This window comes from Thermobia domestica, chromosome 8, assembly GCF_964235325.1.
Source record: "Thermobia domestica chromosome 8, izTheDome1.hap1.1, whole genome shotgun sequence".
In the NCBI taxonomy this organism is placed as follows: domain Eukaryota; kingdom Metazoa; phylum Arthropoda; class Insecta; order Zygentoma; family Lepismatidae; genus Thermobia; species Thermobia domestica.
The window spans coordinates 186289159-186433337 of NC_137461.1; the positions used below are offsets into that span (position 1 = coordinate 186289159).

At 36.4% G+C, this 144179-nt stretch overlaps 1 protein-coding gene across 6 annotated transcripts; it reads right to left on the reverse strand.

Moving 5' to 3' along the window:
- Positions 1-1508: 1508 nt before the first annotated feature.
- Positions 1509-63614, reverse strand: LOC145693370 (uncharacterized). Of its 6 annotated transcripts, none has more exons than XM_081769307.1 (4): positions 63205-63611; positions 43993-44174; positions 26829-27024; positions 1509-5110 (listed from the first exon to the last, which is right to left on the reverse strand). In XM_081769307.1, exons 3-4 carry the CDS (start codon positions 26987-26989, stop codon positions 3988-3990), a joined length of 1284 nt encoding a protein of 427 aa, XP_081625433.1. In that variant the 5' UTR covers positions 26990-27024; positions 43993-44174; positions 63205-63611; the 3' UTR covers positions 1509-3987. The 6 variants fall into 6 exon arrangements, with proteins under 6 accessions (XP_081625433.1, XP_081625434.1, XP_081625437.1 ...); XM_081769308.1 differs by lacking the exon at positions 43993-44174 and adding an exon at positions 55940-56067; XM_081769311.1 differs by lacking the exon at positions 26829-27024 and having other exon boundaries at positions 63205-63612.
- Between the last annotated feature and the right edge of the window lie 80565 nt (positions 63615-144179).

The following is a 144179-nucleotide window of genomic DNA, read 5'->3' on the forward strand; positions in this document are numbered from 1 at the left end:
TCAAATTCTATGAGTGTCGTCTCACTGTTTTGGACGTAGTGTGGTTGGATGTCACTCATTCGACTGTTGCTTCAATCCTGATTCATATGATATAGCCCACGTCTTGTAATTTCCAAAAATTCGAGAATTAAATGCGTTAATTTCTAAGTGCCAATGTCCATGGTGAATGAGTGCACATTTCCACTGTAATTTCTGAACATCAGCCAGGATATGCGGTACCTGCGATTTCTTACACATGTCAGGGTATTAAGTTTGTAATTCATTTGTTACTTCACTACATGTCCATCGGTGATCATTCTCCAACAACATGTGCTGTGTGTCCCGATGGTGTGAATCTGTTGCTATGTGAGGATGCCCACTACCATTCTTTTCGCGGTTGATTCACGATCACTGTCAAATGTCTTGGTCCACCTGGCAATGGCCTTGGTACACGGTAAACCTAAACCCCACTGTCTCAGGTAAGCCCTTGTGCATTTGATGTGTATTCCTTTCACGTGCAACCTAAAATTTGATTAATATTCTCTGTTTGTGACGCATGAACGTTGCGCAGGGCAGCAGTACACACATGCTTCATTTTCACGTATTCAATCACCAGGCGATCCGTACGAACATCATAAACAAGATCGAGTCGTATCTTGTCCCAACGACAAACGTATTCAACAGTGCTGACAAACAAACAAACAAAAAAAAAAAAACACACACACACACAAAGCACAAATTTGTATATATATATATATATATGGAAAAAAATGTTTACACTTCTTGGGTCACTAAAGGATATCTTGCAGTATTAGGTGGGAAATGCTAAATTCTACACGCATACGGTCGGAAAGGTCGAAGGATACTGAGAACAAAAAGAGTAACAAACTAAGAGCTAGGAGTAAACAAAATATTACCGAGGACGACACAAAGATGCATGGGAAGATTATTACAAAAGAAAATATACAAAGGCAGAAGAATTAGGAAGTCTACGACAATACGAGGAAATGTAATGTGCAATGAAATCGATAGAAAGGATCTTTCCTGGTAAAATAGTGAAATCGTCCCTTGATCCAAATTGGGTCGCTATTAGCCAAAAAGGTTACCCTTAACCTAAAACTACCTCAGAAAAAATTTTGACCCCTATCCCCTCCCCATACCGTATTTCGAAACAGAAGCACCAAATATATCTACGCAACAGTGCTTCCACTTTAACTGACTTTTAAACAACAAAGTTACACACAGCTCGCAGTGGAGAGCGCCACTGTGTGCGGCCACTGAAGCAAGCACTGATAGATACGAGAAACCGACGCGAGGTATGTGTAACTTTGCAAGAGTCGGTTGAAGTGGAAGCACTGTAACGGAGATATATTTAGTGTTTCTATTCCGAAATGGATACAATCGAAGCAGCGAAAGAACGACAGAAGCAGAAGGGACGCAAGGGAAAGGAAAATTGTGAACTCCGGCAAAGAATTGTTAGAAGAGGCCCTCACCTTGAGGGCCCTAAAATGGTGGGAAAACTGTGCGAAAAACACGTTTGTTTTTAGTTTTATTTATTTGAGGATTACAAACCATTAGTGTCGTATCACATTACCAAAAATTAGCCAATAGTCAATTAAGGGCTGTACTAGGAAGAATACCACTTTATATTTAGAGCAAGAAAGGCCACAATACATATTATCTGCATATAAAGAGTAATCGGTGGAGGTTTATATGAGGTTTGATATTTAAAAAGGTCCAGACAAAGCGGGCAGCGTGAAAATCAATGAATGTACTCCACAGAAACCTGTGGCACTGACTAGCGGCAACATTCACAATCAAAACTCCATATCCCGCGATCCCGTACTCTTCCTGCAAGTGGAGTTGGGGCTATGAAGTGAACATGTACATTACTTGTTGGGCAAATTGTGTGTGCAATGAAGAATGAAGGATTTGGGTGAACAAAGCCGCTGTGTGGGATTTTGTTGCAGACTTGGGAGAAGTCGACAGAAATGTGGAAACTGCTACAGCAAGGTTTTGGGACAGGTGAATGAATCAGTCGCAGTGTTTTCCGCAGTACAGTCGATTTAAAACTAGAAGTACGTCGAATGATGAGAACCTCCGAAGCCGATGGTCTTGCACATCAACAAACAATGCTGATGTGGATGCTATTTACGATTTGGTTCAAAATCGGTGTTTCACTATCAGAGATATTATGAAAGCCTTGGATCGTGTCAAGTAATTTTGACAGAAAAAACTGACCATCGCATTGCCGCATTGGATCTCACGTAGTTCGTCCTGCGTGTGTTACCCGAGAATGAGAAAGAGAACAGAGTGAAAATTAGTGAGAACATCCTTCAGCATGCCAATGATGAAAAAAACCTCTTGTAAACTGTCGTAACAGAAAGAGAGATTTGGGTTTAGATTAAGACATCGATATCGAGGCTATTATGATAGTGCACTGCAGTGGGTGGATAAAGGTTCACCTAGCCAAATGAAGTGTCGATGAGCCGTTAAGTTTGAAGCTGCTCTTGGTGGTTTTCTTTGACTGTCAAGGCATAATCCACGGACAACGCGGCAAATCAATCGTTACTCTCTCTCTGTACTTTTGTGGTGAAAAATCGAATATTGTGTCCCAGCCATCCTAATCCCCTGATCTGCTTCTCCCTCTTCCCCAAGTTAAAGTACACCTTAAAAGGACGCCGCTCCGACGCATTTGACGAGATTAAACGAAATTTGACGAAAGAATTATGTGCCATACCTAATAGAAAGTTCCACGACTGGAAGAAACGTTTGTACTGGCATGTTGCTATTCAGAGAGAGTGATTTGGATTTGGCGAACTTGAACAGGTTTCATCTGTGATAATACATTTTCTCTGACACCACTCCTGCCTTTCTTGATCAAACCTCGTATGTTGAGAAAATATAAGGAAAAATGAATTGAAATTTTTGAATTTTACGTCCCACGGTAATGAATGAAATGGTGGAATGAAGAAAGTGGGAGGAAACGGGAGAACCCCGAGGAAACCCATGCACACGGTGTTTGTCCACAATAAAGTTCACTTGGCGGGAGCCGGGTTTGAACCCACAACTCCATGCACCAGAGGTGAACGCTCTACCACTGAGCACCGCGGCCCCTAGATAATACAAGGAATATAGATAGATAGATATGAGCAAGAAATTAGAACTAAGCACGGGAAGATAAAGAAGAAATGGCGGAGAAGCGTGCATACAATGTTTCAGGTAAAAGGTAGAATGACCAGGCTCTGTGAATGATTATTGTTGCTGAATCTGGGCGAAACTTTTTATATGACCTCAGACCTTGGGGAACAGCTCTGAAGAATATGGGGTGAAAATAGAGTATAAACATAAAAATGGTTAGAAAAATGTTATCTATATCAAATTCAGAAACAGGAGGGGAGAAAGTAGAACAGGTGATGTTTTCGGTACCTTGCTAGTACTTTTGGTGAAGTATGAATGTAAAATAAAAGCATGCATAAGAATGGAGAAGTATATTCTGTAGAAGATTTAAGAAAAAAACCTCTATTTTCAAATGTTTCATGTGGAAAATTGTAGTCTATAAGAAGCATGGACATTATGAGAAAGCACTGAAAAACGACTCGAAGCTTCAGAAATGTGTTGTAGAAAAGAACGAAGAAAATTAGCTGGATCGACAGAATATTAATGAAGTGCTGGAAGTGGTGGGGGGAGGATGATATTGGATACAATTAGGAAGGGAAGAGAAACTGGTTGAGACACTGTTTGAGAAGGAACCGTATCCTGAGAGATGATGATAGTACACGAGTAGAAAGAAAAAGAGATACGGAGAAAAAGGCTATAATTGATGGATTGAAAGACTGAGAGATCAGCTGGAAACTGCTTTCCAGCAAATGACCTATCAATAATGTCAAAATACTCATGATGATAATTACATATTGATAGAAACTAACATGCATATTTTTCTTTAATACTGTCTCACAAAAGTAAAATTATTTGATACTATTCTCATCACTTTCTCCTTCAAAGTTCTCACTGAAAAGATTGCTGGATAGACTTTGATTTCAAAGTTTCGTTCAAACTACTTTCTCCAAAAACCTGATTATTACACTGTGGTAGCTCATCTCTTGAGTCAAGTGAAGATACAGTTTGAAAGTTACCACTTTCAAGAAAACATTGATCATTTGTACTCAAATTACATGACGGTTGCTGTTTCGTGTGTGTCCTCAAATGTCTTTGTACGCTACTTCGTTCAAAGAATCTTACGCCACATTGTTCACAGCTAAAAGGTGCCTCTCCTCTATGTACTTTCATATGTGCTTTGAGCCTATGTTTGAGAGAGAAAACTTTAGCACAATACTGACACACATACGGATGTTCGTTATTATGTGTAAGAATGTGCTTCCGCAAACCTTGTTTTTCCATGAAATTTTTGCCACACACTCTGCAATGATGTGGCTTTTCCCCAGTATGAATCTTATAATGTCTTTGTAGACTCCCTCGTTCTGAAAATGCTCGACCACAATGTTCACAGCTAAATGGCCGTTCACCTGTATGAGTTCTAATATGCTTTTTCAAATGGTCTCTTTCATAGAAGGCTTTCTCGCACTGAGTGCAACGGAAACGGCGATCACCACGATGCATTTTTAAATGTCTCTCGAGGCTGTCTTGACGAGAAAATATCTTCCCACATTGATTACATACACACTCTTTGAGCTGTCTATACTTTTCTATGTACATTGGAAAACGAGTTTTTTCTGTAAATTCACTTCTTGAAGTATTAGTATTGACATTTTCCCCTACTTTTGATGTTCCTACATTTGTCTTTACATTACAAACTCCATGTACCATGCAGTTTTTGGAATAACACACATCTTTCATTGATCCGTTTTCGCCTACCAAGCTACCCCCATTTTGCGTACCTTGAAGATATCCTTTTAACACTGTAAATGAACTTGATATGTTTGAATGTGCAGCGATGAAATTTTTCACAGAGTCGCTCATTCCAGGAATTTCAAGTCCGTTGTTTGGAATTAACCCAACTGATGTAAGAAACGGTTCCATGTTTGAATTCAATACACTTGCCTCACTTGAAAGTCTATTTTCAAATAACTTATTTTGAAAACCATGATCACACTTGCTCACGTATTTATACCTGGAAAGAAAATAAAAAAGTACTTAGAACTAAAAGAAATGTTTATATATATATATATATATATATATATATGTTTTACAATACAAATATAGTGAAACATGTTTAAGTTCGATCCCTTCGGTTCCGGATAAAAATGTCTAACTTACATTGACCAGCCAGAACATTATGGCCACCTATCTTATATCTGGTGTTTCCACCTTTGGTTTGCAGGACAGCAACAATTCGATTTCACATGGTACATACAAGACCTTGGTAGATGACTTGAGGTCGTGCAGAGATGACCTCATCTGCACACACAAGTCACTTAACTCCTGTAAATTCCGAGAAGGTCGATAAGCTAAGATCTGACGTTTCATATCCCAAACGTGTTCAATTGGGTTAAGATCGGATCAGTTTGGAAGAAAATGCAGCACTTCAAATTCACCACTGTGCTCTACGATTCACTGTAGCACAACGTTGGCCTTGTGACAAAGAGCACTGTCAGCTGAAAGAACCCATTCCCAACTGGACCTGCCGATAGCTAGAAGCTATCATGGTACCTTACAGACGCACTACCTGGCCCATGAATGACCACATGGAGGTTTCCCTTATCACAACAGACACACTACTGGCCTGTCTCCTTCCTACTGTGAACGTCTCGAGCAGCTGTTCCCCTGGAAGACGACGGATTCTGATCCAGCTATCGATGTGATGAAGGCAGAGTCGGGATTCATTGGACAATGCAACATTGTGCCATTGCTCTGTGGTCCAATAACGATGGGCACGTGCCTATTCCAGTCGTTGTCGATAATGTCATGCTATTAACATTGGCACACGTGTAGGACGTCAGCTGTGGAGGCCCATGTTTAACAATCTGCAGTGAACTATGTACTCAGACACACTAGTGCTTTGTTTACTTTTAAAGTCTGCTGTTAATTGTTCTACAATCTGCGTAATATACTGCTGTACCAACCTCAACTATCTACGATGTCTGACATCTTTAATGAGGAGTGGCAACCCCTGTTTTGTGGTTTGATGCTGGTTGCATTGTCCTTGCCTCATCTTTTGAAGACACTAACCACGGCAACTCGCGCACATTCGACAAGTAGCGCTGTTTTTTAAATGTTCGTTCCTAGTCTTTGGACCATCAATTTCTTGGGCCATATCAAACTCTATGTGGCCGCTCTTCCCCATTCTACCGACAAGAATCACACTGACTGATCGAGTAAAGTCCCTCTCTTCTTCTGGAGAGTGGTCCTGCTGTACCCCGAACCTCTTACGTCAGCTCAACGATTTCGATCAAAAAATAGCGGGTGGTCATAAAGTTTTGACTAGTCAGTGTACACAAACTTTTAACTTACAGAAATCAAAATATAAGTGTTTTCACAAAAAACGACCATCTTCACAAAATTCCCAAGTTACTTTAACGGTCAATATTACACATTTTATTGTATTCTACATAGTAATGAAGACAATAAACAGTTTGAAGTGTTTTAACAGATTTGTGATAATGAAGTAGAACAATATATCGTTTACCGTTTCATGATATGATTAAACTTACAGCGCCCACCTATATATTCCAGAGAAAATATTTTCGAAAGTCATTGCAGTTGTCGTCCTCTGTCGCTTCAAACACGAAACAAGATGAATATACTGAACTCATATTTATGAGTCTTTAATTAATTTGAAATCAAATGTAAATTATAATACGTTGATCAACATAACTAAATAATTAGAACGTAACTTGTATTCTATTCATTATAAAAACACATTTAACAGAATATATAACTCATGCAGATTTTACTTCTTTATAACCCTATAACCAACTGTCCCACTATCACGCCTTACGCTTATACATAATGTGAATCAATAAGCAAGTTCAAACTTGATGAATCTTTAATATTTGAATGAAACCACTAACAATACAGCTTCATTTTCTCTGTAGGCTACCTTAATCCTAATTTAACTTGGTGTCCTTCGTATTTATACAATTCGATTTGAATACATTCCCTTCAATAAGTGATGAAGATTTTCTAATAATTTTGACCTCCTTAATAATACAGTTAAACATTTCTAAATATTAGGAAAGACCTGAAACTAATTTTGATCTCTTGTACGTTTCTTGATCCTGGTGTCAGTGTTCCTGTTGTACGAGTTTTCACACTGACATATAGTTTCTTTAAAAAAATTTCTTTACATATTGAAAGCAGTGTAACCGAATCGTATTAAATAAATTTAAAAAAAAATACCTAAGAAAAATGTGCCAGTCGAGGGTGGCGACAAAAATTACGAAAAAGAATTCCCCGACTCTTTCCGGTTTTCTTGAATATTTTCTGAAATTTTCCCTGATGCGTAATTAGCCATATGGACTTCCCCACATGTTGATGGAAAAAGAAGACTAAGAAAACGTAATGATGATATATAAGTAATATGTTTTTCCCATTCAAGTAGAATAAGAAATAATATAGAAACAATGTATTTTATTGCCAAATTACCAAATATGTACCTAACAATTAAACATCTTCCATGAACCTGTAATTTTAGTCACATGAATGTTCATCGCATAAGTCTTCTCGTGGTCTTCTGTTTCCTCCTACTTTCATCATTCCATCATTTTGTTCACTATCATCTCCCATTGCTTCCAAGGCATAACCGTGGGTCATAAAACTGAAAGATTACATTTTATTTTTTCATAATGGGGAACTACGTGAATTAAGAACTAGTGAACTCAGGTCCAGAAAGTCAAAAATAATAGCACCTGAGAGCTAACGCGCTGACCACGCGTCATCCAGCTGAACGTACTATATCTGGCTTGCCATAGTCCTTCATGGATTGTAGGGGCAGTGAATCGAGTACTTCTTTTTATCTCTTAACTAATTTCATCAGTATTTAAACCGTATGACATGACCATAAAGAAAACAAAAAAGAATGAGACTTATCTGTCTTGCCTACAATTTAGCTCACCTCTTGTGTACTGAAATAAAATACTTAACATTATGTCGGAAAAGCACATGGAAGTCTGTCCGGCTATGTTGCGAACATTTTAGCCTGTGACGCATGGTTAGTGTATCAACTTATTTATATGCTTGTCTGCGCTCCTTAGACATAGCAGTTTATTAACCCATATTTTTCTTATGTTTCTGTCTCCACCACTGCCATATACGTATTAATGTTTTTTTCTTAATACTATTTAACACTCGTTAAGTTCTATTATTATATGGGAAAATTAAGTTTGCATCCCACTACTTACTTTAGTGTTTTATTCCATGTTAAACAGTTTACGTTTTCAGCGCACAGCGACACAAAGTATGTACACGACTGCTTGCATTAAATTTGATTAGATTCAGTGTATCCTTTTGATTTTCTTGATAAACTGCATATGAAAGAAATCTCAAGTAAAACCTGTACCTCTGGCAACATTGCCATGTGGCTAACGTCACTTGTAAACAAGGAAATTAGTATGCAGCTTTGCCGCACGCACGGATAAGTCAAAAAAAGTAATATGTTCTTTATTCATGTGTAGTTTATATATATATATATTATACTTACAATTTAAGTACAATTTTTTATTTTGTAATATCACTGAAGCTAACATTTCCTTATTTGTTCCAGGAACTCACCAGTAAGGATGAAGAGAACACTTACCGACTACGTGTGTAGATCACTGTAGCCAGATCAAAATTTTAATAAATCTTATTCTTAGTACTTTTGTTAATTATGCTAAAACCTCTACAATTTAAACCTGTGAAAAATATGTTGTGTAAAAAACATCATTCAAATTTAATTTGTATGTGGTTGAAGATTATAATATGCCACCTATGATCAAGGTTCCTCCTATATAAACTGAGCTTCGAATATTTGATTCGACTAAAAGAGACTTCCAAACCGTTCCTTTCTGTGTTGTTCAAACAGGAATGTAGAACTTCCACTCTCTCAATTTTGTGCCCTGATTCTTGTAGGTGTCTTGATATGCCTGAAGAGGGAATTTGCTCGCCTCTTGAGTTTCTAATGTCTTCTTTAAACTTGTAAAGTTTTTCAAACCCTTTTTTATTAGAAGCAAAAATCCGAAACTTAATTTAGAAAGGAGGAACTTTGGTCATAAATAGGATAAAATATTTTTCAACCAAAAGAAAAATATATATTAAATTTAAATGTTGTTTTATTGTCACAGTGTACACATTTTTCATAGTTTCATATTCTAGAAATTTTCGGATGTCGAAATTCTAATGTCCATCATAATTCTCATTTGATTGCAGTGATCTGCACACGAAGATTGTGTCTTCTGTTCGAACAAATAACAAGGAAATATTACTTTCAGTGATATTACAAGAGACGGAATTGTACACTTCTCCAAAAATATCTTTGCGTGTGTGAATTTCTGTAAGTCATTTAAAATTGTGAGTTTGGCAACAGAGTGCTGGAAGTTTAAAAGGGGAAGTAATAAGAAAGAGTAGTAAAACCTTCCTAACACACTTTGTTTACTGTTTGAAATATTCCGATTATTTTTCATTACTTAATGTAAAGTTAGTTTCAGAACAAAATAGTACCTTGGAAAATACAGAAAACGCCGTTGTGTTAAAGAAAATACCCAAGCTTTTGATAGAAAGAAAATCGTGAAAAAACAAATACGATTTTAAGTTTTATTTCAATCAATACAACGGAACGATAGTTTTAGAGCATGTTTCGATAGTCGTGCGTATTTAGTTCGTTCTTTCTATTGAAACTCAAAACTTTGATCCTGGTACGAATCTCACTGCGTGCTTTTGTTTATTTTTTAATAAAATTTTCTGCTCTTCTTAGTTTACAGTTTCTGATTTTAGGATTAATTTCCTTCTAGTTTCTTCAGAAGAAGTCATACTTTAAAAAGTCGCCAACTGATTACCGTTTGTATCCAAGGAATTCATAAACACCAGGAAAATGAATAATCTGAGAATTTTTTTCTTTTTTTAAAGGTTAATAGATGCTACTAAATTGTTACAAAAGTTTTAAAGCATTTATTCTTACAAGTATGTGTACTGATGGGGGAATGTTAGGGATTTCACCCTGACAAAAATGTGTGCTCACTTGACGAATAAACTTTTCATCCCTGGCACGGTTAACCTTTCACCTTCTAGAATTGTTTTGAATCTTCAGAAGAGAAACAGGGAACAACTTTTATTTTGTAGGCGAAAGTATTACAATTAGGAACAATCTTGTTAAGGAGATTGGTTTATCAAAACTTCGTTACATATTTACCCAGTCCGTGTCTCCGTCCGTCTACAAGATGAAAACATCGTAAGAATTACTTGATGCATTACCACCAAATTTGTTTCGTAAGTACTGAGTCGAAAGTTAGGAATCGAGTTCGATTACTTAGGCAATAATCAAACCGCTAATAAAAATTAACAATTACCGGTTTTTACGTTGATCACTCTAGAGCAAAAGCGATAACATGTGCATATGAAGAAGCGGTTTTCTGCTATCGATTAAATATCCCAAGAGTATATTTCATCTATATTCTTTGCTCTGTACTAAAACTGGAAGCAGTTAAAGTATACTACAACTTCCAGTTTCAGTATTGATCTACACAGACCAAAAATGATAAGAGATAGCAGGGTGTCTAGCAAATTTCCCGACTTTTTCCAGACTTTTCCCGACCATTTCCAAATATTTCCCGACTCATTCTAAAAAAATGTTTTCGTAAAATTAGGAAAGGTTGAATGTAATGAAAAAGTGTACAAGTTCTTACCTTAACATAGAATGTTTCCTTCATATATCCAATGAAACAATCTAATCATGCATTTTTTTTTTTTTTTTTATCTCCTCCTCTATGTTAGCAACCTGTTCTGACAACTGATTTACGATTTTCTGTTTCTTTGCTTCAAGTTTCTTCCGTCTCTGTTCTGCTCTTCTTTTTTCTGCAGCCCTGCGATCTTTTTCTGACATCACTTTTCTGCGGTGTTCTTCGGCTTCCTTGAATCTCGCGTATGCGTTTCTCATTGATAGAATTATCTGCTTTGGGATAGGAAAGGCTTATATGCCACCAGCCTCACTGACAGCATCATACACTACACGCTGCGCCACTAAAGAATCCTCTGACAAATTTCTAACTACTATTTCGCTGTTTACCGAAAAAAAAAAAAACCTTTCTAATGCTGCATTACCGTGGGAAAGAATTAGGCATATCTTTACTATTTTGCACAGATATACATTATTTGGTGGTAACACACTCATCCAGAAGTCATCAAGTGTGTGTTCATTTCTTTTGTACGACTCCATTTTCTCCCGCGCATGTGTCTGATCTACTAGAGCACTGTATTGTCTGTCTGCCTTTTCTGCACCAGACGCTGAGACAATATTATTCTGCACTAAAATTTCGAACGTTGCTCTCATTTGTTTAACAGCTTCTTCCTGTGAATGACCAACGGTTAAGGGATTAAGAAACATCAGCGCTTTTGTAAGGGAATATTTTAGCGGGGACCTCTCCTGCAGCTTGGACACTAAATGTTGATAACATTCACGTACTTGCTTTCGGAAACACAACATTTCCTTTTCACTAACTTCTGTACATCTCCTCAATGCTGACCTAGTTGCATACCAAGGTCAATTTCCTTGATACGAATTAAATTAATATATAAGTTTTCACTTTTCTCCATAACATCAATAGAATTGATACTCTTCCTGTCCATTATTTCTTTTTTAACAAAGCGAGACATCAATACTTTCAATAATTGAGTAAGGCTACCATGCAAAAATGGAGTCAGAGGAGTGTCTGACTGATATTCAGTCAGGAAAGGCTCACAGTCCTCAGAGAGAGATTGAAAAAACGCTAATTTTGCATAGAGCAACTTGTCGTTCAAATTTCTAGCTACTATTCTGAAACTGTTACAGTTGGGGTCTTTGTCTGTTTCCTTAACCGTTTCAACATACTTTTTCACATGCGGTAATATTTCTTGGCTTCGCTTGGCTACCTTTACATTTTCTACCCAACGAATATAGCAAAATGGAAGTGGAAACAGTGACGAACCTGTTATTTCAGAATGCTGAGCACGCCTTGTTGGTACCATTTCGTACAAGTTATACAAGGCTCTAAGAAAAGAAATCAAATCCCATCCAGTTTTTTGTATGCCAGTCTTGAAACCAACGTGAAGACCACACGAACCAAGTTCAAGGAGCTGTGGCTGTACGAAGGGAGGCGCAACGTTCCTCTTTCATTAGCCGTAAAAGCGCCCAATTTACATTTAGCCCATCCATTGAAACTTGCAAAAGCTTAAATGTATCAAGCGATTACAATACATTCTGCAAACCTTGTAGTAGGTCTGCAGCTGTACTATGATCCATAAAAACAGAATTCAAATACCGTGTTCTGACTCTGTTCGTGTTATCGTCCCAGAAGCGTACACTTACACCCATTTGAGTTCTTTGCGCAACACTATTTAAACTTTCATCAAATCCAATGACATAATGTTCGCACTCTTGTAATACAGATTTAAGTTCACGTTGAAAGTATGGACACAATCCGTACACGATGCTATATGACACTTTATCCTTGTGCAATTTCATCTCGCTAGCAATTGCACTGTCTGGAAACATCCTAGTGAGAAGAAGAACTCTACTTTCAGCACTGCGTAAAGAGTTGTGATTCATCACCTCGTTTATACACCACACAAAATCTCCGCCTGTGTGACTATCTTTTAGTTTATATTTGTCCAGGGTCGAAGTAGACCTACGAGTGGGAGAGCATGTTTCGCTGGATGAGAATGGAACAGGACCAGTGCTGGTGCCAGATTGATCTACATTTAATGAAGACGCAGGAACATCTGAAATTTTTTTTAGGTTTTGTTGGGAAATGATGTGTCATTGCGAAAGTCTTCTGTCGAGTCGCTGCAAGGTTTTGATGCTTCTTGCTCTTTGAATGACTGGTAAGAGCTGTACGTCCCATGGTGCCAAACGAAAATGTGGTATGACACCACACACATTCTGCAGTTAACTTCGTCTTCCCTTCTTTTACCCAGGGAAATTACACTTTCTACCTTTCTTGAAAATTCGTTGACGGCATGATGTACGTCAGACTCTGAAAACACCAAAGATAAATCATGGCAAAACTACACGAGTATGTTCGGTGCTGAGCTAGTTCGTGGCCTAATCGACGATTACGTAAATAAACGCTAACCTAACCTAACCTAACGAAAGTTAAAATTACTTCAAACTGTTTACCAAACATTTCAACCAAATCTTGCTAGTTTTTTTGTCCAAATTTCCACGTGGTTGGCCTACGTTAGATTATTTAAAGTTAATTAAGTCAGGTTTAAAATATACTAGAATTCTTAACGTTACACTTACTGTTCTGCACAAAGTAAAATCTTGCACAACTTTGTGTATTAGTTCAAGTTACTACATTCTGATAACTTGTTTTTAAATTTTAAAAATGAGGTACACAATAAAGTAAACATTTATTTTGAGAACATTTCAAACATATTACTGTGTTTAGGTTAGGAAAACTTGGCTTAGGTTTTTTTTTTTTTTTTTTTTTTGTGTGTGTGTGTGTGTGTATGTGTGTGTGTGTGTGTTGAAATAGTTGGTAAAATAAACTTTTTTATGACGACAGGAATGTTGAATACTCGAAACTGGCATGCCTGTAATTCATGGCAAAGTAAGAAATGGCATGTGGTTTGCCGAGACACTAAAACCTTTAAAGTGTTGAATTATTTACGAAATCATTGCCCAGGTAAACTTACCTGTACGTGAAAAACAATCCAACATTTAATTTGTACTAAATATTATATACGCATAGTACGATGCAACGCCCAATTAACCACCCGTTACTCTTGAAACCTTTCTGCTGTCAGCAAACACTGTTGCCAACCACTCACTCACCACTCTTCTTCCCCCAACACCAAAGCAGGAGACAAACCGCGCGCCTCACATAAATCGCAGAAAATCCACGGTATACGAGATGCAACGCGTACCACGTGACCGCTTCTACGTAGAAAATAGAAAAACGGTTGAGATGTATCGCGATGTATTTACGAACACTTTAAAAAATACGATGTAAACGTACTACATCGCGATGCATTTAGGAACGTGAGGTTTATCGGAGTCGCTCCGACAAGCGTCAGCATCATTTCCAACATGTGGAATTGAATTCCATTTTTCCAACTTTTTTTCGCAAATTCCAGACAAATCCCCGACCATTTTTTAAATTTAAGACAAATTCCCGACTTTCCCGATTTTCCCGACTGCTAGACACCCTGAGATAGCGACAAGCGTTTTATTTAAAAATCGAGCTAGCGTCCTAAGAATAGGAAATATCTTGTCTTAACCTTATTAAAACTGGAAGTTTCAGATATAAACCACTTTCGGGTTTCATGTTGTTCGCTATAGAATTAAAACCCGCAATAGATAGCACAAAGCGGTTTCCTGTGGCAGAAAATTGTTCACTTCCGCTTTTAATAGTCATCGCTATAGAGTAGAAGCGTTCATAGATAGCAAGAAGCTATTTTCTGCAATCAGTGAAGCGTCCCAAGAATATGTTCCGTCTTCAGTCTAATCTCTCTAATACAACCGAAGTGGTAGAAATCTACTACCAGTTTTGGTTTCAATATTAATTGAGAAAATATCAAGACTCATAAACCACTTCATTACGTTGTTACAGGTGTAACTATACATAGGTGTATGTTTGCTCGTCAAACTCAGTACAACCATACGTTATAAAGTAGTAGTTACAGGTGTACACCACGCGAAGCGGTAGTTTGTAATCGCATAAATGTAATATGTGATGACTGGGCATATATGGGTGAATTCATCCTCCCTGGGGAAAATATTCAAGTCCCACACTGATTCTCCTTCGTTTATAGGTACTTGAACGTTATGCCGAACAGTTGAATTTCCAGTTAGTTTCTTAATCTTTCCCCGTTCTATTTCACGCTTCAGTCCCACAGTCACTGCTGCTGCCCTGATTCAGTATAAATCAGTCTGACCAAGAACTATGTAGAAATATCTAATGCACTTATTAAAAAAAAAAAAAAAAAAAAAAAAAAAAAATACACTTTATTTCTAGGTTGCCACCAAACGAAATCGTATGCGATCCTTGATGGATTTCTTTTGACTCTCTGGTGTCAAATATTAAATAAATTGCATCTGTGAATAGTGTTTTACAGGTTCTGAAAGACTGTAACTTGACTAGGCAGAGCCGTCCAGTGGGTGGACCACGGGGAGCATTTACCCCAGACTCCGCGCTATATTGGTACGACGCCGGCACTTTTTGGAGTTTTACCATTAATACCGCGAAACGTATTCATCAAGTTAGCATAGGTTACGTTAAAGACAATTGCGATGCATTTCAAATTTAAACTTAAACATTGCGAAAATTTGTTAGAAACTTCATGTGCACTCGATAATTATTTCTACACTATTGAGCTCTGAATCTGGTTGTTTTTTATTCAATAAACTGTATATAAAAGGGGTTCCACAACTGACTTCAACGATAACTAACTGTATTACGTTAAGAATGGAGCGATCACTCCAATCATTGCCGGACCGAATGCTACAAGGCTGATTACCATCGGCGCTCAAAGGGGCCGCTCCCTGGCTAACGAAAATGTATGCGCGATATAACAAACCACGTATATTAAGTACCAGACGTAATATAAGCAACCATTGGAGATGGTCCCCCCCTAGAAAATTATCTTCGGGCGCCCATACTGGTTATTGATCTTAATATCATGTAACAGTAGCCTATCGCATTTTCCTCACCATTTATATCACTGCTACGTCTGGAGAAGGAAGTTTTCAAAACAAATAATAATAACTATAAATACATAACAACATACAAAAAGCAACAACACTTGAACGTACTCAAGTGAAATAGCAAAGAAATCAACAATATAAGAATTAGTGTACAATTTATTAAAAAGAAGACTACGACGACTATGACGAGAAAGGTTAGGTTCCTTTATTTTAAGGTTGGGCTCTCTTGGGCCAAATAAACAATTCAGAGTGATTATAAAAGCAGTACTAGAGGTAATGGAAACACATATATAAGTCAGTTATACGTTCAAAATTACATATTTTCAAATCCTAGTAGTACTATTAACTGGCAACTTCAATTATTGTTCAGTTCATTGTTTTAATGAACAAGTGAATTGTGTTGCGTATTGGGAAACAACGGTAGATTTGGAAACTATAGGCTTTAATGTTAAAAACGGTAGTGTTTGCAATAGAGAGATAAGGTCGAAGATTGAACCTGTTCTTCACACACTGAATCCATACGGAAGAATCTTCTCGATTTACTACAGTTTATGATCCAAGCGGATCAAAAGTGAAATCTGAATTTATATAGCTTTATAAATTTTCCAGTTTTTCTATAAAGACGGAAATAGAACCTATTCCTACGATACTGAGTCCCTATATCAATTGTGTTATAATTCGAAATTGATCTGATACCATGTAAAAGGTAGCACATACTGTTACCCAGTACTATATTATAATGTTATTAAGTGGATGTTATTATTATCACTGTCCATTTGAGTTAAATATTTAGCAAAAAAGAAAGAAAGAAAGAAAGAAAGAAAAAAAGAAGACAAATATATTCATGATGGATACAGAATTCTCACTTACATCACTGGCCCTAAAATATAGGTTTGTTCCAAGTCCCGTAAATTGACAGAATGGCCCTGTGAATAGATATGTCTAAGGAACAGTGGACGAAAAACCGAGGTGTTACTGACTACCTGTACTAGAAGAATATGACCTCAAAAATCCATGTTGGTATAGTATGTTAATCGTTGAGGAACTGCCTAACTTCTAATGCTAATGTGATGAATTGAGTTGTAGATTTCCAAAAGTATCAGACGTTCTTTGACGATGAACATCGCACCTTCAACAATACTGGCCCAAAAATCACTGATGCCATTAATAACATAGTATTGCAGAATCAAACCTTTGGTGTGTTACAGAAATTATAGGCATTTCGAATAGGAGAACACAACCTCTGATGAAGTGTTCAAGATACAAATTGAGCAAAGCATGAGGAAAATATTGACAAGACAGGTTGCAAAATCTGAATGCCGAACACAATCTGCAGCGAGTTCAATGTTCTTTCCAGATATATTTCTTCCTCTCTCCCCCTTACAGCTGAAGCATCGCCTACATCAAATAGTGTCAAAGTGTGGCGCAACTCATTTTGATTTCTGCCCGGAAAAACTTTTCCATGGGAAAATATGAACAAGTGCTCGCTTGTGATCACATAATTTATATTTATAAACATGATACAAGCAGGTTTTAGTAAAATTAGTAATTAAAAATATTACTTACATTCACCACTTTGAGCCTGAAACAAAACAGGTTTGAAGGCAGTAGAAAACATATCTAATCTCCGCTCCCAAAATAGTCATATGTGATTGTTCGGGTTAAGGTGATGGCCAGGGCTTTATAGAACTCCGAGGACATTCTTATGATAGACTTTCTAGCAAAGGGTAATACGTGACTGGAATATACTATTAAGGCGTTTAAGTGAGAGAAAAAAAAATGTGAGATCGGAGCGAAAACCAGCCTAAAATTGTTCTGATGCACCAAGACAATATAAAGTTCATAGGTGTAACAACGAATAGTGAATAAATAAAATGTCTCCCCAATTTTAATACCCTCAAATCTTTTTTCTGTTCCCTACTGAATAATAATAATAATAATAATAATAATAATAATAATTTGATTTTAAGTTTAGCATCCCTTTCAGCAGTGAGGCTATATGAGACGTAGACCTACAGCTTAACGTAGGCTTCGAACCACATGAGCTCTCACCGTGAATCGAACCCGGATCTCCCCCATCCAAGACGCGTGCAACAATAATAATAATAATAATACCTACGAGTATTCACGTAAAAAACAACACTTGAATAGAGTGACTAATTTTTATCCCAAATAAAATAACAAAGAAATTTATAAATATAAATTGGTGTACGATTTATTAACCCCTTCCACTACGATATATTTTATGAATTCTGGTAATTGAAGTTATAAAAGTGTATTATAGATGGTTTATCATTATCTAACTTTCAAAACATCAATATAGGAACCCTACGTGATGCTACAATAGTTTAAATTTTATGGCGAGTGTAGCTCGTCATTGTGCGGTTTGGTACCGGGAGGCCATAACGAGCTAGACTCATCATTTCAGTGCAAGGGGTTAAAAAGAAAACGACAACAACTACGGCAAAAGTTCATTTCTTTTCAGGTTAAGTCCTCTTTGGTCAAATAGACACTCTAGGACAAGTATAGAAATAGTAATAGTGGTGATAGTAACAATTAGTCGATTTCTTAGAAATCCGTTACAGTTTAATATTTTCTAGTCCTATCAGTGTTATTAACTGACAACTTAAATTATTATTCAGTTCAACTTTTTCCCCTTTAATGAACAAATGATCTCCGTTCCGTATTGTGATTTGTGAAACAACGGTAGATTTTCAAATTATAGGTTTTGATATTAAACCGAAAGTGATAGATCTATAACTTCTGGTTGCAATAGAGGGATAAGGCCGAAAGTGCAACTGAGGAATAAGGCTGAACGTCAGATGCTGAATCCATATGACAGCACTTTCTCTATTACTGCAATTTTTGACCCAAGATGATCAGAATTGAATATAATTTCTACAGCTTCCACTTTTTTCATTAATGTAAAGGTGGAAATATAATTTATTCCTATCATACTGAATCCAAATAGAGAGACGAGCTTTTAGCTATCTACTATCGTGTTTCTTCATGGCGATCAGTGTAGAAAGAAAAAATGTTCTGCCCGTTAAGTTTGAGTAAAGGAATAAAGAGAGGATATTATATTTTGACAATAATCAACTACGTTCTAGTATTGATGGACACATTGTTATGACTGGTAGTAATTTCCCTGAACACAAGAACTCCATTTCTTTTTTTTTTTTTCAGATTTAAGAAAATCTTACGGAACGCTGTAAAAAATGACTTTCACTAAGGAGTTTTTTTAACATTGAAAATATACAAAACATAAAATTCCCTTGTAAAACATGAAACATATAACAAAACTTACGACAAGAATAGCAGACAAGTTTAGAAAAAAGAATAAAATCAGCTAGTGGGGTTCGAACCAGGTTCAAAAGTATTGCATCTTCACAAAAAAGAGTATTTCACACAAGAGTGAAAAAAGATCATGATTTTTTTTTAAATCATTTTTGTTGACTTTTTAAAATTTAAATCACATCTTTTATATTGCGAAATCCTTCACGTAAACTGAAGTAAAGCAACTAGGAACTGGAATTGAATGTTAATTACAAGGGGGGTGGGGGGTGCGTAACTAGGCTGAGGCAACCGGGGCTTGCCGCCTCTGACCTAAATAAACGGGGAATGCAAATACAATATTAAATCAGAAAACTATTAAACCGTGGTAGGGGCATTTGTAGGAATGGGGATGGATATTTTATTCCAATTGTTATTATTCTCCGCCACACATCCCTGCCTGAAACGTGATGTCTGTGTTTTTCAATGACGACTGTCCAGCGACAATAATGGAATAGTTATATTTAGAGATGCAAGGGTTCGGAAAAAAACCGGCTGTTTTGAAAAAAAAAAAGTTTTATTTTTCTGCTTCGCTTTTTTGCTTGGGAAACTTTGGGCATTTTTCAAAATTCTGCTTTAAATTGATAAAGTAGACTTGTTTCGCTTCTCTATAACACGAAAATTCATTTAATTAGTGGCTGATGCTGATAATAATATAAAACCGAAAACAAAGCATGCATTTCGAAAAGATATTTCAAACAATTTTAATTTTTAACATATTTGCATTATGAATTCCAAAGGATTAACCAATGTATATAATAAGAATTTTTTAACCTCTTATATACAAAAGTAAGCAGGGTTGGCAAGAACCATGGTTGTTTTTGAAAAAGCCAAAAACCCTTTTTTGGGGGAGGGGTTACCAGTTTTTTGTTTGTTTGTTTGTTTGAACCGGGTTTTTGGGTTTAAGTATTTTGCTGTATGTATTTATAGTACATGTTGACAGAAAGAAGTTTGTTTCGCCTTGGTGTTATTATGCAAGAACTGGGTTATGCTGGAAGGGATCACATAAGCTTAAAAAATCCGGTCAGTAAATTTCTAAAATTGGGCAACTTCCGCCTTAGCCATCGGGAAAATCCCGTCATTCCTTTAAATGTAAAACAATAACGGAAAAATCCTGTTATTGCTCTGCATGTAAAATTTAAGGTCAATGTATCATAATCAGTACGCTAAAACTAAGGTATTAAATTACATATTTAGTATGTAGATATCATTGAAAGTCCAATCCAAGCTAATGTTGAAAGCTACGTAGGCAGTCGATAAATTTTGCCAATTTCTATCAATATATTTAAGCAACCCTGGCTTCTCTATAAAACAACAGGCATTCAGGCAAGCAGAAATATAAAATTTGGTTTCGTTTCGTATGTTTAGGCTTAACATCCTTACGTAATCCCGACCTTACCAAGGAGAAGACTTTGATTAAAGTGACATTCGAACCGGAGACACCTTGATTAAAAGGTTGAAAGGAGATAAAACTAATGCAGATGGTTTGATATTTGGAAACGTCACCATGAAGTTCACACGATTCATATTTTTCGTTCTTTTTATTTATTTTTTTTATTTATTTATTTGGTTTGAACCATTTTTTTAAAACCAGCTGGTGTAAACCAGCCAATCCTGAAAGTAAATACTTCTTTTTTTAAATAAAAAGTACACAAATAACTAGCAAAATTGTATGTAGTATTTTTACTGCAAAATATTCCATACCTTCTTTTTGAAACAAAATAAAATTAAAATAAAACATAAGAGAAATACTTACATTTATATGATACGCTTAAAGGTCGCATATCTAGAGCTTTGTTTTGGATGGTTCCGTATATTCTTGAAATTCTACAGTCAAGTTTTATATAACCACCATCATAGTTTACCCAGTCCTCAAGGTTTCTGAATTTTTAACAAGAGGAATTCAACATATGAAGGATATGAGGCAAGAACATGGTAACCCACAATTTTACTATTTTAAGAAATTAGAGGTTTTCTGGTGCGCAATTCATTTTCAAAGTCGGAAAGATGATTTTTCACGTAAGACTATACATGAAGGATTAAACGAAGCGATATGCGTTGCTCCCTATCTGGTGCTGCATAACTCAGCATTGTCGGTTACCGTGTTCTTACCTCACACCCTTCATACCTTTACGGAACCCCTCCCCACCCCCACCCCCCAAAAAAAACTACGGAATATATTTAAGTTAAGCCAAAAACAACTGCACAACAAACATGACTGAGTGAACGAAATATTTATTAGTTATGCCTTTACTCAAACTTTAAGCTTCCCTCAGATAAAAATTAGGACTTTTTAGAAAAACTAAATATTAAAAAGAAAAACTCTTCCCAAAATACTTTTCTAAATCCGCCACTGATTCTCAGTGTAAAATGATCTTCAAGGTTGTATTTGGAAAATTATTGATACTTCAAGCTCCTCCCAAATAAAAATTAAGGATTTTTTTAAAAACGAAACAATCAGAGAAACCCCTCCCAAAGTACTTTTCTAAATCCGCTACTGATTATTTGCATAAAACGGTATTCAAAGTTGTACCCGGAAAATTATTCCTAAATCATTGCACAGCTACAGTATAACAGAAATGTGGAAGTACGGTTTGACGAATATATTGAAAAACGTACGCTTTGACGGATATATAGAAAAACAAGTTTAACTTTTGCGCTAGAAGCTAGATTACTAAGCTCTTAGATATGAAACACGGATGACAAACTGAAATGATCCAGAGAAGAAAAAAATGTTGATAACTCAAAAGTTAAAATAAGGTTAAATAATCTCTAAAATTGCCCTCAAATGCTACATTCTTTATGTTTGCTTTAATTCGTAAAACGTGCTCCATCCATCTTGGTGGTGAATTCCAGAGCGAAATATGGCATTTAAGTCATGGAAATCTTATCTAACTATAGAGTATACCATAAGAAAGCTATTTAGATAGAAAAATCATGAAAATGAAAAAAGCCAAAATTTCCAAAATTCTCGTTTTTTTCCCAAAAAAAAAACCATCAATTCAAAAAAGCCGGCTTTCTTGCATCTCTAGTTATGTTGCCCAATAATTGATCAGAAAGGCATTACTTGGCTTGTGGCTGCATAACTCCTCTCTGGAGGTCTAGATGCAGAGGTAATTATAAATAAATAAAAAAGGAATTATATGACCTCCATTTTAAAGGTTCTGGGGAGGGGAATCGCGAACCTTGTTGCGTCCCTGGTTAATTATACCATTTAAGTGCAAATTTGCACATTGTCGAAAGCAGAGAAACTTGCTAGAATAACTAAAACAGTAGGAACTAAACACAAAGCAAGTGAGGACCAAACTGTCATTTTCTTCCGGTGAATGAAGAGTTTTCGGGATAGTTACAAATCTGTGTCAAGAAGAGAAGAAATTGGGACTTTCCCTATATTCGCTCAAAACGGAATTTCCCCTCTGCACAAAACTCGCGGTTTCACGCCCTGTACTATACAGTTGTGTGTCATTTTGTTTGCAACTCGTCTCACGCATGCATCGTTTTTCGTTGATCTTACGAAAACTTTTTGTGTAGAATTGCTAATGGCAGGCCGTAAATAGATTTCATTCATTCGTATTCCAAGTGGAAAAGGATATCGAGCTAAATGTAAATCGTGTGGTACATAATTACAAGGTATAGTTGCAAGACTCAAACACGTAAGTCCTGTAACGGATAGGAAAGAGGACCTGAAATTTCGAAGTGGAAAAAAAAAGTTGATGTAACACCAGAAAGTTTTAATTTCTATTAAGTTTTGCAAAATTCATATTTAGTTATTATAAATTTCGACTACAAATTAAAACAGTAAGTTTAGGTATAGTAAAGTAGGGTTGTTGTATGCTTGAAAGTAACGGAATGTAACTTCACTTAACAAGTAAAAGTAAGTCAGACCTGATTAATACGATTACGTACGTAGTATGAAAGTGACAACTTTGAGGCGTATGATAAATCGATAATATTACCTAGTAAGCAAAAATGAGCACAAATGTTAGACAATAGCAAATGTTAGAAGGCTTCTTGTACACGTAAAACGTACCAGTATCATTTATGGGCATAATTTTATCAAATATTCGCGGTGGCTCAGTGGTAGAGTTCACCTCTGGTGCATGGGTTTCTTGGTTCGATCCCAGCTCGCGCCAAGTGAACTTTGTGGTGGACAAACACCGTGTGCGTTGGTTTTCTAGGGATTCTCCCGTTTCCGCCCGCTTTCTTCATTCCACCATTTCATTCATTTCTCATCACCACCGTCTCCTGTAGCCTAGCCGGCATAACCATGGGACGTAAAACTTACAGATAGATTTTCAATACTTCATGTAGTACTAGTATGAATATTCTTAAAGGAGCAGTTCGAGTTAAAAACAAGTTTGGTGCAATAGAAAGAGTAACAAAAAAATAAGAGACCCGTATTTTTTTATATCTTGATAGGCCGTCTCGTTCAGCTTCTACAGACATTTATTTTTGATGAATCGTAAATGCTGACGTCATTGGTGGGATACGCGAGAAACTCAATGTGAGTCAACAACCACTCCCTTGTACGCAGCTGATAAACCTTTAATAGTGCATTGGATTTAATAGATTGTGTTTTGGATTTGTTAGTTGCTCTGTGTTGAATTCTTGAGGGAAGTTTTTGTAAGTTGTTTTTCCTATAGCATTAGTATAAAAAAAAATAGAGTCGAGAGAGAGCAGTAATTACGTTTGTTGTGCGAAACAGTGTTTCATCCAGACATGTTTTTATGCTGGCACTGTCTCCCGGAGCTCTGAGAGATTCCCCCGGAGGAGACCAAAATAATACGTCTATAATGTAATAAATATAATAGTACTATGTAAAAATAATGTGCCTCTCCGAATACTGTGTCCCTTTCCCCCCCCCCCCGGATTTTTTTTCTGAAAAGAACACTAGTATGAAGTAGAAAACACGTGTTAGTACAGCGCGTGCTGTGTCTAAGTGAAATAGAAATGCCTAACACCTGCTGTGTTTTCGGTTGTAATTCTTGTGCAATTGAAGCTGAGAACGTAAAGTATCTTTTCTTACGTTTCTAAGTCGTGAGAAATCACCAGATCGATATAAATTATGGCTCAAGAAAGTCAATGGGAAAAAATGTACCAAATAAAATCACTCGTGTTCCAAACATCTTGAAGAGCCTGCCTTCGAGAAGTCAAGTTTACTAAAAGAAAAGTTAATGCCAGTGGCGGATCTAGACTGGGGCCGGGGTCTAGGCCCCCCAGCTTTTGAGTGACAAAATTGATTTAAGCTATTATTTCGATATTTTTGAAAGATTTTAGGAAACATGATATACATATCATAATCTGGGTTCTGACTCCCCCCCCCCCCTGAGTTTTTACCGTCTAGATCCACTTCTGGCTAATGACAGGGGAATTATTTACACGCAAACTGACAAAGAATGCTGTTCCAAGTATATTATTGAAAGGTTTAAAATCCGAGCCATTGAACAAGCACCAATCTATGTCCAGTTACCAACGTACAAATATCGTACAAGACGCAATTGACGGTTGTAGTCAAGACAAGGCATTAGAGGGTAATAGAGACGATGTCACTCATGATTCTGAAGATACTGCTTTAGAAATAAGCTATGCAATGTGAATTAGGGAGTGAAATATACCGGCTTGTAGAAGGAATCAGTGATGATGACTGTTCATCAAGACATTGATCCATCGTTTAATTTCTCTGTATCATGTGACGATGATGAAACGGGTAATGAGAATTGTTCCGCGGACAGCTATGAGAATAAAAGAAATTTAACCGGTGAAGTGTTTTTCGTATTCTGGCAAACTTTACAGATGTTATTTCATTTTTGCCTCGTATGTTGTGCTCCTGTACATACCTTGAAGCACAAAATTATAGGGTCAGCGTTAAAAATTGCAACAAAACGTGAAAATGAACATACTTATGTTTGGGAATCGGAAGAATAATTAAAGAAAAGGTACTTGGGTGTTGCAGGTTTCGATTTTTTTTTTTTTTTTTTTTTTAACGCTGAACTTATGCTTTATAGGATACGTTTTATAATATTATAAAAATGTTTGTACAGCCCACCATCAGATATCATTTTCTACATGAAGATGATATTTGTAAGTCTTTGCAACCAGTTCTGGAAAAGGAAACCGCACTTAGAACGTGCCACCGCACCTCTCACAAACGAAATGCTTGGCACTGTGTAGTATGTATTGTAAGCCTGCTCTCGCTCTTTGCCCACCTATGACGTCATCACAAAATCTTTCTTCCTCTGTTGCTCGCTAACGACTGAACTTATCGCGATCAAACAAACACCATTCCTTTTAGAATTGTCAACTCTACAAATGGAAATAAATTGTAAAAAATGCATTTCTAAGTCGAACTGCTCCTTTAACATTAGGCAGTACGTATAATTATGTAAAGCAAATATAACAAGATAATAGTAGCAATGAATTCAAAAGTAAGTGGCAAAGTACCGAAGCCTAAAAGAAATTTGTGACTCTGTACCTAACATGTACTGGTTGAAAAAAATAGAAATATATGAAATTTTATAGTGCATTTTTTTGTACAGACGTTTTGAATTAATTACAGAATATATTGCAATTGCAATTAAGGATTTCGGCCAGATATTTTCGAAGCCTAAAACATAAGCTGGCCTTCTGAACTCCAACTAGTTACGATTCAACTACTGTAAAATATAGTCTTCCTGTTCACATATTTTACCTTTGGTTTTTATGATATCTTAATTTAGTACCTTCCATCATCGAAATAACAGAACAGAAACGGGACTTCACGTATTTTACTTGAAATTAATTCACTGCAGAATTTAATTCAAATCAACGATTTTTATTTTTAAAAAAATCAAGTGATTTAAATCATTCCACCCTGCTTAACACGTATGGCTCTCGTATCAGCTGCAGAACGCTACTCCAGTTGTATTGATAGGTAACGAACTCCTTAATAACTTTTTTTTTTTTTTTTTTTTTTTTTTTTTTACTTTTTTTCCCCACGATCACGGTCGAGAAGCGTATGTGTTTTCTTAACAAAGATTTCTACATTTGCTGATACTGTTTTGTTCTAAAGGTATCATTATATGAAGTAACAAGAGAGGAATTGAGAATATCAAACAGCAAACTGTGACCTGTGTTCGTAAATCTTGCTTTTTTTTCTTCATTAATTCTCCTACTATTACTCCCAATACGTTGTTGCCAAACTCACAATTTTATGGGACTTAGAAAAGTTCACGCACGCATATATGTTTTGGAGAAGTGTGCATGAACTGTAAATATAATAAATTAAAATAACTGCACGTGAATGAAGAACATACATGAGGAAATTATTGTGAAATAGTGACTACGTTACTTGCAACATGATGAAAGTGAGAACACGAAAATAATTAATAACAACTGCCTTGTTCTCTTTCATTTTTCAGTGTATGGATATAATATTAGATATGTAAAGGTTAAAAGTGAAATAAATTTTTCTTGGAATACTTGAAGCTCATTTTCTTTTACAGGACGGTATAAATCAACACAGGATAGGGAAATAGTGAATTATCAGCTAGCAGAGATCAAGTGTTTATGACTATGGTAACTGTGAGAGTCGAAATATTTAAAAATGTATACGAAATGAACAAAAGAAATACAGTGGTGCAAAAGTAAGGTCATTGTTCTATACTAACATACACCCTATTGTATCTATTAGAAATTATACCTAGCATTTGTTTTAGAGTCTGCGCTATAGACGAAATAGTCCGAGGAAAATGAAGATGTAGAACCACGATATTGTAGCTCAGGCTCCGTTTCTTCCAACTCACATTTCACTGCTACACAATCAAATACTGTTGTAGTGCATCCTTCTAGTTTTCCATTCATATTGAACACATCATGGAAGGTGCTTTGCTTAAGATCTGTAATATACAGTGAATATATTACAAAATATGAAAAATCGAAAACTACATTAATACACTAAGTGCTAAAACGTTAAGAAAAGTACACGGTTAAAAAATCATATCTTTAACCATGAAGTATGTCATACTGTTGAATATTCATCATATAACATGTCTCATGAAAGTATTTTGATAGATTTTCTCAAATAACTATGACATAAACCATGTCAGCATTCCTTACAACACAATCCTGTTACCCTATTGGAAAAATACTTTTGTGGACCTGGTAAACCTTTCTCATCCTTTAGCAGTTTCAAAATTCTCAGCCAACAATCGGGGATCCAGACATTTTGTGTATATATATATAGTGCGAGTCCTAAGGGGACAAAATTGCAGGGGTGATAGTACATCCAAAGAGAAACAAACAAGTCGTACTGAACGTGGGGGAAATTCCGTTCCGTTGAGGAGTGACAGCGTGAGAACATGAAATTCAGAGGCCAATAGTTCAAAAACAATACACCGTAGAGAGTGTGGTTAAAAACGTCATTTAATAAATCATACCTACGCTATTACAAAATGCATGTTTGAAAACGCGTGCGCATGGGATTCCCAAAGGAATGGAGGGATTCCAGGACACGCTGCGAAGGAAAGAAGTGTCCGACGTTGGTTAAACGAGAAGGAGTATAGAGAACACGGTATTCGTTAGCGGGGATGATATCAGGTAGCGGCCTACGCCTTGGATAGGTACCATTACTACATTCGCCGTGTGGCGCAGTGGACACATTCAGGGAAAAACTGCGACGGAAACAACGAAAAGTGCAAGCACTGGTGACAGCTGGTTTCACGTTTTATTCTGTCGCACCAGGCGAATGCCAGGATGGTACCTCACAATACGCTTCTGTCCTCACATTCTTGTCCGTCCTCCTGGCCATACGTCAAGCATCCAATACATGGACGTTAATTCTAACTAAAAACAGAAGTTGTTCGAGTTCTGTCTGCCACAGCGAAGGGCTGAATGCACGGAAAGCACGGAGTAGCTGAGGGTTGACACACAACCTAGCACTTCAATCACTACACAATCAGTGTTACGTGATAGTGCTGTACTAGAGTGATTCGTTAGTGAACGCGTGTTGTGTGGTACAGTTAAAATGGTCCGTTACTCATATCAAGAACAGGCTGAAATGATATTTGCTTATGGCCAAGCAGAAGATAAGCCTTCAAGAACATGTGCTACACGATACTGCGAATAACCACTGTAAGCTGTAGGGATGTGGCGCTCCAGTATAAGATCAGTCAAAGGACTGTTGTGAATATTCTTCACGATAACACTACTACCCCTATCACCTGCAACGTGTGCAGGCATTATCGCGTGAGGATTTCCCTCCCACAGAAAGGTTTTGTCGGCGGTTTTTGCACACGGCCATGATGCGACGAATTATCGGCTGCATTGACTTCAAACATCTCTTGTGAAGTTTTCACAAGTAAGGACATACGGTTTAGCATGCAACACGGTAGTGTAACAACAAAAGTTTACATACTATTTGTGTACTGGACGAATGCTCTAATGATAGATTGCCGATAATTATTTGGCTAATTGTTAGTATGAAATGCTTTGTTTCTTTTTCACTCTACTGCGATTTTCTCTGGATGTTTCCACTGATACATAACATAAATGTGGTAGTGGTATCTATCCATGGCATTTTTGTTGAAGATTTTGTTTGTGTCACTTCCTGTGTGCTATGCATTGTACGCTTCCTTTTCTAAACACTGTACTGTTGTATTTTCGTGTATTTGGCTAGGCTAATGCCAGCACATTGTGTATTTCTCTTTAGTCATTATTATAATTATTATTAATAGTATTTTTAATCTTATTATTATTGTCGTCCTCCCTCCCCCTTATGATCATTACTACGTACTTTTCGTTGTTTCCGTCGCAGGTTTTTTTCCGAATGTGTCTACTGTGCCACAAGGTAAATATGGTAATGATACCTATCCAAGTCCTAGGCCGCTACCTGATACCAGCCTTTTCCCGGACGTTGTACTGGCTGAGCGACGTTATCCTACCAGATAATCTTCAGCCAGCAAGATCACGGGATGTACTGTACATGCCACACAATACTTACATTCCGGTTCGGCCATTCTGACAATTGTCACTGTTTTCCCCACTTTCACCAGGACTAGGCCGAAATGATGATCAGTACGACGTCTCATTCGGTTCTTCACTTAATGTACATATGTAACCCCACATAGTCTAGTCTCCAAACGTCCGCCGTCTTGCAACTTCTTGAGATATGGCTGTACCGCTAACGAATACCGTGTTCTCTATGCACCCCGTTTCGTTTAACCAACATGGCCACTTCTTTCCTTCGCACAATGTCCGAGAATTCCTCCGTTCCTTTGGGGAATTCCTTGTGCACCGTTTTCAAACATGCGTTTTTCAATAGCGTAGGTATGGCTTCCTAAGTGACGTTTTTAATCGCACTCTCTACTTTGTATTATTTTTGAACTATTGGCCTCTGAAGTTAATGTTCCTACACTTTCGACACGCTGTCACTCCTAAACGGGCCGGAATTTCCCCCACGTTCACTACGACTTTCTTTGCTTCTTTTGACCTCTCCAAGTTTGTTCCGTTAGTTAGAATTCACCCTATATATATAGTAGTCCAGAAATATGAAAAGACACAGATAGATGGCGTGATTTTAAGAGAATTGCAAAATTAACACTGTAGGTTAGTAGAACAGGTGGGAGGGAAAACTTGTAGAATATAAGACGTCGGTGGTTGCCACATTGAAATCTATAAATTTTTTTTTTTTTTTTTTTTTTTTTTTAAATGCAAACCATACGTTGTGATACCTTGTTTTCACCTGAAATTTTCTCAGGAATTCAATGTTATGTTTGGTTTGCTTTATCACTTACCAAAACTAAGTTATGGCTGTTTTTTGTTTTGTTTGTATCGTTTCACGTGACTACGATAACAAGACTGTGATACAAGCAGAACGCATTGAGAACATTTTGATGTCAGAAGAGCGAATGATCGTTGCTGATAGTTTTAACAACCGTCACCCAGACAGGTACCCATTAGCCATACAACAATAAGTTGATCAAGAAATTGAGGAAACAGGGTCCGTGGCCAACAAACTAAAACAGGCCATGCAGGGGCGACTTCCGAAAAAACGTCAATACCAATATTGACAGCATTCAGCAAGAGTCCGAATTGAAGCACTAGTCGTTTGTCCAAGGAAAGTGGTGTAGTCGCACATCCATCATGCATGTTTTGCCCCTGCATAGGTGGCCCTACAAACTACAACTGCATCAGCATCTATTAGAGGATGACCCCGATCGGCGTTTGGAATTTACGGAATGGGCAAGATAGAAAATATACCAAAATCCCCGTTCCGCCTACGACGTTTTGATAGCTCTTACATCACCTTGACAAGATTTCAACTTATCCTGTACGTAGCCATTTTTGAAATACGCTTTGTACTATGTTTAGAATATATAAATAGTAATATAGCCTGGGTTGCCACCACGCGTTCTGACATGGAAAAAAGTCTTCTCAGAAGATTCCGATAAGTGCACAGATACTAACTGTAATCACATCGCGCGGGACAAGGAACACTGCGACTTAACTGATTTCTCTGGGTGACGCCAACGTTAATTTATTACGTTCGTATATATATAAAGGAACCAAATGTAACTATAATAGCTTTACTGATTAATATTTCAGATAATTTTACAAAGGCTTCTTAGGAAAATGTACAAGGTTATATAGCTTGTGCTCAGTTCTATGAAGTTTATGTTCGGCATATGACGTCCTTAGAATTTTCAGTAATCATTTCCAGATAAATTCTAACGCAACTTACATATCTGATCCATGTACGATTAACTAGAAAATTGTTCTTTACATGTACAGTTGTTATTCATTCAGACACATATCGGCAAGAAAATCTTATTTGTCTCCATATAGTTTGATAATATCGGTTAACATAGCGTTTCAGAGTACAATGATACTAATAATGATACTTATAGGGAGCTTAAGGGAAGCTACAGGACAACTTAGTTACTCTCCAGATTACCAGGGGAGTTATGTAAAAAAAAGCTTTGTTGTCACGTAGGAGATTAATTTGTTTAATGTGAATATTTTGAATATTTACTTAATTGCCTAAGTTATAAATTACGCATCAGGATGATGCGGGTCACTTAAATAAAAGTTAAGAAATTGAATTTTGTATTTTATTATAAAAAGATGGCGATGATGAAATAATGAAATGAATTTAATGAAAGATCCGGGGTTCTAAATAAAAGGAGATAATTAGAATTTCTAATGCCGATCAACACATGCCCAAATCTTCGGAAAACCCATGTCGCCAAATTTTCAACGCCAAGATGTTTGTTCAGCTGATTCAGGTGTACCATGGTTGACGTCAAGTAGATGCTCCTAGATATAACAGTCAGATATCTCACAAGCAGTACAGAATTAATAAGTCTGCTCAAACGTATGAGCCACTCATGTTCATATTCACTAATATTTGAATTAGAAACAGCAATGTATGATTATGTTGTCGACAGCGGTGATGACCTCCAGCCATCAGTCTTACAAGATTCATCTGTGTTCTCCCCCCTTTGATAGGATAATTTCCGAGGATATGTGTATCACTTTCAATTAAAAGAGTAAATGAAGGGTAAGGGAAAAAAGAAGGAATGTCACAAAACTGCATTTTTCGAGAAAACGGCGTTTTAATATTGAAAACGGCGTAAATAAGAATAGGGTTAGTTAAATCTTTTGCTCCGTTTTACATGGTCATTTCTACATCTACGCATGCATAGCTTACACAGTCAAATAGTACCAAAAGTCACCAACAGATAGGACAAAGCACCCAAAAAAGCACATACATGGACATTCCTTGTTTTTCCCACTTACCCTTCAAGTATAAACTGCATGAGATGAGATAAATCTGAGCTCTTGGAATGTAGCATTCCCGCCGTGGGCGGCCACGAAGGAACTCACACCTGTTGGTGGTGATTAAGAATAGCTCGCAGTAACAGTAAATCAGTTTCAATAACCAAAACACTTACTGATATACTCGCACAGAGTGCGCCTTCAATGAATTTATCTTTAGATATATTTCTTCCATGAACATTTTCAGCTCGACGATCAGGTACAAGCTGTGGTACCTCATTTCGGCTGCTATGATATCCACTTCTTGAATCTGTAACAATAGTAATTCATCTTCCTATCGAATAGGTGTTTCTTTAACCCATTTATGTCAAGAACTTATTTTTTCACGAATTTTTAAAGAACTATCATAAATCTTTTCATTTAACACTAATAAACACAAAATTTATTATTTTTTCCGATTTTCAAAATTTGAGAGACGGGAAATCGCATGGGTCGTTAACAATCCGCTGGGCAGTAGCTGCATAAAATAATTTAAATTTCCAAATAAATTAGTACATGTGAATATAAGGTTATTTTGTTAATATATATAAGCTTGACATAATTCATTAGCATTTTTATTTTCGATACTAATATATGGATGTAACAATGTAAAATTTATATTATCTACTATGCCAAAAGAACAATATTCTTTAACATAGTAATATAAATGCTATAAAACACAATAATATAAATGCTTTCATTTTAACCCATTACTCTTTTCGCTTCTTCCATTATTCGTGATAACTGTCGAAGCATCCATCATGCAATGGAACTTCACATCTTTTGCATGCTTTCACTATCTTCTTGCTACAAATTTTGCAATGAGAGCGCTTTTGACCAGTAATGATCAGGTGTTCCATATGGTGAAGTCGAATTCCGTTTCCATCTTGATCAAGAGCTCTTGATGGACCTGTAGATTTTGGCGCTGTTCCATATTTCTACACAAAAGCCTTACTGCACGAACTCCTGAAACCCAGAGCATCCAAATTTTGTCCGTGATTTCAGCGAAGTATCCACGCGTTATTCATTGTTAACATCGAATAGCCAGAACAGAATAGGCACATACAATTTTTTTCCATCTAATTGCTAAATGAAAGTTTCATATACTCTGTTCCATTAAGCCTACACCCCATGTTATCATTATACTTGTACAAGGCATGGGGTTGTTGTACTGTATTTCTTTATTTATTTTACTTTGTGTAAAAGTTCCACGCTAGTATGATTTGACATAATACTTATTACATCATTATCTTTCCAAGTAAACACAATAAGCCTGGCAGATTTGTCAACTATGGATTCAAATTCACCTCTTCTAAACTTCTTCATTTCTTTTTCTGTGGGAATTCAACAGTGTCCTGTACGATTGATCCTAACAGCCTCAGTTACATTTATGTCACTATGTGTGAGCCCATCCAATAATTTACCACTGGTAAAAAAATTATCGAAAAAGAAATCGAACCTTACTCCAGGAAATTCATATTTAGGATATTCACAAACTTTAAGTGTATCTTTTTTAACAGTAATTAAACATTATTTGAATGGGGGTAATGGATAGACTCAGACAAGTAAGCAGGAATTTATCCTTGGAAGGTTCTAAAATTTTGGAAGATTCTATATCAAGATGTTAAATTATGTATAAAGCATACAAAATTCTCCCTCAAATTAGAGGAAATGTACAAAAAAGTCGCCAATTTTGACAAAGACCAGACCCCAGAATCCTCCCTCCCTGCGTACGCCCCTACTGAACCTGATTTATATCACAATTTATGGAGAGAACACTAAAAGGTACGAAATACGAAATCCAATATTCTCAGTTCGGAATCAATGCACGTCATGCCTAGCGGATCGTTAGCGACCCATTGCAAAAGTAATCCCAATTTTGACAAACTTATAAGGATATAATAATTCCCGTTATATCAGTATTAACGTGTCATGTTTCGTGATTATAAACGAGCCATTGAATGTAACATGTCATCTGTGACAAAAATAAAACTTATCTCGAAACGTTTTTATATACACTGTAAAAAGACATTTTGCAGACTCCAGCCTCCTGTAAATCAGCAAGATACCCAACTTGTTATAAAAAAAAAAAAAAAAAAAAAACTTATTGTTTAGTCTATTTTTAGCAACACTCCGGTGTCATTTCAGTGTTGCAAACCCTAAAACATGAAATATCGTAAGTAGTTCTTGGGTCGATAACGATTCACCTGGGCATAAATGGGTTAACGGCACGTTCAGCTGTTTTAGTGACACATGTTGAGTTTGCCATGAAACACCCTTTCCCTTTTTTTCGTGATCCTCATTGTAGTTCTTTTTCAGGCAAAATATGCACTGTTCCTCGTTAAACAGGATGTCTGCTACATACTGTCGTATAGCAGTACACTCCAAATATGGTGAATTATCCACTAAGAGTGTACAATTTTCCGCCACACATGATTCAGCATACTGACTTAGCAACCGTGGTAATTTTGAGAAACTTTGGTAGTCTTAGCGATAGACCGTGTTTGTTTGTGTCGTATTCTGTAGCAATTTCGATGCAAATTGTGTTAAGCGGTGCAGTTTTACAGTATCACTCTCTTGCCGCAGTTCTTTGACCTGAAAAATTTTATGGAAGCTTTTTTCGATTAAATTTGTCGTTCTCACGTCAGTTTCGTCATATACGTAGTGTATTACACAGAATTTTCGATGTTTCATAACATCAATCCCTTTTCTTGGTGCAATTGTTGTCTGTCTGACTGGTTTCTTTTTATTTGCCATTCTTCTCCAGAATAACTGAGAACACGTGGATTTCAGGGCGAATGTGCTACTATTATCAACTTACAGAAGACAAGAACGCAAAGAATATAACGAATTGTTTGATATTACGGCAATTAAAATACTACATATTACATACTATATTAAGTGCGATTATCTGTGTGCACATGGAATAAGAACACATGCCTTACGCAATATCTCTGAGAGTTGTTTGATAACTTCACATATCAACATACATGTTTGGAAGTTGTAATCATTGTAGAATACCAGAAGAACAAGTATTTTCAAAAGAACATAATGTAACCGCACAACAGTAAAATTATTGCTTTCAAATATTTTCTATTATACCAAGGACCAACAAACCATAAAACCTTCCTGGGGAATTTCTTGATACTGAGAATCTGTCATAATATAACGAATGAGAAAATCAACTCGAATAATTTGTATCACTTGTTTTCTATAGAAAAATAGAACGGAACATAGACAAAAAGTCATACTCGTGCTTCCATGAAAATCAATTATTATGAAACATGTCAAGACTATAAAATACGTATTTCTTCTGCTGCTATTTGATGGATGAAGATGAAAGTTTCAGTGTAAGTTGAATATAAAATAGGACAGATAAATACATTTTATTATTCACGTAGTTTGCATTGTTACCACATAATAACTGTACATTGACAAAAAGTCATACTCGTACTTCCATGAAAATCAATTATTATGAACCCTAGACTATAAAATACATACCGGTATTTCCTTTACTGCTACTTGAAGAATCAAGACGAAATTTTCAGTTTAAGTTGAACAAAAAACAGGACACATAAATGCATTTTATTACTCGCCTAGTTTGCAGTGTTGCCACGTAATAACTAAAAGAATCGCGAGAAGGGACCGTTTTAAGGGAAATTTTCTTAAATATCCCTCAGTTAGTACTCCTTTTTACGCATAAATGTCTCGTTCATTGCGTAAACCGAAAGCCTACATTCTTACAAATCTATCGAGGTATAACTTGTTCCAGTGTTACGCTGACGGTCGGAACATTGATACAAAGTCATACTCGTACTTTTATGAAAATTTATTATTATAAACTCCGTAAAAACTATATATATATATATATATATATATATATATATATATATATATATATATATATATATATAAAGAAACATATTTCTTTTAGTGCTATTTGATGGATCAAGATGAAATTTTCAGTTTAAGTTGAACATAAAATAGGACACATAAATACATTTTATTATTCACCTAGGCCACGTAATAAGTAAAAGAAGCTCGAGAAGGGACGCTTTAAAGGGAAATTTTCTTAAATATTTCTCAATTAGTTTTCCTTTGTACACAGAAATGTCTCGTTCATTACGTAAACTGATAGCCTATACTCTTACAAATCGATCAAGGTATAACTTGTTCCAGTGTTGCACTAACGGTCTGATCTAGGTCATTTAAAGAGATCAAATCGATGTATGTAAATACACACGGGTGCTAAAGGGTTAAGGGGCCCAGAACCCAGGTGTTAAATTTATATGTTGACCAATAACTATTTTTTGATTTTAAGGACCCTAAGGAACATTTCTAATACAGTGGCAAAAGTTCCCAAGGGAAGGGGGAGTTATAACCCCCTTGGCCCTTGGTCTATCATGCTCTCCTGCTTATTAAAGTTCAATTCTTATAACAAAAGACCCGCTGCAACTCACCTGGGAAAGAAAATTATACAGTCAAGAATTTACCATCAATAACCATTTCAACATCAAACAGTTTGATGCTACTGACCATGTTAACCACGTTTTCAAGCCAGGACAGAAAATTCGTGTCAAATGTAGATAGGAACAGCTTACAAGTAGTTAGTACGCCAAAATGTGCAAGAATCAGCGTTTACTGAAGATACTGTTGTTGTTGATCATTGCTACACAGCAAATATTTCATATAGGAGGGATGATCGAAAAAAAGTTACACAGCTTATTATTGCTTATGTGTGAGACATAGCTCGAAGATCAACACACTTGATAACAGAGGGCACCCAACGCTAGTTCTCAATGGAATCACAGTTTTTGTTCAACCGCTTATCACCACGGCAGTTGAAATTTTCTATACCATTTACAGAGAGATCCGCGTGAAGCTCTCATAGCCACCGTGAGGCAGCGGTTTTGTCATAATCACATGTCAGATAATGGTGGCTAGTCATTTTTTGCTTTAGAACAGGGAAAAGGCGAAAGTCATTAGGACTAGGTTAGGGCTGCACAAGGGGTGCGTTAGTCGTAACGACAGTGGTTGAAGTAGTGAATCTACCGTTGTATCCAGGGTTTTTGTTAACAATATTGGTCCGTCTTTCTTTGAAGGCACGACACTACTTGACTACATATTGCTTTAAATTTAGCCCTCCCCATACAGCTCTATAATCTGCCTATGAACGTCAGCAGGTGTAGTGGTTTTGGCCCACAGGAACTGCATCACTGACCTCACTTCTACTATTGACCAATTTTCCAGACGAGTCATCACTCTTATTGTCGGCTTCTCGGGTGTACATTATCAAAATCCAGTCTTCAAACCTGCACCACGATAGACAAATTTTTAGGCACACTAATCTACAAAAAATTTCGTTAAGTTAAGTAAGTTTTATGCTATGTAACTTTTCTTTTCGATCATCCCTCGTATTCACTTGGACAGTTACCTCTGAGGCTTCAACGAATTGCCAAAAGAGATTCAATGGGTTACATTTAGAACATGGCCATAAAAAATTGTCTAAATGCAATAAAATTTGCAAATGTTAATCTTCTTAGCATTTTGAGAACAGAAATATACCGTTGCCCTAAAGTCTGGTAACACTTTTCTTAATTTATTACACAAAAACTACAAGTGATATAGCTGTCGTGAATATGTCATATGAAAGAGTATCTCATTTTTTTTTTTTTTTTTTTTCAGGCAATGCTCGTAGTTTCCACATTCACCGCGGTTGGCGTTGGCGTGTTGTAAACATGCCGACTTCTGGTGCAGAGCGTGCCTTCTGTGTGTTGGAATTCGATAAAAACAAGAGTGCTACAGATGTGCAACGGAAGTTTAGTACACGGTACCCTCACGCGCAAAAAAAAAAAAAAAAAAAAAGCGCGTATACTGTAACCCATGATTTTTCGCAATTATTCCATTTTCCTTACGTTTATGGGTAAAATTCAGTTATTAGTCAGTGGAGATAATAGAAAGCAATCTATCTAAGAAGATATTTCCAAAAAAGATAATAAAATAAAAATATAAGCAAAAAACAAAATTATGCTCGGTTTTGTGTATGCTGGCAATACTGCTTTCGAGGGAACTTTGCAGTAGCAGAGCACGACTACAGAGAGAATTTCACGATTAGTAGTATCGTAGTATTCAGAAGTTGAATCAAGGAACTAGAAAGTGGAGTAAAATATTGCTGGTTTATTGGTTTGGTTTATTAAATTGTCTGCCAAATATAAATTAGCTTCTTTAACCAAGATGTAAGGAAATATAGAAACAAAGAGGAAAACTGTTTTCTTAAGTTTGGAAGTAACATGCTCTATAGCCATGAGCATTTATTAGTTAAAAAAAAGAAGTAACAAAACGTAGTCTCTGTGGTCAAGTGGGTAGAGTGGCGGACTGGTAATTCTTATACTGTTTTGACACCAGATCGAATCCAATCCCATCAATTTTTTTTTACAAAACATTATAGAAAGTGTATAGTTTTTATATTAATAAGAACCGCAACACAATAATATAATAAAATAACTTTTTGTTTCCTCTGATAACATACAGGGTATTTATTCAGAATTAGTGTAGTAATAGCGATTGTTTTCAGTTTATGGTATGGTATGCCTATTCCTCCGCTCTCCGTTTTTGCACAGCAGAACTTCAACTCACTTCGAGTGTGTGTGCGAGTCAGGAACAGAAAAAAAAACGCGCGACCTGCAGCTTTACAGTCACAGCGAATGTTCTAGTGGTTGTGTGTGTGTGTGTTTCTTTTTAAAGTATTGACACTCTCTGTCTTTCCTTTTTTTCATATCCACAAGTGCAAGAAATACATTCATAAGTCTGTGTAAGGAATAATAATGCTTTCTTTAAACAAAACTAAATTATACAGCTGTTTTGTGAGGAACACGAATGCTTCCAAAATATGCCATGGATATTAACTATAATCATATCGTTCTTCCGAATTATACAGTAGCGTGAAAAACTTATAATAAAATGATGTAACAGGCATAAGTTTTTTCCTAGCGTGACAACACATTAAACATTAACAAATTAAATTTTTGGGATTACAAATTATCACTTTACGTGTCGGTGCAGGCCTAATCGTTTTCACATTCGAACGACGAAAGAAGAAAGTGTGGTAATAGTTATAAAAATCGAATACGAGATTTCAATGAATTCAAGTTACATGGTCCCTATATATCGAAAAAATGATTTTTCGATGTCTGCCCATCTATTCGTCTGTCGGTTCGTCACGCTTTTACATACACTCAAATAGAGGCCATACTGTTCAACGTATCTCGACCGAATTCTAGACATAATGTTTTAATAACATACTATCGTTTCGCATTTTATATCCTTCGACACCTAAAAGTAAGGGTAGTTTACTGAAGGATGAAAATTTAAAATAATTCAATTTTCTAAATAAAAAAAAAATACATATAGTGTAATTTACTGTATGGTATGCGTTCTTTTTGCACAATTTTCTCAGCCACATTTCATAAATAAACGTATCATTAATAACCTAACAATATGACAACTCGTTCGTCATGTAAACATTCAGAAGGAGTAGTTTACTTTTAGGGTGAGCTTTCCTCCGATGATTTTACCATTAACGCCTCAGGCAATTTTGTTCATATTTCGTAAATGTTTCATTAATAAACTAACATACAGCATAAATCGTTTATCCCGATAACATACAGAAGGAGACGTTTTCTCAAGGATTGATTTTTTTTAAACAATTTTCTCAGTAATAACTGAGACAAATTTGTTGTAATTTCAGTAAAAATATTTTCTGTAGTAATCTTACAATATGGTATAATTCGCTTGTTCCGAAAAGAAGAATCCAAAAACAGGTAGTTTACTTTGACACTGAAATTTTTCCCGACGATTTGCTTAAAAATTACTCGATATACTTGGTACAGATTATAAATAATTTACAATATGGCATAAATCTTTTATCCTCAAAATTACAGATAGAATAGTTTACCTTTGGGGGTAAGTTTTTCTCGATGATTTTCCCAAAAACAACTCAGGAGATGTTTGTTGTTCATATTTCATAATTAAATGTTACATAAATAACCTAGCTATTTGGTATAATTTTCTCATCCTGAAAATCTAGAAGTGGTATATTTCTTTTGACAGTACGTTTTAACCTGCGATTTTCTCAAGAACGACTTAGGCGATTGTGTTCGTATTTCATAAATAAATCTTTTATGAAAACACTAACAATATAGCATAGCACGTTTGTCCTGAAAAGATCCACAAGGGATAATTTATGCTTCGGGTGACTTTTTTCATGATTTTCTCAGAAATTACTCAGACGCTTTCGCTTATAGTTCACATACAATTACATCCTTAATAATTCTAATATACGGCTTAAGTTATTTCTAACGGAAATATGACCAGTGGGTACTTTACTTCTGTGCCTAAAGTTTCTCCTAGCGAAGTTTTCCAAAACACATTATTTTATTCGCAACTTCCCAAATAAATGTTTCAATAATAGCTGCAGTCTAACATGAGTCAGTGTAAGAAATTCGAGCGAGAAAGTACAGTGCGTTTGCTCCCTACCCTTTCTTAAATATATTTGTTAATGTTACACCCAATCACAATTTTCCGAACAAAATCGAAACTTCTTTTTAAATGTGCCTTGATGTGGTCAAATGGTTCAAGTGCATTGGTTCTGGATTTGATTTCCAGTGAGAGCTAGTGTATTTTCGTCCAAGAGATGTGACACGCCGGTACAAAGAAAAAAGTGTTTAAATAAGCCTAACCAAGCTAATCAATAATACAAAGAAATAATACAATGTTACGAAATTATCGTAGAAACGTTGTTAATATTATGTAGGTGCGACTGAAATGTCCAAACGATGATTGTCAATTCCAAAGGTAAAAAAAGTGAAAAACACAATGCCAGGTTAATCAGTGCCTCTAGCTAAATCTATCATACGAAGAAGTGATTGAGATACCAAAAAATGTTGTAATCGCTGGGAGACATGTTAGGAGAATACAGAGGGGGAGAAAGAGTTTAATACTGCAAATCATGGATAGCCTACACCTTCGTTTGAGAGCGAGTATTGAAGTCCGTAATCCTACATAGGTTAACATTGAAATGAACATTACAACACAATACCTGTTTAATATTGATAGGGGCATGCTGACAGGTTTGCAGTATATTTGACGGGGTTTGATATTGTAAAGATCCTTGCGAACTACTGAACCTTTCCCACTGTACACGTAAGTTATATCCGTGCTTAATTAAAACTATATTTGTTAAAATTTAAAACTGTTGACCGTTATCACCTGTGCATCACGGACATCAATCCGCCAGTATTTCTTTGTTTCCGTCCGGCGGGAGCTCATGTGGTTTGGATTCAACGTTAATCAGTAGGTCCACGTCTTACATAGCCTCGCTGCTCAAAGGGACGATAAACTCAAAATCACATCACACATCTTTTGTTTTTGCCTTTGTTTTAGCCCAAAAGTGTCTTTGTTCATGAGCTCCTTCGTGGCTAAGCGGTTAGCGTATCCGCCTTGGGCGTGAGAGACTCAGCGTGACTTCACATGGTTCGGAGTCCACGTTAATCAGTACATCGACGTCTCATATAGCTTCGTTGCTGAACGAGATGTTAAACTCAAACTCAATGTCTTTGTTTATAAATTTCTTTGTGCGTGGTTTTGCATATACGTGGCGTGGACATTAAATTTTGATTTATACGCCATATGTATCTAATTACATACACACCTATAGAACGAACACAACAAATTTGGAATATCTATATTGTTTGTGTATGGAAAATCATCGCGTGGCGCTGCATGGGAGAGCCGTGTGTATGGAATTCCATACACATGACAATCAACGTGTTAAGAAATGTATAATAATAATAATAATAATAATAATAATAATAATAATAATAATAATAATACTCAGAAAACGATACGATCACTTACATAATTCATAAACATAAGTTAACATTTATTAAAGCATATAAATGCAATGGAATTAACTTCTTTTTCTCCCTGAACGCAACAGCCCTTATTGTGCCAAGGCGTAGAAGAGAACTTGTGGCACTCACGACGTTGGGGCGGTGTGTGGTCAGAACATTGGATCCTTTTGTTGTTAGTCTTAACTTTCTAGACGGATGCAGTTATTCCCGGTAGAATATACAAGCAAATAGACTTTTCTATTACTATTAAAGTGGATAATTATGCTCATTCCCTCAATGTGATACTTGTAGTTGCTTAACTGTATACAGACAGCTGATCCATGGAAGAATCGTTGATAATAATAATAATAATAATAATAATAATAATAATAATAATAATAAGTAACAAACTTGACAAATATTCTTGCAAATATTAACTTTGCTGGACACACCTGTATGTCGCGTTATATCGATTGTAGCACACTGGAATATAGGGTATGGCATTTTAATTTTTCCCAACTATTTCAACTGCTTCAATTAAACGGATCAATAATAATAAGAGAGGGAATTTAATCTTCTTACCCTTCGATTTAGAAATAAGGTCCGCGAGAATTTCATTTAAAAAAATAATATACTCTGAATTTTAATTAGTAGTTTGTTTTATTCGAAATTACATACTTTCTGCAACTGCTTTCTGATTGAAATTATTTGAAATTAAATCTTTAAGTTTTACGTCCTACGTTTATGCCGGCTACGCTAAAGGAAACAGTGATGATGAGAAATGAATGAAATGGTCGAATGAAGGAAGTGGGAGAAAACGGGAGTACCACGAGAAAACCGGCACACACGGTGTTTGTCCAGCACAAGGTTTACTTGGCGCAAGCAGGTATGGACTCTATGCACCAGAGGTGAACGCTCTACCACTGAAACACCGCGGCCTATGAAATTATCTAAAGGAGAAAGGGACTACTTTATGAAAACTTGATGACGAACACATTTGTTAAAAAATACCAGCTTTTCGTGAAATATTGCTTATAGACAGGGGCGGATTACGGCTTTTGGGGACCTGGAGCCGACTATTTTAAGGGGACCCTATGTTACGAATAGTTCCAGCGCATAAATTTCCTTTCCTGCCTTCCACTGCCTCTTAGGTTTATCGAACCACCGAGAGAACTACGCTGTAATATTTTAATGTGCTCCAAGTTTACAATTATATTTATTATTAACAGTTAAACACTGCTGATGGAAAGACTTAAATCTAGCGACACCGCTAGCGTAACGAGCCGAAAGAAATTTAGCATAGGTCTGAAGCTTATAATATAATAAGTTGATTGCTATATTTTAGTATTAAACAGAGGGATTTTAAGGGGCCCCCTGAGCTTGGGGTCCAGGAGCCTGGGCTCCATTGGCTCCGCCCTTAATCCGCTAATGGTTATAGACTCAAGGGGCCGAGCCGGGTCCGGGGTAAAAATTCCGGCCCGTGCAGACCTCTAGCCCCTGTGTATATGCTATCTTTGGAAATACAGTAGAGTTTCGCTTATCCGATATAAAACAGGCAGGCAGAATGCCGGAATTTATGGATGTGTTAAGAAAAGACCTATTAAAAGTCAAACTATGATATGATTTTACATATTACGCATCTAATAATCATGTTTTTTAAGAAATAAATATAATGCATTGAATCAGGGACGTATAGAGCGTGAGGTCCTGGAAGCTGTCCCCTTCCAAAACTCAGGCACTTTTTAATAAACCTTTTTTCCTTTAGAGGTTCTTTTACACCAGATTACTTTGAGGCAGTGTCCAAACTGTGGGCAATACATTGTTGTTATAATTCTAAGAACATACAGTAACGCCATTGATACCAAGTGGAATTAAAAAAAAACTTTTAAATGGGATTACAATTTCGATTCCGTTCTGTTTATAACGTTAATGTATTAGAACGATACTCTCATTGCCATTTGCTATTTTTGTTATGTGATATACGTAGCAGACAGTTTTCCTTACGTGTGTCTCAAAAATATTTTTATTTCGTTTGTGCTACAATGCAGTTTGTTTAAAGCAAACCGGTTCATAAATGAAAAGTAAGAAAAAGTTTAAGAGAAATACAGAACTGCTGCATTATTATTATTATTATTGATATTTTTGAAACATTAGAATTACCTGTTTACGAGGATTCGTGTTGGGCCCCCTCTGAAAAGAAAACCTGGATACGTGCCTGCACTGAATGATGGACGTATGAGTGATGATGTAGACGGGAGTGCTAGGCGATAGAGTCCAGAGCATCAAAAACAGACTAAGACCACAACTTGCAGTGCTTCTTGCCGATTGATCCTACTTTTTACCTGCAATGATATGTCGGATAATACGGTATGTGGAATAAACGAAGATCAGATAAGCGAGACCATGGCGTATTGGTATTTCATGCACCTAAACCCGTAAAATATTTGTGCAGAAACATCTTTCACTCACTAGCTAAATTTGTGGATATGATCGCACATCTTGCCTTATAAAGTATACTCTATATATATATATATATATATATATATACTTAGCATGCTGAAAACCTAAAGAAGACCAACTTCAATAATTTTATATAGCCTTCTTAATAATGAGAAACTTGTTCATTTCATTACGATAAATCAACGTTTGGTACTAAGATATCTGTTCTGTCTATATATATATATCACACTTTATTGGAGACAAAATTGTTCTTTTTCAAAGAAAAGAGGATGAGAGAAGAAGCTATACAAGAGCATAAAATGAAAACAATCGCTATTACTAATAGTACACAAATTCTGAATAAATATCTCATCAGAGGAAACAAAAAGTTATTTCCTTATTATATTGTTTCGGTTCTTATTAACATAAAAACTATGCACTTGCTATAATGTTTTGTGAAAAAAAAAATGGATGGAATGGGATTCGATTTGGTGTCAAAACAGTATAAGAACTACCAGTCCGCCACTCTATCCACTTGATCACAGAAACTACGTTTTGTTGCCTGTTTTTTTTTTTTTTTTTTTTTTTTTTTTTTAACAAATAAATGCTCATGGCTATAGAGCATGTCACTTCCAAACTTAAGAAAACAGTTTTCCTCTTTGTTTCTATATTTCCGTACAACAGTTTGGTTACAGAAGCTAATTTATATTTGGCAGACAACTTAAACCTTAGATTTAAGCCAACATATGCAATATTTTACTCCACCTTTAGTTCCTTGATTCAGCTCTCCCCCTGCAAATCGTGTTATTCCCTCTGCAATCGTGCTCTGCTACTGCAAAATCCCTCTAAAACAGTATTGCCAGTATACACAAAACCGAGCATAATTGTTTTTTTGCTTGTTTTATTATTATTTTATTATCTTTTTGGAAATATCTTCTTAGATGGATTGCTTTCTATTATTATCTCCACTTACTAATAACTGAATTTTACCCATAAACGTAAGGAAAATGGAATAATTGCGAAAAATCGTAGGTTACAGTATACGCGCATTCTTTTTTTTTTTTTTTTTCGCATAAGGGTACACGAAAGAAGCACCAAGCAGGAAATCTATTTATCCCTGGTATGATAAATTTGTGACAACTGGTTACCTATGTTCTAACCAAGGAAGTGGCTGTCCTACAGTGCGTGAGGAGACCGTTGACCGTGTGAGTCATTTGTAAGAAGTCCAAAGAAGTCTGTTCGTAGAGCAGGAGCTCCACATTCCACGGACGACAGTGTGGAGAACGTTACGTACGAAACTGTGTATGAAGCCCTATAAATGGCACCTCTTGCGTCAATTAAAACAAAACGATAAACGACAGAGCTATGTGTTTTGTAGCCGAGTGCAACAATTTATAAAAGAGGATGAAAACTTCGTGGATCGCATAATCTTTAGTGATGAGGTAACTTTCCACACAAATGGCGGAATGAACAGACATAACTGTCGAATATGGGGTACCCAGAATCTTCGCAAATTCGTCGAATAAGAGCGTGATTCACCCAAAGTACACGTTTTCTGCGGTGTGTCAACGCGAAATCTTTACGGACCATTCTTCTTCGCAGAAAACATTGTAACTGGCAGTACGTACCTCGATATGTTACAGCAGCCTTTCCCAACTTTTTCCAACTTGCGGCACACTGGTGTAACTTGAAAAATGAAATGAAATCTTTGAGTTTTATGTCCCACGGTTATGCCGGTTAGGCTAAAGGAGACGGTGATTATGAGAAATGAATGAAATGGTGGAATGAAGAAAGTAGGAGGAAACGGAAGAACCCCGAAATGAAATGAAATGAAATCGTTGAGTTTTACGTCCCACGGTTATGCCGATTAGGCTAAAGGAGACGGTAATGATGAGTGATGAATGAAATGGTGGAATGAATAAAGTGGGAGGAAACGGGAGAACCCCGAGAAAACCCACGCACACGGTACGGAAGAACCCCGAGAAAACTCACGCACACGGTATTTGTCCACCACAAAGTTCACTTGGCGGGGGCTGGGATCGAAACCGGGACCCCAAGCACCAGAGATGAACGCCCTACCACTGAGCCACCGCCGCCCTCCGGTGTAACTTGAATTCTCGCGGCAGACTTATAGATGATATTATTATTATTATTATTATTATTATTATTATTTGTAAATATAAAATGCCATGGGATTTTTTTTGTAATTACTGGTCTCCTTCTCACAGAGAAGAAAGCTCGATCACTGTTTTCCCCTTGGTAAATCATTATGTATATTTTTCATTCTAATTTAAAAATAAAAAACAATTGCAATGAAATATAGAACTCAAGTTTTTAAAAATTCACTTTCTTTTTCGAAAACTGTATCCAACCTTTCACCAAGAAGGAAGATCACTAAATAACGAACGAACAAACAAATCCCTCGTACTTTTAAGATACAAATGTAGGTAATTTGTATGCATGTTTGTTTTGTCGAAAGGACTGAATGATATTTTAAAATTTCAGGTTACGAAATAGTCTGCAACAATAAAGAAGCAATAATGGTCCTAACAATGATAACAAATACTTTCTTTACAACATAAAAATGTACAGAAATGTAACACATTATGAAACTTACAATTTATTAACATGGCTAATATATGTTACAACTTTTAAAATAATATATGAAGGTTAGAATTGTTCAATAATATTAGTAATGTAACAACTTTTCAATAATATCTCTTGAAAGTTACAATTGTTTAATAATAATATATGAAAGTTACAAATTTACCAAAATAAGTAAAACAAGTTGGTTCACGAAGCAAAATTAATGTGCAACTATCCGTCAATTGTGGACGAATAGTTGATAAACACAGCCTCATATCGTGTCCCGGAGTTAACAGTTGTGGTCTGTTCTTACACTTGATTGTGTTCATTGCAGAAAATCCTGCTTCACTTAAGCAGAATGTTGAGAAGAGTGAGAACTTTTCACAGCCTTTGTAGTATTCTCCCCCGAGAGAAATCCAGATGATGCCATGTCTTGCTGTGAGTGTTGGAGGTTTAACTCACATCAACCAATTCACTTTCTTCCTAAACATTTAATTCTGCTGACTCTACGACAGAATGCGTAAAGGGGTTCCTCACGGTAATGTATGTACAATAATATATTACAATTATTTTTTTCCATAGTAATGTGAAATTCAAATTCACATTTATTCTTATGTCTTCCAATTTGGTTGACACAGAATTAATAATTTTATTTCGATTTCCTCGCGGCACACCGGTTGGGAAACGCAGTGTTACAGCATTGGTTGTTCCCACAAATGCAAGGAGATGCTGTTCCAGCAGGACGTGACCCCATCCCATATCATCACGACGTTCATGAATTTCTGAACAATGAGTTACCTCAACGCTGGATAGGGTGAACAGGGAAAAATGATTAGTGTTTCGACACATGGCTTCCCAGATTCCCGGATTTAACTCCCTGTGACTTCTTCTTATGGGGATACATAAAAGATAGTGTATATGTGCCACCCTTACCAGAAAATATAGAACAACTCAAGCGCAGGATTGAAGAAGTTGCTACCACTGTCTCTCAGGATATGCTCCAATGAGTATGGAAGAATTTGATTATCGTCTAGACATGGTTCCCATAGCAAGGTATTGTGAACTCATACATAAAAAATAATAATAATAATTGAGATACTCTTTCATATGAAGTATACACGACAGCTATATCACTTGTAGTTTTTGTGTAATAAATTAAGAAAAATGTTACCGGGATTTTGGGACATGGTGTAATTTGTAAACTTTTTGTATCACTAATTGGAGGAAGCAAAGATGGCATATTCCAAATAAAATCCTATAGTACAGTTATTGGGTGTAATGTAGAAGGAGTTGAGCGATTGGAACGAAACTTACAGGATTTATAGTTCTTCATCTTACGACAAAAACGCGAAAAAAATAACATTCTCTATTTTCACACACAAAGGGGGAAGAAGGTTATCACCCTTAAAATTTGTCCGAATGGGATAAAACTTACAAATTTTAATCTATGTAACGTCCCGAAAATAGAAATTATCTATAATTCTCTTCTATCCCTATTTGAATGGGGCAGATTGGGAATATTCCTCAGAAAATCCTACGTTCAGCTCTTGAGTCTAACCTAGGATTTGAGCGATTGGAACGAAACTTATAAAATTCATAGCTCTTCACTGTACAATAAAAACGAAGAAAGAAAAAAATCTATTTTCACATACAAAGAGGGACGGGTAGCAAGACCCATGAAGCTTTTCCAAATGGAATAAAGCTTGCAAATGTTAATCTCCATAGGTTAATGAAATTAAACTTGCTAGCTTTATCCCATTTGGACAATTTTTAGGGTCATTTACCCAGTCTCCCCTTTGTATGTGCGAAGAGAATGTGTTTTTTTTTGGGGGGGGGGGGGCATTTGTATAGTGCGGTAAAGAGCTATGAATCCTGCAGGTTTCGTTCCGATCGCTCACCTCCTTCTAGGCTAGACCAAAGAGCCGAACCACAGGACCCTATAGGGAATATACCCCCTTTGTTCCCTTCAAATAGTGATATAAAAATTAAAAATTATATCTGTTTTCAGGACGCTTGATACATTAAAATTTCCAAGTTTTATAGCAATTGGACATTTTGAGTCATACCCACATTCCCTTAGTACCGGTAGGTGCAAACAGAAAATGTTATTTCTTTCGCGTTTTTAACACAGGATGAAGAACTATGAATCCTGCAAATTTCGTTCCAATCGCTCAACAACTTCTAGGCTAGACCCAAGAGCCGAACCATTGGACTTACAGGGAATATACTACATCTGCTCCCTCCAAATAGGGATAGAAAAAATAAAAGTGTTCCTCTTCTTAGAACTTGAGATAGAATAATTTTGCAAGTTTTATCCCATTTAGACAATTTTTTAGGGTCATGCTCTCAGTCTCTCCCTTTGTATCTGCAAACAGAAAATGTAATTTTTTCGCATTTTTATCGTAGAGTAAAGATCTATAAATCATGCAAGTTTTATTCCAATCGCTCAACTCTTCCTACGCTAGACCAAACAGCAGAACCTGTCTTTTCATGCAAAATATCGAAATTTACTTATAAATCTTCCAAAATGTTTGGACCAAAAGTGAACAACCACTATTATTTCATCATGGAATTCACTCATACTATCTTAGAAATTAATTGTTCTTAGGTAGGAGTTGCATTCATGGGTATAGATTTACTGTACGAAGATTTTCCCTTACGGTATAAATACGCATTCGGACGTATGCCATACAAACCACTGCGCAAAACGCACAAACCAACTTTTGCTAGGTGGTCACTAAAAGTGAGAATTAGCGATGAGTAGTTCCAGAACGATTCTTTCCAAAAGAACGAATCCTTTAGTGGAATGAAAGGATCGACTTCGGCGGGATCGAAAGACGGATTCACTCAGTGGAGTTGGAATGAGACAGTACATTCGGTTAATGGAACCAGAGGGCGGAACCAAACAACAGAAGAGTAGACCCAGTTGATGGATTGATATAAATGGAATCGGACAAAAACAATACTGCAAAACAGCTGGATTAAAAGAACCTACTGCACATGTCTAGAAACAACCAAGTCGGCTTTATGTGATTGTTTTGCACTTCTCAGAATATTCTGATCGCCATACAGCTCTACCAATGGAGTGAGTGGGAAGGGTGGCTGCTAATTTTATCAGAATGTTTGTTGACTTTTTTCTCCTCCACAGGTGTTCAGGATTGCTAGAGCTATTGATTTTTTTCATTGCAATTCAGAAAATAAGCCTTTGGTGTAGCCTACTCGGTTTTCTTTAGTACAGTAAAACCTGTAAACTTGGCCACCTGCTTATCTTGGCCTGGTTCGTCTTGAACCTGCATTTTTACATAAGACATAGGTTGCTTATTACTCTGTAAGTTGGCCACCTGTCTATCCTGGAAGTTGGCCGCATTGAAGCAATGTTTACCCTATGACGATAATGATAAATTTACCTGCGTATCTTGGCCACGCAAAATACCGTTTTGTCATTTTTTTAGCTCTTTCCTATTCCCGAGGCAGATATTCTGTATTTATGTCTGAGGACAAAGAAGCATAGATTCCCACGATTTGTTCTTGGAGGTCAATGGCCAGAACGCTTCCCTAATAAAGGGGTGGTGAAGGAAGATGTGAATAAGAAAAATCACGTACAGGAATTCAGGAAATGACTGTACGTATTTGTTTACCCCGTTTCTTTTGGTAAAACCTTTAGCTATAACGGCTCCTTTCATCAGTGGGGAGCTTTAGTAATTCAAGGTGAAAGCTAACCATCTTAATTTTCTCAAAACATCGTTTGCTCCAAGGGAAACACTTGTAGCTCATTAACAAGCGGTAGAGGATACTATGCAAGAACTATAAAATTAGAATGTGCATATGTGCCAAAAAGAATGAAATGAAATCTTTAAATTTTACGTCCCACGCATATGCCGGTTAGGCTAAAGGAGACGGTGATGATGAGAAATTAATGAAATGGTGGAATGAAGAAAGTGGGAGGAAACGGGAGAATACCGAGAAAACCCACGCACACGGAGTTTGTCCACCACAAAGTTTACTTGGTGCGAATGTGCCAAAAATAATAAAAGAAATATGTCTAGAACAGAGGTTTCAAACTTTTTGCAGTTTCAGCTCTTTTCAACCACCAAAATCTGAAGGCGCCTCCCTGTCAAAAACGAAATGTGTGACAAAATAAATACATGTACCCCTGAAAGAAAGACTATCACTATGATAAACTATGTTTCATTAATGGAAATATTTCACTAACACATGTGATCTAACTTGTACACACTGACTACACCTTTTAATGTTATTAGCCGGTGTTAATAATTATTAATTGTGGTAAGTCAGATATTTATTTGAAAACTGAAAAATGCGAGTAGAGAAGAAATTTAAATAATAAAAACCGGCACATTTAAATATTCAGCAGTCAATGGGATAGTCCACTATGTATTATTAAAAAAGAAGAGTGCAGACTTTAGTATGCGTGTTGCATTATAAATATGTTCTTTTGTAGGATTTTTTTTAAACTCCTCGCGCCTCCCCTGACAAACCTTCGGCGCGTCGCACAGTTTGAAAACCTCTGGTCTAGAATAAACCACCATAAGATACGTGTTTTTCTATTATCGTATATTGTTATGATTATCTCAGTGGTGTATTTAAGGGGGCTTCCGGGCTTAAGCCCCCGAAATATTATTTACTATTTTAAAGTAAATCAAAAATCTTAGAGAATTTTTACATTTCCAGGAATGAAGGTAGCAAAGCCACCCGAAACAAAATAGTAAATACGCTACTGATTACTCTGTATATATATATATTAAAGGAGCTGTCGTGCCAATGTTTATTCAAATTTTACGATCAAGCAATACTAGAAATCCTACTCTAAATATGCACTAATCACGCCTATTTTCTGTAAGTTGGCCACTTTTCAAATGGAACCGATGGTGGCCAACATAGACACGTTTCACTGTATATGCTGATGTATCTTTATTTCTTACTTTGTAATTTACTTTGTGTGTATATATATACATACCATTTTATTGCTTATATCCGGAGATCTCTAGTGCGTAGGGTGGGGTGCACGAGTCGTGTCAGCTCGCACCGAGTAAAATATTTTTCTGCACAAACACCATGTACGTGGGTTTTTCTCGGTTCTTACGTTTCTTTCCAGTTTCTTCATTCCAACACCATCAGCACCATTTTCCTTAGGCTCGAAGCATAAACGAGCTTCTGCGTTGCTAAGCGGTTAGCGTACGCGCCTTTGGTGTGGAAGACCAGGTTTCAATTCCCGGTGGTATCTCATGTGGTTCGCATTCCGTGTTAATCAGCAGGTCCACGTCTCATATATAGCCTTGCTGCTGAATGGGACGTTGTACTCAAAATCAACTCAACTCAACTTGAAGCATAAACATGGGAAGTTATTTAAAAAAAAGAAAGAAACTGTATGCAGGGATATTCGTTTTGCCTTGAAGTAAAAGAATATTAATATAATAATTTTAAAATCTAATATTAAAGTTAGTTAGTACCATGGCTCGAACTGGTGGCGTACGCACACAGCTTGAGGTTTAAACCCTCCTCTCTCTTTCTCTCTCTCTCTCTATATATATATGGGTGATTCCACGAAAAAGGGAAATTTTCACTTGGAAAAATTTTGTTCCGTTGATGGTCGCCTATTTCGAACAAAAATATCAGATGCACTTACTACTACTAAGTACATGTTAATTACGTGTTCATCAGAGCTGAATCGTTATTGGTGTAGTAAATAAAAAATAATAAACTTTTCAGCACCCACGGAGTTGAAAATTGCTGTGGAGTTGAGAAACGTGATACATCTAGGTGATAAGTTTTGGTTTATAAGTGTTTATAAGTGTATATACATAAAAACTGAAACAATTTTCCAATAATTTTTGTAGCTTAGAATTATTCTCCTTATGTCGAATAAAATTCTAACAAACTAGATGACACGTAATTTGTTATACAAAAATACTCCAGAAAATACTGCAAACATATGAAAATATATCTAATGAAGGTTCCAAAATTGAGTACATATATATATGAATACAAGACGTAGAATAAGAAAAAAGAAATTCACATACACTTATCAAATATTGAAAAATTATTGCGGTTTCAATATGTTGACTATCATATGGAGAGGACAGACGTTTCACATAAGCTTACGAAACAAATAAAGTAGTCACTAAACCTGTCTATTGTCTACTTCATTTGTTTTCTGAGCTTATGTAAACTGTGTATGTGTGATCAAGTGCTTATCTGTGTGATCAAGTCAACACGTCGAAAGTGCAATATTTTTTAAACATTTGGTAAGTGTATTTGTATATTTAGTATATACGGTGCTTCAAAACAATACAGACATCGTTTGGGAGCTGATTCTCGACACCAAGATAAGACGAAAAGTATAGACAACCTGGGTGCACAAATGCTTCCTTTCGGAGTTATAGGCTGCCGAAAACATGAAAAAAAGAAACGAACTTTAAAGGTCCATAGCTCCAAAACTGAGACCTGCCGTAGTCGGGTCACGACTTCACTTAGTATGTACGCTATCCAAAAATAGAATCCTGAGGTACTCACGAAGCATTTTTTATAGAGGGAGTTTGGCTACGGGCATATAATCTGAAGTACTCACCAACTACTTCTATAAAAGTTGTTGTGGAAGTATTGCAGGATTCTGAAACATGGATATTTGGATAGCGCATATACTAGCTCCTAGGTGAAGTCTTAACCCGACTACGATAGGTCCCATAGTTTTAGAGCTATGGACCTTTAAAGTTCATTTTTTTCATGTTTTCGGCAGCCTATAACTCCGAAAGGAAGCACCTGTGCACCCAGACTGGTTATACTTTTTGTCTTATCTTGGTGTTAGGAATCACCAAATGCTGTCGGTGTTGTTTTGAAACACCCTGTATAATGAACACTAAATGACAGTGTAAGGCACTCAACATTTCTCAGTTTTCTTTGGATAATTAGATGTTCTTTGTTAAGTAGCCCACAGTTTCCACACCAATGAAGGAAATATCTTGAGGAAACAGGGAAGGGCTGTTCTAGTCTACACAGAATGTCAACTGCCAACGCTTTTTGAACGTCAGGTTTAGTGGGCCAGGAGAAATTCCTCTCGATCCGCGTCATAAAATTGACTGTCCGTACATTGCCCTTAGACTCTTCGACAATTCCTGACAAGAAAACAATTAGCTGATCATAAGATAAGATTTAGTAAGTCCTTGTAATAAGAAGTTTTGGCCAAATAATAATAGAAGCGAGAGTTCTTAGAGTGCTCTTAAAAGTTAAAAAATAATTTGAATTTTACGGGGGTACCACTCATCGAAGTATGTAACTGCAACTCAGTCTTCAGTTTTTGGTGGATTGTCATCTGTTAAACCAACTTCACAAGAAATGTTTACATCTGAAGAAATTGTTGCCACTGATGGTGGAGAATAGTAGTTAAGTTGCTCGAGATGGAAATAAATGCGGATATCTCCTGCGACACGTAAAACACGAAAGAGAGCAGAAATTAATTACTTGTGGTTTTGTGCTACACCATGTTACTTGATGTACTTTTGGATGTTCCCACAAAACGTTTCGTAGTGAGAGGAAGCTGCTGTTCGACAGATGAATTTCTTCCGTTGAAACAGTGTATATCTTGACATCTCTGCAATGTTTTTTCATTTGTTCAATTAATGTCTACATCATATCCTTGAGCAATAAGGCATTCTATGGTTCTTTCAAGAGTGGCCCCGACCCCATCAGGAGCACCTTTCCCATGTCTAGTTTCGGAATAGTTCCATGTAATATTCTTGCATTTTATAAATGATGTTGACAGGAAAGTAGCAAATTTTTCAACAACTTTTGTGGATTTTTTCCTTTCGTAATATTCTCTTGATGATGGTCGCCACCTTTTTCTCTTTATTTTTTGCTCTCTTTCGGATAATGACAATATGCCTTTTATTTTTCCTTCTTCCTTCCTCTCTCTCCACCTTTCTCGTTCTCTCCTCGAACTCTTCATACGTAATAGGATCTTTCCTGATTACCAACCGACGTTTTTTTTTCGGCTTTCCTCTTTTTTTCTAGCTTTTCCTTTTCACTTAATCGTTTTCTCGGCATTTTAATCTGATATGAAAAAAAATTGTAACAAATGTTACTTCCTATAGACTATTACCCAAGAAACATTTAGAAATATAAGAAACTCATTGATATTGAATTTTTTTTTTTTTTTTTTTTTTTTTTTTTTTTTTTTTTTTTTTTAACGACTACGTACCAAATTGTACGTACCGATGAATTTATTTTTTCGGAATTTTTAATAAACTTCTATTGAGACTCACATGTGACAAATAATGAGTTGGAAAAAGTTACAAATTAGTTAAGAAGAAACAATCCAATATCAATCAATATTATACGCACCTGCTTTCCATGCGCAAAAATATTTTTCTTATAGCTTCTTTAAAAGGTTTTTGTTGGTGCGCATAATACTTATAGATTGAGACGTTTAGGTTAAAAACAGACACCATCCATCTTGACTTAACTGAAGTTTTACCTCCGGCTACCTGACAGCCGCAAAACTGAACTTTCGCAAAACACTCCTTAAATGGACTAGGATCCACCAGTCGGACTTTGAGTGTGGATGACACGTGGTCAGCGTGTCGGCTCCTACGCCGATGGTCTGCGCGATCAGGTTTCAGTACATCTCTACTCAAATGAGTTTTTCAATTGCCTCACTGTGCGAAGTAAACACCATTCATTTTTTAGCTTCCACCGGGAAACAAACCCAGAACCACGTACGAAAGGCGAGCGCACTAGTCACTAGACCATAAACGAGCTTTATTTCTATCAATATGTTGAAAGAACAAATATTTGGAAGAGCATGAGCATAACAAACACTATAGGATTATCAACTCCGTGAACTTGTCTCAACACCGTGGATTCATTAGTTTTCAGATGGACATGGAGTTGAGAAAATTGAATATAATTTATCTTTACCGGCACACTTTTTAACCAGTACATGTGAGTAATTGTGTACGAATTTTCTACGTTAAGGCGTAGGTTTCTCAAGGGAAAGAAGGTATATACCATATAAATACATTCAGTAATAAATACCATGGTGTTGAGTAACAATTAATATACGCACCTGCTTTCCTCACACAAAAATATTTTTCCTATAGCTTTTAACACAAGCACACAACTTTTTCTGTTCTTCAGTCAAACATGTCTGCCTTGTCTTCTTGTGGGTGTTGCCAATGTGAACGACCATGCTATCTGTTGAGAGCAATGACAATTTTTTCTCATGCCATTTAGTTGAGACGAAAGAGAGGTGACAGAAACGAAGCACAGTCAAGCTTTCTAAAGTAATCGTTATAAAGGTTTACTTTCCATAAAACCGAAACATTGAAGTGTTCTCTTCCATTTAATTACCATTAAATTATGTTTGATTTGCGACTTCAGTTGCAATTTATTGATTAAAATCAGTCAACTGTACTCTGTGATAGCCCACGGTGTTGAGAAATCTGGGTAATAATTTTTTACGTATGTTTCGTAGATATACCTAAGTAGATATATATAACTACGGGACAGAAATAAACGATCCAAAACACCATTAAAACTAATGAAGATTTTGGTTGTTTATGTTTGACCCGTACTTTATATATATCACGCTTGTCATAAAAGGATGAGATTGACTGTATGAATCCTTTGATGAAATTCTGTATACGCCACTGGTTTGAACTACACAGGAGACAACTCATGGAGCTTACTTTGGGATGGGTGAAAAGCGGATTCACTGACGGATACACAGGGAGGATGTTGAGGCGGTCTCTCCCCAAAGACTCCAGTTTTGTACGCCTATATATAAAATAATTCACTACTTTATTATGATTTGATGTAGAACTCTATATTTTAAACCTACATTATTCGTCCAGGAAGTAATCCGCCCTCTCCAAACGACTACAATTCTGGACTCGATAATGTGTGAATCCATTATGCAGAGATTGACTGTTTAGAACATATACTGTGTGTATTCACTGTTGAGGAAATAAGTTTATTCCTGCTTTTCATCTTTATCACACACTGTGATGATTTGAAGGTTTCCACCGGGTAGGCTTTGGATTAGCCCAGACAATACAAGATCCAAACCTGTATCCGAAGATCAGTTGGGATTAATTACTGTCCGGGATTTTCGGGTTAGTCAACGGAAAACCTGGAAATTTCAGTGTTTGGTCAAGCGGTGGCTTGCAAAGCTGTCTTGTGCGGACATGAAAAAAAAATCAATAGTGATAAGATGTTCTTCGGAAAATTACTTCCCTCAAAAAATAAAATTTTAATAAGAAAATAATAATTTAGAATATAATTACGGAAACTGTAAAAAATATATTTCAAATAACGAAAATTAAGTATGTATATATATAGGATAACTGTCCCAATAATTGACACTGTCGTCTTTTTTTTCGCCGCAACAAGACTGCGGGACTAGATACCACCAATGCTGCCACCTGTTATTCCTTACTGGTGTTGTCAATCCTACACTACCGTTAGTTTTTGTTACTGGGTGGTAGTACTCCAAAGGAAGCAGAACATCGATGGACAGTGAGAAGTCAACTGTTTTCTCAGCTTTCTAGTAACGGTTACGCTTAAGGAAAGTTGTTTTTGTTTCCGGCGCATATCAAATAGACCATAATAAAGACTGACGAGTTAAAGATGTTTTGATGTAACTGAAAGACTAATAAATCAGATTAAACCAAAAATTTTAGCTTCTTGAAAGTTAAACCTAGTTTTTAGGGGGGATGTCAATTATTGGTCAAGGTTAGCTGCAATCACCAGTAACTGACACCCCTGTCAATTACTGCTGATTTGCCTAAGCTCAATGAATATCAGTAGAAATTTGTATACCGTGTATTTCACTGAAGTTAAGTTTACTTGTAGAGTTTTATATCTATATCTATATCTATCTATCTATATATATATATATATATATATATATATATATATATATATATATATATATATTTCTTATAAAATCCCATTAGTTGACAGGGAGTGTCAATTACTAGATCCACGGGTATCAGTTTATAGGCTACTGCAGAAAAAAAGTACAATTTACACATCTTTGTTATTACTGTGATGTGTCATCATTCGAAAGGACCTGGGTTGACACCTTTGTAATTAACAGAGAACCGACCTTGCTTTAAAAAAACTTCTTGAAGTGGTAAATATCCCCTTGGTACGGAGTTAAGTGGACCTAGGCCTTTTCCCTTATTTTTCTTTATCTTTCTGAGTGTTCAATATGACTTTAAGCAAGTGTCTTCCCTTAATCTACAGTACTCTTACTTGGTATATTGCCATTGGTAGAGTAGCCTATGGTAGCCGATTAGTAAAAAAGGAAATAACATATATTTATGGACACTGTAATTGCTTTACACTGATGAACCTAAGGAAAGATTCTGCTCTGTTTCTTTACAAGTGAAATCAAAGTAAAATCACATCTAATAGGTCTAATGTCAAGTCAGAGTGCATCTTTAGCTAATGATCATATGAATGCCAGGCAGCTGCAAGCTGGCCACACCTACAAACGAGAGGGCACAGTCTTCTCTAGATATTGGTGACAGCCTAGAGGAAAATGAGAAAACAGAAGTGGCACAAGTGTTAGAAATACCGTCCTTGCCATCAATTTCATCCCTTTAGATTCCGTCAGGTGGTGAAAACACTAACTCTAAGTTTTACGTCCCACGTTTATGGCGGTTAGGCTAGAGGAGACGGTGATGATGAGAAATGAGTGAAATGGTAGAATGAAGAAAGTGGGAGGAAACGGGAGAGCCTCAAGAAGACCCACGAGCACGGTGTTTGTCCACCCCAAACTCCATACGGGGCGAGCTGGGATTGAACCAGGGACCCCAACCACCGGAGATGAACGCTCTACCACTGAGCCACCCAGCAAGAGAGTCTGGGAATGGACAGTGACATTCCAACCACGTCACATCAACTATCAACGTGTAAAATTGGAAAAAATACGTGTTTATTATGATGAACAGTTTTATATCGGTTGCATTACTGCTATTGATAAAGACAGGGTTCGGCTAATTTCTTAGAGAGGTCACGGAAGACAAATTTGTGTGGTTAAAAGTCACTGATATTGATAAAGGTGGACATAAAATTCATATTTTACGGACCGATTTCTCTAATAGGATAATGTCGTTATGCACAAGATAAAAATCTCATACCGACAGATGAAACTATCCTAAAGGTTTTCCAGTATCATTACGCCATTAATTCTTGTGTTATGCGATGCTGTTACATTAGGACCGAGGACATTTCAAATAAGATAATATTTCATTGATAGTATTAGAAAATATTTTACTTTTCAATTATACAATTATTAGTACTTAATTTTCTTGTCATATGTCAGCTGGAAACAAGACTATGCTATGAATATTAAGTATTAACATCCGTTGTATGCAAAAATAATATCTCAAAACTGTTATAAATCAGCTAGGTAAGGTGGTAGAAAATTATGTACACTTGATTTACTATACGGAGGTACACTTGTTTTACTATACGGATCCAGGAATTGTGAAATGTACAGGAAAAAATTGGCAAGTCTTTAATTTGCTTATTTCATGTCGAGGACAGGGCATTAGTGCCATATCGCCGGACCACTTTGAAAACTGAAAAAAGCACGAAAATGTACTGCATTCGGTTATATTCTGTTGGATTACATTAAGGTACATTAGAAGACGTTACTTTACGATAGAGGCATATAAACTAGTCCAAAAACACAAATCAACCTGTGCTAAGTGGCCACTAAAAGCACGAATGCTATATAACCGAGTCAGGGCGAGCGCAGCAGGGGGGCGAGCGGAACGATGGGGTGTCCGAAGGAAGCAGGCGCGTCAGTGACGGTGGGTATATGCGTAGCGAGGGTAGTGACAACATGTGGGTTTTGGCGGTCATAAGAATTTCAATAGCACTTGTCATGGTTTTATACTTGCAACGCTTCACTTGTTAACATACAACACAGCTTCTGTACACTGTGCAGAAATACATTCCCGTTCAGTTAGAAGCCACTCACCTTCAAAGCTAAGGCTTGTAAACTTTTCCAATTTCAGGAAGAAAATCGTGTACAACAATTTCCTCGGGTTTCTTTTCCTTAAATAAATACTCCGCTAAATAGCCCTCGGAAATGCTCTTTCTTCTTCCTCAAGGCCATGCCTTTCGTGATACTATATCATAAGAAATGTATCTCTCCGCGAAATAGTCCTTCCGCCTCCACATACCGTACCGCTTACAACAAAAACAACTTTCCTCCCTTTTAGTATTTCAGTTATCTCACTTTCACTCATTCCTCCTCACAAACTTAAATAAATTCTCCAATTGACCTGGTAAATTTCCTAAAATTGGTCTGGCGATACGGCACTTAAACCGAGAACAGAACCGAACCAACCTCTGCCGGGCTTCTAACCCGTTCCTACTACTACTCCTCTTACTCCTGCTTCTACTACTACTAATACTTATACTATGGATCCGTATTAAAGTAATACTGCACGCCTACTGTAACGTAATCCAACGTAACTTAATGTAATCCAACGAAATATAACTGAATGCAATACACTTTGATTTTTTTTTCAGTTTTCAAAGTGTCCGGCGATACGGCACAAATGCCTTTTACTGAAAGGTAAAGGGGAAGGAATCCCAAAGCACCACTACGTATGGTTGCGGCAACGTAGAGCTGTAGTGGTCGCTGAGAGATAGAAAACATGACAGATGACAGCACGTTCTGCTTAAAAATAAACTTTTGCTACAAAATGTTAGCAACACCGTATATAATCTGTAAGTTAAAAGAGTCTGGCAGCATATCGTATGAAAATAGCAAATTACCCAATTTGTACGTACAAGATCACATGTCTGGCAACACTGATACAAAAGGTGGTCTGCAAATAAACACGAGCTAGAATTCAACAAGAAATGAAACTTCCTGTGTGTGTGTGTCTCGAAAAAGCGCTTTCTTTCTGTACGCTTTCCTCCCCTCTACCCAAAATACAACTTTGTAATAACTTCACAGTTGATTAAAGTTGTTTGACTAATGTGGCTGCAAGAAGGAATTACATAGAAGAGATGTATGAAGAAGAGAATTATTTATCCCTCTGAACCAAAGGATTCGATCCAGATAAAGGATCGAATAACAAATCACATAACAGATCACATAACAAATGTTAATGTGAATCCAGATAAAGGATCGAATCCTTGTTTAGGGAAATCTGAGGTTATATATTACGACGCTGGTGTAATGCTTTCCAACTATGAGATCCTTATTTCATTAAAATGATTTTTAAAGTGTAATTGCATTCAATGCTTGGAGTGGTCTTGTTATGTATATACATGGCCATTGATCGAGCTTATCAGTGTATTAACCCGAAGTGTGTTAACTAGGAAAGAACATTCGAGAACTATTTAGTGTGACGAGTAGGCGTGGTAAATTCAGATCGAAAATTTCACGCGGGATTCTTATGCATATTCCAGTTTGTGACGGATGCGAAATCAGTGAGTATAGCATTATGGAGGTCGATAGACTATATCCACATACAATGTGAGGTGTCAAGCATTGTAATGCTTAGTGCAGGGTAAGCTTGCTTTATTGTAAGTAGTAGTAGTAGTACAAACTGTTTATAAGCCCCGCAGGGGTTGGTTGGGTTCTGTTCTCAACATAGTAGAAGTAATAATAATAATAATAATAATAATAATAGGAACGGGTTAGTAGCACTGCAGGGGTTGGTTCGGTTCTGTTCTCAACATTAGTAGTAGTAGTAGCAGAACGCATGTAGTAGTAGTAGGAACGGGTTAGGAGCACCGCAGGAGTTGGTTGGGTTCTGTTCTCAACATAAATAGTAGAAGTAGTAATAGCAGTAGTAGTAGCGGTAGTAGTAGTATAGGTGTAGTAATAGTAGTAGGAATGGGTTAGAAGCCCCGCAGGGGTTGGTTGTGTTCTGTTCTCGACATAATTATAAGTAGTAGTAGTAGTATGATTATGATGAATGTATGGAGATTCCATATCGTACTATTTGTATTCTTGGTTCTTTATTTTGTGGGAGGGGGTAACTTGGTACACTGTTGATTGCCAACATGTCATGTTGCCACTTTTTCATAATACGGTACCGATAATACATATACCACAACGATATGGGATAGCCACATGTGCTAGAATAGCCACACTAGCGTTGTAAAGAATTACCGAATCTGAGCCACACTAGCGTTGTAAAGAATTACCGAATCTGATTGAAAAACCAACAAACTCTGAGTGATACAACTTGGAGGAACCAAAGGAACGAATCCTTCTTTGAAATGGATTGAAAGAAATCGATTGTGGAAAAAGAACCGAATAGCTTATAACTAATAAGGGCATTTATTCCGAAGTTGGGCGTCCGCTTTCGCCACATTTTTTCGCTGTTATCTTCTTTCCACACTTTCTACAATCTGTTATTAGGTTCATTAATCCGTGTTCTTCACAAACTTTTAAAAGATTTTGTTCGTTATCAACGTATTGCCTCACAAATGTTAAAACTGTTACTTCATTGCCCTTGTACGTTCGCCATGTTGATAACATATATGCTCATTTCTTTCCCACAATGCAACTGTTTTGTTACCTTGCACCAAGTAGTTCCCTCCGCTCGCCGTATAGTCCCATGTTTACAACCGCTTATATATAACAAATAAACAGATTTTTCGAGACTCTCATATATTATCAAGCACACAAACGATCAAATTATCCATATCTTTCATGTAAATTTTAAAAATTTTGCTGGAAACGGACGCCCAACTTTGGAATTTAACCCCTAATAAGAATGCTATCTAACCTAGTCAATGCGAGAACGCAACAGGGGGTATCCGCGCAAGCATACGTCCGAAGGAAGCAGGACATAAACGAAAATAGCAATAAATAAAAAAACAAAAAAAATTGATATCTATAAAATCACGTTGAGAGCAATTGCTTCACACCTAACTCTATATTTGTGAACAAAGATTTCCGAGCAGTTTTACTATACGGATCCATAGTATAAGTAGTAGTAGTAGTAGTAGTAGTAATAAGCAAAGGGTTAGAAGCCCCGCTGGAGTTTGTTGGGGGCTAATGTTTAGCAGTACAATTTTGGTAATTTCTGTTCACATTCGGTTAGTTTAGGGTAGGGTAGGTTAGGTTAGATTGTTATATTAGTGTAGGGGTCCCGCATAATTTTCCAAAAAATGAAAGAATTTCGCTTACTTCTACTCATATTAGGTTAGGTTAGATTTGGTTACGTTATGTTACGTCTAAGTACTTGCATCATTCATATCTCCTGTAAATTTTGTTTTTTACGTGCTTCTGGACCCCTTGTACTAAACAATCTCCATCATATTATCCATAGTTCCTCTTACCATGAAAAGAGAATCATCAGCAAAACCTGGCAGCTATGTAAGCAACATAACACAAATCAAGCTACATAACATCACTACCACTAACAAGGGATGGGTATCAAAATGGCTCTTGCCACTGTTGCCACAGTCCTAGCTCTGGAGTGGGCTGAAAAATAGTACCAAATCGAAACAAAAATGGCTGAGTTCATCATTTTATACCACTGTAATTCATGACTCTATAATACGAAATTAAAAGAGATGAAGTTCTAGAACACTACCCCCCCTCTCTCAAGAGTCCAAATCAAGAAAATGCTCTTTTTAAAAACATCCAGATAGGAGGACTCCGAACAACCATGCAAGTAGATGAAACATTCCTCGCACGTAGGAAATATTGTTGTTTGTTTGTAGAAGCGTCACGTAAGTGGCACAAAAGAACGTTGCCACTGTCTTGAAAACAGTGATGCCAATTCCTTCAGAGCCGTTTTCCCTTCACAAGCTTCAGAATTTCCCTTTTCCGGACAAAATTTCCCTTCATCCAAACCGTTCAAGTACTTAGTAAACGTATTTTCAATCGTTTTCGCTTCCACCCCCTCATCCCAATCTTATAACCACATACAAGCAGATACCTGACAACCTTCCTTTGAGCTTACGCAGAATTTGAACTTGATTGGTTGTTTAGGTATCTAAGGCATCGCGATAGAGGAGGGGAAAGGATATGGAAAGATGTAAGCCAGGACCTATGTTAAAGGTGCAATCTGTGCATTTGCCCGGTGTGACTGAGGAAAAACCGTATAAATACCTCTGTCAGGACGGACAACCTAAAGAAATCATAAAAAAATGTAAAATAAATATTATGTAAATTTAATTTTTATCCTACACTTCATGATAGATTTTAATATTAATGTAACCTAAGGTACAAAGAAAATATTAAGTATATATTTGGTATGTACTTACTTAAGAACAGCACTCCCACATTTACTGAAACGAATACGAACAGTTACAAAGAAAACTCTAGTTGCTACTGTCTTTGGCTGTACACGAGGAATGTTCATAAGCACAATACAAAGTTTACAGATGCGGAATTCTTAAGAATTAATAATTCTGTGCGCACAGTCACCAGAAAATTTGTAAAGTTACACAAACACACATTCACCAATGACCCAGTATTCGCCCATATATACATATTTACATTCACGACACGCAGATTTTCTTCTCTTACATCGATTAATCCTCTTCACAATCAATTTTTTGGTTGGGAAAAACATCTTCTGATTGGGAAAACCAAACTTACAATAGTTGGAGTGGTAATTTAATTGAGAAATATTTCATCTTATTGCATTGCATTTAATTCAACAATGGGAAGATTAATTTTGATAAAAGATTTTAAATAAGCATTGTTGTAATGTTTCGAATTTAACTGAATATGTTGATCGATGTGTAATGTTGATAAATATTAACGAATGCAAAGCAAGATAACTTGTGAGAATTTATGTGAAATATGTGCAACGGATTATGTTTGGAACAAATAAGATGTTGAATTTATACTGAATTTTAATGAGATTAATCAGATACGTAAATATGTTCAATCCATAAATGATTGAAGAGAGGTTCAAATTTCCCTGCAATATTGAGATATTACAAGCAATTTCCCTTTTTCTCCAAAATTTACTCAAAATTTCCCTGCGCAAAGGGAAATTTCCCTTCAATTGGCATCACTGCTTGAAAAAGGCTTATCGGCAATTTACAAAGGTAATTAAAAGTGTAAAATGTAAGGATTTGATTAGTGGAAAAATGATAAAAAGTAATAAGATGAGTACAAAGGTATATGACATGTACAAAGTAAGAAGTATGATAAAGTAAAAAATACGTGAAAAAAAAAGTAATGTCACAATCGGGAGAAAGTCAAATCTGGAGAGAAGTATGACACAATAGGGTAATGGTCAAAATCGGGAGAGAAGTTCGAACAGTTAAAGAGGGCTGAAGGCCAAGTTGGACAGGGCAAAAGGTAGAGAAAAATGGGAGTGTAAAATGAATGAAAAAAAAGTGTTGAAAAAAGAAGGGAATGTATGAACGTGTAAATGGAAAAAAGAGTGTAAGTGTAATGTATATGTATAGAAAGGCCCTTTCAACTCTCGTCCTCACAGAGCACACAAAACACCATGCACTCGCCGTAACGGCCACTGACGAACTCCACGTAGGAAATATAACAAAGACCGCAAATTTAAAAGGAAAACAGTTACCATCTTCAGTATCTATTACAAGGAAACCAAACTGCTTCCACAAAAATTCCACCTCACTGCTTCTTTCTCGTCTCCATGCGCTGCGCGGATGCGGCCATCTAGGGTCATTTGTTTCCCGGTATATTAGAATTACGAATTTTCCACACAAAGTTCGTAGCGTTATGCGTTGCAGCGTCGCAGAATGAATGTTCAACATCATCTTTAAGAATCCAACACACGGTATGAGTAACGTGAGATGTAGGAAAAGTCTCACTAACATTTTTGAAAATGTGACAAGTATTTGTTAAATGGTGATGAATTGGGTAGATTTGTACCAACTTTTTCACCAAAGGGGCTGAAAATGCCAGCGTGGTACCAACGGTACGATGAATGACATAAAGGGCTAAATTTGGTACAATTGTGCCAAGTGTGGCCACACTGGCTCTTGCACACCACCAGGACTGCAACTCAGTACTAGGCAATAATCATGCGCGATGACACCAAAAAAATCGGGTGTGTCATACAGTCAGTGGTCTAGTGCCATCACGGGCCAGCGACTACAGTTGGTTGTTGACTCCCGATCGAGTAAGTTTTCAGAGCACATTTTCGGTATTTACGACGATGACAATTAAATATTCATGAATTATTTCAATCTATTTATATAACAATAAATAGCAAGGTAAGAAATACTTCAGTACTATAATGTAGGTTTTGGCGAAGTCAATTCAGAACTCCTCCGTACGATTTGACAAAAAAAAAAAAATGAGTAGAATAACGTGAATCACAAGACCTTAATACAAAAACTTTACAATTATAGCATGTAAGTGGACATTTTTATGCCACTTACTTGATTTATATTAATAATGATTTTTTTAATTTGTACTTTTATATGATATATATATATATATACAAATGTATAAATATTAGGTTTATTCCCAGGCCTGGGTGTTTAATATATATTAAGTGTAAATATGAAGCTAATAATTTATTTCATATATATATATATATCTATATTAGTCTGAATATTGTATGCAAACTGTATCTTTATTTATTTATTTTTTTTAAGCATTTCAGCTCATATAGATAAAAATGAATCTTTTAGTTTTAAAGATGGATAGAAACACTGGTCCATTAGAAGCTATAGTTTTAGTCCACATGTGTTGCAGAGAAACGGAAAAATATAGGAGGGGAGGTAGTTAGCGTCCTTCCTTTTTTCAAAGTTAACGGTCTTTTCTTTCTTTTGACTAGGGAACTTTTCGTATTTAGATTCTGCAACGTGTCTCCCAATTCGTATATAAGCGATCCCTGTTCTCTTGGTCAGGGTTGTTCTTTCAGAAACCATTGGATCACATGGCTACATAAGGCCTTCGGTCCTGGGTGAACGTGGATCAACCACTTTTGTTTTTAAGTCAGCTACGAGGATTTTTTTTTTCTTTTTGTCAGGGCTATGCAGTGAAAGGCTTGCTGGTTAGGTGGTCTTGCGTACGGCCAAGTAGGGAGATAGGATACATAGTTTAATAATTTAAAATGTTAACTTTTTCTTAAGATATTTTCGATTTTCTTAAGTTTGTTCCCCTGCTAGGAATTATGTTTAGTTAGGTGAGATTTTATTAAGAGGAAGGTTTGTTAAACCTTTGGTTAGGTCTTATGAAGGATATTCCCGAACTCAAACGGTTTTGGGTTCGATCCATTTTATGGTTGAGAATTTATTTCTCAAACCTTGTATAGTTTTTACATGTTGTAATTTTGTTTTCCTGTCTTAACCTGTGATAGGGATTGGCCCTTGTAAAAGGGTCAAGTTTTCTGGTCTCATTAGTGAGAGACCGATGGATAGGGCACGGCCTACTTTAAGGGCCATTTTCTTGTCTCATAATGAGAGACTGTTTTTTACCTTACCCTCACCTTTATCCTCATAAAGATTTTTAGCTAGGCATCCCGAACACAGTTTTTCTTGTATACGAGGATTCTGTGTAGCTAGGACAAGCTTTTCTTCAAGTGAGAGAATTGCTTTTAAATTTAAGGCTAAGATGAGCTGTTGCATCAGTGAGGACAGCAATAAGCTTATGCCACAGGACCCCCAACATTTAAAGGACTTTTAGAGGAGTAGAGAATTTACATTAGGTATGTACTGGCTCGGAGCGAGGGCCTATACAGATAGAAACACTTCAGAGTTTGCAGTGAAGACTCTGGGGGAATAACTCTGCGTGTGCGATTACTAAAAACTTCTTATTAGTTTATCTATCTTGGAAATAAAAGGATCATAAAAATAATGGTGTTTTGTCTTTAAAATAAAAATGTCCCTGAATCCGGGAACAAGAATCTCCAGTTAAACATACCCCTAGATATTGAATAATATTACATACGTATTAATATAATTTTTTATGTGTAGTATATTTATATATAGTGAGTATTGCCTTAAGGAAAGGGCCGAATCGATAAGTAGGCCAGGTAGTTTCATAAGAAAAGAAGAAGTGAAGATTAATTAGATAGTTACGAAAAGATATACTACAAGCATAAGGGGTACAGTCTACAACTGGTTTTCTTCATATTTGTTAAACAGGAAATAGCTTGTTCAAATTTCGAGATCTCAAAACGACCGACTTAGAAGATACGAGGCTCCTCCTGGTAAGGTATTATTATCAGGCTGTTCCCCGAGGGTCCATTTTAGGCCCTATTCTTTTCTTAATTTATATAGAATACATTAATTTCTGGACTCCTGTGATATAGTCTTGTGTGCAGATGGTGTAAATATTTTAGTGAAAGGAAACAATGTTGCAGCTAGAAAATAACTTCAAACTAACTGTTGAAAGATTGACAACGTGGGAATCCAGTAACAACTTAGAGATAAATGTATAAATATGTAAGATTCTTTATTTTCATCTTTAACCCAGACTGCTGAAAACTCAATCAATAAAGAGCGATTCTCTACGTTTCAGTTATTCACCTTCAGCTAAATTCTTAGTTTTAATTATTCAACATAGACGTCTAGAAATAACATATTTCATGCTTCAACAATAAACTGTGCAGTCTGCAATTTGCTTTATATAGACTACAGCGCACCGTCTGTCGTCATGCTTTCCTTTTATTATGTAATGTACCATTACAGTTGAGAGTAATGGCAACTTTTTTTATTCACCCTGTACCTAGTGTCTTTTTTAAAAATTCGATTTCGGTTTAATTACACGATGTATTTATTCTCTTCACTTCAAATTAAATGTAATGAATCGAAAGGTCTTATTAGGAATCATATTTTCACGGAATAACATATTTATTTATATTTTGATTAATTGTAAATCTCATTTTCGCATATACAAGTTGAATAGTTACAAGGTTTACCATTCTGACGTCATACCGAAATATAATTCCGCCATTGGATATAAATTTTCTTAATTTCAAACCAATGTAGAAATTGGCCACCCTCACCCCCCTGTCACTAGTCCATAGTCACTTTTAGATCCGGTTATATCTGGATTTCACCAATTTCTATTTGCTTTGTAGTTTCCGCGGCTGAAAGATTTCGCCCTGATTGGAGGAATCCTCCTATCCCTGTCGTTTTCGGCGAAATGTTATCATTCCTACCGTGGAAGAGTACAACATGTAAAATTGATTACCATCTATCTGCTATAAAGGACTGACATTTTAGTTAATTCAAGGTAAAATTTAATTTAATTTCCTATTTAAACACTAAAGACTTTAGAAGCCCAAAATTCTGCACTTTTTTCATTAAAAACAGTTCATAGTTAAGTGAAATACAGCATTTCGGTTTGCAGGACGCCATGTTGCTGTCAAGATAAAACGGACAGAAAGGAGAGTGATTTTTGATCGTTTCAAATTCAATTAGGGTTTAGGGAAAATACGACCTATTCTGTGTGTTTCGTTCGTGTATTTGGTAGATGTGATTTTTTTTATTAATCAGTAACTGCATGTATCTCGTAGGTTTCATAGCTGTAATACTAATCAGCAGAATGGCAGCTTAATTTAACTAAAAGGGCTCCTATTCATTTCCGAATTGAACCAGTTCTATCGGGGGGATGGGTTAGTTATTGTTTGTTTTAGGGCCTTTTTCCCTCTTAGGGGAAAGGTCCCTCAATAAACCTTGTTAAGGTGCCCCCCGGGGTTTCAAACTCTAGTAAACATGTTTTAAATAATTGGTCAGGTCAATTGGACCTAGGGTTACTCTTCTCATTTTGTCCCCCTAAAGTTCAATAGAGCCAACTTTATATACCGACAAGGAGTAATGTGTTTGAAGGTACTTGTCTTTAATATGCCTATAATAAATGGTGCTTGTTTAGTTACTATTTATGTGTAGTATTTATAGTGGTGTATGTATTTAGTAGTTCTGTGCGAATGCGTGATTTTTACTGCGAGGACAGTGTTTACCATGCGTTAATTTAATACTATTGGTTTAACTCGAAGTACACCAAACCAGAGTAAATATTATAGTTCTGATTAATAAGTGTAAGGGTATATTTTAGTACACAGTAAATTATGTCTCTACTGCAGCGCCATCGTGTTCGTTTTCGGTAATCAATTGTTTGTTGACATTACGTCATTGCATGAGTTAGCAATCTAGGTTGTTTGTTTCGGCCCCTTATTTCTAAATTACATCCAGTAGACATGGTTTTCGGTTCATATGAGTATACATTCATATGAAATAGCATGAGATCTTACTGTTCTGAAAATTACAGCTTGCTGTCAATTAGAAACCGAAATACCCACTGAAATCAAGAATGCATATTTTCTTAATAGAAGTAAGCCTACATGATGTTACTGTTTGTTTCAAAATACAATATTAAATTCTCTTTTCCCGTTGCCGTAGAGATATTCCATTGTTGCTTTAGTTCTATCAACATATCAGATATAAAATAATCGTTAACAATTTAACATTCAGTGAATGAACGTATGATTTTTTTTTTCAAAAATTGCGAAGTAAATATAATTTGGTGTTTCGGAACAAAGAGTCCGTAGTTCGATGAATGTTATCGTGTAGTAGTTTAAGCGTGACGGATTGTGATAATTATAGATTTATTAGTGCATAATGTAATATGTGTATGGCCTGCGTGCAAATGTATGTAATAGGGTGTCTGTAAAATATTACTTCGCGTGGAAATGAGTAAATAATGAATAAATGTAATGATATAGTAATAATACGACTATGATATAAATTGAATGAGATGATAGGACACCTGTACTTAAACGGATAGGCCCAGTGTATATTATATATTGAGAATATGAATATGTTTACTGAAAATCTCTCGCGTTTTGACTTCTACACTGATACATTCATCCAACCGAGTTTGCTATTGGATAGTAATGTGTAGTTGGGAATTATATGTTACTTCACATTTAAATATCTCATATTAACAGCTCCGGTTCTTAAGAATTTCATCAGATAGGGTAGCATCATGTAGGAATTACCTTTGAAGGTTTACAGAAATGATAATTAAGAAAAAATAACTGCTATATCCTGTGATCATCGGAAAATACAGGTTTGGTCATTTGTACCTTTAACATTCATTGACTCTCCGAGAATTTTTTTCTACTTTGCTTACTTTATTTACCGTACACTGTTCATATAGCTAATGGATTGGATTAAATCAAATCAACCGCTACTAAATTAATATCTAGGTCCATTGCGTACCCGGACGTCAACCCCTAGTCCTCTTAAGTATTTTCGTTTCTTTTCTTAAGTTTAATTAGATGATGATGGAAATTAACGACGTCCCAGACGTTGGCATGTCTGAGCAGGGTAGCCATCTGTGATGTTTGGTCACTGAAACCACCGATCCAAAATTCGATTTATTTATGTTTTTTACTTTGGCAAATTACTAGTTAGGGATATCTTAGCTATTAGTTTTACTTTAGTTTCTTTACTGTCCTTGAACCTTCTTAGTTCTGAGGGGTCGAATATTTTTTACTTAGAAATTTCAAAATTGGGGACGCAGTTATCTGGTCCCTTTCCCCTCTCCTTTTATCCTGCTGGTCTGGGCCGGATACGGGGCTCAGATTTCAATCTTACAAGCAAACTCTTGTGAGATTGGGATCTGATGGACACAGACTTGCATCCTTGGCAGCAGGACGCCCCCGAGACTACGTATTTAAGTAAGTCACCCTTTTTCGGTATATGTGAATATTTTTGGCTGTGAGTTGTTATATGTTTAAATTCGATCACTCGTCTGTGTAGTGAGTAGTACCTCAATCTTCCTTCTTTCGTTGGCGCCGCTTTCTCTATCTTGTCTCTTTCTTCCTTCTTACTTCAAAAATTTTTTGAACCTCCCCTTCCCCCGGTTCTGAAACTCATGAAAACATACAATGTTCATATCACTTATTTCGATCGTATGTACTAACTGAGACATCGAGGTATACAATTACTGGAGGTATTTCCCGGTATTTCAGAACAACTCAGGACCATTTTTCGCGTTACTCAGCCCACCATGGGAGGGACTGACGAGAGGGTACACTACGATTTCAGATTCCCAGAAACTTGATTATTGTTCATCGATCGTACAAACTATACCCATTAATTACTGACTTCTGGTTTCTTTGTATTGATTTGTTATAAGGTGTGTATGTATTAGTAGTTTGGGCCCACTAATTTCAAATAATCTTGATTTTTTTCTTTCTTTCTCTGTGTATACATTTATATATGTATGCTTACATAGTTTGAAAAGTTACGTGCCTGTTCTATTTGTTGTATTTCCACTTCTTGTGGTGTCAACTTATTAAATAATATCAACCATTTCTCCATACGTGGAACTTAGTAAATTGAATTATTATTGATTATCGGGTATATATATACATTTCAATGTTGCAACCTTATTAAAAGGAAAGAATTTTGTTAGTCAGGGTTTTTTTGTTTGTTTTGAGCCAAGAAAATGTGAATACTTATTGAATATGAAAAGGTTATATAGAAAATTAAGTGTCGACGAAATACTAAGATTGATATTAGAATAAAATTTATTATATTGAGTAATATGAACATATATATTTATGAGCGAATATGTGTGTAAAGGGCTCGGTATTTACCCTGGTTGTTTTAGGTTGCCATAATTTTTGACACCCGATTTTGACCAACTAGTTGTGATTGCAAAGTATTACCGCGTAACTTGTAATAAATGACACCTTACTGATTTGTTAGTAATGTTCGTAACTATTAAACTTTTAATATTATGTTAAATGTTCCATGTAAAAAGAACAAGTAACAGGTCGTCAAAATAACCCTAATCCGTATCTAAAGTTATTTTTGTGAAACCATAACGAAATCAGTGAATTATGAAACAGTGTGCCCCAAATCCTTCCCCTACGACCGGAAACATAACTATTTGTTATTCCTCAGTTCAGTGACTTGAATCTCTTGACTCCACGATATAAACCAGTAATAAAATTCAATGATCTTAATTTGAACTGAGATGTGGTTAATAATTTAGTAATGTGAATACAGGACCCAGGATAGGTCCAAAGACCTAGCTCCATTGAGATATCGTATAGCAGAATGGAAATATGTTAGCAATGTTTGAGACTGGATTCGATATTCTAAATCTTGATAAATTTTGAATTTTCATACCAAGTGCGTCAAGTGACGAAATATATATATAATGTGAAGCAACTTTTTTGTCTGTGGTTAAGACAAACGACTAACTGCTCTCATGGACGCCAATCATAGTGCATAAAGAGAGTTGATAAAGGAGTTATTATCGACGTGAGAAAAGGACTCATAAAATTGTTGAAACTTCCCCTCTTGGGATAGAGACTCCATAAAAATGCTACTAAAGCTTTTTTTAAATGATTAACCAATTATATTTTTTTCTTTCCTCTTTCATATTGATATGTATTCTTTGTACTGAATCTTAAATATGTTCAATGTTGACCTTTGATTTTTTCTTCGTCTTTCGTTCTGTCGATTTTTTTGTTTTGTAACGTAGTCCAACTCTTAATGTATCTGCAAAGAGAAATGTGTAATTCGATATTGTTGAAAAGTAAGAAATTTTTATGCACGTCTATAAATCATATTATTATTACTATTATTATTTTCTTTTCATGTATTGAAATTTTTCCCTGTTCTGGTAAATTACGTTTTTCTGGAATGTAATAAATTCTATAGAAATGTAGTTAGGTTAGTATAATTCAACTAAATGCAACCTGAAGTATACATTGTCTTGTATTAATGTGTGTGTGTGTGAGCGAAATGTAGGTTTAGTATTAAGTGCACCAATTCTTTTGACATATATGTGTGACTTACTGTAATTAATGGTAGTTGATAATTAAAGTCGTTGAAAAGCTAATACTAACTCAACTTAATTTGGCTTTATAAAGGAAGCAAAAAGGGACAGAAATAGGCTGAATGAACGATCATCTTAGGAGAACATTGAAAGTCAAAATCTTCAACAAACATGCGGGTTACTTTGATATTTCTTTTTTGGCTTCGGTCAGTTATAACATGCTGTCAACTTCATCGTTTATGCTTCAAGTACTGAATACTAGTCAAGAACTTTCGGAAATATTGAATATTTCGGAAACTGTTAAATTAAACTTTCTCATTTATCTCAGAGCTAGATTGGGATAATTCGGTAGTTGGGGTTAAATGGATCTAGGTCTGGAGGGTATGAGTTAACATGTGTCTACCTTTGATCACCTTAATACCAAATACTCACCCAATAGCTATTGGAAATAATCCCAATTCGATAATTATTCACTTTCCTTTACCATATTTCTCAAAAATATCCAGTAACAGTTTCCCTATTTCCTCATCTCCTTACTTTCCTTTTTTCTTTCTTTTCTTCTTCCTATCTCATCCTTCTATCTCTTCTTTACTTCTTCTTGTAATTTTAATAAAACTGAAAAGGGGGCGTGACTGGGAATTCTATATATATAATAAACACGGTCATGTATTTATTTTATTTTAGTTTTCTTCGGAAGTCCGATATAAAAGTTTTCTCATTTTGGTTGAACCTTGTATGTTCGAAAGTAAGAAATGGATTATATATTCCTATTAAATTAGATATAAGCTGATAGCTTCATGAATATCCTCCCACCAGGGGTAAAGGGTTCCCACTCACGACTTATTCCATGCATATCATTTGTTACAGAGCGAGTATTGTTTGTTCCTTTATTTATTTATTTTTCTCTTTCTCTTTTTTTCTTTTTACCTTTTCAGTTTTAGATTGGCGACACGTGACAAGTACTATTGCCATGGTAACGTTTGTTCCTATGGCAATGGACTTCAGTTTTAGATTGGGGACCATAAACAGGTCTTGTTACCATGGCAACCATGTTAGCTGTGGTAACGGATCTGAAAATACTTATCGAACAATACTAGTTATCACGCCGAACAGTTTTAGATTGGCGTACCGCGACAAGGATGGTTGTCATGGCAACGTCTGATCCCATGGCAACGGATCCTAGTTTAAATGGCGACCGGTAGATTTGAAATTTTTTTAAGAATGTGAAAGAGTGAGGTTGAAGGCATGTTGAATTGATTACAACATTGAAATTAATAAGAGAAATTTTATAGTCAAGTGGGACAACTAGAGTCGTTGGCTACTCTGTCATTTTTGTTTCCTTTGCTAAGGGGAAAAATGGAAGGAGTGTCAAAATTTTTTATAAATTAGAACTAAACGCTAGAAGGGTTTCAAGTAAGGAAAGAGAATGGGAGTCCTTTAATTCATGAATAATACCTGTCTTGATAGTGAATAAGTATTTCATAGTATATGTGTATTGTATATATGTATTTGTGATATATATATATATATATATATATATATTTATATATATCTTGTCTTTGTATAGTGTTTCAAAGCTATGGCAACAAATAAAAGGTTGTTGTGTCACAGGACGAATGTGAAGTCACGTGCACTCGATGTACCTTAGATGATAACGCTAAAAGATCTCGCGGCCCCCGGAGATTAATAAGATGCACCTGTTGCGGGCTGAAATGGATCCACTTTGCTTGCACCATTCTGGATGATACTGCTGAAAATGCAGGTAAAGTTCAAACTGGGGAAATAGTAAAATACTGTGATGATTGTGAAAAAGACCGAGCCAAATATCTCCAGTGGAGATATCCGACCTAGATGATGAGGAAAAGAATGGAGATCACAGTGATTCTCAGGATCAGACGGTAAACCCGAAGGAAGAAATGTCATCTGGAGGGTCTGACACGTCTGCATTATTTCGCCAGATGATGCAAATGATGAATGAAAAATTTACTAATATGGATAAAAAGTTCGCTAACATGAAACTAAAAATCGATGAGAACGGTGCAGACCTGAGGCGTGAGAAAAATGAAAAGTTAGATTAGAATAGTGAAGACTTAAGGCATGAGATAAATTAAAAGTTTGATACCTCGAAACGAGAGACCGATGCTCGATTCGAGGTACTAAACAACAAATTTGATCAGATCTGTTTAGACTTTACTTCTTCAATTAGCAAATTGAAGGATCAAACATCCACTGAACTAGACCAGGTTAAATACCAGGCCTAACATTCTACCGAGCAGCTCAGAGAGGAAACAAATGCAAAATTACATGAAGTAGATGTAAGGTTTGAGAACACAAATACAAGATTCTGTGACATAGAACAAAAGGTGGAACAGCAACAGGCTGAAATAAATAAATGTTACAATATCCAACCTATCAATAGAAACCAAGGTAGAATCGGTTGATCAAAGAATTAGTCAAATTCAAACCGAAGTAGACAGTCTTAAGCGGAATATTACTAAATTGGAACTAGTCAAGTCTGATATCTCCTATTCTTTTCCTGGTAGCTATTCCCCAGGAAAATTTTCCCAGAAACGAGTAACATTCAACCGGTAAAGAGTAAAGTGTTGCCTGATGCACGGGACACAGCAATGTATTATCCCCCGCACCAGCCAACCTCGAAATCATGGTTGAGCAATTTCAATGTACCGATGCAGTCAAGTGTTGTGACTACAACAGTCACTAGCGTAAATGCTCATTCTACTTTTGGAATGGTACAATCTTACAGCGTGCTGCCAGGAAAAAGAGAGGGATGTTGTGCCGGACAGTCGGGTATTGCCGTGGTGGGTCCTAAGTTCGAACCTCAGATGGTCGACACTAATTATAGAACCTCTTTTGGTCATATGGGAGCGTTCAGTACGGTGACCACTCCGTCGGTGGCAAATCCGGTGACAATCCCAACCACTCAGGATAAAGCGTTGATTCCACTAGATTCTTTTCCTGCCCCGTTTCCCTCCGGGATATTGAACGTTTTCCCACTTTTAATGGGAACATTGCTAACGGGTTACCTCGAGTTTTCCTGCGAAGATTGCAGCAATATCTCGACATGTATAAACTCACTGATGGAGAACGTTTGCAAATAGTCGAAAAGTGTTAAATCGCCGCTTCAGGTGCATGGTTTGCCTCCTTCAAATATCAAATTCGAACCTTTAGTGATTTTTTGATCCTTTTTAAAGAAGAATTTTGTAATGAGCACATCGAGCGGCTCCAAAAGAGAAACTTGCAATCACTCCGATATGATCGCTCCAAGTATGGGTCCCTCCTGGACTATGCTTGGAAGATAATTGAATTATACTATCAGATAGCTGAACACCCCTCTCAGGCTGAACTGGTAGACATTATAGTTAACGCCCTTCCACCCGACGAGTCCCGGGCCATAGTGTCCCACTTGTGCCAAACGGTGCGAGAAGTTACCTCTGTCTGGCTACCTTGTGCGGAAAGGAAGTTGGTGGTCCACCAAAACTGTACTTCGCCCGACAGGCAAAGATTCTAAAACCGACTAAAACGAAGGTAACGGCAAGTTGCCAGACAGATTTCCTGAGTTATACCCAAGCTGAAACTCGTTATCCTAGTGGGTATCGCTCAGAAAACAATAATGGTCGGCGACTATTCAGGAATCGGCCCATGTTCAACAATCGCCGGAGTTATCGTCCCTATGACCGTACTAACATGGAACCGAACCCGGATAGGGTCGATAACGCCCAGAGGAATTTTAACAGGACGTACGGAAGAAGGGAGAACGGTAATAGTCAGGGTAATAATAATAATAATAATAATAATAATAATAATAATAATAATAGCAACAATAATGTAAATCGACCCGAGAATTCAGTCCCTTCGCAAGTGCGTGGTAACGGTGGGCCTAGAGTAATATTAAATGGGGGTGACAATCGCGAAACTGCGGTAAAGTCGACAAACTAACACCGCAGTTACTTGATGAAATGAGGGAGGATAACTGCGGGAACATACACCCCATTACCTACAAAATGCAAAATTCTAATAATAGTGAATCCGATTTTCAGATACAAGAATACCCCTCACTAAATTCCTTAGAATTTATAATAAAATTCGTAATCGATGAAGAGCCATTTGCGGTGGGTGAAGAACGCTATTTCTCGGCATCTCCCAGCCTGAAGGGAAGTATCGGTGGCGTTGAACTTGTCGCTACGATAGATAGTGGTTCGGAGCTCTGCTTAATGGACTGGGAGGTGTGAAGAAGATTGAAACAGCGCTTCCCCTCTGCAAAATTAAGACCGTACACTGGTCTTACACTTGGTGCATTTGCGGGGAAATATTTTTTTCAGTTCAATTGGTTCAAAATTTTAATCTTAATATTCAAAACCATATTTTTGAAATAGCTATTTTTGTTATTAAATACTTACGAACGGATTTAATCCTGGGTTGCCCATTCTTAGATAAGTTCTACTGTACCATCGACCGTGAAAAGAAAGAAATTCGTATGAAAGATAGTCTCGGGAATGCAATTACCGTTTCAACCAATAAACCAAATGTAATGTTAGTAGGAATACCGGAGAGAGAGATTGCAATCGGTGAGTCAGGGCGGCCAGTGATGGATCAGCCCATGCTTGACCCTAGGTTTATATGTCAAGCTGCCTGTGCAGTGACACCTCTCAATGGGGGAGAGGTTAATAGGGATGATCAGCTGGATCCATTCCTGAATGCCGAATGCAATGTCTCCCCACAAGACATCGATGCTTACATTAATACTCGGGATGACTTACCATTACTTATTAGATCAGGTCTCCGTAAATTATTGCTACAGTACAGATCTCTCTTCTTTGAGTACCCACGTCGCGTTAATGCGCCTCCGTACAAAATCCAATTAAAAGATAACGAACCAGTTGTGGGACCTTGCTTCTCTGTCCCACAAGCGATGCAACCGGAACTTGAGGCCGAATTAAAGAAATGGGTACGATTAGGAATTGCTATAGAACAGATGTCCCCATACAGAAACCCTATTCATGTTGTCAGAAAGGCCTCTGGGGGCGTACGTCCCGTTTTGGACCTCAGGGCGACTAACTCTAAAATTATTTCCCCACAAGCACAGGTTGAACCAATAAACGACTTATTACATCGTGTTTCACAAGCCACTTGGTTCTCATCCTTTGATGCATCTAGTGCCTATTATGGGATCAGTTTGCACCAAGATTCATATCAATATACTAGTTTTGTGTATAAACGAAAGCAATATTGCCTTACCGTTTTGCCACAGGGATTGAAGAACAGTCCTGCTGTTTTTCAATCCGTTATGACTAATTTTCTCAACGACTCAACCCATTCTTTTGTAGTTTTATACCTGGACGATGTTATGATAAAATCGGTCACAGAAGAACACTTATCTCATTTAGAAAGAACCTTTGAAATTTTCAAGCGGGCAAATTTTTTCTTAAACTTTCAAAAATGTAAGTTCTTCGCTCGGGAAATAAAATTTTTGGGTCATATGATTAGTGGCAAAACTGTAAGGGTCCACCCTAAATTAAACGAACCTATTCGTTGTTTTTTGGTTCCGAAATCGAAACGGGCATTACAAAAGTTCCTAGGCCTCATAGGGTGGAGGAGAAAGTTCGTACCAAACTTCTCTGGACTTACCGCTAAGTTATATCAACTACTAAAAAAGGATCAAAAATTCACATGGAACAATGAAACATTGGAAACTTTCCATATGTTAAAAGAGCTTATCAGCAATCCGCCTGCTTTAAGTCAGCCAGATTTCTGCCTGCCATTTCACATACACAGTGATGCGTGTATGGAAAATCTGGCTGGTTACCTTGCACAATATCCTGCAGGACAAGAAGATCCTAATGTCTTCGGATATGCTAGTCGACGGGTAAAGCCTTACGAGTTGTCTCTGTCGATTTCTCAGTTAGAACTTCTGTCCGTTCTGTTCCTATGTGAACACTTCGAACAATATGTTATGGGTCGTATCACGTATGTTCATACTGACAATGCAGCAGTTATTCATGCTTTCACTCAGAAGAACCTCGAACCAAGAACTACCAGGATCCTACTCAAATTACAGAAATTTGATTTAACATTTCGGCACTGTCCGGGCCGCGAGAACCTTATCGCTGATACACTTAGCAGGTATCCGCCTGAGGTATTGCTTGAACCCGAAACCCATTATGTGCATTTCCTAATGAACACACAATATGCTGACATTGATTTAGATCATATAAAGAAAAATCAGGAAACTGATGAGATGTCAAACGTTTTTAAGGCAATATGAAAATAGTGGTAATCAGGGTAGAATTGCAATGCATTGTGGGTTAATGTACATAAAACCGTTGCGAGTTCAAAAATGGCTTTTAGTAATACCTCAGGATTGTATTCACCAAATTATCAGTATTGTTCACTCCACAGGTCATTTTGGAGTCCGGAAATGTTATCGCTTTTGTCGTGCAATCTTTTATTGAAAACATCAAAAATCTACTATAAAAACTTCACCCGAAACTATATTCAATGTGCGGAAAGAAAGTTCACAAACCGAACCATAGCTCAGCAAGAATATCACATAAGAGCAAATGTACCCCATGAGATTTTGGGGGTGCAGCTCATTGGGAAATTACCACCTAGCCAGGGATACTATTATATTTTATCGGTAATAGATATTTACTCTCGTTTTGTTACTTTTCTTCCACTTAGAAAAGCTCATACCAAAGGAATAATAACGGTACTAGAGAGAAGATACTTTCACCTTTTACCATACCCCCAAGAATTCTTAAGTGACAGGGGACCACAGTTTCAGTCTAAACTGTGGCAAGATTTCTGTGCTAAATACAAAATTAAACATAAGAAAACGGCTAGCTATTCACCTCAGGGTAACAGCGTAACAGAGCGCAGCCATAAAGAGCTCAATAGGTTAATCCGACTATGGTGTAATGAAGATCAACCCAACTGGTATAAATATCTTGTAAAAATACAGGACCTTCTTAATAATTCTTATTGCTCAAGGATTGGTTGCACGCCGGCGGAACGCTTTCTGAGTTATTCTGCTGTTGACAACTACCGGAAGGTGTTTCCATGACCAAAACAATTAGACTCCGTGGAAAATAGGTATAAATTTACGGAAATAGATATAAACTCGCGAAATTATAGTAAACAGTCAACACATTCTGTTACTCTGGAGGAAGGTCGACTAGTAATGCTAAAATTACAGAACTTATCGTCATTAATAAAGCAGGAATCCGCCAAATGGATGAAAGTTTTTACTGGCCCGTTTGTCGTGAAAAAATTGCTTAAAAAGTGCGCCGTTTTGCATAATCTAAAGGGCGAAAGTATCGGAACTCATAACTTCCGAAATTTAAAGGTTTTCGACTGTACAGAAGATAAACGTGGCAAACTACTTTCACAATACCCCAAGTAGATGTAATATACTGTCCTAGTGTCACTGTAACGTTTGAATGGGTTGAATGAGTGTGTTAACAAGCATCAATGGTTAGTATTCCCAATTAGCAAAATTTTGTTATTCTAACAAAATTTTGTTAATGGGTCGGGGAAAACTGTAATGTAACATTGCAGTTGAGAGTAATGGCAACTTTTTTATTCACCCTGCACCTAGTGATTTTTTTAAAATTCGATTTCGGTTTAATTACACGATGTATTTATTCTCTTTACTTCAAATTAAATGTAATGAATCGAAAAGTCTTATTAGGAATCATATTTTCACGGAATAACATATTTATTTATATTTTGATTAATTGTAAATCTCATTTTCGCATATACAAGTTGAATAGTTACAAGGTTTACCATTCTGACGTCATACCGAAATATAATTCCGCCATTGGATATAAATTTTCTTAATTTCAAACCAATGTAGAAATTGGCCTGGTAACTAAACTTTCCCTCACCCCCCTGTCACTAGTCCATAGTCACTTTTAGATCCGGTTATATCTGGATTTCACCAATTTCTATTTGCTTTGTAGTTTCCGCGGCTGAAAGATTTCGCCCTGATTGGAGGAATCCTCCTATCCTTGTCGTTTTCGGCGCAATGTTATCATTCCTACCGTGGAAGAGTACAACATGTAAAATTGATTACCATCTATCTGCTATAAAGGACTGACATTTTAGTTAATTCAAGGTAAAATTTAATTTAATTTCCTATTTAAACACTGAAGACTGCTTAGAAGCCCAAAATTCTGCACGTTTTTCATTAAAAACAGTTCATAGTTAAGTGAAATACAGCATTTCGGTTTGCAGGACGCCATGTTGCTGCCAAGATAGAACGGACAGAAAGGAGAGTGATTTTTGATCGTTTCAAATTCAATTAGGGGTTAGGGAAAATACGACCTATTCTGTGTGTTTCGTTCGTGTATTTGGTAGATGTGATTTTTTTTATTAATCAGTAACTGCATGTATCTCGTAGGTTTCATAGCTGTAATACTAATCAGCAGAATGGCAGCTTAATTTAACTAAAAGGGCTCCTATTCATTTCCGAATTGAACCAGTTCTATCGGGGGGATGGGTTAGTTATTGTTTGTTTTAGGGCCTTTTTCCCTCTTAGGGGAAAGGTCCCTCAATAAACCTTGTTAAGGTGCCCCCCGGGGTTTCAAACTCTAGTAAACATGTTTTAAATAATTGGCCAGGTCAATTGGACCTAGGGTTACTCTTCTTATTTTGTCCCCCTAAAGTTCAATAGAGCCAACTTTATATACCGACAAGGAGTAATGTGTTTGAAGGTACTTGTCTTTAATATGCCTATAATAAATGGTGCTTGTTTAGTTACTATTTATGTGTAGTATTTATAGTGGTGTATGTATTTAGTAGTTCTGTGCGAATGCGTGATTTTTACTGCGAGGACAGTGTTTACCATGCGTTAATTTAATACTATTGGTTTAACTCGAAGTACACCAAACCAGAGTAAATATTATAGTTCTGATTAATAAGTGTAAGGGTATATTTTAGTACACAGTAAATTATGTCTCTACTGCAGCGCCATCGTGTTCGTTTTCGGTAATCAATTGTTTGTTGACATTACGTCATTGCATGAGTTAGCAATCTAGGTTGTTTGTTTCGGCCCCTTATTTTTAAATTACATCCAGTAGACATGGTTTTCGGTTCATATGAGTATACATTCATATGAAATAGCATGAGATCTTACTGTTCTGAAAATTACAGCTTGCTGTCAATTAGAAACCGAAATACCCACTGAAATCAAGAGTGCATATTTTCTTAATAGAAGTAAGCCTACATGATGTTACTGTTTGTTTCAAAATGCAATATTAAATTCTCTTTTCCCGTTGCTGTAGAGATATTCCATTGTTGCATTAGTTCTATCAACAAATCAGAAATAAAATAATTGTTGACAATTTAACTTTCAGTGAATGAACGTATGATTTTTTTTTCAAAACTGCGAAGTAAATATAATTGGGTGTCTCGGAACAAAGAATCCGTGGTTCGATGAATGTTATCGTGTAGTAGTTTAAGCGTGACGGATTGTGATAATTATAGATTTATTAGTGCATAATGTAATATGTATATGGCCTGCGTGCAAATGTATGTAATAGGGTGTCTGTAAAATATTACTTCGCGTGGAAATGAGTAAATAATGAATAAATGTAATGATATAGTAATAATACGACTATGATATAAATTGAATGAGATGATAGGACACCTGTACTTAAACGGATAGGCCCAGTGTATATTATATATTGAGAATATGAATATGTTTACTGAAAATCTCTCGCGTTTTGACTTCTACACTGATACATTCATCCAACCGAGTTTGCTATTGGATAGTAATGTGTAGTTGGGAATTATATGTTACTTCACATTTAAATATCTCATATTAACAGCTCCGGTTCTTAAGAATTTCATCAGATAGGGTAGCATCATGTAGGAATTACCTTTGAAGGTTTACAGAAATGATAATTAAGAAAAAATAACTGCTATATCCTGTGATCATCGGAAAGTACGGGTTTGGTCATTTGTACCTTTAATATTCATTGACTCTCCGAGATTTTTTTCTACGTTGCTTACATTATTTACTGTACAGTGTTCATATCAGAGATGTTCACCCTCGCGAGGGTGGCCCTCTCGAGGGCATCCTCACCCTCAAGTTCCCTCGTTCACAGTGACGCGAGGGCGCGGACAAGTTTTGGCCGCGAGGGCGAGGACAAGCTTCGATGGCGAGGGTGAGGGTGGGCGAGAGCGAGGACAAGTTTTGGCCGCGAGGGTGCGCGAGGGCGAGGGCAAGCTTCGATGGCGAGGGTGAGGGTGCGCGAGGGCGAGGAAAAGCTTCGACGAAGAGGGTGAGGGTGCGCGAGGGCGAGGACAAGTTTCGGCAGCGAGGGTGCGCGAGGGCGAGGACAAGCTTCGATGGCGAGGGTGAGGGTGCGCGAGAGCGAGGAAAAGCTTCGACGAAGAGGGCGAGGGTGGGCGAGGGCGAGGACAAGTTTCGGCAGCGAGGGTGAGGATGCGCGAGGGCGAGGACATGCTTCGACGTAGAGGGCGAGGGTGAACGAGGGTGAGGGCCAAGTGTTACTGCGGGAGCGAGGGTGCACGATGGCTAGAGACAACTTACTTCAGGAGAACGAGGGCACGCGAGGGGGAGGACAAGCTTCCTTAAAAGCAACTGTTTTGGAGTTTGCTGTTTGACCTCTTTTGGAGAGAGGTAAAATTTAAAATATCATCTGCCATGTCCCCTAAATGAAAAGTTAGTGTCATAGCAAGGTTATACATTAATCGTATTTTTCCTTTCAATTAATTGCAGTAGACAATTTCTCGTGTGTACGTACATAATTATTAAAAATAATAATGCAAATAAGAATAATATTTGATTTTTCCCATGAAAGTTTCCGGGTAGAAGTAGCGCTACATTAAAAAGTAATTGTGCCTCATTGTTGCCCTCCCTGTGTTGGAGACGTTTTAGATAAGAAGTGTCTACTACACTGTCATGTTTAAAGAGTGTTGGTAGACAGACAGACAGTCACTCACGTCATTCAGCAGTAAATGATAAGAGCGCTGATATCTGAACAAACACAATCAATGAGAGAACCATAAGAATGCAGTAGATCAGATGGAGAAAGACTTGATGGAATGACTTTGGTTCATAGATGGCCATTTTGCTCTGGACTCTCTTGGACTCGGGCTCATTTTTTTCAACTGGGCTCTCGCTCATTTATTCCTTTGAGAATCGTGCTCGGGCTCACTTCCCTCAGTTGGACTCGCGCTGACTTATTTCATTGGCACTCGGGGTAGCGCTTAATTATTGAACCCGAGAACGGTTGAGCGCGAATGCCGAGCTAGCGAGCGTTGGGCTCGTGAGTTTGGATGCCCATGAAATGGGCTGATTAATAGCATACATCCTCCTCCAATGTCCACCACTGATGAAGTTATTTTATTTATTTTATTTATTTAAAGATGAAAATTAATATATTTGGTGTATCCAATATATTAAAGAATATACATAAAAAATGCATAAACATATTAAATTATAAAATAACAATATACAAAATATAATGAAAATAAAATAAAAGAATAAGAAAAAATAACTGCCACAGAAATTAACAAGTAAATTTTCTACTTATAAGTGCTATTACTTCTCTAAAGGAAATCGGACTTCCTAGATTCCCTTTATTAGTAGAGTTTAACGTACACCGGTATTCAGAGATGACAGTAGAGACCTGCACGGGCCGAATGTTTCGGCCCGAGCCCAATCCAGCCCGAACGTACCTAGGCCCGGCCCAGCCCGGGCCCGAAAAGTTTTGGAGATTTTCGGACCGAGCCCGGCCCGGCCCGATAAGTTTTTAAAAATTCTTGGCCCAAGCCCGGCCCGGGCCCGATAAATTTTAAAGGTTTTTGGCCCGACCCCGGCCCGATAAATTTTTAAAAAGTTAGCTCGAGCCCGAATCTTTCTCAAAATTTAATACTAAATTTTACCTAACCCTCAGAAACATTTTCTAAACTTTGGTTCACAACCTGACGTTTGCCTCCCGAATGGTGCCATTGCCTCCTAGAACTTTGCCTGATATCGAGAGAACAAAAACTCCATTCCCTGTAACAAAAATCTAACTTAATTGATTTTAGCATAAAGTGAAGATGGCAATATTGTTTAGCGACAGGCAAAACATTCCCACCTGTTCTTTTTATATTTTGAGTTCAGTGAAGGTCAAGGTCAGAGAATCAATTTACCGCATAATGCCTGCAATCCTCTATAGTGAAAGGGAGCCGCTAAGCAACACAAACTGTAAACAGCTATTGCATTCTTTGTAACATTTTTCACGGAAACACTTCTTCAACGTTTGGCTTTATTCCAATTATCGTTTAACGAAAGTCAATAATTATTAAAGAATTGCAATTGATCGGCGCCAGCCCGGCCCGATCTAAGGAAAGACAGCACTGTTGCCACACTTGGTACAATTGTACCAAATTCAGCCCTTTTTGTCATTCATCGGCCCGTTGGTACCACGCTGGCATTTTCAGCCCCTTTTGTGAAAAAGTTGGTACAATTCTACCCAATTCAGCACCATTTAACAAATACTCGTCACATTTTCAAAAGTGTCAGTAATACTTTTCCTACATCTCACGTTACTCATACTGTGTGATGTCATGAGGAGCGAACTCGGAGATGATTGATTTGTTTCTCGTTTTATATATATTTTTTCATATATGACCATAATACCGTTTTGATTTATGGTCACTTTGAAATAGAGGCGCGTTTGGTTTCCTTGCAATACATACCGAAGATGATAACTGTTTTTTCTTAATTTGCGGCCTCTGTTATACTTCTACGTGCGAGAAAATTTTCATCTACTTCCACGGTTGTTTGGGATCCTCCCAGCGGCGTAGCAATAGGGTAGGCAGGGTAGTTGAGCTGATTTTAGTTTAGCGTCCCTTTCAGCAGCGAGGCTATATGAGACGTGGACCTACTGATTAACGTGGAATCCGAACCACATGAGCTCCCGCCGGGAATCGAACCCGGCTCTCCCACGCCAAAGGCGCGTACGCTAACCGCTTAGCCACGGAGGAGCTCAGGTAGGCAGGGTAGGCATTGCCTACGGGCGCAGGACGTTTCGGTATATTAAAGGGAGCCCCATGTTTTTTAATAAAAAAAAAATACAAATTATATAAATGGAGCCCCAAGTTTTCGTGGTCTTCACTTTCAAACATGGCAAGAATAAAAATTCCTTCCCTCTTCTCTCGCAGTTTATTACATTTGTGTATCAAATTATTGGTATTACTGCAAACTTGTCGAGGTTATAGCACTGTATGGTTAAGAAATTAATCCTCCTGGCAGTTAATTATTACCGTATTAATACGATACCAGTGCTATATTACATGTACTGAGCTTACTAAATATAAATAAAATTCCCCTGCGCATCAGGCTTTCAACAATAACGACAAATTCTCCAAGCACCAAAGGTTGGGCAAACCGGGCAACTTCCCGGGACGCTAACGTCAGGGGGGCCAAACGAGCACCCGAAAATACATTTTCCAACATATTTTCTAACATCACTGTAATAAAATGTAAAATATAGGTTAGGACTAGGTTGGGGGGGGGGATACTCATTGGCAGGGTGAAAATTTTACCTTCGTCCCCACCTGATGTTGACTGAGATGACGTAGTGTTAGGCCTACCGCTCACTGGCGACAAAACAGTTGCGCAACTATCTCGTCGCTGTCGCCTGCAGTCAGTAACTTCACGGAGACAAAACAGTTTTGTTGCCATACCCTCGCTCACTGGCGACGGCAACAGAAAAGTTGCCCAGCATTTGATATCACAATTTACATAATCGGCAACCGGAACAGTTCGCATAATCGCTGGTTTCGGACATAAAAAAAAAAAAAACTACCGCCTATTCCAATGGTTAAATAAATAAATTTAAATAAACTTTCTAAGGTAGCGTCAACAGGGGCGTTATTTCAGGCTTCACTTGAGGGGGCAAGAGCACCACCGGTATAAGACTTTCATGTTTTGTACTAGTATATTAGTAGACAATTTATTAAAGTATATATATTCCTCAAACTCTTGGGGAGCAATTGCACCTCCTGCCGCCCCTCCAAATGACGTCCCTGAACGTCAATGAGTGACAAAAATAACAGCATTGTGTAAGCTAATATGAACGGAAACAATTATTCGAATCAAAAGATGATAAGAACAACGAAAATATAAAACGACTGGAAATAACTAACAGAACGAAACTAACAAAAGCGGCAATCCGACAACACTGTACAGTAAATGTACTATCAATGTTCTACGTATAGCCATAAAATAAAAATTGGCTTTCTTCGTTCTTCCCGCGTATTCTTCACGTTTTAAAATCGGCCATTTTTATGCAGTGAGTACAGTTTTTTTTTCTTTTTTATATTTGAAATGGAAAGAAACTTGAAAATGATAATTTTATCTGTATTTTTTTCTAGTTGTGGGAAATTAATAAAAGTAGTAGTGTGTAGTATGACAGCGATATGTCATTATCGAAAAATATACCTGCCTGTGTTGTTTTTTCTTGGCTGGAAAGCTTATTCTAGTTTCTTATAACAACGAAACACACTTCCTTCCATAATTTTTTCTTTATATATATATTTCTTCTATAACGCTGAGCGTTTCTCTATATCCTCAATTAATTTTTCATACTCTTTATCATTAAAGACATGCTAGTCACTAATCAAAGAATGTATTAGTTTCCATTGTGAACACTTCTTTTCACGCGCTACACACGGAACGAACTGTTACGTGAAAAAACTTGTAGAAAACATTTATTTTTTACCTTTCTATTTGGAGGATACCTCGGCAACTTTTCTGTCGCCGTCGCCTCAGTGAGCGGACTCCCATAAGACTCAATGCATTTTTAGATGTTGCGCAACTGTTCCGTCGCCGAGCTGTTGCCCTGCTGTTGCCCTGCTTGGCGACACCTCGGCAACTTTTCTGTCGCTGTCGCCTCAGTGAGCGGACTCCCATAAGACTCAATGCATTTAGCCAGAGCAACAAGATAGTTGCCCGACAAAATGTTGCCAGTGAGCGGTAGGCCTTAAATGGATGAGGACGATACTGACCTATTTATGCTCTAATCTCAACATTATTGGAGAGTAATAATTAGCTGATCATGTTAAATACCGATTGCAATATTACTTACAGCATTTTTGTAGACTTGATAACTTTTTTTTTTTTTTTTTTTTTTTTGCAGTTAGAGAATTTTTAGCCCTGTTTTAGCGGAAAGAAAAATCTCATATTGGCAACACTGCCCAAAGCTAGTCAAATGTGGGATGTGGCACATACGCGTAAGGTACAGATGGTCATACATTGGTCTATTAAATGGGTGAGGGGGCGCCACTAGGTATTTTGCTTAGGGGCGCTAAAGGCCATTGTTATGCCACTGGGTCCTGCTATTTGGATGCTTTTAAAAATATTTTTTAAAAAGAGCACTTTCTTGATTTGGACTTGGAAGAGGGGGGGGGGTGTTCTAGAACTTTACCTCTTTTAGTTTCGTGTTATAGAACCATGTATTACACTGATATAAAATAATGAATTCAGCCCTTTTTGTTTCAATTTGGTACTATTTTTCAGCCCACTCCTGACCGAGGATTGTGGCAACACTGAAAGACAGTGTCGGCCAGCCCAAGCCCGGCCCGGCCCAAAGAAATAACAGAGTCGGCCCGCCCAAGCCCGGCCCGTGCAGGTCTCTAGATGACAGGACTTCGGACTTCCAGAAGTCATGTCTATCTCCCAGTGTCGGGTAACTCAATTCAATGCACTTATTTCTATATTGCCAATTTTTTGTATTTTTTAAGCAAAGAATAAAAAAGATAGAAAATGGTTCACATAAGCAAATGCTTGTGTGTGAGCCTGATTCTCGTGTTTTATTTTTCTTATCGTAACATATGAGGTTTATTCTTACTTTTAGCTAACAATAGTTTTTTAAAACACTTTTTAATTCTTTTAACCACTAAAATTAACCTTTTATATGTTTTGAAATTACTTTCATCTTTGATTCGGAGTGGGAGTTCATTATAGATCTTCGGAGCTCTGTAATATGTTTGGTATTGAGTTATAGATTTACTCGTTGCTCTAATTTCTAAATTTTGTTTGTCACATTTCTGGTTATATACGTATGTTATATACGTGTGTTTTATTACTTCCAATTTGTTTCTGTTCTTTTTAACATATATTAATACATTCTGCAAATATTGAAAGTGGTAATACTTAGAAAAAAATGAAATGAAATCTTTGAGTTTTACGTCCCACGGTTATGCCGGTTAGGCTAAAGGAGACGGTGATAATGAGAGATGAGTGAAATGGTGGAATGAAGAAAGTGGGAGGAAACGGGAGTACCCCGAGAAAACCCACGAGCACGGTGTTTGTCCACCACAAAGTTCACTTGGCGGGGGCTGGGATCGAACCCGGGACCCCAAGCACCAGAGGTGAACGCTCTACCACTGAGCCACCGCGCCCCCGGTAATACTTAGAATTGGTCATAGAGTCTATCTAGTCTACTTTCAAGTCCCTTTTTTTAACATATTCTTACAATATTATTTTGCTGAACAATCAGAGGTTTTAAATGAGTAGGGTAAGCAGCACCCCAAATTAATATACCATATGTAAGTATACTATTTACCAGAGCATAATATACAGTTCGTAATATTTTTATGCTTACAATGTTTCGTAATTGAACAAATTTATATAATAATTTTCTTAGTATTGTGGCGATATGTGTAATGTGGCGATATGTTGTTACATTAATCGGAATTTTTAACTTTTCATAGTTTTGTGACAGCCCAAACTATTATCTGAATCGATATTTGTTAAAATAATGTCAGTCACTATTGTATCGATTTTCATTGTTTCTGCTTTTATCATCTACGTGGGTAGAGCTATCATTTAGTTACAAAATAAATAATATGTTTTTTCTTGTCCTTAAATAGAAATATCTGACACGTTAATACTGAAATTTTGTTAAAAGAGCTGCTTTAACAAAATAAATTTAATAAGTTCCACAAGACATAAGTTGTTTATGCAGCCGAAATTTGCAACTGTTGACTGATTGCCGTTTAGCGTCCTCTTTCATCGACGAGGCTATATGAGAAGTGGACCTATAGGTTTAACGCGGAATTCGATCCACTGGCGTTCAATGTTCTCCCACTCGGAATTGTCCCCAGGACGCCATGCACCAAAGGTTCGCGTGCAAGCCAGTGAGATAGGGTTTGTATGTTGTGTTGTTCAATGATTTTTATTAGGAATAAAATACGTTACAGGGTGATATACTGATTGTAAATATTATAGTGCAAGTATTGAACGATTGCGTGGTAAAAGGAGAAATATAAATTTGGAAAAATTTAAAAAAAGGCCTAAAAAAACTGTAGGATATATGAAACATATAAAAGTTAGGAAAAGCCACTTCAGCAAAACGAGCAGGATTTTGTTGTGGGTAAACAGTTTAATCATATTATTATTAATTTCGCACAAATGTGCCACATATCATAGCATGGGCGGCGATTAAGGGGGCAAAGGGGGACAATAACCCCCCCCCCTTACTCTTTTGAAATGACCCATTAATGTCGCTATATAGTTTCATTTGGAAATATAAAGTTTTTGTATGTATTAAGGTTCATAGAATGAAAATGGTGCCATGAAATATTTGCCGTTTCGTGAGTACGTATTAGTTGTCTTCCCAGAAAGCTACAGGAGTTGCGTTTTAATTGCCACGAAAAATGGCTAAAAAATTAACCTATGCAAGTGTACTTTCATATTCATTTCTTCTTACAAGGGCTCGATATGTTAGTCAGCCGCTTTGGAACTAATTGAGATAACATTTCGCAGAAAAAGAAGTCCTTCATAAGCAGTGTTTCTTTCAGAAACAATGTTCTGGGGGGGGGGGCACACTTAGTATCCCGGGGTGGCACTGCAGGTACTATTCTATTCATTATTATATTATAGACGTATTATTTTGGTCTCCTTCGGGGGGAGGCTCTCAGTAAGGAATATTTGATTTTTTTAATATCCCTTCAGCAGTGAGACTATATGAGACGTAAACCTACCGATTAACGTAGAATACGAACCACATGAGCTCCCGCCAGGAATCGAACACGGGTCTCTCACGTCAAAGTTGCGGCATTGTTTTGCAGTGTAATATACGAGTTCAGGGGTGTACGTATACAATTTTGTGTATACAATTAAATTTAGTGAATTCAACGTAATTCTAGGTTTTAGGATTATTTGGGATAACTGGAGTGTGGAGAGATTCTAAGTATTGTTGAAATGAAATGAAATTAGTGTTGTAAAAAAACTTTTTTTTTCTGTGAAGTTTTTTTTTAATAAAAAACATCGTTCTTTTTCATGTTTTTTTTTAAATGTCTGTTTTTTTTTTTTCTGGCAACTATTATTTATTGATTTATGTTGCAGATTATTGAAATAATCAACAGAAATTGAGTCGGAGCCCTCGTAATTTACAAATCTTTTGTTTCTTTGTACCTATACGAGCAAAATTGTGTGATTATTCCTTTCGGCCCCAGGTAATTTTGGCGTTTTCCTACATTTCCAGTTACTGACTTATTGCTCAAAAACTATTCATTCGATTAATACGGTTAAGGCCTTGTTTTTTAGAAAATGGATGTGGCTATTTTTGGTGTAAGTTGCATTGCAGTGCTGCCAACAGGTGGGAAATTATTGAGGGAAATGTAGGGGTGAAAATTTACAAAAAATTCCCTGACCGAATTTCAAATTTTTTTGTATCTAGCACCACTGCTGCTATATGGGTTCAAGTCACCTAAACAAATCTTTGGTGTGTTGACAAGGTACAGTGAAATCCTGAAGTCGCTGGCTTTCATTCAAAGAGGGAAAGAAAACATTCTGTCATACACATGAAATTTTGACACTTTTTACGCCTCAGAAGCAAAAATCAAATATGCCGGGGCTACAGCTTTTCTAATTATCCTATTGAAACTTTTTATGGTGCGTTCTATAGGGCAAAGAGGAAGCTTTCAGGTAGTGGTACGTTTGTTTCAATGTAGCCAGTAAGAGGGTAATAATAGAGGGGAAAGGGAAATTTTCCGAATTTTTCACCTAATAGCGGGAATTAATTGTTTTGGCTGGAAACGCTGCCATCAGACAGACGAAAACTATCTGAAAATAAACCGTAGTACTCCAAGAATACATCCTACAAGTATCATGGCGATATATAAGAAAGTAAGCATGAAATTTAAAAAGAAATCTCATTCTACCTCAGAAATTCACCATTTTCTTAACATTTCCAGAACATGGTTTATTATAAACATCAACTGTACTTCCCCTAATTATTCTAGTGAAACTTTTTATAGTGCGCTGTGTAGGCTAAGGATGACGCTGTTAGACACTGGTATGTTTGTTCGAATGTAGTCAACAAGAAGGAAATAATAGAAATAGAAAAGGAAATTTTTTCCAATATTTGCCCCTAAAATCTGGAATTAAAATTTTCTGTAGCTGGCAACACTATTACCAGACACACACAAACTATCTTAAAATAAGCTTAGGTATCCCTCTAATATATCCTACAAGTATTGTGACGATATCTAATAAAGTAAGCATGTCAATAAAAAATATCTCATTCTACCTTTAAAAAAATCAGTTATCTTTCCAATTAGAGAACAAGGTCTACTGTAAACCTCAACTGTACTTCCCCTAATTATCCTATTGAAACTTTCTATAGTACGTTGTGTAGAGCAAAGACGAGACTTGCAGATACTGGTATGTTTGTTCCGATATAGCCAACAAGCAGGAAATAATAGAGACAAAACATAATTTTTCCGAAATTTCCTCCTAAAATCTGGAATTAAAATTTTCTGTAGCTGGCAACACTGCTACCAGACAGACGCAAAGTATCTTAAATTAAACAGTGGTACACCACTAATATATCCTACAAGTATTATGGCGATATTTAAGGAACAAAGCTTCTAATTACCAAAAAAAAATTACGGTAAACAGAAAAGTAAGGAAAAACTAGAAAAATCAAGGGTTAGAACCTAAATACGAATTTTATGTGCGCCCCCTAATTACCCCATTGTAACGATCTGTACTTGCGTTTGTTAAGTAAGTACAAATGTTCGATTGGCGTAAGTTGACTTGCACTCGGACGTATAGATACGGATTTATAAACAAAAATTTCTAATTTTGTCCCCAAATAGAGGAGAATTTTAATTTCCCTAATTGGCAACACTGCGCGCATCCATCCATTAGAGGTATCTACCTGGCAAATCTTAAGGATGTCTTTCTACAACGAAGGAAGCTACAAGGAAAAAAGAAGTAAAGGAAATTCGAAATTAGAAAATTCTCGAATTTTTGACTGGGGTGAAATTTGAAAAGGAAATTCGACACCAGAATAAAAAGAAATTAATATGATAAAACATAGTCAAACCATATTTTGCAAGAATAATATCCCGATATCTTAATTAGTGTCCACATAGGAACGGATTAAACAAGTGACACACCCGTGTGTGCCACTTTGGCCACCTTGGCCACCGAGTATACCTCTGATTACATTTTTTTGACTACAAACTGTAACGTATATCCTGTTTCTAAATATATATTTATATTAGTACTACAATTATTTTGGAAGGATATTAACACGTTACACGCGCACCTGCCTCCGCAAAGACAACTTAAACGTGCACGCTGGAAGGAAGGAGAATTAAATTCCCCCACTAATAAATAAATTACGGTTATGTTGGTATAGTTCAAGTAACTGAACAAAAGTGGGAACTTATTAAATCCAATAGCTACTAGTAAAAATACTCTCATAGCACGCCAGGTAAACTAAGCTCTACATTAGTCAAATAATAGAGTTAAATCGGATATTATCAACTTTATATCTGTAAACTCGAACAATATAATTAGTTGCCAAATATTGAGAATACAAAAAATAACACAAAATGAATTTAATTTAGATCACAAAATTGAGAACTCAACTATAAAACTCATTATCATTCAAATATCGAACAGCGATAGCAGCATAGAAATAACCACAATGTTAAATGGCGTACTAACTTGCCAAGAGAAATTCTAGAAAATAATTTACTTACAGTAGGTATTCCAGTTATAAACCAAAGCTTTTACAGCAATAAACTCACATATTCACAATTTATCAAATACACTATCAACACTTAATTTAATTTAGAAGCCGATTAGGTTGAAACATATTGAATTTGACACCAAAGATAATCGTTTTCCTTCGTATTAGATAGCTGCCTGTGATCTGACGATCCCAGGTAGCGCTGCACATGAACAAACTTATCATTCCAAAAAATACCACCAGAGGTCATTGAGAACCATAGCTTTTCTTGAAATGATTTAAATCTCAGTTAGGATACTATTATTATTACAAATCGGTAGAAAACTTGCTAACTTCGTTTTAATAACAGAAAAATCGAGGATAATTAGAATTTACAATTATTATTTTAGAAAATTCAAAACCTTGACTATAAATGACATATTAGACACATCCTGCCCTCCCGAATTAAAAAGTTAACCTTTTTAATATAAATGTTCCTAAATTATAATCCATTTAATAAGCAACTGCCATAAGGTAACTACTAATAATATTTCCGTTAGTTAATTTAAATCATCCACTCCATCATTCATACCTAACCCCCAAAAAGAAAAAGAAAAAAAAGAAAAAGAAACGAACTAAACAAAATCAAATACTAATAATAACCAGAATCATCCATCGCCATACAAAATACATTCACTCATGGATCTCTACTTCTAATCCATCACCCGTTAATAATTATGGCAATTAACTCATTAATAAATTATAAGAATACAGCCTAGATTATTCTTCAATCTTGTCTAATATCGGATAGATTAATTTCAAATCTTATTCCTCATAAGCATTATCAAACTATTTATCAATACTCAAATTAACAATGTTAGCTATAAGTGAAAAAGTTTGTAAACAGAACGCTGCAGCCTAGTTGTTGCGCACCTAATCCTACATTTCCCCACTCGCTTCTCCGCGACGATGATGTTTTGCAGTGTTGCTATCTGGAGGGAGCGGAATGGTCTGAGGATTTTCTACGACATTTGAGTGTAAATGCTGTATATTGACTGCACTAAAGTTTTAATGCATTTTAATATTTTCTCTTTGAATATTAAATGAATTAAGTATGATTAGGGGTATTCCTTACCAACGTAATATATGAATTAAAAGGTGGAAAAGTTCGCAATGAATCTTAATGAAAAATAAATAAATAAATGATAACAGAAATCACCTTCTAAATGTTTTCCATGTCTCCTTCAGTTTAACTCTCCCACTCATCTGAGTCTGTATCGGCCGATGAATCTGAGTCTGTATCGGTTTCACCAAATCTAATTATCAGTTCATCTACACGCTCACCCATAAGCCCGTCTCTTTCAAAGTAAGAATCTTCAATTTTTTTCACGTGTTCACAACATTTTACCCATTTCTGTGGTGAATATTCATTAAATAACTTTCTTTTCATCCAGTGAATCGGAAATGCATTGCCTTGCTTTGCTCTTGATCCCCCCCCCCACAAGTTCAATAGGATTTAAGTCTGCGTGGTAAGGTGGAAGTCTTATTATAGTGTGCCTCGTGTTTATAAATTTCTTGTCAATCGCGTATTGTTTCACATAAGGTACATTTTGAATTCTTAAGAAAAATTGTCTTTTGTTCATTCTCCACAATGTATTTACTCTATTCTCCGCTTCAATTTCGGTTTCGTTTATAGGTTTGTCTGTCGCTGATAGCCACTGTATCATGTCGCTTTTAAGTGAAGACATAGATAGTCTTTTATTGATTTGAACATTGTGATAACTGGCATTATCAACGACAACAACGCTGTTTTCGGGAAGATTAGGAAGTAGTTTTTCACCGATCCATTTTGAAAAATTTCTACTGTTCATGTCATCATGATAATCTCCACTTTTTTGCTTAGATTTGAAGAATAATAGAGCATTATCAACAAACCCAAATTCCCCTCCTGCATGGACAATAATAAGACGTGGCCCTTTTCCAACAGTTTCTGTTGCACCTATTTCACTCTTACTTCGCCAACACGCCGGTACTGAATGTGATGCGTAAATGTAGGTTTCATCTCAGGCCGGGCCCGTGAATTAATAATGTGAGGCCCGACTCGAGTTAGAAATATGTGAGACCCGACTCAAGTTAGCATTTAGGCCCGACCCAAGGGCGCCGATTTCTCTGTAAAGTTGGGGGGGTGGCATTCAGATGCAGAAGGTATATACATGAGGATTTTAAGACAAATTGCATTCAAATTATGCCAAATAATGTATATTCATAAATACAATAAGGCCCACATGACCTTTGGGACCTCGAACGTATAACTAGGGTGATAATTAAATCAAATATTTTAATTGCAACTATGCCAAATATTTTGATCCGCACTTCTGGAAGAGGAACTAGCTGAAATAAAAGAAATCGTTGAACAAAGTTTTCTCTACTAGTTATCAGTTGTTATAGTTTTTTTTTTTTTTAACACAAGTTGTATCTTCGGCCTTGGAAGTTGAATAATTATTCATTCTTACTCAGAAGGATGGGGGGCGCAAAATGTTAAACATTATAACACTTAAGACATAGTTTGTACTAACAATAGACTGAAAGCAGCTTATTTGTTGTCTTATATTGACAAAAATACTTTTGTCAACTCGTCTCATTGAAGTAAGACAGAAATATTTCCCTTTCAGAAAGATGCGCCCCCCGTTCTGTATTTGCCCCTGGTTCAGTATCGTAATGTTCTAGTAGGCTCGGCTGTCAGTTCAGTCTTTAATGTGGAATCCAGAAAATTAAGTCATTTGCCTTTTGGTTTCTCTTCGTTATAAAGCTTAATAACGAACATATGCAGAATATACTACCGTAGAATACGAAGAGCTACCACCGCAACGCATTTTCAAAAGCGGGATTAAATGAAATGGACCACTGATATGAGAATTACGAGTCGATACTGTAGGTATAAGGCTACACGGTAATATTTGTCATTTATTTTAGCAGGTGATATTTGTTGAAGCATAAGTTTGCTGAGTTAGTATCACTGGTACTTTCAAGGCCAGATCAGTGGATGGAAGAGTAGTGGGGAGGGTGGTGGAATACGAAGTGCTCCGCAGCGATCTGCGCATCTTGGTTTGAAACTTGTCGAGTTATAACCTGGAAATGCAGAATTGATTTTTTTTTTTTTTTTTTTTTTACAAATATTGGCTCTCCAAAACATCCATTTAGGCAATAAACAATAAAAACATACTACTTACATACAGCTGACAAATTCTGCAATAATTGACAATATCCGAAACCAAACTTATTCATGGACACATACATACATCAATGGTATTCGCGACAATATACAAAACACGGCATTGCAGGCCTGCAATAGAAATAACAATTACTATTTGATCAAAACAAATAATACACAAACAAATACATAACCAAACTAAAACTGGTAAGTGGTAACACTCTCTGACACAGATACTCTAAATTAGCCGGATTTTTTTTTTTAATGTTGCAGTTACATCTCTTCTCTCTCGATACTTTTTAGTAAGGGCTACATGTGACCTACGAACATCATTAGGGTTAGCATCAGATCTAATTTGAACACTGTTCTGACCCAGGAATTTGACCAATGTGTACGGGCCCTCCCAACGATAAGCCAAGCTCTTATTAAACTTGTCCACCAAAGATGACTTAACTTGCGATTTTATTAATAATTTATCCCCCACCTTATAATCAACAGGAATTCTCTTTTTATCATATAACGCCTTCCTTCTCTTCCATGCTAACTCCATATTACGCATTGCCGATGCCCAAATTTCACCTTTATTCTTATCCACAAATATTTTATCCACATTCCACTTAGTGTCAAGAGGGTCACAAACATTATACCCGTATACTATATCCACTGGACTACACTTTAGTTCTGTGTGGATCGAATTATTGAGTGAAAATTCAATTTCGTGTATGCCCTTATCCCACTGTTGTTGTTTATCATGGAAAAATATCTTTAACCCATTTTTCACAGAACGTATGTATCTTTCACTCAAATTCGAAAAGGCTGCGTAAGGGGAAATCCTGATATCTTTGATTCCTTGACTATATAAAAAGTCCGTGAACAATTTAGATACAAAAATAGAGTGACAATCATGGGCGAAAGCATGTATAAACCCATGCCTACACATTAACCTATACATCTTATTTATAATACTTTGGCTGGACAAAACTTTAATAGGTTCCAGATAAACAAAACGTGAACAACCATCTACTATAATTAAACAATAACGTCCTGATTTTGATCTTGTTATTGGCCCAATTACATCTCCATACCAAATACCGTTTACAGTCTTTTCATATTCTGATACTAACAACCCCATCTTTTTCTTATTTTCGGCTTTTGCTAATTGACATTCTTTACAAGTGGTTACGTATTCCTTAATATCTTTCAAGATACCAGGCCATGTATAGCGCGAGGCTAATTTCCCAATCGTACGGCTCACCCCTCCGTGACCACCGGGCAAAATTTGTCCATGATAGAATTCCAACAATACTCTCCATAAATTTTTGGGAACACAAACCTTATAGGGATTCTTATATTCTTTTGTTTTCTTACAAAGTATACCGTTTACCAATTTATAACCTTCTACCTGTTGTTTGCTTTCCAATTTTTTAATTATTTCTGACAAAAAAGGATCTTTATACTGATGCTCCTTAATAGATAAAGATGCATAGGGCATATCCCACATATTTACCATACATAGGTTTTGCATTTCCTCATCACTAGATTGTACATTCTCAATCAGTTCGAAATCACGGGTGTTATATACTCTAGAAATAAAGTCAGATGTTACATTTAAATTTGACGATATGTGCTTAACATCAAAATGAAAGGCAAACAACCTATGCAATAAGCTACCATATTTCTTTACACGTTTAATATTCTTGAGGGCATAAGACAAACTTTGATTATCTACTAATAATTCAAATTTATTGTGTAAATAGATTTTAAATCGTTCTAGAGTCTCTATTACTGACATCAATTCAAGCAAATAAATGGGCTTACTATAATCATCAGAACGTAATTTTCGACTGAAATACGCTACAGGTCTCAAGTAGCCTTCCGAATCATACTGTTGGATCACCCCTCCAAGACTTTTTAATGATGAATCGCAACACACTATAAACTTTTGGTTTAAATCGGGTAATTTAAGCACTATGTGGGATTTGAACATTGCCTTGATATCATCTAAGGCTTTTTTCTGGGCGGGTCCCCAATGAAATGCCACCTTAGGAGATTTCAATTCATTTATTGGATGCATTATTTCATGAAAACCAGGCACGAACCTTGAGTAATACTGCAAGAATGAACATAAGCACAACACCCCCCGACGATTTTTGGGTGCTGGTAAGTTTCGTATAATATCTAGGCGAGCAGCAGTGGCGTGTCGTGACACTTTGACGATTGTTACCGGTGGTTGATATTACAAGTACGTATCTCCAGTTTTTCAATATCAGAAATTCTAGTATTTTTTTCCAGCGTATCAATCATTTTAAACTATAGGCATTGGCAACTATTTTTAGGGGGAGGGGGGTCAAATCCCACTTCAATTACCTTGATCTTTCTGAAATGTGTGGCTCTTCAGGTTCTTCCATTTTTTTTAAATTTATTTTTACTAAATATAATCGAAACTCTCTCTCAATGATCTTAGATATTTTTCAAAGTAATCTATTTTCTTTCTGCAGTAACTTACACCGTGAGTTTTCTTTTGTAAGATATTGAATAAGATTTCTTATCTTGATCCTATAGAATAAAACAGTTCAAATAAAAAATTGAAGTCAAAACTTTGAAGGGTTTGATAGTATTTTGCTGCACGAACTCTGGTTTGAGAATCTCATTCGTCGATATTTTCGTCATAGATTTAAAGTCCTAACAGTTCATTAAAGCTATGCATCACATCATTTATCCTACTTCTATAGTTACACCTTGTGTTTGAGGCTGTTGGGATACTTTTGTTGACTACATAGTCCAAAGCATCTGTTCTTTTTGAAGACTTTGACAAAAAAGAAGCAAATCACAACATAGTTTTATAAAAACTTACACCCTTTTGTGTAGTCAACGGAAAAATTTAATTAAGCGTATGGGCATAACAATGAAAAAATTAGTCTTCTTTATATCTCTGTTTAACAAGAGGCTGCAGCTTCCTACCTCACCTACCATAACTGAAGCTCCATCGTGCGTTTGAGCAACAAGTTTTCCGTATTGAAAATTAATCAGACGGTCAAACACAACTTAAGACAGTCAATCTACGGTATGGTGAAAACGATTGCACAGTTCTTTTTCAACACTTCAAACTGCATCAAAGTATAAAGTCAACTACTAGGCTAGAGGCTACAGCTGGAAATTTGCTGAATTGAAAGTATTCTATACTAAATTAAAAACAGAATATTATCAACTTGATTAGCATAAATCTTAAATAATAATAAGTATTCGAATTAGAAGGAGCACCGGGAAACATTTTTACTTCTCCCTAATTATCATTACTATTCCCCACTTGCTCTTGAAACAGTTCACATATAGCACAACGTGTTTCATCGATGGGCATTCCTGTATATTTAATGACACACTTCAGAGATTTACTCTTTGCTCTTTCAGGCGCGAAACAACTGCCATCTAATTTTTTCTACCATTTAAAACAGAAATAAAATCTCAATAATAATAATAATAATAATAATAATAATAATAATAATAATAATAAATTTCCATAGATCAAATTAACAGTCAATAAGAAACTATTGAATCAAAGCAAACCTACTGTATATTAAATTTGTTTGTTAGAATATCCTATTGAATATGTTCTTGTTCTCTGTTGGTATATTATTCAAATTTAAAGATAACGTATTAACATACAGTCATGCGAAGACGATATTTTAACACATAAATAATGCATTTCGGAACATACAGTCTCACAGTAGATGTTTAATTCTATTACTATGAAAAACCTGCTACTTTTATTTGAAATTGTATACGGTACTGTCAAGACAATGAAACAACCTTACGAAAACGGAAATTACAGCCAAGTTTCCATGTCAGCTCAGCTCGATCCTCAATAGCGAGAGGAGAGCGAGTAGAATAAACATGCTGATGATATTCTAGATTCTCCTTGTTTTGACAGGGAACGTTCCTATTTTTTCCTGATCCACTCAGCCGAACGGTAACATAAAGGGCCATTCTGAAAGTCCAAATACGAGCGCGCAGGATGCTTCTGGCTGGCACGCTGAAAGGTGCTACTGGAGTGACTGACCGCTATCGGGATTCTCGTTACCTCGGAAATCTGCGGTATCAACAACAGTATGTTCCTGTTTGGCGCTAGCATGTTGTGTTCATTCACATTGTAAATGCGGCATAGGGCGTCCGAACTTAAAAAAAAAAAAAAGGAAAATATGTAAACATCTTCGCATATTGATGATGAAATTTAAAGACATACGAAAACAACGGAAAACTGTCATATTTTTACCGTTACCGCCGGTAACAGCGGTAATATGCACTACACGCCCCTGGCGAGCAGGATCCATTTCAAATTTATTATATTCAATAATATGACCTAAATAAGAAATTCTAGTTTGAAACATAACACTCTTATCAAGTGACAGCGTAATACCATTTTCACGAAAAATATTCAACACTTTTGTCAACAATTTCTTATGCGAAACAATATCTTTAGAAACCAAAACGACGTCATCAAAAAACCACTCCAATCCTTCCTCTTTTAAGGGATATAACAAGTCTGTCATAAGTTTTGACAACAAGTAAGACCCCACTGACAATCCGAAAGGTAAATAACGAAATTGAAAAAGGCCTCTGTGCGTCAAAAACGCAGTATACTGGCGCGAATTCTCAGATATTTTCAGTTGTAGATAAGCTTTACGTAGATCGATCACACTAAACATACGCCCTTGAGATAATTGTGCAATAACATCCTCAATAAGCGGAGTATATTGAGAATTAACCAACAGTCTGTCATTCAAACCTTTGTAATTGACTACTAATCTTCTTCCCCCACTCTTGTTTTTAACCAAAAATGCAGGAAAAGCCCAACAACTATTACTTTTTTCAATAATGTTCTGTTCCAACCAATCATCAATAATTTTATCCATCTCTTTCTGTTCGCTACGTGAAATTGGATATGCTTTATTTCGAATAGGGGTTTCATCAGTCACTTTTAATTCATACTCAAAGTTTTTAACTGTTCCAATACGATCACTGAAAACGTCTGAATAATTAGCAACCAATTCATTTACATACCTTGGTAAATCAGGATCTTCATTCACCAACTTGGGATCGACCAAAACCTTGGTAGCCTGCCTATTAGGAGTTCTTGTATCCTCTCGTACATTGGATCCATCCCCCTGTGTACCAGACTGTTGAAAATTATGTACCACCGCCCTGGATGTAGCTCTGCTGTTTGAACCTGTTTCTGCTTGCACACCATCGCGATACGCCTGATGTTCCACAAACCATTTAGAAGTCGGAACCATATGGGACCTGGAATGATTAGTTTCTGCGGCAGAATCATTTTTCATAGGAGTAGGGGTATTGTTTAACCTTACGGGAACTTTAACTTTCCCACCATCTATTATAAATTGTTTCTTGTTAACGTCTATTGCTTATTTAAGAAAACTAATTTCGTCTATTCCTATAATAAACTTAGGTGACAAGTTTTTATGCAAAAAGAATTTAAGTTTATAAGTTAAACCTCCAATTTTTATCGGTAGAACAACACATTGATCTAAATAAAGCACTTCCTTTCCAATCCCCACTCCACGAAAAGTATCTTTAATATATTGCACTCTCCAGTTAGTGTTTTGCTCCCATTCTTTAAAAGAGTCTATATCACATAAATTCACTGTGCTGCAAGTATCTAGGGCTCCTTCCAACTTTCGTCCCAAAAAATACGCATCGATAAATGTAGCTATAGGTTTCCTATTATCTTCGGTTGACGTTCTATTCAACAAGGCCGCCTGTTGTTTTTGTTGTTGCTTTTTATATATACAATTTATAACCTTATGATCCCCGCCACAAGAATAACATTTTATTCTCTTTTTACACTCAATAGAAAAATTTGACCCGCACATTTCATCATAGACTAATTTTGATCTTTCATAATTCACATATTTAACAACTTCCTCATAAAGTTCTTGATAAGTTGATGGAATATTATATTTAAAGATTGCGTATCTAATATCTGGTTTCATACCCTGTAAAACATTCACTTTAATACCCTCTTCATTTAGAGTGCCTTGTAACACCACATAAGCATCATAAATATTACTAATATATTCCAATATATTTTCATTCTTGCTCTGAATACGTTCAACAAACAATCTATTTATTTCTCGTAAGCTTAATGGTGTCAACAGAGAAGTTCGTAAGGCACGACATACCTCCAACCAGTCATTAACATTGCCCAACAACTTAAGTAATTCTGTATTTAATAACCCAGTAGTTTTTCCAATAGCCAACATCATAATACATTCTAAGGGAAACAATCTCAGTTTATTAATTTTATAAACAGAAAGCAAAAACTGAAAGAGTTCTATATCTTTGCTTCCATCACAAAAGGGTATATTACGAGCAAAATCGTTTAAAGATTTTTGTGCTGAATGAGTTACAAGTTTACTTAAATCTGTTCTCAAAACAGAAGCATTAGTATTGCATGTGAAATTATTTACAACCGATTCTGAAGGAAATATCTGAGTTCCAGCCAAGTGCGAACGAATTGCTCGTATTTGTGCTGATAAGCTACCACCAGTTGTTGGAGGTGAACGGCCTTGACCGCCGACTGCTGTTTGCTCGTGGCCACCTGACACCCCCGGGCGACTAGGCGAAGCCTTAATACAAACGTTATCACTCTGATTTTTATTGCCACTTGCAATAACAAATGAATCATTTTCTACCGTATTATTCTTTCCAGCGTCACTCAAAACACCATGATCACTATTGTGATTTTCCACACTAGGATTTGTCAATTGAGTTTGGTTAATTACTGAAACTCCAGTATCACCATTTTCGAAATGATCAAGTTCAAGACGTAGGTCATGATTAACAGGTCCGGTCGCCATCTTACGAACCACTCGGTGACGCTCAATACAATTTTAATTACTTACTATTTAACTATAATGCAACCCTTTTACAAAATAATCCGGCTCTATCTATCACATAACAAAAAATAATAACATATTTTACATTCCCACTCACCAACTAAGATCACAGGCAGCTATTTAGATTTGTAACGTATATCCTGTTTCTAAATATATATTTATATTAGTACTACAATTATTTTGGAAGGATATTAACACGTTACACGCGCACCTGCCTCCGCAAAGACAACTTAAACGTGCACGCTGGAAGGAAGGAGAATTAAATTCCCCCACTAATAAATAAATTACGGTTATGTTGGTATAGTTCAAGTAACTGAACAAAAGTGGGAACTTATTAAATCCAATAGCTACTAGTAAAAATACTCTCATAGCACGAAAGGTAAACTAAGCTCTACATTAGTCAAATAATAGAGTTAAATCGGATATTATCAACTTTATATCTGTAAACTCGAACAATATAATTAGTTGCCAAATATTGAGAATACAAAAAATAACACAAAATGAATTTAATTTAGATCACAAAATTGAGAACTCAACTATAAAACTCATTATCATTCAAATATCGAACAGCGATAGCAGCATAGAAATAACCACAATGTTAAATGGCGTACTAACTTGCCAAGAGAAATTCTAGAAAATAATTTACTTACAGTAGGTATTCCAGTTATAAACCAAAGCTTTTACAGCAATAAACTCACATATTCACAATTTATCAAATACACTATCAACACTTAATTTAATTTAGAAGCCGATTAGGTTGAAACATATTGAATTTGACACCAAAGATAATCGTTTTCCTTCGTATTAGATAGCTGCCTGTGATCTGACGATCCCAGGTAGCGCTGCACATGAACAAACTTATCATTCCAAAAAATACCACCAGAGGTCATTGAGAACCATAGCTTTTCTTGAAATGATTTAAATCTCAGTTAGGATACTATTATTATTACAAATCGGTAGAAAACTTGCTAACTTCGTTTTAATAACAGAAAAATCGAGGATAATTAGAATTTACAATTATTATTTTAGAAAATTCAAAACCTTGACTATAAATGACATATTACAAAACTCGTGTTGTTGTTGTAGTTATAGTCTCGACTAATAATAATATCGTTGTAAACAATAACTTTATAAGGAAAATTTTCTCTCCTTTTTACATCTTAGTTCCAACACTGTTGGTGAGAAATGCAGGGTGTTTCAAAATAAATTTTGGGGTTTTAAGTCTTCGTAGTACTTATTACATTTTACGTACAATTATAAGCAATGCATCAAGTAAAAGAACACCTCAAGCAGTCTTTGCTACAAGTGTTCAATGTGATATTCATTCGTCACACACAGCACACGTCTAGTCGATGTGCGAGAAAGGCCCATAAACTTTCCGCCATATGGCATAAAACACATTCAACTTAGGGGAGTCTCGTTTCAACTGTACCATCTCCTGAGGATTTGCTGATGGCCAGATGCAAACATCATGCGTGTTCACAGTAGCTCTTAGGTGAAACGTCGATTTATCACTGAAGACGACACGATCCAGAAAATCTTCATTGTTATGCAGGAATATTTCACTTGAGAAATTGGCACGTAAACCGTAGTCTGTAGGCTTTAGACCTGTAGCAACTGCAAACGACGTAGTTGCAAGCGTCTCCTTAATATTCTTCACATAGACGGTTGCACTGTACAGATTTAGTCTTTATTAAAACACAAAAAGCTTTCTGCTCTCTAGTCTCCATCTTTGCTACTTGCTCTTTCTAACGGCAGACAGAAGAAACAATGCATATACATGCGTGCGTACAAAACAGTTTGAGTTGCTCTTTCATTTGATATAATATTTATAATTGTAAGTTAATTGTAATAGATATTACAAAGTTTCAAAACCCTACTATTAATTTTGAAACACCCTGCATTACTTCAAATTGAATCATCCTATATTCATGTGTTTTATATACATATCATCAAGGCCGGTTCTTGTCAATTTGTCGCCTCGTGCAAAAACATAATTTGCCGCCTCCCCCTTTCTCCAGAAAGAACAAATCTTAAAAGTCATGATTTTAAGTATGCTACTTCAGCATGAACAACAAAAGTGAGGGTTAAGTGCAGTTGCACTCAGAAAGACTTAAATACTTATTAAAAATGCAATCCCGTTGTGTCTGTTTTTTTCTTTAAATATTAATCTATTATGTTAGTAAAAGAAAAGCAAACACACCTGCAGAGGAAAGATGGTAATCCTTTTTATAGAATTCACTATCGAGCTTCAATCTCAATGTATCAGTTTGCAATTCCAGTGCAACTAGCTCTTTTATCTTTATTTCTTGATTTTTCTTCTACATCTTCTAACATTTAAAAAAACTTGTTTCTACCTTCAATAATAAGGAACTTATTTCTGACAAAAACAAGACTAAGTTTCATATCAAAACTGTGATAACTTACTAAATGGAACAGATATTCACTACCAAGGTATATAGAATAACCTTTCACTACTATTCGAGAATTGAATTCTTGCATTTGACAACAATCAAGCAATTTGTGCTCGGATTTATTCATCATGAAGTGTGTTTCCAACAAGAAATATTTAATTTAAATAATATACTTATGACAGATTTTGCCGGACTATCCAAGCTTGCCGCTCCACGCAAATGCACGTGTTGCATATAAGGTAGAGTCGGCTCTGCATATCATATATATCTAGTCGACAAATTATTTATATATGACATTTAGAAAAATACTATTAGGCAAATTAGTATTAGTTTTTACCTTTAGACAAATTATTGGAATTTTATACTGTTCGTGACATAATTTTCGTACTTATTAAAGGCCTGCTTTCACGAAAAAACAAAATTTCATTTCCACTTTTATTTCTTAGTTAATATTGATGAAAACTGCTGAAACCCGAATTGTTAATACGTATGGTATTCATGTAAATTGTAAAATATTTGTATGGTATCAGTATTTAGCGTTTAATTTATGTTACATTTTACGGTGATTACACGAACATAAAAATATTTCATACTTTAATAGATGTAAGATGCATTACAAATGACTATTTGAAAAAAAACGAAATTTAGAAAAAAAACGAGAGGCAATGTTTTTTTCTAAAAAAAACGTACATTTCTGAAAAAATACGAACCGTTTTTTTTTATTTACAACACTAAATGAAATGAAATCTTTAAGTTTAACGTCCCATGGTTATGCCGGTTAGGCTAAAGGAGACGGTGATAATAAGAAATGAGTGAAATGGTGGAATGAATAAAGTGGGAGGAAACGGGAGAACCCCGAGAAAACCCACGAGCACGACGTTTGTCCACCACAAAGTCCACACGGCGCGAGCTGGGATCGAACCAGGGACCCCAAGCACCGGAGGTGAATTGCTGAGCCATCGCGCCCCCTTAAATATTGTTGAGTTTTGATATATTCCAAGAAAGTGAAAGCAGCACCTAATGTCAATAAACATGTTTCGGGAAGCTGCAAAAGTATTTCTTTAAATGTCGCAGCATATTCTTGTAGTATTTACTGTCTTTCTAAGAGTAATAACATATAATAGCATGCGTGGAACTAAAAAATATAAATTGTTCATTAATTCCCAGTTTCAATATAACTTTTGCAAAACAAGCCTCATTTTTCATTACTATTCGATTAATATTATTCTTTCTGTTTATTTGTTTTGCAAATTTGTTATTAAATAGGCCCCTAATCTGATCATACAAATTTCCAGACAGAATTATAAGATATTCATAAGCAAGGAATCAAACCTCTTCTTACACCTTCGTTGTTTAAGAGTACAAAGCGCTAGTATCTACTTTGCGTGGCTCTTGTAAATTTACTTAATAAAATATGAAACACGATATATGGTATTTTAACTGGAAAAGACAGTATCCTAATAGTTATACAACATTTCGTCAAGAAAAATGTTAGAAGCAACCAGGAAAACTAACATTGATTTACAAATATTGAAATCATGTCTTGCTCCCCTACTTTTAACTTCCAACCGCCGGCACTGCATCATAGCCCAAATACTGAACATATTTACCTCTTCTGGGATGCTTGTCTATCAGCAGACAATTATCCTGGACATATTCTAATATTAGAATATAATGAATAAATAACATTAGCTTAGAAGAATCTCAACTGCGCCGCGATAAATAACCAGAACATTTCTAAATAATAGGTAGGGATGGTACCGAGACCGAGACTCTCGATAATTCGAGATGAGACCGAGACGGACTTTTATATGCTGAGACGAGACCGAAGGTCTGTCTCGGTCTCGGTACCATCCCCACCTATTATTTAGAAATGTTCTGGTTATTTATTGCGACGCAATTGAGATTCTTCTAAGCTAATGTTATTTATTCAGTTATTTATTCATTATATTCTAATATTAGAATATATATTATATTCTAAGAAATGTTCAAGTAAATGAAGTAGTTAAGGTCATGGAAAAATAAGGAATGATCGCATTGTCTGCTGAGAAGGGTTTCTATTCTAAGGATTTAGTTTTAAGGAATAGTGGAATGAAACAAGAGAGGGGAAAAAATATTGCAAAACTAGAAATGACCATTTTTACGTCAGCAAATTTGCAGTGCAACGTAATCTACGTACACTGAGAAAAATCCATTATCCGGACAGCGGTATATTGTACAAATACAAGGATTCGTTATGTTTACTAAGGAAATCTGTACGGAGCGTACTTTATCCATATACTACACAGGTACTGCCTTTTACCCGCTTAGATATTACATCATTTCGCTGCAGGATGTCTGACATCTAACAATCTTCTGTATTTTACATACATATACGTATGTTAAGTACTTCAGTTATACGTTATATACGTCCATCTGTACGTGTGATCCAGACCGCCTATAGACACTCTTTCTTTCGCCATGGCTGACGTCATTGAACTACCGTCTTTTGCTTGCGAAACGAGGTTGTTACAATCGGAAAAGAAGAGAGGAAGGAAACAAAACCTGGGTAAGTGCACTAGTTAACTATTACTTTAGTTAAATATTCCATTAATTATATATTCTTTTAGTGTAACTTGCTTTAGTATAGTACTAAGTAAGTAATATAGTTTATGACTACAACTCGTTAATGATTGAGGAGAATGGAATGGGTGAATCTGAATTTTGAGAAATCTTTGAATATTAATGTTTTGAAACATTTTACGTTACAAGGTAGCAAAATGAATGTTATGTGTTTATTCATTCCGTTTTATATGTGACGATTTATTACGTGGTGCAGAGTTACTACAGGACTGCTTAACATAATTGCTAAGAAACCGTTTTCAGCGCGGAAATTCCCTTGTGTAGTGAAGATTTAGGCTTTAGGTCTCTGGGCTTTCGGCATCAATGGCCTTGTTAGCCCGTCACATATGAGGGATGACGTCCCTCGATGAGCACACTATCCGGGTAAAGGAAGGGAAGAAAGGATTGGGGAAGGAAGAAAACGGCCTGGGACCTATATGTTAGGTACCACTCCGGCATTTTCCTGCTGTGAATGAGGAAAACCCAAGGAAATCTCATTCAGGATGGCTGGACTTAAAATCTTTTGATACTTTTTCGACTGAGGAAATCGATCCCCAACGGGATCGAACCCGGGACCGTTCGCACCGAAGGCGAGAGCGTTAGCAACTACGCTACGCGGGGCCACTTGTGTAGTCTAGAAAACTCATTTTTATTAGGATATTTGCATTTTTTTTTTTTTTTTACTTTTAGTTTAACGCCCCATGATTGTACATAAACGTAAGTGAGAAGGTGACGATGAGATACATGATAATGGTGGAATCAAGAAAATGTAAGGAAACTGGAAAGTCTTAAGAATAACCACACCTACAGTGTTCACCAAAAGGCTATTTGTCGGGAGCAGGAATCGAACCAGGGACCTAACAGGTCAGAGGTAAGCGCTCTACTACAGAGCTTTCTTTTGTTTAAAGAACTTGTTTACATTGAAATATATATATTTGACGAAGATATTGATATATTTTACAGCCTCACTGAAATTTTAAAAAAAAGTAGTCAGGGAGAGCTTACTTGTCAGGTTTTTATTTTTTAAATTTAATTTGATTTGATTTCTATTTATTTATTTTTGCTTGTTATGTTCCCTAGTTAATTAATGTTTGGGTTACTGAGAATTAAAACCTTTTTAGTATTATTGTTATGGCATCACTTTGGAACCAAAAAGTTTGAATTTTTTTTTTCTTGTGTTTTCATATAGGAAGTTGGTAAGTTTGTGCCTTAGCATTGGTTTGGTTTCTACTGTAGAACGTAATTGAAGGTCATGTTGAGTTGAGTCTTGGCGGGTTTGAGTTCGTGAAGTGTCAGGCACTGATTGTGCCCCTGTCTTCTGTCTGTGATGTTTCCTGGTTTTGGGCAGTGACGTATTTATGTTGAGGAGTACCAACGCAGGCCGCGTAACTACAACACAGCTTCAACACCTACGAGTGCCAGGCGTTTGAATTTCACCCTTCGTTCCGGCGTGACTAATGCAGTATAGTACTAGGTTTGGTAAGAAACACAACGTAATAGTTATTAGTTTAATTAGTGTTTCTTCATAGTATTGTTTCACTATTTCTAGAAGGAATTAACTATTAACGAAGTAATGAATAAGCAAAAACACACTTTGATTGACGTTTACGATTTCTCATACTCCATTGAGGATGTTTTGATCCTCAGTTGCGCAAACATCCAGTGTGCGTTTTTTTTTATTTTTTGTTGCTTACACTGCCTTACAGATGAGGGTTATAGTTAAGGAGCCGTACTTCCCATTTAGGGAAGGACGAGAAACGCCATACTTTCAGGAATTATTCATTGACTATCTAGGACAGCGTTTCCCAACCGGTGCGCCGCGGCACACTGGTGTGCCGTGAATGGGCCGCTAGTGTGCCGCGAGGAAGTCGAAGCAAATTATTAATTCTATAGCAATCAAATTGCAAGACGAAGGAAAAATGTATATTTTTATTTCACATTACTATGAACCTCTACTATGAATCTACAACTTTAAGTTTCATACCGTGTTACTTTTCTGTACATTTTTAATGTTGAAAATATATATTGGTTATCATTGTTGTGACTATTATTGCTTCTTTATTGTTGCAGACTATTTTGTAACTTGAAAATTTAAAATAACATTCAATCCTTTCGACAAATTAAATACATTTGTATTTTAAAAGTAAAAAAGATTTGTTTGTTCGTTCGTTATTTAGTGATCTTACTTCTTAGTGAAAGGTTGGATACAGTTTTCGAACAAGAAAGCTTAGTTTTAAAAACCTGAGTCCAATATTTCATTGCAATTGTTTTATATTTTTAAATTAGAATGAAAAATAAGCATAATAATTTACCACGGGGAAAAAAACAGTGATTGAGCTTTCTTCTCTGTGAGAAGGAGATCAATAATCGCAGAAAAAATACTAGTTTTATATTTACAAATAATAATATCTATGAGTGCGCCGCGAGAATTCAAGTTACATCCGTAGTGTGCCGCAAGTTGAAAAAGGTTAGGAAACGCTGATCTAGGATGTTAAAAAGCAGGTAATAGACTGAGTTCTTGCCCTTGTACTTAGGGTGTTTAGGTAGTGCAACAATAAGATGTATCCTCGTGCACGGGAGATGAGAAGTACCTGTTCTTAACTATTACCCAGATGGGCTCCCTCGTGGCTAAGTGGTTAGTGTACACGCCTTTGGCGTGGGACACCCGGGTTCGATTCCCGGCCGGAGCTTATGTGGTTCGGATTTCACGTTAATCTGTAAGTCCATGTCTCATACAGCCTTGCTGCTGAAAGGAACGTTAAAATCAACTCAGCACTGCTTTACAGATGCAATTGTTCGATTCCGAGTTTGAATGGAGCTTTTTACGGGCAGGGGGTGACTTTTATATATACAATCCAAGCATTTTAGTTATCAGTCAGTGATGTAATATATATATACAGTAATATATACTGTAATATATATATACAGTATATATATATATTACAAAATTGAAAGTGACTAAGTTTATGACTCTCAATCTCTTAGGGCCGCGGTGGCTCAATGGTAGAGCGTTCACCTCTGGTGCTTGGGGTCCCGGGTTCGATCCCAGCTCCCGCCAAATGAACTTTGTGGTGAACAAACACCGCGTGCGTGGGTTTCCTCGGGATTTTCCCGTTTCCTCCCACTTTCTTCATTCCACCATTTCATTCATTGCTCATCATCACTCATTGCTCATCATCACCGTCTCCTTTAGCCTAACCGGCATAACCGTGAGACATAAAACTCAAAGATTTCATTTCATTTTCATTTCCATTGTAGCTCTCCCCGCAACCAGTGTTGCCAAAATGTTGACAATAAGTTTGCGAAACGAGAGGTGGCGACTCGAATTTTGGGTGAAAAGTCGCTATAAAAAATAATCGAGAAATTCATTGTCTATAAGCATTGTTTTAAAGTTGTAGATGTAAACTAAACAATATGTTCTACTCACTGCCGCAAATCCCGGGGGGGGGGGGATGACGGATACATGTCCCCTCCAATCTTGGAACTGAGGGGGAGTTTTCCCCAATAATCCGATTTGAAATGTGTTTTTTGGGAGAAATTTGATGATTTTTGTCCAATTGCTACAAAGGAACGTGAGATAAAATAGACGTCTCCCAGAATAAGCCTCAAATCTGCAGCTTCCCAATGCTGAAGACAACTCTGATACTCCACAACATTGTTTTTCAACTTCATAACTATTTTGGACATCGCAAAATAAAAAGTATGGTAACGGTCTTACCCTTCCCCCCCAATGTTGAAGACAGATTTGCGCCGCTGGTTCTACTCACATCTTTGTAAACAGGGCGCAACCAATCCTTGAATTCAGGGATCATTTCAGATTGTTTCGGGTACTTTTGTTCATATTGTGGAGTCAAAATAGTTCCGAAATAATTAACACTACAGTACTTACGTTAAGCAATTTTTTGTAAAAGAAAAACTGCAGAATAATTAAAAGACCCCAAAGAACAAATATAACAAACATCCACATCGCCTTTATTCACGCATCTATAGCTAATCTTTTTGCTATCGGTAAAGATGTATTACGTGTGTCTCTCAACGGAAACTGCGAACTAAAGGACATCAAGTTTGTAGTTCTTCTTCGTTAGAGGACAAGGGCAACATAACAATGCAGGATTGTGGGCCAGTGGGTACGCTGTATTTCCAAACTCTTCATCACTTGCGCTGATTAAAACAAACAAACAGAAAAAAGAACAAACAGAAGCATTATTAGTTCAAAAACTGTTTTGAACTAATAATGCTTCTCTACAGATGAAAATTTTGTTTGCAGCAAAAAGTCGCTAAATGTATAAGTAGCTGAATCGTCATTTAAAAATCACCCATAAAAGTCTCCAATCGGAAAAATTATTCGTAGGGCGACCATACGTCCCGTTTTGACCGGGACAGTCCCGTTTTAGGGGCGTTTCCCGGCCTTCCCGTCAGTAGATGGAAAAAAGTAGTATTCGTCCCATTTTATGTAAATGAAAGAAGTAAATAACAAACCCAGTACCTTTACTCCTTTTAAAAGTATTAATAACAACAAAGAGGCAAAAATTGAACTGAAATTCCCTATATTAAACATACTCTATAGTTCGTAGTACTGCTCGAAAGACAGCAGAGATTTAGCAGTTGGTTGTGTGTTGAACAAACTTCAACGTGTCTTTCCTTTTTCATAAGTACCCGCTCAGTAACAAAGAGAGAGAGGGGGGGAACTCTGATATCAAGGCACTGATAAATGAAATGAAATGAAATTTTTGAGTTTTACGTCCCACGGTTATGCCGATTAGGCTAAAGGAGACGGTGATGATGAGAGATGAATGAAATGGTGGAATGAAGAAAGTGGGAGGAAACGGGAGAACCCCGAGAAAACCCACGCACACGGTGTTTGTACACCACAAAGTTCACTTGGCGGGAGCAGGGTTTGAACCCGGAACCCCAAGCACCAGAGGTGAACGCTCTACCACTGAGCCACCGCGGCCCCAAGGCACTGGTAAGAACAAAGGTAGATCTAAAAGCCAGAACCTATCCCGTTATTAACTGAAAATTTTATGGTCACCCTACGCTATCGTTGAGGTCGAATTCCCCTGATTTAGTGACTTTTCCCAAAATTGGCAACATTGACCCCCACCGAACAACACCAAGTCATCTGTAGCCTAGCAAGCATAATAGTGGGACGTAAAACTTAAAGATTTTATTTCATTTCGAACAACACCCCCAGAAACCTACTGTTATACCATTCCCAAAACACCCTTTTGTACAATTCTCCCTATTCGAAAAAAATTGTAAATAGCAGGGTTCATACATAAATATGGAACTCAATTTCCCTGAATTTTCCAGGTTTTCCAGGTATTAATTTTGCAATTTCCAGGTCTAGTGGAAGAAACTAATAATACGAGAAGACATAAATTTTAAGAATACTATATTTATATATTTGAGAATGGCCACCCTTCTCCCCAATGAACGATTGCAATTAAATATTGAGTCACAAGAAAATAAATAATCAAAACAAATAAAATTTAATTTGAAAAATATTAAGTTGAGAAGCCTACTAAGGGAATTAATTAAACACTTTTGTTCCATACTTGAATACATTCAAAATATATAAAAATATTGGGTTGGGAAAGAAAAAAGGGCCCGCGAGATTTTAACTGATTCTTGTAGTACTCGACGACAGAAATCGATTACTGAAAGAATTTTCAAAATCGGCGCAGGCAAATATGGAGAAAATCATATTTTCATGTACCTGTTCAAAATGGGGAAGGAAAAAGGGCCCGCGAAATTTTAACTGATTCTTGTAGTACTCAACGAGAGAAATCGACTAGTGAGGGAATTTTCAAAATCGGCGCAGGCAAGCATGAAGAAAAACCCATTTTCATGTACCGGATCAAAATGGGGAAGAAAAAGGGCCGCGAAATTTTAACTGATTCTTGTAGTACTCAACGAGAGAAATCGACTAGTGAAGAAATTTTCAAAATCGGCGCAGGCAAGCATGAAGAAAAACGCATTTTCATGTACCGGTTCAAAATGGGGAAGAAAAAAGGGCCCGTGCGATTTTAACTGATTCTTGTAGTACTCGTCGAGAGAAATCGATTAGTGAAGGAATTTTCAAAATCGGCGCAGGCAAACATAGAGAAAATGGCATTTTCATGTACCGGTTCAAAATGGGGAAGGAAAAAGAGCCCGCGAGTTTGAACCGTTACGATGTATGTTCACGAATGTGCTCGTCTTCTCAAATTTAGTTAATTACTGTAGCACTGAAACATGTGACACAGAGTCACATTGTGGATGACTCTGCAATCGGCAACCACTGCACATATACTCCTCCAGTCCCACAGTTTTATTATTTCGATCCATTCCTCACGTGCTAACAGCATGGTTTAACATCTGCAAGAAAGAGGTAAATGTAACGTTCAATTGGCAATAGCTTTTCACCAAATTAAGCTGCATGAAATCTGATTGCATTTTTGACATACTGAGAAAATTCTAGCCCGTGGCCATATGTATCACATATCCCACCAGTTCATAATAAAAATTTTGAACACAAAATTACGGTCGTCCGTGTGATGTACTCCCAAAAGGCCTAATGTGTATCACCCACCTCACATTCAATGAAACCACATCCGTGTAGAATTTAGAAAGGAACTTCTTATGATGTATACAGTATGTCTCAAAAGTTCCCTGACATAGGGTAACTGTTATTATAAGAGTTACAGCAAAATGTAAGAGGAAAAATCATATCGAAATATGACGTTTTCAATCTAAAGTGAACACTTTTTTTTTTTTTTCAAAAAAAAAATCGGACGAGATATTTGTGCTGTATACTCTTTATGCACCCAAATTTAAATGAAAATGCAACGTTGTCATTTACCTGGACCCACAACATAAGTGAATGAAGTTCCTGTTTGAAACGGGGGCTGGCCATCGAAATGTTAGCGCAAAAGAAAGTAACTTCATTCACTTATGTTGTAGGTCCAGGTAAATGGCAACGTTGCATTTTCATTTCACATTAGGCGCATAAAGAGTGTACAGCGCAAACGAGTCATCCGATTTTAAAAATTCCTTCACTTTAGATTGAAAACATCATATTTGGAGATGCTTTCCTCTCCTACATTTTGTTGTAACTCTGATAATAACAGAGTTACCCTATGTCAGGGGACTTTTGAGACACCCTGTATACCTTATTTAATGTATGTTTTATGTCACTATAACTGTAGTATAATTTAGTTTGTTTAAATTTACAATTTAATATAAGTAGATTCGGATTTACATGCGTAGGATTTTGTATGCATCTAACTAATGAATTCTTTTATATTCATGCTTCACTTAGTAACTTGGCTTTGGACTGCAACTGATTATTGTAACCCATTATTGCTTGAGAAGAAACAAGATATCCGAATCTTCATTTGAAGAAATCAAAGGTCTATTGGAAAGCTGGGGATTACAATCATTAATTTCTACATTTCAAGGTGCGTAAATTATATATTCTGTGTTTCTTGTTAAATTACTATTACTATTATTGGGTTTAGAATCAATCAAGCACTTCATGATATTTTATGGGGATCAAGATGGGTGCCGGATAGATAAGTATTTAAGCGTCAGGTTCTTAATTCTTTTCAATTTAATATTTAATCAATGATTATTTTCTCCCTCGTTATTCGGCCAAATCGTATTCCAAGATCATCAATTTTCATTACTCAATTCTGACCGTCAACCTACATAGCATATTCGTAGGACGTAAAACAAAGATTTCCTGTTATTTTTTTTTGTTTCTATCTCTTTCCTCCATAGCTGTGAAAAATAACGCCTTCAGCATCATAAATTTGTATGCTACTTGCGCCTTCAGTCGTCTACTCTTCGGTGGCTCAGTGGTAGAGCGTTCACCTCCGGTGCAGGGGGTCCCTGGTTCGATCCCAGCTCGCGCCGTGTGGACTTTGTGGTGGACAAACACCGTGCTCGTGGGTTTTCTCGGGGTTCTCCCATTTCCTGCCACTTTCTTTATTCCACCATTTCAGTCATTTCTCATTATCACCGTCTCCTTTAGCCTAACCAGCATAACCGTGGGACGTTAAAGATTTCATTTTTTATTAATCTCAGTATTTTATAGTGTATTCTTAAGCTTAAGGTGATGTATAATTAAATTTTGAATTCAGTTAACTTATTTTATTTCTCAGATTGTTTTTAAAATGAATGTACAAACGTTTATTTTCATTCTTGAGTGTTTAAAGTGATGTATAGTTATTAAACATAGTATTTAATATTGTACTCTTAACGTGAAAGTGATATACAGTTAACTTTTGAATTCAGTTAACATTTTTCTTTCTGAAATTGCTTTAAAAAGTATGTAAAAACGTTTCTATTTTCTTTCTTGAGTGCTAAAAGTGATGCAAAGTTATTAAGCTTACTACTTTATATTGTATTCTTAACCCTAAACTGATACACAGTGCGTTTTTGAATAAATTATATCAAGTTATTTGAGTGACGAATACTGGTAGAAAATCCTGACTACTACTGGAACATTTTGATTTTAAGGTGACGACTACTGGTGCAAGGATTTTAAAATATTGTTTTTCCTTCAACGGCTACTCCTTTTTGAATTCTGACTATATGGTCATTATAGGAAGGATCAGTGAGTCCTTCCAACTATGGTACAGCTCCGACAGATTCACGATGCTCAGAGAAGAGACAAAATAGTATGTTTTCAACCTTAAGTGAGAACCATTGGCGTTTTTACCCTGCTATGCAAAAGTAAGTGAGTACTCCAATGGGGTTCCAATGCGGTACCTAATTTCTGCATTTTAGATATTTGGAAATACATGTCTCTAAAATGTAAACAACTGATTTTTTTTTTTTTTTTTAACTGAAAACTGCAACTCTGTAAGCCTTATGGATACCGAGATATGGGAAAATAAAGAGCGATACTATAGGTATGTGGGACTTGCATACTTGACGCTAGAATTCGGAAATTGAATTAAAATATGACTAACGGCTATCAAGATGTTGTCAAATAAAGGGAGGACCAACACAGTTAAGGGGTTTTAGTGTTAGATGCTAAAATTTCCGAAATCGGTCATAGAAAGTTAATAAACACCAGTAGCAATTTCATCTTAAAGTAATTAGATATCTTCAGGGGGTGTTAGAACATCATGGAGTCTACCAAAATTAAATTTTAAAAGCTTTTGAAAATATAATCTGACATTTGTAAACAATATTTGAAATATGTGTTTACCCAAAACTTCCAGCTAGTACATCTAACATCTGGAGAAACACTGAAATAAAAGCGTATGAGATCTTGAAATTTCGGAAACAATTATTGGTCGCAACAAAATTAAATCAGATGGGTACTTCTATGGGTTAAATGAGTACCTTAGTACAATTTCGATCGAAAATTTAGTTCAGTCCTAGGTTTTCTTCAGGCAATTCCAAGGGTTCATCGAGCTGTGCAAAAGAATGAAAAGTCGCTGTCAATATCTAAGATAGTCGAGAAGATATAAGGAATTATATATTTTATGACGTAAAAATAGATCTTTATGGATTTGTACTTTTGGGTCTTTCCCATAAGAAAAAAATTCAGGAAACTACTGTATATACCTTAATAGACAATTCAATGGACGGGGATACAGTAGCTTAGTGGTAGGGTTTTTAACTAGTCTTCTTTTGCAGAAACTATTGGAGTTTTCACTTATCCCATAGAGATACGATCATACTTAACTCCCTATTTCATTTTAAAATTAAATAAAAGGAAATATTTCAGTGTAGCGACCCACGATTATGCATTTTAGTCTCAGGGAGATTACGATTAAAGCAAGTGAATGTTGTTGACAGAATTGATGGAATGCAAAGGTGGGAGGAGAGGTAGTACCCCTAGAAAACCCACGAATACGATGTCCACTACAAACTGACGGCCGCGGATCGAACCACGAACCCAATACACCAGAGGTAAGCACTCTACCACTAAGCCACCGTGCTCCCGCCCATTTAATTTTCTATTAAGGTATATACGGTTGTTTTCTGAAATTTCTTCTTACAGCAAAGACTCAAAAGTACAAATCCATGTGGGTCTCTATTTTTACGACGTCATAAAATAATTTCTTATATCTCGCTTGCTATATTAGATATTGACAAAAAATGTTCACTTATTTCAGAGCCCGATGAACGCTTGGAATTGTCCAAAGAAAATTTAGAGCTGAATTAATCTTTCGATCGAAATTGTACTGACAAGTCTGAGGTAGTCACTTAACCCATAGAAGTACCATCTTATTTAACTTTTGTTAGGATCAGTAATTGTTTTCTGAAATTTCAAGTTCTAATACGCTTTTATTGTATGGTGTCTCTCTAGCTGCTAGATGTACTAGGCTAGGTAGATGTGCTAGATGTACTGGAAATTTTAGGTAAATACATATTTCTAATACTCTTTACAAATGTCAAAATATATTTTCCAAAGCTTTTAAAATTTAACCTTGGTAGACCCCATGATGTTCTTAAACTCCATGGAAGTACCTAATTACTTTAAGATGAAATTGCTACTGATGCTTATTAACTTTCCATGACCGGTTTCGGAAACTTTACCACCTAACACGAAAATCCCATAACTGTATGGATCCTCCCTTTATTTGACAATATCTTGATAGTCATATTTTAATTAATTTTCTAAATTGTACTGTCTAATATGCAAGCTCCACGTACCTATGGTGTCGCTTTTTATTTCACCATATTTCGGTAACTGTTAGGCGTACCGACTTGCAGTTTCGGCAAACACACACCTCTAACGTTCTTTAAAACGTTATTAAGACATATTTTAGAATATTTAGAAATGAGAGTTCTGCGAATATCATGGTACCCGAAAAGCCCCATCAGGGCGTGTGTGTAGTGTATTTAATTGAAATTACTTTTGAGGTTGTTGTAAGCCCTCGTAATTACATTTCCGAAACTGCACCATCTAGTACTCAAACCCCACACTTCTATGGTGTCGCTCTTTATTTTCCCATATCTCAATATCCATAAGGCTTACCGAGTTGAGGTTTTCGGTAAACAGATGTCAGTTCCTTACATTTTAGAGACATACATTTTCATATATCTAAAAAAATACAGACATTAGATACCCCATGGTACCCCGAACACCATTGGGGTACCCACTTACTTTTGAATAGTAATATATTTTGAGTTGTTATTCAGCATCAATAAACACTTCGTAATTTTTCTATGTACAACCTAAAAGTCCATACCTGACCGAACAGATTTTGTCCATTTAATCTCAAAAATGTTAAGATACTTTGTATTGTTAAGTACAACCAAGTTGAGCACACCGAATGTAACATTTTAAATGTTTTCTGATTTTTGTTTCAGGTATTTCGTGCATCAAACCAGGATTCTGCTTGAAAGACAGTGAAAAGAAGCAGTGTAGGTTGTGGCTAAAAGTACGTCCTTTCTGAAGACAGACCCAATTGTACTTACATTCTTTTGTACGAACATATAAACCTAATAAAGATACTGTACTACAAATTATTTCTTTCTTCCATAAATTAGAATAAAATATTGTCTCTGTTTAAAGAAAATGTTTGTTACTGTTAAGTCATTTCAACTCTTTTTCTCTGTAATAAGAACATTATCTTTCGCAATATTTTTTTATCTTCGTGCTATTACGTTTGAATGAAGTAAAATTCTATACGAAGCACTATTATTTCAGACATGCATTAATAACTAATGTATTGTTCTGTATGTAAGACAATGTGTATACTGAACATGTCTAGCAAAGGTGTTGTTTTAATACAGAATCTGTAACTCAGCTTTTCAGTAGTCAACTTTATTGGGAATCCGAAGAAAGAAGTAAAAAAAAAAAAAAAAAAAGTTCGACTTACCAACGTATATGTGTTCGAATTCTGGACTAATCCAAATTATCCAGAGAAATCATATATTTTTTGTTGCAATTTCAGATGTATCCTTTATCCAAGTCGTATGAAACGGAGACTTCATACATCGCTATACTTTGTATGAACTATGTTCCGTATTTACTTAATCACTTTGTAACTTTCTCTAGTGTTGACAAGGCCGCAGGTGTCAATCGAATAGTTTAGTGTTTCACTGATGTCACCTTGTGACTAAGGTACGTCCTGTCGGTATATATATATGGTACTGGGTTCAAGTAGCGCTAAAATACATTTTTAGCATTAAACAAATGCAAAAGTCTACACGAAATGAGATACCATGATCTCTGACTTACGGATAACACCATGAACTAATGGTACTGAGTGTGATTGAGTTTACTAGTTACTATCTGGCTAAAATCAGTGTTCCTTTAGCTATAGTTCTTTTCGTGCTCTGAATTGCAAAGTTTGAAATAACAGTTTTAAATTATTGTATATATATATATAATATCTTCCGAGTAATTCTGAGAATCATTGCTCTTTCTTTAAGCAATGTATGAGACTGTTAATCCGCTCGTTGCTTAAAATGTTGCACTAAGAAGGATGCACCCACGAAAATCCAAATTTGCAGAATGTCTAGAGCAGGGAAGGATAAATATGTTTAGTCGATGGCTGCACAACGCCTCCGCTGTCACCACGTTGTCGCACAGCGAATACGGCGGACGTTTAAGAGTATTCTGCACTTACTATTAGGTATCGGCCTGGGAACTTTGGCGCAGCTACCCAGCCTCCTTCTTGGTGTTGCATTTTTATGGCGAGTACTGAGTAGAAATTATCTTGTGAGCGAACACGTTTTCAGCTGACACCATACTTTTAATTGTTGCGACATTTAAAAAAAAAAAAAACATACCTGTTAATTAAAATGTACAGAGAAGTTGTTTGAGTTTGAATATAGGATTGTATATGGCTGTGCATTTTGCATTATTATTGAAGTGCTGGAACTAACTAACAACAAAGCATATGATAAATTCTTACAGTAATATATCACATATTGATTTACTCTGTATGAAAACGAAAATAGTTTAACATATGGTTAACCTCCTTTGTGCCCATAATTTTAAAATTAACGCTTGTGTCACTTTTCAACACTTGGCTTTGCAGTAGCTTCCCAACGAATTAGCAGGAAATCCAAACTTATAGGACACCCTGCAGGTAAATACATTTCTTTGGACACTTTCACTGCTCCAAACTAAGATTGTTAATTTTATTATTATTGGCACAAAGGAGATCAAACATATTTTAAGCTATTTAGTTTTCATACAGAGTAAAACAATATTTGACAACATTACAGTAAGAATGTATCATGCATTTTGCAGTATGTTGCAGCACTTTAATAATGGTGCACTATACGTACAATCTAGATCCTGCATATGTCCAATCCATATATTACAAGAAGGCAATACGTATGCGATACAGGTAAAATCCGTATATTTCATATGGACAACCTATTAGCTATATACATCCAATCTATACATTACATATGGCCAACCTGTACGCGACATACGTATAATCTATATGCTGCATGCATACAGTCTGTAAGCTACATATGTGCACTCTGTATGGTGCATATGGATATTCTGTATGCTGTATCTGGAGAAGCTGTGTGCGACATAAGGAAAATCTGTATAATACATACGTACAATACGTATACTGTATCTAGTCGTACGTACGGGGCACAAGTACAATATAGATGCTGTCTTGGGGTTGAACGAAAGAAACATACGTAAAGAACGTATATTGCATACTTCTTGAAATTATGCTCCGTCCTGATAGTCAGTGTGTGTCGTCATTATTAACCCACATGCTACATACGATCCTGACGTCACAAAGCTAGATATCACCTCCGTATATATTTGTTACTGCAGATGACGTCACACGAATGACGTCATTACACTTATGCAGACAGTGCGTATAATACATACTTTTTCAGCTATACGTTTGCTGCAGGATGTTATATACGGTTGTACGTTAAGTCCAGAAACTACAGGAATTACGAATGTAACCTACGTTTTTAAGTATGCAACCTACATTTTTTTTTTCTCAGTGTACTAACGATGACAGAACATTTATGATAATGAGGTAAGTATTAAGATGGTATCTTAGATGCTGACAAATTACATTTCTTTTCAAATGTTTCCTTTATAGTATTAACCATTGGTAAATGTCCTTTGTGTTGTATTGTTATTGTTTGGTTTCTCACACCCTTCATCAGCCAATTGACATGAAACGAGACTTACAAGTTAACGTGGTATCTAAGCTACCAAGCGGGGGATCAAACTCCGGTCTCCCGCACCACTTAGCCACGAGGCAGGGAGTTAGGCTGTATTTTGTGTAATTTAATACTGTATATCCATATTTAAAAACGTTCTGTGTTTAGAAGGAAAAGAATGTAACTAACAGGTGAACAGAATAATTTTTTTTCAAAGTGTAAAAAGTAAAACTGTTGGGTGTCACACTATTCTTTGTTCGTGGAATTTTCCAATGACTCGTTTGAGTTCAGAGGTACTTGTTTGTGCCGCTTCCCATCTCAGGTAGAAATATCTTAATAGTAGCTAGCAGGGATTTGCAGAGGTTTATGCCTTTGTCGGAAATATTTTTAGCGATCTGATTCACATCTCTGCAATTCATTCTTCAATAGTGAGACTGAGACTACCAAATGTGTCACTTTGAGGATAATTCAATTCCTAGAATTTGCCAAGACCAAAGAATTCTGTGAATACAAGTGCTTCGTTTAAAAGTGCGTCCAAACGTAAAATCATGTGATGCTTGTTTGAATACAGAAATTTCAACAATTAGATATTCATTTGATAAGAAAGCTCGTTCTTATTTTGTTGGATGGAAACAGATACGTTGATCATAAACCACAACGCAATGAAGGAAAAGAAGGGTTATATTCAGCGTTGCCAGATCTAACATAATGATGCTAGATCTAGCATAATTTGCATGTCTTCAGCATCTAGCATCTTGCTTTCAGCATCCTGCCCAAATCTAGCATAATTTCAGCAAGTTTATCAAAAAGCCGCAAAAACCTGGAGATGAGAAAGAAGTTGGTCGTGGGAAGAAAAAGAACGACAGAAATGTATCCTCTCCCGTTGATTCATACAGTAGGTAAACCATACAGGCAGTCTCAATTTCCGAAGTTAAAAATGACTTTTTTTGTGTGTGTGTCACCACCCAGGGTTTTCTAATCCTCTAACTGTGAGGCATGGGCGGAACAATTGGGGCCATTCTCCCCCAACTTTTTGTGACAACTTCACCATATTTATTTCTGACTTCATGACCATCTTTATTTCTGAAATGAAAGGTCCGAGACCGACCAAAAATCTGTCCCCCCAGCAGACAATTCCCAACTCAGCTTATGCTGCGAGGTAATTTTCTTTCAAAATATGTAAACAAACACTTTGCATTCATTTATACGATATATACGTCATTGAGTCTGGCAACGACTGCACTAGTTTAGTTGAGTTAAAACTTTGGTGAGTGAAGTATTGAGTTCTATCAACGCATTCTTGCGCTCTGCGTATTTTGTTACGTTATCGTATATCAACTTCGTTTTTTTTTCCTTTGAAACTCCTGAATTAGTAATTATGAGGATCTAGCATAATTTTGATCAGGTTTTGGAATAATTTCGAGCTGTGAGTCTGGCAACGCTGGTTATATTTAACTATGTGAAGCTATCATACATAACAGAGTAAACCTTCGAAGAGGTCTCGCGTTCAATTCTGACTATGATTTTTTTCCCTAGTCCTACCAGTTTACCATTGTTTTAGGTACATCCGTCTTTTCAATTTCCATCTCATCCCGTTCTATTCTGAGAAGTGCAGCCAATGAGTTATTAATTGGATGGCACCAACACGGCATACAACGGCAAATTTTACAAACAGGCTGACAGATTGGGTTTATCTATTTAGAAATAGATCTTAATATTAAACCAGTTGAGAATGCTCGAATAGCATTGCCAGAACAAACTTGAATTAATTTTTTCGAAATTTATATGAAACTGTATATTAAATGTATTTGATTAAATTCAATAGATAATACAATATATATAATTATATTAATATAAATTATAATCGTAATAAAGTAATTAGAAAAATATCATACAAATTGTAGGCAATTAATTAAATGAAAAATATGAAAAATATGTAGTTATTTAAATTATTTAAAAGTTTAAATTGAAATAACTAATGACGCAATAATTTTTCGATCACTAACTAGTATTGGTATTAAGTGACGCTAAAAATGCCTCACTTCTTTTAGATATTTTTTGATGCTCCATCGAATGGGGGGCTCAAAATTGAAAAATTCGCAAATAACACACACACAAGGGGCGATCGGGGCAGTCCCCCCGCAGAAGAGGAAACTTTCTTATTTTACATATATGAATAAAACCCATCCCAGAGTTTAGAGCCCTTAAAAGTAGCAGTATGACACCCCCCCAGAAGTCGGTCCTGGATCCGCCCCTGACACAAACACACACACAGACAGAGAGAAAGACATATAGAATTCAATAACGAACTTTCTAAATGAATTAAATGTAGACACCGTAAATTGATAACACTTTCGAGGAAGGTCCATAAACCGTGAGAGTTGAATTTTGATGAAAATTTGTGACAAGATTCAGTTCGAGTTGCTAAGTAACGTAGTAATAGTCACTCGATGCGCAAATGCTTCGTTGAGCTGCTACACCGACGCCATCTTGAAATCCTGTAGGCAATGTCCAAGAATACCCTTTTAGCACAAAAATGAAAAAGCTTTTGATATATCTGACTTCAGTATTGTAAACCAAGGTAAATCATCTATATGTGAGAGTACTTCCAGTGCATGACCGCAATCTTGAAAGGCGCCATGTTGAATCGCCGTCAAATATGATAAACGGCAAGGAGGTCATGTGGGGTATCAAATAGAACTGGAATTTACTCCTGAATTCATTTCCGTAACCAAAGTTTAGATATCTGTTTTCACTTCAGAGTTAAGAGCTCTCTCGCTCACAGGAACATACAAAAACTGAGCAAGTAAATTTGTTATGAAATGCGGTCGTGCGAGCACTTGCATGATCTTAACTAATGCAATAGTAGTTATTTGATCTACAATAGCCACTATACCAATCAGATCTTGAGACTAGTAAGAGATATCGTTAATTAAATTGAAATGCCTGTAGTGAAAAATGGAATAGCAGCACTGTAACAAATTATACCTATTTCAAAATCGCTATATATATGAGTCTGTGTGTGTTGCGATTATGCATAGCATTTAAATGCTGTAATATAAGTTAGGTGGAACGGCACATATGATTTTACAAGAATCTGTCTTGAAGTTATTAGAAAATTAATAGAAAAAAATATTAGAAAAATAATATAAACTATTGCACATAAGCAAATATTAACCTACTAAACTTTTGCTCTTCAATTGTGATGATGGAGATCCAAAACGTAGTGATTAGCACACAGCATCATGGAGCAGTGCAAATACTTAACAAATGCACTTTCGTCACAATCTTCATGACCACAGACACTATTTTCTACTAGGCTTCAGAACATTTGTAAATGAACCAACTATTGCTCCTGTTACGTACCCACATTTCTGCCATGCATATGCATGCATGTCCTTTAGGACTGGCGCACAAAATTGATGATACACAACAGAATGCATTTTCTTTATGAAAATTCTGCCATATAACTTGTACACCGAACAAGTGAACACCTGCTACAATCAGTAATTTATCACAGTTTTGATATGAAAACCAGGCCCGTAGCCAGCCCAAAAATTTAGGGGGGGGGGCGGTCGGAGTTAGGGGGGCCCGACCCAATCATATTATAGTTCATTTGCAAGCCTACCGTGAAATTTTATAGGGGCCAGCTAAAGTTTAGGGGGCCCGGCCCCCATTTGCCCCCCCGTGGATACGGGCCTGATGAAAACTAGTCTTGCCCTTATTATAAGCAAGTGTTTTATCCTTAAAGGTGAAAAGATGCAGATATTTAATTATTTTATATTGAAGGGAAAAGGAAGAAAGAGGCTTGTTTTATGGATTGCAACTTGGAATTGAATCTTGTAATAATTTTTACTGCCACATATTCTTAGCAGTTGTGCATACATTCTCTTATCACTAATAGCAGAACAGACACAAGAAAAGTGAATTCTAAGTTTCCAGGTGTATCTTCTAAGAATTGGCTGTGAACTGATAATTTAAATCTCCTTCATTGTTCAATGTGGCAGCAATAAATCGATTGTATTTAAAGAAACTGTCAATAAATACATTAAAGTATTTTAACTTCGTAATATGCACGGTAAATTGTAGGTCGTGAAATATGAGTATTGGAAAGGAACTCAATATTCTGCAACAAGGTTGTCTTTGTGTAAGGTTTCTAGATTGGAGAATAAAACTTAACACACTATAATGGACCACGTAAAATTGCCTAAAAGGGGTTTTTGGTTTGATACAATTCAACATCCCACAAGCCTGCTACGCTAAAGGAGACGTGGACCTACTGATTATCGTGGAATCCGAACCATTTTGGTCGTTCAACTAATACGTACCAGTTTATATAATTTTTCTAATATATATCCGAACAATCCCTTTGGTATTCTCTGCTTGTCAGTACTATTAGCCATGTGTTTCATCGACCAACAGTCTATTCCATCGCACTTTGAAATAGATATAACTTGTAGCATGCTGATATTCCATTTTTCACTACAGAAATTTCAATTTAATTAACGATTTCTCTTACTAGTCTCAAGATCTGATTGGTATAGTTGCTATTGTACTGCATTAACTATTGCATTAGTTAAAATCATGCAAGTGCTCGCACGACCGTGTTTCATGACACAAGTTTAACTCGCACAGTTTTTATATGTTCCTGTGGGTAAGAGGGCTCTTAACTCTGAAGTGAAAACAGATATCTAAATTTTGGTTACGGAAATGAATTCAGGAGTAAATACCAGTGCTATTTGATACCCCACATGACTCCCTTGCCGTTTATCATATTTGACGGTGATTCAATATGGCGCCTTTCAAGATGGCGGTCATGCACTGGAAGTACTCTCACATATAGATGATTTACTTTGGTTTACAATACTGAAGTCAGATATATCAAAAGCTTTTTCATTTTTGTGCTAAAAGGGTATTCTTGGACATTGCCTACAAGATTTCAAGATGGCGCCGGTGTAGCAGCTCAACGAAGGATGTGCGCATCGAGTGACTATTACTACGTTACTTAGCAACTCGAACTGAATCTTGTCACAAATTTTCATCAAAATTCAACTCTCACGGTTTATGGACCTTCCTCGTTAGTGTAATCCACTTCATCAAAGTCAGTTATTAGTTGATCAATAATTTTAATTGATCTTAAATTAGGATTATCTTATAAATCACTACTGTTAATGGTTTAATTGAATTGTCAATTTTGTAAATAAAATCTCATTCTAAGATAATTACGTTAAGTGTAGATCGCAACTATCTAGGCCAGCCCACAAACTGTTTTTAATTGAAATCCTATCCGTTTTCCAAGTACCCAGTTACAAAACTATTACGTCAATACTGAAAACTAAAAACGAAAATATTTATTGCAATAAAACGATTAACACGATTGGTATTATTGGACGGGAGCACGTTGGCTCAGTGCTACAGCCAATCTCTGGTTTCAGGGGTCACTCGTTCGATCCCAGGCCAAGTGAGTTCGTGGAGGACGATAGCGTATACTTGGGTTTTCTCGGGATTTTCCCGTTTCCTCCCGTTTTCTCATTCCACCTATTCTTTCATTATCATTCACTTGCAATTCCATCAGTCTCCTTTAGCCATCAATGGCATAACCGTTGGATGTTAAACTAAACATTTATTTTTTTTATTTTATTTTATTTATTTATTTTATTTTTTTAAGATTGGTATCTTTGAAAGCGTTTTTAATATAGTGTAAGAATATGCAGCTCACAGTCTTGAAAAGGGAGACTATTTTGGGCGTCCAGTAGGCTTCTTTCTGTGATCTGTTACCCTTCATTATCGAAGTTTTTATTATTTTTTTTCGCTAAATAGGATATTAAAATAGAATGATTTGGTTCTATATCGCAAGTTTTAAAGCTCCCTGACAACTGATATTTAGTCAGCAAAGCATAGTAAAACTTAGAAATAAAGAAGCAAAACTACCTGAAGTATTCGGCTATGGTTCATCTAATCATGGGCGTCGTAACGAGGGGCTTGCGTGGTCGCGCTCCTCCCAGACTTTCGTCACACGTATCTAAGCAAACTAAGAAAATAAAAGCATATATTCAGGGGTGTAGTCGAGAGTATACGAAGGTGTATTGCTCAATCTTAGTCATTTGCGCATATTTTCTGCTTCAAGGCGTGTAGTACTATATTCAAAACTAGCATATATAACCTGTGAAATTTTTAAGACTAGCGTATACTCTGTGAAAATTTTAAGACTATGGTGTACGCCGTGTGAAATTTTAGGACTTGAGCAGGAAGTTTTTGATAGTCTATTATTGCAACACAGCCCCTGCCCGCTGCAGCCCCTAGTTATTCGCCTCTACTTTCTAAACATTTTCTATATATTTTACATCCCTGGAGTTGGTGGCCCCGCATCGTGGAGGTTGTGGGGACATTATCTAAGCCTTTGGTCAAGTGACCTTACATTTGGACCTGTCAAGTGACCTTACATTTACATAGATTACTATTGAGATAAGTGGGTAAAACTGCATTCAGGTTTACACCTATAATTTCATGATTCTTAGTGTTCATCCTCCCGAAGGGGAACTTTCGAAGATGTCCTCAATTCTAACTATAGAGAAACGTTCTCGCACAACAGAATAAACATAATTTCAAACCGTTCATGATCTATATTTAGAAAAAAAATAGCACTCTACTAACGTAATTTGCTGTTTTGGAAAATATAAGTTTTACTTATGAATATCTGGGAATCAGTCGATCTGTCTGTATTCTGACGTATTAGAGTTAATGTCCCTTTATAATTCATCACCGATGCCGATGCTAAATGGTACGTGAATCTATAGTTTATGGTAGGATCCAAACCACCATAATGCGTTCAAACTTCACTCAAGGGAATCGAACCTGAGACTTGCTGCAAAGCAGACATGCTTGCTAGATACTATACTAACTTCCTTTGTATATTTCAATATCATTAACTTTCAGTAATCACCGGTATTCAACCTATAACCAGAGTCTAAGTCTAAGAGGGAGTTATTGAAAATGTTTAATTATCCTAATTTTTATGTAAATATTTTACTTTAGAATATTAGCGTTTAAATACTCCTCTCCCCCATACAACCATTACACACGCTAATACTATGTAACAAGCAGTAACGACTACATATTACCAGGTGCAACATTTAATCAATCAACATATAACATATAAAGCTTATAAAATTTTAATTAGTCAGCTGGATTACATCTTATGAAAAAAGTTGAATAATTTCCACCTTATATGTTAGTTGTTTGACGTAACGTAAACATGAAGGTAAGCTTAGATCTTTGTTCGAAATTCACATTGAAATGATATTCGCAAAGAATCTTCAGTGGGCTGAATCTCTTTCGTTCCAGGTTGGTTACAAGACTGCGATAATCGTAGGACGTAAAAATGAAGATTTTATTCCCCAGTCAGAATTTTTAAACTATCCTATCTCTTCAAGTCAATAATTGTCTGTTTTGCATTATTACTTTTCAACCACAGAGCAAAATAATTCAGTCACTCTACTCCTGTTTTAATCATGTATGGCAGCGTGTAACAAATTGTTGCGAGGTCCTGGGCAAGAAAAATTTGTGATCGCCCTTTCAGTTTTTAATTGCTAATTATAATAAAATTTCTGGAAATCAATTAATCTACACACTTAATTATTTGTGCTAAAGAAAATAAAGGTTTGTTCTCTTACTTTCCCGTTCCACCATTTCTTTCATCATCATTTACTTGCAATTTCATCCATTTCAAGCAGTTAAATAACTCTGGGGCGCTAAACTAAAGATTTCATCTTTTCTTTCATTACTACAATCTTAAAGTTTGCACGACATTATTAATTGTTGAATTGGTGGATTTATAAAAGTCAGTGCTAAATCATTTTAGGCTCGATAATCTTTCCAAGGCCCCTGGAGGCGCTAAGCTCTGAGCGTGCCATTTAGGGAGGAACGGTGGCTCAGCGATAGAGAAATTACCTTTGTTCGAAGGGTCGCATGTTCGATTTCCGTCCAAGTAAGTTCGTGGTGGAGGACATCGTGTTCGTGGGTTTTCTGGGGATTCTCCAGTTTCCTACCACATTCTCATTCAACTATTTCTTTCATCATTCACTTCTGTCTCCTTTAGCATTTAGCTTGCATAATCGTGGGATCTTAAACTAAAGATTTCATTTTTCATTTGCCTTTACGTATTTGTAGTGTAAGGAATCCTTGAGAAAACGTTTGAAAGATATCATTTCATAATTGTGGGAATTACTGAAAATAAACTTTCCAACAATGATAGCTGCCAAAAATGAACCAAGACCAAAGTGATAAAGTGCACAAATTGGCCACTAGGCTAGTTTCTTAAGACAAAGTTTCATATTTGTGGCAATTATTGAAAAAAATTAAAAATTTTAACTGTTAAGGTAGGACAAATGTATCTCTATTGGTGGTGAATATTAACTATATTTGAGCATCGAAATTAACCTTACAAGGACATTGACACATTTCAGTTTATATTTTAAAATACCAATTAACTTAGATTCACATTCAAATCAATGAAGTCATTCATGTTATAGGTTAGAGTGGGTATATATTTCCGAGTGATAATTCAACAATAGTGTTCTGAAGTATTTTATTTGTTTGCTGACGGAGTTTCAAAATTAAGCTCTTTAGATCTTTCCCTTTGAATTTGTTCAAATTCCTCAGTTACGCTACATACATCAGGGATGGCCAACGTGTTGACTGTCAAATTCTGACAGATAGTCCGCGGCAGTCACTCTACCGCCACTCATCAAACCTTGATTTCACCCTCACCCTCATGAGAGCCGCCCTTGTGTGGCTGAATACTTATGCTTGCATCGTAGTTCAAGGAACATTTTGAAGTAAAGGCATTGGATACTGTTGATAAATGATGTAAACGTCACTATCGACAGAGATCTCCATTGTAACAGTTGTTCCATTTTAGGTGTTCCACAGTAAGTTATACGATGATATGTTTAGTTTCCTTTCTTTAGGACGTATGTTAAGCAAGGGCGGATCCAGGACGGACTTCTGGTGGGGGTGGTGGGTTGTAATACTGCTACTTAGAGCTACTTTTAAGAGCTCCAAACTCTGGGATGCGTTTTATTTGTATATATATATATATATATATATATATATATATATATATATATATATATATATATATATATAATAAAGAAGTTTCCTCTTCTGGGGGAGAGCGATCACCCCGATCGCCCCACCTGGATCCGCCACTGACGATAAGGAAATAATTCAACAAATAGGTTGAATAATTGATGCTCTGATCCTCACGAAGGAGGCCCTCTCGAGGCATCCTCACCCTCAATTACCCTCGCCCTCAATGATATGAGGGCGAGGGTGCGCGAGGGCGAGGAAAAGTTTTGAGCACGAAGGCGAGGGCGAGCGAGGATAATGGACAACTCCTATCGCGAGGGCGAGGGTGCGCGAAGGCGAGGGCAAGGTTCGATGGCGAGGGTGAGGGTGCGCGAGGGCGAGGAAAAGCTTCGACGAAAATGGCGAGGGTGTGCGAGGGCGAGGAGAAGCTTCGACAGCGAGGGAGAGGGTGCGCGAGGGCGAGGACAAGCTTCGATGGCGAGGGTGAGGGTGCGAGAGGGCGAGGGAGAGGGTGCGCGAGGGCGAGGACAAGTTTCGGCAGCTAGGGCGAGGGTGCGCGAGGACGAGGACAAGCTTCGATGGCGAGGGTGAGGGTGCGCGAGGGCAAGGACAAGTTTTGGCCGCGAGGGCGAGGGTGCGCGAGGGCGAGGACAAGCTTCGACGGCGAGGGCGAGGGTGAACGAGGGCGAGGGCCAACTGCTACTGCGAGGGCGAGGGTGAGTGAGGTCGAAGTAAAATGAACATCTATGGTTCATCTAGCTAATGGATTGGATTAAATCAAATCAACCGCTACTAAATTAATATCTAGGTCCATTGCGTACCCGGCCGTCGACCCCTAGTCCTCTTAAGTATTTTCGTTTCTTTTCTTAAGTTTAATTAGATGATGATGGAAATTAACGACGTCCCAGACTTTGGCATGTCTGCGCAGGGTAGCCATCAATGAAGTTTGGTTACTGAAATCACCGATCCAAAATTCAATTTATTTATTTTTTTTACTTGGGCAAATTACTAGTTAGGGATATCTTAGCTATTACTTTTACTCTAGCTTCTTTACTGTCCTTGAACCTTCTTAGTTCTTCTGAGGGGTCGAATATTTTTTTACTTAGAAATTTCAAAATTGGGGACGCAGTTACCTGGTCCCTTTCACCTCTCCTTTTATCCTGCTGGTCTGGGCCTGATACGGGGCTCGGATTTCAATCTTACAAGCAAACTCTTGTGGGATTGGGATCTGATGGACACAGACTTGCATCCTTGGCAGCAGGACGCCCCCGAGACTACGTATTTAAGTAAGTCACCCTTTTTCGGCATATGTGAATATTTTTGGCTGTGAGTTGTTATATATTTAAATTCGATCACTCGTCTGTGTAGTGAGTAGTACCTCAATCTTCATTCTTTCGTTGGCGCCGCTTTCTCTATCTTGTCTCTTTCTTCCTTCTTACTACAAGATTTTTTTGAACCTTCTCTTCCCCCCGGTTCTGAAAGTCATGAAAACATACAATGTTCATATCACTTATTTCGATCGTATGTACTAACTAAGACATCGAGGGATACAATTCGTGGAGCTATTCCCCGGTATTTCAGAACAACTCAGGACCATTTTTCGCGATACTCGACCCACCATGGGAGGGACTAACGAGAGGGTACACCACGATTTTAGATTCTCAGAAAGTTGATTATTGTTCATCGATCGTACAAACTATACCCATTGACTACTGACTTCTCGTTTCTTTCTATTGATTTGTTATAAGGTGTGTATGTATTAGTAGTTTGGGCCCACTAATTTCAAATAATCTTGATTTTTTCTTTCTTTCTCTGTATATACATTTATATATGTATGCTTACATAGTTTGAAAAGTTACGTGCCTGTTCTATTTGTTGTATTTCCACTTCTTGTGGAGTCAACTTATTAAATAATATCAACCACTTCTCTATACGCGGATCTTAGTAAATAGAATTATTATTGATTATCGGGTATATATATACATTTCAATGTTGCAACCTTATTAAAAGAAAAAAATTGTTAGTCAGGGTTTTTTTGTTTGTTTTGAGCCAAGAAAATGTGAATACTTATTGAATATGAAAAGGTTATGTAGAAAATTAAGTATCGACGAAATACTAAGATTGATATTAGAATAAAATTTATAATATTGAGTAATATGAACATATATATTTATGAGCGAATATGTGTGTAAAGGGCTCGGTATTTACCCTGGTTGTTTTAGGTTGCCATAATTTTTGACACCCGATTTTGACCAACTAGTTGTGATTGTAAAGTATTACCGCGTAACTTGTAATAAATAACACCTTACTGATTTGTTAGTAATGTTCGTAACTATTAAACTTTTAATACTATGTTAAATGTTGCATGTAAATAGAACAAGTAACAGGTCGTCAAAATAACCCTAATCCGTATCTAGTTATTTTTGTAAAACCATAACGAAATCAGTGAATTATGAAACAGTGTGCCCCAAATCCTTCCCCTACGACCGGAAACATAACTATTTGTCATTCGTCAGTTCAGTGACTCGAATCTCTTGACTCCACGATATAAACCAGAAATAAAATTCAGTGATCTTAATTTGAACTGAGATTTTGTTAATAATTTAGTAATGTGAATACAGGACCTAGGATAGCTCCGATGAGATATCGTATAGTAGAGTGGAAATATGTTACCAATGGTTGGGACTGGATTCAATATTATAAATCTTGATAAATTTTGAATTTTCTTACCAAGTGCGTCAAGTGACGAAATGGAATATATATATATATATATATATATATATATATATATATATATATATATATATATATATATATATATATATATATATATATGTATGTATATATATATAATGTGAAGCAAGTTTTTTGTCTGTGGTTAAGACAAACGACTAACTACTCTCATGGACGCCAATCATAGTGCATAAAGAGAGTTGATAAAGGAGTTATTATCGACGTGAGAAAAGGACTCATAAAATTGTTAAAATTTCCCCTCTTGGGATAGAGACTCCATAAAAATGCTACCAAAGCTTTTTTTAAATGATTAACCAATTATATTTTTTCTTTCCTCTTTCATATTGATATGTATTCTTTGTACTGAATCTTAAATATGTTCAATGTTGACCTTTGATTTTTTTTCTTCGTCTTTCGTTCTGTCGATTTTTTTGTTTTGCAACGTAGTCCAACTCTTAATGTATCTGCAAAGAGAAATGTGTTATTCGATATTGTTGAAAAGTAACAGATTTCTATGCATGTCTATAAATCATATTATTATTACTATTATTATTTTCTTTTCATGTATCGAAATTTTTCCCTGTTCTGGTAAATTACGTTTTCTTGGAATGTAATAAATGTCTATAGAAATATAGTTAGGTTAGTTTAATTCAACTAAATGCAACGTAAAGTATACATTGTCCTGTATGAATGTGTGTGTGTGTGAGCGAAATTTAGGTTTAGTATTAAGTGCACCAATTCTTTTGACATATATGTGTGACTTACTTTAATTAATGGTAGTTGATAATTAAAGTCGTTGAAAAGTTAATACTAACTCAACTAAAGTTGGCTCTATAAAGGAAGCAAAAAGGGACAGAAATAGCCTGAATGAACGATCATCCTAGGAGAACTTTGAAAGTCAAAATCTTCAACAAACATGCGGGTTACTTTGATTTTTCTTTTTTTTTCTTTTTTTTTTTTTGGCTTCGGTCAGTTATAACATGCCGTCAACTTCATCGTTTATGCTTCAAGTACTGGACACTAGTCAAGAACTTTCGGAAATATTGAATAAACTGTGAAATTAAACTTTCTCATTTATCTCAGAGCTAGATTGGGATAATTCGGTAGTTGGGGTTAAATGGATCTAGGTCTGGGGGGTATGGGTTAACATGTGTCTACCTTTGATCACCTTAATACCAAATACTCGCCCAATAGCTATTGGAAATAATCCCAATTCGATAATTATTCACTTTCCTTTACCATATTTCTCAAAAATATCCAGTAACAGTTTCCCTATTTCCTCATCTCCTTACTTTCCTTTTTCTTTCTTTTCTTCTTCCTATCTCATCCTTCTATCTCTTCTTTACTTCTTCTTGTAATTTTAATAAAACTGAAAAGGGGGCCGTGACTGGGAATTCTATATATATAATAAACACGGTCATGTATTTATTTTATTTTAATTTTCTTCGGAAGTCCGATATAAAAGTTTTCTCATTTTGGTTGAACCTTGTATGTTCGAAAGTAAGAAATGGATTATACTTCTTCCATTAAATAGGTAAATTTATGATTTTCTTAGGGATTTTTAGTGATTTCTGCAGTGTTGCAGCAAATAAGTAACTAGATTTCCGATAATTTTTGTATTAAATGTACTTATAGTTCCTTTAGGATTAACTCCCTAGTGTCGCCATCTCGCAGTTTTGCCTGTAATGAAAGTAATTACACTGATAATTTTCCCCATAAATAGGTAAATTTTCATGATTTTCTTAGTGATTTTTAGTGAATTTTTGCAGGATTTACCCCTAGTGTCGCCATCTCTCAGTGTTACCGGTAATGAAAGTAATTACACTGATAACTTTTTCCACTAAATAGGTATTTTTTTATTTTCATAGGAGTTTTTAGTGATTTCTGCAGTGTTGCAGCAAATAAGTAACTAGATTTTCCATAATTTTTGTATCTAATGTACTTATTGTTCCCTTACTGTATTTGCACACGGCAACCATAATATCGGTGGAAACGCCGATAATGTCGGCGGTGAAATCGACTTCAATGTACTCAGATCGTAGCTTGCACACGCCACCGACATTATCGGCCGATCCTCCGACACGCAGATGCTGTCGGACAAGTTCCAGATTTTGTCGGCAATATCGCCGACACCGATTTTGTCTGAGGCAATGTTTTCTTATGATTGGATGCACATGCGGCCGATAATGTCGGCGGCCAGTGGGTTAGATGAAGAGAGTGAGTGACAAGGCGCTGTATATTCTTCTCTTTGGAATTTTGTTGTTTCCATTTTTTCTATTACAATTGCATAATAATGTAATTATCTTGTCCTATAAACAACTTCGGAAAAGCTTATTATTATTATTATTTACAGTTTCTGTTTTGGAGTAGCTAATTCCCTATATTGAATAAGTATAAAAGGTGAGAAGTCTGAACAGTACTGGCTATTACCAAATATAATATAGGAAATTTAGATAACCAATTTCTTGATTATTTTCCACTCCTTTCTTTATTTTTGTTCTCTCTTTCTCAAACACACACTCTTTGATGGTATATTTTAAAATCTATTAATGCATTTAAATTTTAATACATTCTGGAAATTAATTTAAGCGTAATTTTCAAAGTTTGATACACTGTGAACATAAGCATATGGAAAAAATCCTGATTATTATTACTTCCTTTTGTTTTTCATCAGAATTGTGTGCAGATCACTTTTCCCGGTCCCACTCAATAAGCAATGATTGAATACAATATTTGTTGACAAGTCAAAGTAGAATTATTATTATTATGAAACAAAACCAGCACAATCAAACACCCTTTGTAAAGCTCCAAGGACAAGTGACTCATTTGGCATTTTCTTGATTGTGATCTCAATAACAGGGATGTGGTATGCTTCACTTGTTGCAGATCTTTTCTCTCACTTAAATTTTTTTTTTCCAAAATCCCCCATTTCTTTTTAAGAATTGTGGAATGGCAATTGAAAACAAAGACCAAAGCTATGTATCCAAGTTTTCCCCCTCCCCTTTGTACCGGGATCGACCCCCTGATAGAGTTCTACAGTTCAGCTACATTGACTGGATGAAAAGGTTGTGTATTATTGCATTCTTACATTTCTAGTTTTGCTTAGATTTTTAGAGATGGCAAGAATTTTTCCATTCGATATTTTCACCCTCACTGAACTTGTGCAATATAGACCTTGCATATGGGATAAGATAACAGACTCTTTCAAGAACAGAATTGAAAAGCAAAACGCATGGCGAGAAGTTTATGCAAGCCTTGCCCAGGATTTTGATTGATTGATTGATTGATTTTGAGTGTTACGTCCCGTTCAGCAGCGAGGCTATATGAGACGTGGACCTACTGATTAACGTGGAATCCGAACCACATGAGCTCCCGCCGGGGCCCAGGATTTTGAGTTCACGAAAAAAAAAACGAGAAAGGAAAGGTATGTATGCAACAGCGCAAATCTGTCTTCAACATTGGGGGGACGAGTGAGATCGTTCCCATATTATATATATATATATATATATATATATATATATATATATATATATATATATATATATATATATATATATATATATATATAGCGATGTTCAAAATATTTCTGTAGTCGAGAAACAATGCTGTGGAGGATCAGGGGAGCAGAGTTGTCTTCAACATTGGGAGGCGGGCAGATTTGAGGTTTATTCTGAGTGGACATTAATTTCATCTCACTTTTCTTTCTTGGACCGGACACAAATAATCAAATTTCTCCCCCAAAAAACACAATTCAAATCGGATTATTGGGGGACAATCCCCCAGTTCCAAAATTGTAAGGGACATGTCCCTTTCATCAGCTCGGGATTTGCGCCAGTGTATGTATGGACCAATGTAAAAGAAAATTACTAATTCGAATCTTATCATTTAATCTACCATGAAATTAGTGTTAGTTGCATGGAAAACAAAATAATATACATACATACAATATGTAACAGTGTTTCAACAAAAATTAGAACTAATATAGTTTGGAATGTACCGCAGGATCAATTCTCATCCAAACAGGGACGGCGCCAGGAACGCTTGATGGGGTGGGCGGAAAGAGGCGGGCCTAGTTGATGGGTGAGCGGACAACGAAAATGAGAACTGGGCAATGTAGACATTTTTTTGACAATAATTAAATTTCAATTTTTATACTCTTTAGTTAGCTAAGGCTCAGATCGAAATAGGGGAGAAACAAGGATGTGGAAAACAGCTGTGTTGGCCTTATAGAAGGTGCCATTCCAGCATTCACCTGGTAAGACTGAAGAAATACAGGACTTAGGATGAGCTGCGGGAGTTCGTGGCAATATGCTCGACCTACCGAATTCCGCGTGGCACACACACTACCTCTACTTTCAGCTTTTTAAATAATAATAACGGTGTGTTCTGTGTAGTCGAAGAAGTTCAAGACTGCTTTAACTCCTCTCCCTCCAAGAATGCACATGAATGCATAGAAATAAAAGAAGGTTCAAACAACGCAGACTAACAGATAATACTCTACTTTTCGTTAATAACATAAAATACACAATAAGTAGGTAAAGTAAAACAAGGATAAAATAGGCTGCTGCAAACATTTTTATCTTTGAAGTATTTATTACAAGAAAGCAAGAGACAAAAAATATAAATGAGTAACTTCAGAAGCAATACTGTCGTTTTCGCTCTCTCCAACATCCAGTTCATTTTCACTTTCCTCGAAATCGAACACTTCAAATTGCGAATCCTGGTTGTCACATGTATTTGTATTTTTTGTCTTTTTCCCCATTGAAGAAGAAGGATTATCACTAACATCAACGGATTGAAAATCGCGCTTCTTTGAACACGAGAAAGACACCGAGCTTGAGAAGAAATCGCTAAATTTTTTCGACATATTAGCTGAACAAGCACCGACCGCCAAGACTTCTGAACGCAACAGAGATCAACTCAACAATGCTACAATAAAGGTTTTTACAAATCTGTTTAATGCCACACGGATAAGACATGTGATTCCTGTAAACAATTGCAAGTTGGAACCCTCTTATAAGAAGCTATCGCGCCAACACAAAGCAAGGGCGCCGATTTTTCTGTAAATTTGGGGGGGGGGGGCATTCAGATTCAGAAGGCATGCATGAGGATTTTAAGACAAATTGAATTCAAATTATGCCAAATATTGTATATTCATAAATAAAATGCGGGGGCGCATATGGGCTTTGGGGGAGCCCGGGCCCCCTTGGGCCCCCAGGATCGGCGCCCTTGACAGAAAGCACTACTCTCCTCCCTCTCTTTCTCAAAATGAGACAATAGATAATACTGGCCAGCTCTATCCATTATTTAGTTGGCTTTTCAGAAAGCACTTTTTTTTTTTCAGTGCAGCACATACAAACACTGGCGTTTCAATAGCACGATTGTGCGTGTGTGTTAAACTTCAATTCATTAATCACGACTTTTGGCATCATTATATTACTACAAGTATCTGTCTTAAAATCATTGTCCATTGCAGAGTTAAACAGAGTCATAGAACCTATTACATTACAATCGAAAGTAATACCTATTGCTTGTGAAGTACAGGATGTCACCTTCAGTGCCGGATTTGCGTATAAGCTAAACAAGCTATAGCTCTCTTGGGGGCCCCAAAAATTTTAAAGAAAAAGTGGCTGTAATGTCATTTCCAAATAATAAGAAAAAGCAAATAAGATAAAACGCACATACAACAACGGTGTTCTGTACTGTTATGTACGAGCAAGTAATAGGGCCCTGTTTTCCAACCCGCCTGCAATGGGATTTCTGTCGCCCAGCCCCGCTTATAATGGAACCCTCGTTTCCCAGCTCCGCTTGTAATGGGGATTTTGTTTCAGAGCCCCATTTGTAATCGGGACCCTGTTTTCCAGCCATTACATTTAGCTACTTTAATGACTTCACAGCATAAGTGATACAGTATCTTGTATGCGGATAGAACTCTAGTGCTACCCTTTCTTGAACTATTTGGAATTCGACAAGATATTGAGTCTGGTAACAGTGGATGCTTAAGAAGAAGGCATGAAACGACAAGCTCGAGAAATAATAGTAAAATATAAAGGAATTACAGCCCTAAGCGGCAATAATCTTTACATCGCGAAATTATAGCTATTTTATTTCGCTGTATGTAAGTATGAAAAGTAGTTTGCAGAAGTATTTTTATAACTTTCAGAACTTGGCACTGATTTTCATAGTGATCTATAGAATTGAGTTGATTTTGAGTTTAACGTCCGTTTCAGCAGCGAGGCTACATGAGACGGGACCTACTGATTAACGTGGAATCCGAACCACATGAGCTCCCACCGGGAATCGAACCCGGGTCTCCCACGCCAAAGGTGCGTACGCTAACCGCTTAGCCACGGAGGAGCTCATATAGTGATCTATAGAGTGCAATAATGGATCACTAAAGGCAGGGGCGGATTCAGGGGGCGATCGCCCCCAGAATTGAATATGTTTTTATTTTAAAAATAAAACCTATCCTAAGAATTTTCACCTTTGTATTATAAACGTAAAATAAAACCAATTGACTTCGAACGACTGCCCCCCCCTAAACATTCAGAATGGATCCGCCCCTGACTAAAGGAAAGAATAGGAGCACGAATCGTAGTGATTTCATCCATTCGTTCTAGGCATATGAGTCGTTCGTTTGTATATATTAACAGTATTTTATGTATTGTTACGTTCAGAACTGCCCGAATTTACCTTGTGTAAGTTAGTATGCAACAGGCTGAATCCATTAGGTTATCAGCACTAGTTACTACCAGTGGCGTATTTACGATTTTGTTTCGGGAGGGGCTTTGCTAACTTTCGGGGGGGGGCTTTGCATGGAAATGTGAAAATTCTGCAAGATATTTCATTTACTTTATATACTAAGTAATTTCGGGGGGGGCTTAAGCCCGGAAGCCACCCCCTAAATACGCCACTGGTTACTACATAGCAAGGCAAGGTACCAACATCTTTTCACGTCGCAGTAAAAAGATGCTACCTACATTTATAGGTCTTATCATAATTTTAGTGCAACAGTTAGGTTTTTTTAACGATGTTTTTATGATTTTCAGCCAGAGACGTATCTAGCCAGGGACCGGAGAGGTCTACGATCCCAGTTTTTTGAGCGACAAAAATAATTGAAGCCATTACTTACATATTTTTGAAAGTTTAGAGTAAACTCACGATATATCTATCATAATCTGGGTTTTAGTTGCCCCTTCTCCAGTTTTAACCTTCTAAGTTCGCCTCTGGTTCCAGCGAATTTGTGTCGTATTACACCTTGTGTAATTTTCGAGGGTTGCATTCCATTTTGAGTTACTCCAGTAACCTGACCTGGAAAAAGCTCACACGATTAGTTGAGCTTCAGGCAGTAATTACCAACCCTGGATGATAGTAGGGGATAAATGTATGTTCTAGCGCACTTTCACCCCCCACCCCTCAATAACATAGCACACCCCTGCTTCCAAATATCTTCTAATCCACCCCCTAATAATTTTTAACACTTTTTATCCCCCAAATAACTTCTATCACATCTCAAATAACTTCTATCTTACTCATAATAACTACTAATGCATTCAATTACTAAATCTAGTTACAAAAAATCACTAAATCTAGTTACAAAAAATCACTAAATCAAGTTACAAAAAATCATTAAATCTAGTTACAAAAACAAAAAAAATCACTCAATCTAGTTACAAAATCTGGTTATAACCGGTTTTGACTTTAAAAAATCACTAAATTTGGTTACAAAATCTGGTTATAACCGGTTTTGACTTCAAAAATCACTAAATCTGGTTACAAAAAATCATTAAATCTAGTTACAAAAACAAAAAGATCACTAAATCTAACAACATTTAACAAGAATAAACAATTGCATTTTAAACTCTGATACATACTCTTTTAAATGTCGTTTGAATTATCAAAATCGGATAAAAAATAACGAATTTAGCATTTTGCCGCCTGTATTTATACAACCCAACACAGCACAGAAGGTTTGTGCACACACACACACTTGCTTACATCATCATACACTCATCCACACTCACATTCTCTTCAGTCAACCGGAGCAGCAACAACTAATTTTCTTTCTTTTTATAAGCAACTCCGCCAGCATTAACTCCGCCAGCATTAACCCAGATGAAACCTTTGCCGGAGTGTCTGTCTTCGATTTCTTGATTCACAATCGTCGCTCATGAAAATTTTTGATCGGACAACTTCAACTATGCAAATTAAAAAACTTTCCGTGTTACTTAGCTAGCATGAACGAGAAACTGTTTAAATAAACCCGCCAACGAAACTAATGTTTTACCATGCAGTGTCTCCAACTCAATATTTTTTTTCGGAACGTTCCAGGATTTTAATTTTTCAAGATATCGCTTTAAAACATATAGGGATGAATTCACCCCACTACTAATAAATATGATAATTGTTAAAAATGAGTTGGCAACACTGGGGAGTCCCACCCCCAAATAACGTTATTATTTAATACCTCGGCCCCTA

Excerpts from the sequence above, each read along its gene's own strand:
- LOC145693370 (XM_081769307.1), bottom strand. The coding sequence starts at position 26,989 with ATGAATGGAAAACTAGAAGGATGCACTACAACAGTATTTGATTGTGTA. Across the intron at positions 5,111-26,828 it reads GACTCTAAAACAAATGCTAG|GTATAAATACGTGAGCAAGT; the intron begins GTATAATTTCTA and ends TTTTCTTTCCAG.